Source organism: Rhea americana, unplaced genomic scaffold (genome assembly GCF_003343005.1).
Source record: "Rhea americana isolate MKP2758 unplaced genomic scaffold, rheAme1 scaffold_85, whole genome shotgun sequence".
NCBI lineage: Eukaryota > Metazoa > Chordata > Aves > Rheiformes > Rheidae > Rhea > Rhea americana.
This window is the reverse complement of record NW_028187034.1, coordinates 2,587,953-2,725,643: the sequence shown is the minus strand read 5'-3', so window position 1 is coordinate 2,725,643 and position 137,691 is coordinate 2,587,953. Positions and strand designations below refer to the sequence as shown.

The window sequence follows — 137,691 nt, the reverse complement described above, 5'->3', positions numbered from 1 at the left end:
TTTTTTTTACTGTGAGAGTGACTGAGCATTGGAACAGGTTGTTCAGAAAGGTTGTGGATTCTTCATCCTTGAAGATATTTGAAAGCCATCTGGACAGGGTCCTGGGCAAACTGCTCTAGATGACCATAATTGAGCAGAGGATTAAACTAGATGATCTCTAAAGCTACTTTCTAACCTCAAGTGTTCTATGATCCTGTGGTTCTGTGATACTGTCAGTACAGCAACAATTTTATAATAGACATTTATTTCATTCATACTAATAAGGTGATTATTTTAGCTGCAGGAGAATGTGAATGTGACTATATCCATCACCCAGGGCTGAGGCTCTCACATGATATGTGGGAAGACTCAGGTTTAATTTTACACCAGAGTGGAAGAGCACAACTGCAGAGATCTAGAGAGAACATCCAGTAGCTAGGATACTGATCTGGCACAGAAGAACAAGGCAAAGCGTTGTATCAAATCTTAGACACCCACGGCTTTGGTGAGCCCTCTAAATAATAAGCTATCCATTCTTCTGAGGAAGGAGTCTGTCTTTTTCTCCAAAAAGAAGGTCTTGGTTTTGTTCCAGCTCAGAATGAGAAAATACTTGCAGAATCAAAACATTTCTCAGAAGAYTAAGAATCATTCTGTCAGATTAGTATTATTCCTGGCTACAATCTGTAGTAGAGAGTACTAGAATTAAGCTGCATTCAGTCTGCTTTTTTTACTCTGGTTACAGGAAATCAGTTGCATAGATGTTTTGTCTGTGATGTCAATCTCTTCTTGGAAAGCCATGCCTCCATGAAAACAATGAGCAAGTATTTTGGGATTATGTCATATTATCCATCTCCTAGAGGGTATATCTGCAACCTATCTAGATTATCTTCCAAGAGATGTGAAGAGATTAGAATATAYATTTTATGAGTTTTCCTGTCAAACTATGGCATACATCCAATATAAATTATTATTTTAAAAGTGTACCTCCAGCATTTTTCTTTCATACCTATTAAAGAAGATTACCCACTTCTTGTGCCATGCACAATCTTTGTGCAGATCTCAGAAGAGCGCCTCTGAATTTACATGAGCTTGCATACATTGATCTTGTGATTAATAATTCTGCTGAAGGTAATCTGATCTCATTTCTTTCTGGATTTCAGGAGGAAGCAAGAGAATTGTAGTTACAAAACTCGATTATCGTTTCTCTCATTCAAAGGGAAAGAAAAAGACTAATGAGTTTGCCTTCAGGTTACGTGAAGACTGCACGTCCAGCAGGCCTAATAAAGAAAATAGACTATGCAGYGGAGCCTGATGGTCTGGAGAGATACTTAATCTAACATCACACCATCTTAACASTATTCTGCTAAGTCTGTGTGGGCAGCACTGGGTAGAAAATCACTCAGAAAACACAACACAGAATTTTGTAGTTTCTCCTGCAAAATACAGTATAACCCCCCTCAAATTCTATAATTGTGCCTTCCACTGACCACAGGAAAGAGCTGAGTGAAGAGTTTACTTCAGTAAAGTGCAGTTAAATGCAGTTTACTCTCCAATTTGATGGCTGCAGTTGTAAATAGGTTTCTATTCTGAAGAATGCCAGTTGCCTTTTGATCCATTCAAATGATAATATTTGTTTGACTGCAGAAGGATGAAAAGGACCCAAATATATGCTGAATGTGAAAATGGAAGACAATCAAAGACTAAAATGCGGAGCAAAGATACTGTACATGACAGATTTTTGCCTAAGGCAGGTAGAATATGCTGCAATCTAACCACAGGATTAGGAAACAACAGTTTCCTTGTCACGTTCTTCCTTTTATTTTCTTCTTCAAAGATTGTCAACTGATGTTACACAAATGCTATATCCCTACCTTTTGTGTATAAGTAGGGCAGTTAGCATTCTCCTTGGGTGAACCATTACCCTGTCTTTGTAGCTGATAAATATAGACTGTTTTGAGCATAAAAAGCTGAAAAGAGCTCTGCTCTTTCAGGGACTCATGTATTATTTGCATTCATCCATCATTCAGAGCTAATTTCCAACTTCATGTGCCTAATTCCTTGCTACCCATATATTTGATAAGGCTGAATTTCCTGACTGTCCCTCTTGCTCCCCACTTGAAAACTTATTCTTTAGCTCCATCTCCTGGCTCTTGATCCACAGAAGGGAGGATCCTTTAGGAGTCTAAAGAAGGGGTCAGAGGTAATATCCTGGTTTACAAAGATTTTTAACATAGTGATAGCAGTATATTTGGGATCATTACAGCAGGGTAGAACAGAATTTGTTGAGCCTGCTTCCACATAACTTCACATGGAAATCCATAAACTCTAGGGCTAGCTCTTTTTCCAGGTGATATGTTATAACTAAAACATAAGACAGGGTGTGGGAGGATAGGACTCATTTTTAATGTCTTAAATCTTCAGGACATTCAACTCTAGCCAGTTTTATGTGAGGCTTTTGCTGGGCCTGAATTTCTGCTGCCATGCATATGTTGCAGTCATGCATACCTGTGTGATGTGGATATATAACATTTTGATATGACAGTATTTCATACTTGCTTTTCACAGAGGAAGAGCTTTCTGTGAAGAAATGTACAATGGAATATATGTCTCACAGTTTCTGCTTTTCGTTAGGCTTTTGGTTTCTCGATTGGGCAGTTCCGATACATGACAGACATCACAAAACAGCCTTTCTTTATGACTGTTTTCTTTCTTTAGTACTTCCTCAGTCTGATGGGGGTGGGGAAGTACAGAAGAAACAGGATGACGCTGAAAGAGTGAGTTAGATTTCTGAGGCCTTGGAAGGGAGTCTTGATTCACACAGTGAGAAGGCTATAACCTGGCTCATCCCATTCCACTGCAAGCTGCCCAAGAAGTGAAGGGACAGCAGCCCAGTGTGCCTACTGGATTTAAGAATCTGAAGGCATGTCTCTTCCTCGACAACTGCGAGAAAAGAGGTAACGTGTCTGTCCTTCCTCAATCCTCCCCACAAGCGTCCATGTAACCATTACAATCTGTTGCCTTAATTTTGATGCAGGTTTTCTTGATATTCCTGAAAGACTTACAACTTCCAAATATTAGTTTTCCCAGTGTAGAGTAGATCATTTATTAAGTTGGAGTGAACTTTCTTTCTCCTTTCACAGGGAATAGTCACCATATAGGACACCAATGGGTCGTTGTCCTCTTTATAGCTGCAAAAAGAGTTCCCTGTCACTGGGGTTTGTGATATGAATGTTTGTGATATGACTAATTATATCTCCTGATCTCCAAAACCACATCCCTCTTCACAGTAAGTGGTGGTACTTATGGTACTGTGGGTGGTGCTGATTCATGTCATTCTGCTTGTACAACAAGCTATTGCAAGACATTGCATCATTGCTTCAGCCTTCCAGATGGACTCTCCATTGTGGAAGTGCTCTGCCTGGGATTTTCAGATAGCAGGATAAACTGAAACAACTGCTATATTTTTGTAGAATCAGAAAACGTAACATTACATCAGCTTGCCATTTCCTAGATGATCCTTTTTTACAGTTTCTCTTTCTCTTTTGGCTCATTATTAATCTTTTTACTTAAATGTTAATATAAATAGCATTCTAACAACATGACATAAGGTTGAGGCAAAGATGAATTTGTCTTCTGTTTGTCAAAGATATTGTGCCAAGGAGAAGACCCCAGAGGAAAAAGGATCTGCCAATCCATGTTCTATTGTTGTGTGGACAATATAGACAAATGATATGTGAATCTGATCATATGGCTGCTCTTTAGGCATTCCTTCAGGAATCCTCCCTTTTCTCTTGCTTCCGACACAATCTGTCCATTTTTTTTTTAGAGGATCTGCAAAGCTAATGCCAATCCTGCTCATTATCACTTCCTTCATACACTTTTGACATTTTTAGACAAGTATCTTTGTGCTTTCTTTAGATTATTTGTTCGTGGTGGGAAGTCTTTTTGTAAATATTTGCTAAGCTGCTCATTCATTTTCCAAAGTCTCTTTAAAATTCTACTTTGCTGAGATGCTTACAAAAAGAATTGACACCACTTTGACAGCTGGTGCAGAACCACTAGTTATGATGTAGTGCATTATTATATCGTTGTTTCTTTGCATTTTCCTATTTGCTTTTTTCCTTCTGTTGTTTCTTATCTGAGATGTATAATACACATTTTGTATCACGTGTAGTATAAAGCTTTTAAGAATCATCTTTGTGCTCTCATTTTCTATAGCACTTAGCACAACAAGCTCTTTCTCAGAACTGTTTCCTAGTCCCTACAGTAATGTAGTAATAACATAAACGATGGTGTGTAATGATCTCCTTAGAATAAGGTATACTGCTCCAAAGTTATTATTCTGAGTCTACTAGACACTGTAGGAAGAATTAAGAATGAATCCACAGTTGATCTCATTTTTCAGGAAAAGCTTACCAGCTCAAGCGTTTCCGTCTGTAGCTACTCTTACAAGGCCAGGAGCACTAGGACTGGCTTTCAGGCTTAATGAGTCCTCACAAACTACCACTGACTTCTGCTGAGGTTACAGAAACTTAACATCTCAAGATCAGACCTCCAGAAAAAGAGAATGCCACCAAGAGTTTCTAATTTATTGGGTTTGATACTTAACAACATGAAACTTGAGCATATGATATCTTTGTTATGTATGGCATAGAGACCTCCAAAGGCTAACACCAGTTTGAGTAACCTATATCTTTTGTTCTTACTTCATAGTGACTTTGACCAGCTTCCAGATGATGTACCTGTTTCAGCTAACATCGCAGACATTGAAGAGAAGAAAGGTTTTACTAATTATTTTGTAAGAAAGGAGATTAATCTTTTCTTTAAATGCCCTCAACTGTGACTGGTTTGATTGTGGGAAACAAGAGGCAGTTAACCTAGTGTAGTTGCTTTTTGGCATGAACGGTTCCATGCTGAGGGCTTCTTAGAGTTTCTTTCTGGAATGAAGGTCATTTTGTCACAAATCTAGCCTAAAAAATTTATTCTCTGGGTGAATCTGACAGAGATCTATCCTCTAATATTGCTTGTTTTCTAAATTCTTACCTACACCTATTTCTTTTCCATTAGAGAGCTGTGACCTTGGTGAGAAAAGTGGGAAAAAGAGAGAAAAAGGAGGGGGGGATTGGCTCCATTTTTCTATGGCACTGGCAAATTAGGACACTTCTATCTCCATAGAAGATATCGTATCTTTGATATCATATCTAGATCAGATAACGAATCATGAAAGAGCACAAAAGAAGAAAATAGTGGGGAAAAGCTTTAAGAGATTTTCTGAGAAAGAGTTTTGGATAAGACCAGCTCAGTGACTTCTGCAGAGTATGCTATTTCTGCTGGAGACATTGCTTATAAATTTTCCCACTGAAGCTGGCAGGTTTTACTTTTGAATACAGTGATGTTTAGTTGCTCTCTCTTTATATCCACTGAAAGATCTGGCTGCAATATGACCCAAAGGTCAGTGCATGGGAATCAAGAGTTCCCTCGCAGCAAAGCAGTTGTTGGGAGAGAAAAGAAATAATATAGTGATTGGAGAGGGCATTAGAAGTCAGGGAAGTTTTTGTTTTGGGCTTTGCCTTTGGTCAGATTACATAGACCAGAATTTCTAAAACTGTGTACTTCAAAGTCAGAGGAAATATGAATGCCCTCAGCTCTGAAAATCTTTTCATTTAGATGAAGATTTACCTGTAGATTTAGATGTCCTAGCGTCCTATCATAAAACACTATCTTTGATCCCTTGGTGTCTTCATTTTTCTATATTTACACTTACCTCCCTAATAATATTTTGTCAGTTCTGAGGGAAGGTATGTGAGAGTAAAGTAGCATGTAGTCCTTTCAGGTTTCCTTTTAAGATTACTTCTTCTCAGTGGTATCTACTGACAGGATGGGAGGCAATGGACACAAAATCAAACTCTGGAAATTCTGTCTGAACAAAAGAATACGCTTCTTCACTGTGAGGGTGTTTGAGCACTGGAACAGGTTGCCAAAAGAGGTTGTGGAATCTCCATCTTTGGAGATATTCCAAATTCACCTCGACACAGTCCTGGGCAACCTCCTCTAGCTGACCCTGCTTTGAACAGAGGTGTCAGATCAGATGATCTGCAAAGGTGCCTTCCAACCTCAGCTGTTCTGTGATTTTGTGTGATTTAGTGATTCTGTGATTATGTGATTGAAAGCAGCCACAGAGACATGATCCATAGGCAACTTGGATCCACACACATAACACACTGTCTGGTGCTAACTTCTTATTTTCTAGTACCTGAGTATCCAGATACTTAACTGAAGCCTTACTTTTCACACTGCCTCTAAGACAATATTCTCACCAGTGAGATGCTGATCTTATGTTCCTACTCTGTTCTTCACTTTCATTTTGTAAATCTTAATAAGTATGAACATTAGCCAGAATCCCTCTTCCCTATTTCAGATGTTTGTCATTGAAGTGAAGATTAAAGGCGGTGGCAGATACCTGATTTTCCGCCGCTACCGTCAGTTCTATGCCCTTCATGCCAAACTAGAAGAGAGATACGGGGCAGAGAGCAAAAATAGTCCTTTTACCTGCACACTCCCCATACTTCCAGGTAAGCTGTCGATTCAAAATCCCATACATGATTAGTAGCTTTCTCAGTCCTAGCCTGTCCTAAACAGGAATGCATTGGAAGAACACAAGACTGCTCAGGACTGCTAGCTGTGACAAGAAACTAGTTCTGGCCGTGAAAGACAGGAAGTAAAGTCAAGGCAGTTATTGGCAGTCCCTCCACAAGTGCTAAAGTTCTTTTAGGAACCTGAAATCTATTAGAAAATGACTATTTTCCTGGAGATCCAGGACTTTATACTTTCTCTGTATTGCTTCATTTCTCTGATAGCCTCTTCCCCACCCCCCGGCCTTCARTAACTGTCACTGTTTTTATGCTTTTCAGGAAAGGTTTATGTTGGGGCCAAAAAGGAGATTGCTGAGAACAGGATCCCTATCCTAAATGCCTACATGAAGGTAAAACTTCATTTTATCATAGAGATTGAGCTAAGCATTGGAGACAGTTATCCCATGAAATCAGCTCAGACAGATATTACCATTCTAGTCCTGGGTATCTGCTTCTCTCTATAGCATATCCCCCTCCGACAGAGTGTCCACACTGTGGGACACCCTGCAACCTTAATCTCCAAATTGTTTGACTGTAGGAATCTACTGGAGCACGCTTTTTACAAAGGCCTTTGTAAAAGGCCCTGCCTTCTTATCTAGACACCCTTACAAAAAAAATCCAAGATGTATGAGGAAATGGATATTCTTCATGTGTTGTGTGAATATGGAGTTGGGATGACACTTAAGAGGTAGGAAAGTGGTGTGGGGTTCTGGGTATACCTGCTCCACAGTGAAGACACAGCCAATAGTATCAGGGAGATAAATTATTTGTGTTTGGATTAACTGTAGTTCTGACTTTAAACCAGTAACAGTCTGAAGCTTTCTGCAACTTACTGGCCAAGTCTTTTGCTTAAGACTGCCTTCTCTTTTTACAGTTGTTCATATTCTAAAGGGAAACACAAAGAGCAGTTTATTTCTGCATTAAATCAGGGACACAAAGAGTGAAGTGATGCATTAGCCAGCTCCAGGAGTAAACAGGAGAAACTGTAACTATTCAACCTTGTCCTGCTGAGTGTGAAGGAGGGGGGGGAAATTTCTGGTAGTAATGGATATCCTTCATGATTCTGTAGTTCAGAGAGGCATATATATTACATATGTAAATATACAGAGAATTGGTCTCTCCCACTGTAATTACTCTGCTTCCTACTTGCTCTTGGCACAGAACCTACTCTGCCTACCCATTTGGGTGTTGATGGATGAAGAGGTGCGACTGTTTTTCTACCACTCAACCTTTGATAGTGAACAGGTGCCTCAGAGACTGAGACGGCTTCGCCCACGGACACGCCGAGTGTAAGTGATTGACATGTTTTTTCATCACTGTTTGGTGTAAGAGATACTGTCCGGTTTTGGGGAAAGGGAGCTGATAATCACCACTGTGTATCATAAATGAATCTGTGAAGTCCTAGAGGGTACCTTTTGGGTAAAGTGAAAACTGGGTATTTTTTTCCTTTCAGTAAAATATATTTAAAATGTTCATGGTATTTGCATTAAAGAGAAAWTTCAAAATGCAATTGTAGCTTCTTTTTCAAAGACTATTGCTCAGCTCTGCTGGTTGACAATTCTTTTACAGCAATATCTATCACAAGGAAATGTGCAGAATATACAGGCCAAACTTAAGAGCATGGGTTTGCACCACTGAAGTCAATGTGAGTTGTAGCACTGAATTTAATGAGATCTGGTTCAAGCACTAGATGAAACTGAGTACTTCACTTGTTCCTGTTCTTTGTCTAAGCAGTGGCCCATCCTACATAGCAGCATTGGAACCTCTTTGGAAAACTGCTAAGTAGATGTCATACTTCATTACCCTTCACACATTAATTCTCCTTTAAACATAGCAAAGATGGACTCCATTCCCTTTCATGTAGCTCAAACAGTGCAAAAACTGCATGTGTATAAAAATTCCTGAATGTATGTATGATGCAGATTTTGAACTGAATCATAGAATGCCATGAAAACTCAAAAAAGGAGGCCTAGAAGGCAGATTGGGGTGCTGAGCAGTGTTGTGGAAGGGAGGTCTAGGCTACTATGCTGAAAATTCCATCTGTTCTCAGCAGCAGATGTCATCATATTGCTGCCGCTCTGTACAGGAACTGAGAGAACTAGGGCAATGTTGTATCTGCGTTTATTTACCTCAATGCACAGATTCTCATGCATTTTTTCTTCAGTGATCTGTGGCTTGCCTGCCTCTTGTGATAATGAAGGTGCAGACAACGTACTGATCGTATTGTGTTTCTGATGAGTAGAAAGAGGCATTTACTTCCCTTTTGTCTCCTTTCTTTTCAGTAAAAGCGTTTCACCCCAATTGCCTAGTTTTGAYCGCACAGCAGCTCCACGGGCTGAGGTGAGAACTCTGTACAACGTCTACCACAGGGTTGGAGATTAAACTCCATTTTGCTCTATTTGTCTCTCTGGTTAAGATGCCTTTTCCAAATAGAGGTCAGCGAAAGAAGGGAAAGTGAAATCAGCAGAGGAAAGCCATTGCTTTTTAACGGTAGGGAATGAAGCAAAGCTAATTCCTCCTTWCTTAAGTAATAGGAAGGTTCACTGTGAATTCAGAATGACAGGACATTCAAAATTGAGAGGTAGGTAGAACTCACTGCCAAAAGGCCCACACTTGCATAGTGATACCTATAACTTAAAGTAAGCGCAAGCTTCAGTCTCATCAACTTCAGCAAATGTTTAAAAGCTTTACTGGTGAGGTATACTGTCTTGGTATCAAGCACATGAAACTGCCTTGAATGCAGCCCTTGTCTGAGGATGGACTTATTTTCTGGAACATGTGACTCTTTCATATCAGATTATCAGGTTATCAAAAACCATGGAACTGTTGAACTGTTTTTTGTTTGTTTGTTTGTTTGTTTTTTAAACACTGATGATGATGACCAGTCTTGGATCAGTTGTAATTCTTGGATTTTAGCTACCTTTTTATTAATATTTATTATATGTACAACAGCTTTTTAATAAATGGAAAAAGGCTTCTGAAAGGGCTAATATAAACATATCAACTTCTAGCAAGTCAGTTGTCATTGTCCATTTTTTATTAGGAGAGCCCTGAAGAAAGCTTTATAAGGCACTCAAATTTGGCATTTAATGAGACCAGAGGAACCATCTCACAGCAGAATAAGGGACATCTCTAATGTTTGCTCTTCTGAGAGTGTTTGAATGACTACTGTGTTCTCTAGGACAATGGGGAAGATGTATGTTTTTGATAACCGAGTCACTTGTTAAGCTTATTGATAGCTTTTAAACATGTGCTTACCCCTTTTATTTTCCTGAAGGGGGCATCTAAGTTCTACTTTARCTATATGTTAATTTCCTGGGCTTCCCCTTGTCTCTCAGTTCAGCATGTAGGCCTGAAAGCTAGGTGAAAACAGAACAGYTAGCTATCCTTAAATTAGGACACAACTTTCCTGTAACTTTTTAAGGCTCTTTGTGACATCTTGCAGCAAATCTGAAAGCKGTAGAACTGCAGCCAGAAATTATATGTATTTTTTGGATTTTCAGGGCTTCAAGTTGTCAAGTTTCAAGTTGACAGTTGTCTTTAGCKCTGTTGACTAACTTGCTTTTATATGCCTTCATCTTCTTTATATTTATTTAACTGGTAGTCAGTGTCCTGCCACTTTAAGAATCCAAGCATGTAGCCTTTTCAGAGCCATGTTTATCCTATTGTTTTCACTGCTTCTTCAAAGCCTTCTTGCCCCTCCTGAGTAGGAAAAGAAATTGTAAGGACTGTAGACTATAGTTCTGTATATGACCTTACCCCAGAAATAGATCTGTGATGACAGTGTGTTTACTATCCTGCTTGTTATGCTCTGTGTATRCAACTGAAGAACAGAACAGGCAAGGCAGATTCATTTTTTAATTCCATGAATTAATAATTTCAGAGTTATTACTTTCCTTAGGCACTGTTTGATTTTTCTGGAACCAATAAACTGGAACTTAGCTTTAAGAAGGGGGACTTGATCTATCTACTCAGCAGAATAAACAAAGACTGGTTGGAGGTAAGACTGCAACAGCAGTACTTAATTATTAGCATACTTTGGCATAGGTGACTAGAAAGAATTGTTTTAGTCCTTGATACCTGTGCTCTTCTTTCAAAGCAACTGTATCATAATCAGGTGTTACTGTGAGGGAAAGGTCACTGACTCCAAATTTAAGATTGTTTCCCTCTCTGATGGTTTTTAGATTACATATTTCCTGCCCTCTATTCTTTGGTTTGCATTTGCATTTGCTTCTGCCAGAACGTTCTTTAATTTCTCTGGAAGTGGTTAGAATGCAAAAAGGCCACAGAAAGGAGCTGGAAACTCTATTTCAGAGATTAGTAGGTTTCTTGCCTTAGGATAAGTTGCTCTGTATTTAATGCTTTTTATACCACAAAACACGTCAGTCTGGTTACAGAGAACTTGGGCAACAGAACACTGTTCTGAAAAACGATGAGGAGAACATACTGTGTGTTTGCTGATATGATATCTCTGCTTGCTCAAACACCACAGCCTTCCTTGGTAACCATTTGATTTTCATATACTGCACACTGTTTCACTTTTCCATCATGTGTTTGACTACCCAATCATATAATCTTGTTGTGTGGATGACATCAAGYGACTTCCATAGCTTTTTTGTTTCTTTTCCTTTTAAAGTAGAAAAATTCTGCTTGTTGTTCCCATGGAAATTAATTTAATTCCCAAACTTACAATATATAKCTAAAACAGCGTATTTTTTCTCATTCTAATGCTTCCTGTCATTCCAGGGAACAGCTCATAGTGCCACTGGGATTTTCCCTTGTGCTTTTGTGAAGATCATAAAAGATTTGCCACAGCAGGAAGACACAGTTAATAGAGTACGCTGCTATTACCATGAGGAGACAGTGAGCACTATCAGGTAATAAAAAAAGGTCTTCCAGGTTACTGCTGATGAGATGCTGATAATTCCCTTTTCATGATATGTAATGATAATGTTTGTTCTTGTTACAGGGATATCTTGGTGGAAGAGGATCTGAGCACCATTCCATTATTCAAAGATCTAATGGAATTAATAAGGTACAGAGCAAACAGATAGTTGTATATTTAATATTACTCAAAACTTGTGTCACATTCCTTCCAGTTCTAGATTTTCTACATTCTGTACATTCTACCTGGCCATCAYTATGTTTTTGGTGTGAAACACTTTTGAGGTGTCCTGAAGAGTTATTTGTACTTTGACTTGGCCTAGTGCCAGCTGTGCAGACAGTATTCTGCCTTTGGATTGTCAGCAAGTGCTGAATGCCACGTGCTTCCAGCTCAACTGGGAGGGGTAGAATTCAGTATCTTTTTCTTGCTCTAAGGCTAGAGCCCAACTACCAGGCAAGGGTCTTTTGTCTAATATACTACTTTGGCATGCAGGATACCACCATCTAATGCCTGTAAATCATTAAACTAGTGTTGAACACTAAAACATTAGAACATTAGATATTAATAACAGGATTTTTTTCAGCATTCTTCTATTACTTAACCTGCCCTCCCCTCACAAAAAGCAATCATAAATAGACAAAAGGAGGGAGTAACTACAGTTAGCTCTTGGTTATATATGGGCATATTATCAGACTTAATTAATTGTGGCATGCACGTGTAACTGCAAATGGACTGATATCTTGACAAATTTGTTAGCTTAGACACAACATAGTGTGAATGTGGCTATGTGATTTCTACCACTAGCTCTGCATCAAGAGACATCCAAGGCTTAGTGTGTCTCTGGCAGGATTAATTAGGTTTCCAAGATATCATTTGTAATGCAGTACCTTGCAGGTATTCTTTGGTTGCAAGGGATCAATCCCTTTCTTTTCTAACAGGCGGGAGTTTGACCAAGACGACATTATTTTGAATTACCGGGACCTTGATGGTGATCTGATCCGGCTTCTCTCTGATCAGGATGTTGAACTCATGGTGTCTCAGAGCAGAAGGAAGCCCACTGAGAAGCATATCTTCCCTTGGAAATTGCACATCACTCACAAGGATGACTTAAGTGTCTACAACACTAATCCAGGAATAGATGCTATTCAAACAGTAAGAGCAACACGACCACTATAGAGAGATGTTCCAGTAGGCATATATGTCATTCTTCTGTGATTTCCTCTCTGCATATAATTTCCTTTAACAAGTTTTTGAGGTGAGCATGAAAAAAAATAACATTTAATAATGTAGTACTTTTCAATGTAAAATCTATACCTAGTTAGCTTCTTCAGGTTTTCAGCACTCCTGTGTAATAGAGATATCTACATGAAGACCAGAGAAACTAAGGAACAGAAAAGTAAAATCACTGGCCATGTTCACAAAGACATGTTCACATGTCTGGAGATCCAAGACCTGCWTTAGTTTCCATCCTCTCTTCTAGAGCCACTTTATTTGCCCAAAATATCTTCATAAGCTTTTTTTCAAGTATTACCATAATTTTCCCCTCTTTTGCTGCAATGAATGTTTGATAGCTAATGCTTATGAATGCAGTAATTATTTCTGTCATCTAGGTGTCTGACTGGGCATTCAGAGTTTGTTATGGAAGCATCAAGAAAACTTTCTGTTATTTCAGTGAAGAAACCGCTTTGCTTTCGTCTTTCCATTAGGCAATATTTTAAATTTTGTACATTAAACCTAGTTTAAGTGCAGTGTTACTCATAAGCTTCTTGTAGTTGTACAGAGTATTTACTTCCACATTCATAAGAATAATTTGTGATGCCTGTCCAAAAAACGACTTCTTCTCTGTCTGTCTCATCTGCTTCCTGACGCCATATCACAAAGCAGAACTAACAAGAATTTACTGTATCAGTTTCTTCAACAAGTAAAGTCACATAAGCTTATTTTACTAGTTTCTATTCAAATTTTTATTTTGGTGGCAAAATAATTCTACTTTTTTAAATTAGGTAATTTTGAACAGTTTGAATGTTATCTTTTCAGCCTTCCTTAAACACAGAGTTGGTTATTAAAAAAAAGATCTTGGCAATTGTTTCTTTAATGTTCATGCAATCAAAAATATTTTCTTCCTGAGCAAATTAACTGCTACTTGTAAGTACTACTCATGTTATGTATGTGTTACATAAATTGTACCATACCTAAGATGCTACATTTTAAAAACACCATGCAGTCATGTAATTAAAAGGATACCATAATGTATAGATATAATCAGTAAAATTAAGAAATTAAAAGAGGTTTCAAATACCATGCTTCTGATTCAACTGTTAGTGTCTGTGATGCTAAAGTACATACTCACTTTTTAAGAAATATTTGTCCTTGGTCTGCTGCTAAAACTCACGAAGAAAAAGAGAAGATTGATAACCTTTCTGAAGGTACTAAAAGTCAGTTATCTAACCATTCACAAATAACCCACCCCTTCCAAAAACTGGCAAAATAATGTTTTCTTTTTTCTTTTTTTTTAGATGTTACCTATAATGCTATCAGGTAAAAGATTTTCAACAACAGCAACGAAGAGTTAAATATGACTAATCCTTTGAACTCTGGCTTTTTTTCTTGATGTGTGTACATACGTTTATACATAAATTTATGCATATAAACTTTAATAATCTATTATCTGAAGCCTTGCATTTATGAACACAACAATGTATTGGAAATAAAGGGGAGAGTTTATATTTAAAGATAAGCATATATTTTGCTAGATTGGAATCCATAGATCATTTATTGTATCATACTTTATTTATTAAGTGCATAGTTCTATCTGTATATTAATGCTGTACAAACTCATAGAAAATGCTCCTTTTCCAAAAAGTTGTAAGATGTGCTGCCGGTCACCTCTGTACTCCAGGTAGAATGTTCTGGCTGATTAAATCCACACATACTAAATTTCAGAACTAAATAGCATATGTTCAGAAGAGACACAGATTATGCTTTCCTTTTTCCAATGGTCAAAGTTCTTAATGGACGTTATTTTATTAAAATGTTATAAAATACAACTTATCACTTTAAAGGCATTGTACAAATGCAGTGGAGGAAGCAGAAGAAGCAATGTACAATGATAATGTTAATAATCTTACAGTGTATTCTCTCATGCTTCAAGAGATGTCAGTTAGCTGAAATCTACTTAGCATGCATGGCTTGTAAAGCAGCTGTTGCTCAAGATCGCCTGTTGCTGGAGTTCAACAGAGTGAAGAAATTCTGAAGATTTTTGCTGATTGCTAGATCCTGTGATGGAGCCAGTGATTCGGCAAGCTTGTTTGAAGATGGAGGGACTGTCTGAGTGAGGAAGGAGGAGGGAAAATGTCCGCTGAGAAACAAGATATATATTTTCTATAACCTGACCAGCCTCTGAAAATCAGAGTAGGATAATTCTTGAAAATTTTCTGCCTCTATACTGTAATGTAAATTCTGCTTGCCCAGCAAACTCACATATTTTCCTCCTTGTTTGGTGGTTCTTACATGCATGCCTCCTTATAGTCCCAATGATACACAACTTCCCTGAATGATCTCAGATCGTCCTCTTTGCTCCACACATGCTTCCTTTATTCTCAGTTTACTTTGATCCCCACAGTTGGTGTAGTTCTTTGTAAGCCTAATGTGCTAACTATGGTTTTGGTCACTGCCACATGGATTTAGAGAAAGCCTAGTAGCAGTGCAGGACAGATAGACTCAACAGTTACATTTTTTATCTGAGGACTCATTGTAGCCCCTCACGGTTTATGCCAGAAAGCTTAAAAATGAGCATCTYTCCTTCAGTCTAGCTCACTTTTTTATGGACCTTGCTGTTGAAGGCTACGGGGCTAAGCTTCAAAGTTGAATTTAAAGCAGTGTGACCGTCTTGGATGTAGGATAATTTCTGATCAACTCTTCTCTCTATTTTTTTTTCTTCTGAATACTCTAATAAATTTAATTTATTTTTTTTTCTTCTGAATACTCTAATAAATTTAATTTATTATTAATTCTTCTTGAGATCAGTAAAACAACAGGATTTTAAAGATAGCTCAAATGAATGGAATTGCAGGGATAATAAATAGGTCCTTAAGGGATAATAAATACACCCATAATAAATATGTCATTTATTCATATATATACATATGTTTATATAAAAATAAACATAATATATGAAAGTATAAATAAAGAAAGATCCATGCCTCAAAATTTATCTAGACTAGACTAAAGCAAGAGACAGTATGGGAATTAAAATCCAAAGAATTCTTTGCTATTCTTTCTTGCTTCTGCTGCAGTCATTCCTCCATTTTTCTCTCCCCCATTTTTCTTGAAAATACATTAGACCCACATGCTAGTTTGAAAATGCAGCTAGGCAGTGACATACTTCCTTCCCCTTCCTTTCCAGTTAAAACAGTTCATCGGAGTAAGCGCCTTGGCAGCTAAAATAGGAAGTACAGACTATACAATTATACAGGCATCTCTTTTCCTTGAAAAGGTGTGGTCTGTCTCTTTAAAAGAGGCATTTCAGGTGTRTAGAAAGTATAACAGTTATTTAAAGGCTAAGTTCACTATGAAATCCTGCCGTCAGTTTTATATCCCCCATCTCCAGTCTGGATAAGGGTGATGTTGCTGGTTTCTGCAACTATATAGAGGATTCTGATGGTGTGGARGAAGAGTGAAAAGGAAGAGTTACCCATCAAGTTGAATCACCTGCTGCATAGACAACTCTTATTCCAGGTAAGGGAACTGTTTCCTCTCTGGCAAAAGCAAAATGGCAAAAAGAGTCTGCTCTCAAACAATAGTTTGGGAACCATTTAGAGACCTGTTAGCTGTGATGGTTATTCAAGGGCTTAGCCAGTTGCTTCTGCTGTAAAGAAATGGTGTTCGGTAATCTGAAAATCAATAGGAGTTGAAAGGGTGTTTTTCCATGGTCTCCTAAAGTGGTAAAGAGCTACAGACYAGATATTCCTAGAGTACAGGAGTCTGAACTCTGTGACATACATGGACATGTGGGTCTATTTTACTTTTGAGTAAGCAATGAGAAATGACGAAAATCACCTGAGTTAYAGTTTTGGAGAATGTGGCCCGTAGTCTTTGAAACACTGACATCGACTCTAGATCTCCAGAATCACCAGAAAAAAAGAGCTATGACATTCCTTTGGAATCATTCCTATAATCTGCAATTTGTTTGTGGAGCAGCTGGAAAAGTAGCTTGCTGAAGAGAAACATGAAAGTGAATGAATATTGAAATTCAAGCRCTATTCCTCCTAGGAGATGTGTGGTTGAGGATCATGGTTTTTTAATAAAAGTAAGAAAACAAAGCAACRCTAAGGGTCATTGGGAGGGCTTTGAGCATGATAAGGAGAAGGATGAATGAATTTGGAGGCTGAACTCTCTTCACAGATTAGGGTTGTTTCTTTTTACTACTCTTAGTTGGATTCTTCTGCTCTACCTTCAAAATACACAGTTACTTCTTAATTGACTATTTTTCCAAGTTCTTAGAATAAGAAGATGGGGATTTTGTCCTAAAATAAATGCTCAGTAGAAGTTACTTCTAAATGTCACTCTAACAAAGCACGAGAAGATTTTCTGCCTGAAGAAGTTCCCTAATTCAGTTTTACTTCTCTTTCTGTGAAATGAAAACAAGAAACTTCAGAATAAGCAAAACCAAAGAGTAGCCAGTTCACAATGAAACCAATTATCTTCTTACTTAGGATCAAGCTTGTGTACAAAGGACAGTATAAGCATGAAAAACATTTGCAGCCTTTTGCTGAGTCTACACTTGGTCTTCAGTATCCAAGCCATTCGAGGTGAGTTTCAAATTTATTTTACCTTTTCTTCTTCTTTTTTTTTGTTTCTGTCTCCTTTTTTTTCCAGCCAAGACTCTTCCTCACTCTCTGCTTTTTTTCTACTTTCTTCTGCTACTACCTTATCCACTCTAGGAGAACAGAAATCTTGGTCATAGAYGGACAGGCAATGTGTTATAGATGGACGTACAGACAGATCAATTGTAGTATGGTTGAAGGACTGGACAGAAAAAATACTGGACAAATGGATGAGATGAACAAGTTGATTGGTTAATGAGTGAACAGAAAGGAGTACTAGCTCCTGACAGTAAGTTAAAACATAAGAAAATTACAGGGTACCTGGATCAGATGGCGGTGTGTTTGAACAGAGATGAGTGGACAGACACAAGAGATGTGTGGGTGTATGGACTATGGACAGCAACAKCCAAATGACCTGATCTTTTTTCCTGTAGAACAACTGAAAGATAAAGAGACCATCTGTTGGATCCATTGTCCTCTGTTTCTGAGTTTAACTTCTTTCTTCTTTTATGTACAATTAAAGCTACTTTTATTTCCTCTAATTTGATTTAGCGTAACTTGGAGTGGGAAGTATCCTTCTAAATTTCTTAATATCTCTTCAGATCACCCAGTATCTCTTGTCTGCATAAAGACTAAGCCTGTACCCACCCCTAAAGTGTTATCAGAAGGTGTGCCTCTTGGTATTTATCTTTTCCAAGACAGATGCCACATRCCTGATGCCCACAGTGGGGCAATTATGCTGCCTGGCCCAGTGTCAAAAGCGGGACATTTACCTTTGAGATCTCTGCAGGAATATGTATCACCGTGTAAGGCAGTCTGGTCTCTTAAATGGTGCATTCCAAGTTTCAGCCTTATGTTTAGATCACTTTCTTTGTAGGATACTCTATTTCCTGGACCAGCAAGGGATGTGCTAGAACTTGCTTTTGCACTGCTTTTCACTAGAAGATGAAAGTAAGGTCACTCTTAGGCCTGCTAGCTAAGACATCATCTTACTTTTTTTGATGTTTGTGGCCTGAAAAAAGTCCTTCAGTTAAGCTAAGAATAGTTTTTATCAAGAAAAATTATTTGCGAGCTCACRCTCATGTTTGCATGCTAACATCTCTGACACCTGGAGATCACATCCCAGTAGTGTAGCACAGATACTACCTTGCAGAGATTAAACAAGGACAGGAGATAGAAGCTTGCTTTGTAGTGCATGTACCAGTCATTCCTGTTTGCTCTTTCAGCAGTAAGAGGAGGCCTGTATTTTTCCGTTTCACAGTTGCCAGATTGAAAAATAAATGTTTTCCCTGACAAGTGRTCTGGACATTTCTGGGTCTTAAATCTGATTCCAGCAAACTAGTYTGGCCATTCTTCTGACCTCTAACAAGATGTTTTCCAGAGCATTACCTTTCTAGTGTCAAAACATTTACTGAGAGGTTAGTGGCAAAGAAGTCCCATTCAGTAATGCATGAAGWTGAAAAGATCACCACCTCTTCACTGACTGTTCTATCTATTAACCTTTGGAAATAATCTCTATTTGGAAAATGATACTTTGGCTAGAATGATAGGCCCTAAAGCATAAAGATCTCACTTTATTCTTGTTAATTTGACAAGTAGTTTGGTTTGGACACTTGTGTATTTTGGAGATGTGCAGAATGACCACAGTTCAGTGCATATTTTCATGGAGCATCATCTTCTGGTGTCATGAAGAGAGGGTTGTTATCTGTGCCTTCCCTATTTTACTGGCAGAACTTGCCTACCTCCTGCTATCTTTCACTATTTACATTTGTAACCACTGCATCTGTTTTGCCTGGATTCCTTTCTCAGAGAGTGTCCCAATGCAGAACTTGAGCTGCTACAATGACTACAACTCACAGCTGACCTGCACATGGATAGAGCATTCAGAAGCTCATGCCTTCCTTGGTATGACTCTTTACCGAAGGAATAATAATAAAATGTAAGTACTTGAACTGTGCTCTGCTGGATAAAAGTCCAAAGGGAACTTGACCACTGAACATAAAAATGAGGACTGGGGTCCAGACAAGGGATGGCAGTCAGATTTTCAGATCTCCTCTTTCTGTTGCTGAGTGCGAGTTTAAAGTTGGGCCCTCTTCTGAGGCCTCTTCTTGGGAGGGAGAAATGAATAGGGTGCAGTAGTGGATTTTTTTGTTAATTATTTTCCCSTAGTTTCATTGTGGGCTTACAGATATGAAATGTGATGGGGCATGTAGGTCACTATAGATGGAGTGGAGAAGATGGTGCCACAAGTGTGGACTTGAGTGTTGTTCATAAACCTAGAAAGGACAAGTTATTTCAGTTATTTTGCCCTTGCAGGAGCATCACTGAGAGCATAGTTTTGATCATTTCTACCAAACACAAATGAACCGTGTATTTGTGAAACTGATAAGTTCATTTATGTTATCAGGTTTCCTCCTAGAGATACTGGTCTGTTTATGTCACTATCTCCCTGTTACTTCTGTTTCCTTATAGAAATGGATCTGAACCACYAGACTGGATCATTTGTGACAATAAAAAAAGAACAGAGAGGGAGGAATAGTCAAAGGAGAGAGAAAGACGGAAATCTGAGAAGAAAATGAATTAGAGTCTGGGGATAAAGGAAGGAAAGAGAAAGAAGCCTTGTTTTTAGTTTGAGGAAGAGAGAATTGATAGACCTAAAAAAATCTGAAATCAGTGGGAGGTCTTTGTAATAGGCCCTAGAAACTTACACTTATGGGAAAAGATAACATAAAATTACTTGGACCTTTAGAATATGCTCTGGAACATTGTTACATGTTGGAGTGTTCTGTGTGGATCCTACCGTAAACACGAATGGATCTTACTAATCAAACAGGTATGAAGTATGGACAGTCAYACAGCTTACATCAAGACAGCCAGTGATTAAATAAGGTTAGCTCATACATGAAGAATAGCTGACTAAATTCAAACTACAGGTTGATACTAGTGCATAGATAGAAGCATCTTCTACGCTTCACATCTCTAAGGCTCTTTTGGTTTACGGCACACACCTATGTATGGTCAGTCCCATCTATACTTTAGGAATATCTCTGGTTTCTTTTCTAATACTCAAATTTTAAAAATAGCAATATTGCTGAACAATGCTTGCTGATGGTTGGCTAGAATACTCTATCATGTCCTGGAAGACAGGATTGGACCTCAGACATTTGTGACTATCTCTCATCTGAACTGGAACAGAATCATAGAATTGCAAAATCACAAAATACTTGACGCTGGAAGAGACCTCCGGAGATCATCTGATCCAAAGGCCCTGCTCAAGCAGGGTCAGTTAGGCAGGTTGCTCAGAACCACATCCAGTCAGTTTTTGAATGTCTCTAGGGCTGGAGACTACATATCCTGTCCAGGCAATCTGTTCCAGTGCTCAACTACCCTTACRGTGATTAAATGTTTCCTTATGTTCACATGGAATTTCCTGTGTTTCAGTATGTGTCCATTGCCTCTTGTCCTAYCACTGGACACYCTACTGGCTCCATTTTCTTTACACACTTACATTTGTAAACATTGATATTGATAACAGACTCCCTGAGCCTTCTATTCTCCAAGCTAAACAGACCAGCTCTCTCAGCATCTCCTTGTGTGTCAGATCCTCCAGTCCCTTAATCACCTTTGTGGCCATTTGCTAGACTCACTCTAGTAGATCCATGCCTCTCTTGTACTGGAGACAGAACTCGACCCAGTGGTCCAGATGCGGTCTCACCAGTGCTGAAGAGAACGGAAGGATCACCTCCCTTGACATGATGACAACTCTCTTCCTCATGCAGGCCAGGATACCATTGGCTTTCTTTGCCATGAGGGTGCATTGCCAGCTCATGTTCAGCTCGTCCATTAGGACTTCCAGGTCCTTCTTGCAGAGYTGCTTTCCAGGTGGTCGGCCCCTAGTGGGTACTGGTATATGAGGTTATTCCTYCCCAAGGGCAGGACTTTGCATTTCCCTTTGTTGAACTTCATGAGGTTCCTCTCTGCCCATTTCTCCAGTCARTCAAGGTCCCTCAGAATGGCAGCCCAACCATCTGATGTATCAGCCATTCCTCTCTGTTTCATATTGCCTGGAAACTTGCTGAGAGGGCATTCAGTCCCATCATCCAGGTCATTAATGAAAATGTTAAACAGTAYTGGACCCAGTATAGACACCTGCAGAATACCACTAGTGACTGGCCTCCTGCTGGATTTCATGTTACTAATCTCAACCCTCTCACCTTGGCAGTTCAGCTAGTTTTCAGTCCAYCTCACTGTCCACTTACCTAGCCTACACTTCATCAACTTGTCTATAAGGRTGAGGGTAGACACTGTCAAAAGCTTTGCTAAAGTGAAGGTAAACAACATCCATCACTCTTCTCATTTATCAAGCCAGCTATCTCATCACAGAAGGCTATCARGTGGGTTAAGCATGAGTTCCTCTTTGTAAATCCGTGCTGTCTACACCCAACCACCTTGTTGTCCTTCATGTGCCTGGAAATGGTTTCCAGCAYTAGTTGCTCCATTATCTTCCCAGGGATTGARGTGAGACTAAYGAARCTGTAGTTCTACAGATTCTGCTTTTTGCCCTTCTGAKCTTCACAACCTCAACCAGTCCTTCCTTGTTTGTAAGCATGAGGTCCAGCAGAGTGCCTGCCCTGGTCAGCTCCTTGATCACCTGTGTTAGGAAATTGTGCACTCCAGAATCTTTCTGGATTGTTTCTGCCCAGCTGAGCTGTCCCTCCAGCAGATACCAGGGTGGTTGAAGTCCCCCCCGAGGACCATGGCCTATAAAGGTGAGATTCTTCCAACTGTCTGAAAGATTTACCTAGTCTTCTTCCTGACCAGGCCGTCTATAGCAAACACCCACTACAATGTCACTCACATTAGTCTACCTGCTGATCCTGACCAAYGAGCTCTCATCTGGCCCCTCACTCATCCCAAGGCAGAACTCTATGCATTCCAACTGCTCTCCCACATAAAGGGCAACTCCTCTCTCCTTGCCTTCCCAGACTGTCCAAGAGCCTGGATCCATCCATTTTAGCATTTCAGTSATGTGAGCTCTCCCACCACAAGGAAATRGTTATATTTTAGACACCTACACCTGGTAGGTGTACACCTAATTTTGTTTTAAACAGCTACATTACAGATGGTCACTTTTGTTTTTCAATGTAATATAACTGAGAACAATGTAATATAACTGGGCATGAAGCCAAAAGCACAAGCAAAATTCCAGAGGGTACAAAAAGAAGCAACACATCCCTTTAGCAGCTAAGGTTACTGCAAGCACACAAAGCTTATGCTCTCCTGTCTAGTTTAAAATATTGTTTTTAATCTTCAAGATCCTCCTTGGCTTGGAGAAAGGCAATCTAAAAGGATGCTTAACACTCTCAGGTGAAAACTTCGATGAATACCTAAGGTCCCTTGACAGAACAGAGCTCTCACTACTAAGGATATAAAAGTGCCTTTTGTTTGGAGAAAAAAAAAATAAGTGTCTTTCTGTGCCTGCAAAATAAACTTATTTAAGGAGCTAAGGACCTACAGAAACCTTTACTGCCTTTCAGTCTGAGTGAAAGGTGCATTTCCATTATATTATTGATCATCATACCATTTCTCACATAAAAATACKGGAATCTGTACATTTAGAAAAAAATGACAAAAATAGAACAGTAGCAAAGCATAAAATTCTGCTGAACACTTTTGAAAAGGGAAGGCATTTGAGAAAATCCCCACGTTAAAAATGTTTGTTATGCATTAATGTAAAACAGGAATAATCAGTAAAGTGATGATGAGGATGTAGGAATCTAAGAAAATTATAAGAAAACAGAATGACATTGAATTAGTTTTAAGMATTTAATTTTGGATTAATTATATGTTTCCAAATCAGCTCTTTATAGATTACCTTTTTTATACACAGGAAGAATGAAGAGATGCATTGCAAGCCTCAGGGAGAAAATAAGTTCCACAAGGCTCCCTACATCCATTGGGTTTGTCACAGCACTGTAAACACTTTTGGAATGGGAGTAGATGATATTTACAGCTTCAAACCTAACAAGTTACTTCAAGCAGAATTGAATATTCATCTTTTCCAGACTGGTAAGGATTAAATACCGTGTTCACATTTTCCCATGAATATTAGATATCTTCGAGAAATGAAAGTTAATAATCCTTCCCTTACACTGCAGTCCATTTAGGAATTGAATTCAGCTTCTATTGTGAAATCTGTCAAATTTGTCGTTGAGAGGACAGGCAGGGGCAGGAAGGGAGGGGACTAGGTTCTGAGCACAGCTGGGACTGGAAGAGGTCGCTCATTCAAGAGCTTCTTACTGTGGTRGAGATGAAATACTGTAGAGATGGGGAACTTTAACTAGGTTCCTCCCCAATTTACACCCCTCACCTTACTATCCCATCTCACGTGTTGTACCTTCACCTTCCAGTTCAGCCCCTCCCACCTCAAAACCTTTCAGTCAGCTTGATGAGATCAGGAGACTTCTTGCTGACATGGAAAGTAGCTGATGCAAACCAAGGGCTGGGCAATGCGCTGGAGTATGAAGTGGCTTACAAGCAGGAGTGGGAGTCCTGGGAGGTAAGAATGGAGAGCTGAGCTGTYCTRGGGTGAGCTGTGCCCCGTAGAGTGGTCAWGATCTTGCRGTAAAAGCTGRACAAATTTCTGGCCTTTTGGTTCTCAGGCACTGACTATCAAGAGATGCAATAAGTGTTGTTTGTGGTCAGGCGGAAGGGGCTCTGTTCCTGTTTGCAAGTGGCTTGCACAGTGARATACTGCTTGTTTTGAACGAAGTGCAAAGACCTACTCTTTACACAAAGAAACACTGTACTTGGCTTTTGAGCTGGAATCTGTTTTACACCAAGTCCCTCTTGAATGAAATTAGAGCATGTTTCAAGATGAACCTGTGGGCTCATGTGGGAAGATGGCAAAAACAATTTAAGGCTATTTCCCTGCAAGAAAAATATAATTTTAAGAGCATATTTTCTTTGCTCTGTTGTTTCCCCAAATCCGCCTATGTTTCTACACCTGTCAGACTGATCTCGACTTTTTCATGAGAAGTATCTTGGCCAAATTCCCACACAGTTCTGCACTGGGCAGTGCTCTGAATCTGCACAGCTGAAGCTGAAGGCAATTGACCCTCTCCAAGCTGCAAGAGCCAGCCCTTCTGCAGGGGTAGATTTTACCTGGCAATGTCTGTACCTCATCCCTCCTGAGCTATGCAGGCAGCATGCACATCAAAGCCTCTCCAGGACAGTGTGCTACATGGCACCATGCATGTTGACAGTCGCACRTGTGGGAATGCTTGGAGATGCTATAGTGCCCTCGGAAAGATCTTGCTGGTCTCTTCTCTGATGGTCACTTTCTCTTGCTTTTTCCCTGTCTTCCCTTCTCCTCCGTTCCGATTGCCCTTTCCTCCCTCACTCCATCTCTGCTTCCCCCACTAACAGAAAGCTACCTTGCTCTCACTCTCCAACACCACACGCTGCCATCTCAGCCACGAGAGCCTTGTTCCAGGCAGCACCTACACTGCCCGTGTGCGAGCCAGACCAGGGCAGACCAGCGGCTTCTCTGGGCAGTACAGCGAGTGGAGCATGGAGGCATCCTGGGAGACACCAAAAGGTAGTGTGGGGCAGAACGGGGCTGTGGGGGGGGGGTGCAAGGGCTGGCTGAGAAGCCAGGGCCTGAGGGATGTGGGTCGTCACGCTGTGCTGACAGAGAATCAGGGCCTGGGCTGAGGACCAGCCCCTTTATAGCCACCGCTCTGTATTGTCAAACTTGCATGCYCTTTTGTTACTGGGATACTCCTAGCACAAAAGAAATGGCTGAATGTTGTGCCCCTCTGTGCAAGGTCTAGTAAACTCTGTGGGGACTAGCTGTACTTCGGGTTCTGGTTTGTGGAGAGGGTGTATCTAGACATGTGTTGTGGTRTGGGAACTGCATCCACTTGGATGAATGGGTATAACACTCCTGAGCTGCCTGGAGAATTTTGAGATGCAACTAATAGCTAGGTTCCATCTTCCCTCTTCTAKAATGCTTTCCATTTCCATCCCATTTTCCTGATCCTGCTCATGCAGACAGACCCAGACAACAGCTTTCTCACAGACCTCACCTGTTGCTTAGTTTGCTCTGATCTTCTCTGAAGGTGGCATTCAGCCCAGGAACCTTCACTGCCTCTTCAACGGTGTGGATCGTCTGACATGCAGCTGGGAAGTGAAGAAAGAGATCGTCACCTCTGTCCTCTTTGGCTTGTTCTTCAGGGCCACTTCAGCATCAGCGTACGTGACCTGCTCCTGTGCCTCTCCCTTTGAGGGTCTATCTGTCTCCTTCCCACTCACTTCAGCACAATCTCCATTTTCTCCCCTCAGAGAGGAGGAGTGCTCTCCTGTGCAYGAGAAGACTTTGCCCCATGCCCGCTATGTGGTCCAGAGCTGCGAGATCACTGTTAACAACAGCAGCAGTCAGAGCCAGTACCATGTAGCTGTTCGGACCAAAACGGAGGAGAAACTGATTGAAGCCTACAAGAACAGTAAGCCTCAGTGTTGTGCATTGTAATTCCTGGGACTTTCTTGGGGAGGTGCTGGGATTGTCAAGAGGGTGTGAGGACAGTGGTGGTGAGAAGTGGGTGGGAGGAGGTAGAGACCTAAACTGATGAAGAAAGGAACTGGATGCTGAGACAGGTCAGAGTTCTGGAAGAAGCAGCTCGTAGGCCTGGAGCTGCTCAGGGGCCCTAGTGATGCTGAGGGAACTGGCAGGAGTGTAAACTGTTGTGAAGAAATTCCAGGTCTGACCCCAAGCTCCTTGCTGACTTGTGATGGTCAGAATGTCATTGTCCTTTGTGGGGGTCCCAGGCAGCAGGAAGTGGTAGTGACAGACATTTGTGCTGCGTGTGCCTTTAAGAGATTTCCCAGGAACTTGGTGGAACTGTTGGGAATCCCTGCAGCAGCTCCTGGAGTGCTGATGAGGTAGGACTCCTCTGCTGAGTGAGGTGCATAATCTAGATCTTTGCCTGCATGTGTGCAGAGGTACCAGTGCTACTTTCCAGCAAGTAAAGCTGGGGAGGACTGCTATAGTGTTGACAACATAAGTTAGGAGCTCCCGGAGAGCTGAAAATCTTTGGAACTGTGGTGGACAAGAACAGAACTTTCAAATACTGTTCTACTGTTTATGTGCACGCAGGGAGTGCCATCATATTCATGAGTATGGATTTTCTTCTATTTATGGGGAGACTGTTTTGGGTTGGGGAAAGAAGATGTGAGGAATAAAGAGATGTTAAGTAACTGAGGTAGACTATGCTGTGTAATGCAATACTGTTTTTAGGCTTGGCCTCCATCCACTATGGTGAATGGTAGTGTCAGACCAGTATGCTGATACATATTCCAAGACATTTTGTATGCTCCAGTTAAGGTGCTGCCACCTGCAAATGTATCAGTAACCATGAGAGAGAACCAAGAGTATGAACTGAGGTGGATAAAACACACTTTGCAATATAGCTTCATAAAACAGAAATATGAAGTCCAATACTGGAAGCACAACCAATATGAAAAGGTAAGTCATAGAAAGCATGGGGAGACCTGGATTTCTATTTGTGGGGTGAATGGGAAGAATTATTCGCCTACCCTCTTCATGCGTGCTTCTTTCTTCCCTCTAGACTCTCCAGAAGATAGATATCAGCAACGACGAGCCTCCTTTCATCTTCACCCTACAGATGCTGGGATCTTCTACAAAATACAGGGGGAGAATGCGTGCAAGGGTGAATACTCCCGGGAATTACAAGGGTCCGTGGAGTGAATGGAGTGAGGAGTTCACCTGGGAAACTGAAAATGGTACTTCTTACCTGGGCTGCTTTCATAAATCATTGTGGAATGTTAATGGGGGAAGTGCTTCTATAGGGAAACACACTCTCYTGCGCTTGAAGTTAGATCTAGCCACAGCATAGTTGGGGTTGCTTAACAATGTAGCAACGTCCGACCAGCATCCTTGCAACACAAGGGCAATATGAAGGAGGAGAGCAGCAACAACCTTTTAAACACTGTTTCTTCTTTTTCCTCCTCAAGAACACTACTACCAACCGGAAAGGTTTCCACAGGGAGAATCAAGCAAACACTATGCCCACAAGGTCATTCCGTTTCCTAAATCTAACAGGCCATTCTGCTGTCAGGGACCAAAGAGGCTGAGACTGCACGGAGACAGAATAAATGTCATCAGCCTCTTCTATTTGCCGAGTGACTACAGGACGGTGTTAAGCACACCACAGAGTGCACTGGAGATACAAACCTTAATGTGGTTTTCACTGTTTCTGAACCTAGAAGTGGAATGTCTGTTACCAGTACGGCCTTGGGCCCAAGGGTATGTGATCTTACATGAGTTGTCCTGAGGAAGCTTGAGGTAATAAGAAGGCTTAGGGAAATTCTGCAGAGTGTACTCAGGGAGAAATTGTTATTGTCTTGATGACTCATCGTGGTCATTAGGAAAGGAAGCTCTTTCTCAGGAAATCTATGAGACTCCCCACCCCCCCTCACTCCCTTATCTTTTCAGGACTCTACAGAATAAGGCAGACCCTGGACTTCTCCTAAAAAGAAAGGATAGAGAAATGAAGGTTTATGCTCATTTTGGAGTCAGAGACAAACTAAGTCAGACCTAAGATGCTGGCAGACACACCCCGTGTTCATGGTGGGGCAATGGGCCTCCTCAGCTTTTTATGAGCATAAATTGATCACTCTGATGCCAATGGAAAAGCTGTTCAGGTCACATTTGGTCCCTCTCCCTTTGGAGGGTATCCCAACAGCTAGAAGGCCTCTTCATCCTGTCACGTGATGTGCCAGCTACATTTCCCTGACCTTGTTGCATGACGAGTGACCAGAATGAAAAACCTGTTATGGGAAGCAGCCACTTTGTGTGGGTAGCTCCCTATTTCTCTTTTCTCTGTTTCAGTTCTGTCACCAGTGGTTCTCCCAGCAATGCTCCCAGCCGTCATCATCACTTTGCTAATAATTGCTCATTGCAGCTATAAGTATTTCCTCAGGTAGGTTTGCCTTGTGCCTGGAAGATTTAGCAGCATGTTGGCTGTGCGAGTGGAATAAAGGGTGAAAAACTGAGGGCGAGGCACTGCTCATCCAGCATGAGAGAGTGCTCTATGCGCAGACGAGCCTTGGTATGCAATGGGGAGCCCTGTGCATGTTTGCGTGCAGGTGACAGCTGTGTTGTGGTGTTTTAGGGMCTTGGTGATGCCTTGCTTGGAGCAGTGCTCTGTGTGTGTGTGTGCAGTGTAGTCTTTTGCCTTTGCAGCCAAGGCAAGAAGCAAATCTTGTAAACTCTGTGTTGTTGTTGCAGAAAGAAGAAAAGCTGGGAGGAAAAGATTCCAAACCCCAGCAAGAGTCTCCTGATTCAGAGCTACTTAGGGGTGAGGATGGAATTGTGCCTTGCAGGGCTCATTATTTCTCTCTTTTTTTCGGAAGTTTATAATATTAAGAATCCTAACAGTAATAATAATAATAATTTTATAACTTTTCTATCTCCCATTCCACAATGAACACACACCTTCAGTACTCTATTTCTTATTTTTGGGAGAAACCTAGGTATCTTTGTATTAACTGTAACCTTACATTTGTACTAGCGATGACTTTGTATTGTGCTTGTCAGCATCATAATTTTCTAAAATTAAACTAGAAAGTTTTCTGTGATCTAAAATTTTAACTGATTGAAATAATCTAGTGTCTTCATGAAATTAATCAACTGGTGGTTTCTTCCACCTCCAAACCGCTCTCAACACCGATTCAAAGTTTTTTAGGATGGGCTTTTAGCTTCATTTAAGAAACTTTCTATATATATATATATATGTGTATATATATATATATATTTGTATTACAATTGATTTTATTCTAAGCTCACAGGGTGTGTGTTACCGTGTATTTAGATATGCAGTAATGCAATGGGTATGATTTACAACATGGCCTCTGTGTGAGGCAAAAGGACACTTAACTTACAGTATCTATGTTTATGTTTGAGTGATAGACTTAACAGTTGTTTGTTGAGCATCTAATATTTGTTATTTTGCTGTACAATGGACTTCCACTGTAATGACCAGTTTTACACATCATTTTCAAATAGACAGGAAAAACTAAGCATGGATGCTCCTGTGCCAGAAGACAGAATATTTACGATTATACTAACATCTCAAGTTAATTTATTTGGCTTGATCTCTACAGTAAAAATTAAAAACTTGTTCCCTCTCTAAGAAGTACCTCTGTAGCTTTTTTTCCTATCCCATATCTCATTCTTTCCTCACAAGTACTCACTGCTCCTAAGGTCACTATTTTGAAAGTTTCCCTCCTTCCAGCGAGTTACCTTATCTTAAACTTTGTAAATATCCTAGGAATTCTGTTTCTCTGGTCAGCTGTTACAGAAGGACAGTCATACACCTCCAAGTAAAATATTGCCTAGAGTGTCCTCATATGCTACTGGAGAAGAGTAGGCACTGCATAGTGCAGTAGCTTTATTATGTTTATTACAGTAGGACCTGCAGCATCCTTATGAGCTGTTTAGGAGAGCAGCTCCTGTCCTATATGCTATGTAAAGTCAGGTCAGGGATACAGTAAAAAGGATATGAAGGAATAGTCTTCTGGAGAACACAGGGAACCTTCTAGTCATATTAGTGAAGTTGTACCCAGATTGCTGGATGCTCTCATTTGTCCATGAGGCTCTTGATTCTACTACCAGTGAGAAACCTCTCTTTCCTCATCTCTACTTTCTCTTTTTCAGAAAGTACACCTAGGAAAYTGGCTGACAAACAGTCAGCTAGACTTCAACAAACAGAACATTTCTGAGAAGATGGAGCAGGCTAGTTTCCTTCAAGTTGTGGACAGGTTAGTGAACAGCACTTTATAGTGACACTGTTTGTGACACACTCAAGGAGGTCCCTAAGCCACGAGAGGATATAATTAAATGTTCTGTCACCAAAAAAGCCTTATGCCAGTTGCTTCTGAGGATGAAACAAATTTCTTTTGCTATCTGGGTTAACCTGCTCTCCCAAGAAAGATTGTTTTCTGATTTTCTGTGTAGCTATGTGTGTAACTAAGCTTCTGTTCATATGTAATGTTCATCACAAGAATATTTAGCTTTTAACTAAAAGCAGCTTTTAACTTTCCCACATTCAGGCAGACAATGACGTTGGCAGAGTTCCCCGAAAGGCAAGCTGAAAAGGCAGAGTTTTTCCTGGTTGCGCTGGATCCACAGAACCTATACCATGCTTTAGATGTGCCAGAGCGTGCACCAGTTGTCTGCCCAGCAAGTCAGATGGCTGATTCTTCCTTTCCTGTTTCAAAGGAGAACAGTGCTGATACAAGTACTGCTTCCCAGACTGCAATCCCTTGCTTTGATTTCAACGGTCCATACTTGTACAGCCCAATGATGTCCTCCCAGCCTGATATGCATCAGGCCCTTCAAGCAGTCCCAGCAGGAATCCATGGGAAATCAGTGTCCCTACAGTATGTGAGCCTTCCAAAGGAAGCCTGTCCTCAGGCTCCACAGAGGCAGGCACAGCCAGGAGCACTTCCTCTGCAGCCCTTCCTGCTCCCAGGCCAGAAGGAAATGATGCAGCACCTCAGCAAAGGGGAGGAAATTTCACCAGCCCAGGCAGACTGTGGGAAATGCATGAATGTGAGACCAGAAGGGCAGAACTCCCCAGTGGCTCTTAGCTGTACTGGCTCTCCCCAGCTGTGCTCCTTGGGCTACATCACCACAGATAGCCTCTTACTGCCATCAGCCAAAGACTCCAGCCATCTGGCGCTCGTCACTGATGGGGAATTAACTTCTGACTCGCAGGAGATCCAGCCCCCTGATGACTGCTCTTGCTATGAGTTTTCTCCTGGGAAATCTGGTGTCATGGTTGCAGTTTCAGAACAAAGACCAAACCCTCTTCCTGAAACATACCAGGATGCATTTGGGGACTATCTTACTGTCCCTCCAGGTCCCCATGGACTTTCAGAACCCCCAGATATTTCCTTACCTGTCTTACAGAAGGAAAATAATCTTCCTAAAGAGCAGCCTTTGTCAGAGGGTAATTTGGTAGTCTTAAACCCTGATAGCACTGAGCCAGTTTTCCTTTGTGAGGTTGGTGACTATTGCTTCCCCAGCCTAAAACCCAGTGAGAAGATACATACAAGCCAGGAAGATCCCCAAGTCAAGAAATCTTCTGAAGACAGAACCACATCTGGGAAACCTGTATCTGATGATGAATCCATCATCGGCAAAGAACAGAATGTATCAAAAACACAGGCTATTCATCTTTTCAAAAGCCTGAAATTGGATGATTACTTTTCCTGGCAGCAGTCTTCGAGAATCACAGAAATCTGTTAAAGTAGCAAATATTAATGAATGCCAAGACCACAGGTAACTGAAAGAGACTGCAAATATTTCATGAAAATGAACCTTACTGTTCCCTTCCATCCAGGAGAAAATGAACAGCAATTTCCTTTTCCAGCTTCCAGTTCACCATGGTGAGTGACTTCAGTCAATCACCTTCTCAATGGCCTTCACAGATCTGGCATGAAAGACAATCCAAATACCACCATTTTGAGAGAGATGGTGTTTTTCAAAAATTCTCACTCATCCACAGTGAGCATTTTGGCCTTTTCATGGTTCTGGTAAAAACGTGATAGATCACAGTCATCCTACCATAATACCAAACTGCCTACATCAAAATTCATGGCACGAAATGTTACCAGATTAAAACTGTCTTGGAAACTTTGGAAAGAGAACTTTTACTTTCTTAAGAACTTTTTTTTGTGTGTTTGTGTGTGTGAAATAGACCTAAGAATCATCAAGGACCTTTCCTTCTTCCTTTCCACTGTTGGGATGGAATAGATGTTGTCTAAAATGCAACAAATTAGACAGTAATGGAAGAGTGAAAGAAATAGGAGAAAAACCTGTTGAAGTCCAGAAAACCTGTCTTAATGCTAAGGTGCAATATATTGTAGAATATTCTGCAAAGAGAAGAAGGAGACACAACTAGGAAACATCAAGTAGGCTATAGGAAACCATGGGGAAGATACATTGTTGAAAGAAAACCTGAGAACTCATGAAGTGGAGTGAGAGGAAGGGATGGGACAGGTAACAGCGAATGCCAGGGGAGAAATGCTATGAAAGTACAAAAGCCTGGATCTCTCCTTCTAAGTGCTAAATTATTGTGTGAGCATCTTTTAAGTTCATTGGCTGTTTATGTATGATATAATATAGCTTAACTATGTAATTTATCCTTAGGGTTTGGGAGTTTGTTTGTTTGTTTGTTTGTTTGTTTTTAATAGTAAGCTGTGTTGAGAAAGAGGAACCAGTTAGCTAAGTAACTTCTACCAGTTCTGTAAAGAAAATGGTGCAAGGTAAGAGCACATTGATTCAGGGATGCCAGTCTGTGACCAATTAACATTTTTGGTTTCAGAGTTGAAGGTGGGCTTGCATTCCAAAGATATCTGTTTTTTTTTCAAATATATGAATGGAACTATTAAAAATATTCTTTCTTCCTACAGAGCTTTCCTTTCATATGTTTAGAGCATCATGTTTACAGTAACATTAGTATTACCTCATCTGATGAGGCCTTACAAAATTCTGTAGGTTCAAGTATGTCACTTTTGAGATTAGGATGTTTTCTCCTGTTTTTGGTATCTTATTTGGCAGAGCTAATGAGAGGGAGTTCAGTGTTTATGTCAGCTGATTCATCCTGCTATGTTAATTGGACACTGCCAGTTCAGAAATTGCAGTGAAATGCATTATTTTTTCATCATTTAAATATTGTAAAATATTGTAAATATTGTTAAATATTTAAATGTTTAAACTTATAAATATTATTTTAGATCTAAAAGATAGTAAAATTCAATCTGATGTCCTGGACAGCAAGAGGCAGGCAGTTGCAACCTCTGGCAGAGCAGAATTGTCAAGAACACCTTAAAAGATTTTCAGCGTGGATGAGACCCATTTGCACTGTGATCAGTACTCCGAAAACTATGCATTCCTCATGTACTGCTACACTTCATTGGGCATTTGCAGGGGCTACTGCTGGAGGCAGGATTTATAGGCAGATGAACATTTCATGTGACCCTCACAGATCAGCTATTATGATCATAAGATCACCTCAGGAGTTTGGAATGCTATGTTCCTTCCAGAGTAACACACCAGCACCAGGCTAGGGGAGCTGAACAGCATTTTTCTTTTGCAACTATAAAAATCATTTTGGGGCAGTATGTGTTCCCATTCTAGGGACTAGTTGTTGATTATCTGTCAAAGCCTATTAAATAAAAGATATAAACAACCTTGGAAGCAGGGATCAGAACCTGTGATTCTTTCATGCTAGAGAAGCCTACTTCTTACTGGGTTACAGAAACAAAGCTTTCATGAACTTAGTCTGTTGCTAATCCTATGAATCCTGCGTTCCTTTCTGCATGAGGTCCAGCTACAGTAGAAGTGGTAAAAATATTTGAAATCCTGTGGCCTAGTGATTCAAGAATGTAAGAACTGTTGAGAATCCTAGATCTTCAAATTCCTGAAAATTAGCTTGAGCACAAAGTCACTGTGCAGAAGGAGGCTGCTGCTGCCTTCCCCAGTGCTAGGTACCGATAGGTAAGAGAGGACGCAGCATTTTGGTGAGTCAGGACCCTATTATGACATGCTCCTTTGTGTAGAGTTTCCTACTGAATAGTTCCGGAGTGGCTCTTTGCCCTATGCATTCGACTGATGACTCACTCAGCTTTCCTGTATAGTCAATGAAGGCGAGGTAGGCACCTCAATTAGTGCTTTAAATCACTTTTCACAACTGTGTAACTATTTGCATTAAACATATAGTTGTGAAATCATTGCAACTCTTTCCTCACTGTATGTCCAAACATCAAAGATTCTGTTTGTGTTTTAACAGTAGGCAATTTTCTCTCAGTTGCTCTGAAGTAATCAGCTTACTATTCCCTTATCAGAATCCTTCTCAACTAGAAATATATTACCTGAGGTTCCATGAGACTGGATTAGTAAGTATGTTGTGGCCTCAATAGTTCTAATGAAGATCCGTGCTGAACTGTTTGCAATAGCCCAGAAGTTGTCTTTTATGTAAGGAAGGTGAATAGTTTGCTAGAAAAGGAAGCCTACAATGGAAAGCCCTCCAAGGGCTCAAAGAATAATACCTGGAGAATTTATGAGACCCCCTATAACTCTCTACAAGTTAATGGAAAACAAACTCAACACATCCTGCAAATCTCTGAGTAGCTTCTTGTTCATTCTCTGTCAGGTGCATCTGTACACATGATCTCATTTCCATACAGCTCCACTGAATGCTCTCCACTGCATCTCCTCGCTTTGTACATGTTCCCTCTGTTCTCACTATAGTAATGAAGAAACTGGGAAAGGAAACCCTGGCTGTCATGTTCCGTAATTCAGGAACAAATAACACAATGCCTTCATGCCCATTTTTGCCTTTTAGCTCCTTCCTAGTGGCCAGCAGACTTCATTATGTTCCAACCTTGATCCTGACTGCTTTTCATGTTACACCACAGGTATTTCACCAGGGTGTTAGGTGAAAAGATCCAGACTGCTCTGCAAACTTGTTCAGTATGAGCCAGCTTTAGGTCAAAAACTATGTTGCTTCATTGTGTCCTTGCCAGTATATTGGTAGGAGAGCCTATGTTCCTCCTTGTTTAAGATTAACTTGTCTATGTAGAAAGCTAGATGTAAAACCATCTAAAACTCCCCGCTGGCTTTTCATATGTTCATTTTAAAAAATGTTCCATCTCCACGTCCAGCATGCACACATACATTGCAAACTTCCAAGCTGACTACTGTTGCCTCTTCTATAGCCGTGGAGCACATTCCTAACCTGCTTGTCTTTCTGCCACGTTCACAGGTACATAGAATGTTACCATACAGTTTTTAGTTTCATTCATTCACTCTAGATTGATGATGGAGCGCTGCTTCAATATCTAAAGATATTTTCTTCCCATTCTACTTGGAGCAGCCACTATAGTGTAGTAACGTAAGAATAACTGCACTGCATCAGTCACTGCATCTTGCCCACTATTTTGACTCTGCCAATAGCTTATAGTGGATGCTTAAAGCCAGAGTATGATAAATGGGGAAAAATATAAAGTAAATCAGTAAATCCTTCACTGATATGTTTACTTGGCAGCTGGCCCAGAGCCTCTCAGATGTGGAGGTTGCATCCGGGCTGTTACAGGTAGTATTTACTTATGGTACCAGCTTGTAGAAATGTAGCTAATTCCTTGTTAAAACCACTTTATTTTTGGCTTCATATCATCTGACAGTATAGTATTCCTCAATTTGTTTGTGAATAAAAGATGTACAAACAAAAATAGATCCACAACTTCCTGTTTTCATTTTAGATCAATTGTACGATAAACTGCTCCCTCATTCTTATTCTATGAGATCTGGTGAATGATAGCTCTTACCATCTCAAATTCTGTTTGTGACGGTATAAACTTCTGTCATATCATTTCTGAACTGTTTCTTTTCCAGGCTGAAGAATTCTGGTCTAATTAGTTTTTCTTCTTATGGACTCCGTATTTCTGATAATACTAGTTGCCCTTCTGTACCTTTTAGGTTTCTACAATATTCTTTCAGAAATGAGATGACAAGAACTGAATATGGTATTCAAGAAACCTGTTAGTAACCTGGTCTACAATAATTGTACTCTCCCATTGCTGTTATCATTTATCTCCCTTCATAGGTTCTCTGAACTTATTGTACAGTTAAATTATTTTTCCATCACATGATTTACTGTAGATTTATTAACACTGAATTTCATACACTATTTATACCTAATAATTCACTGTTTTCTCTGCCTTCTTTAAATTTGAGTGATCTAAATGATTGGGTATCATACAAACTTTGTGACCTCTTGTCACCTTCTCTTCTAGCTCACTTATAATTATGTTGAAATTATAAATTCCTGGAAGACTTTATTGATAACAATCTTCCAATATGAAAACTAATAATTAACTTCTCTCATTTCTTTTCTTTTAATTGACCTTAATCTCCACAAGAACCTTCATTTTATCCCTTAGTTTCTAGAACGGCACTTTTTGAGGGATTTTATTATGCTTTTTAGAAATCCAGATATGATATATTAAACTATTAACTCTATGTCTATTTTCTCAGAACTCTACCAGTGGTTCTGCCACTAAAGGCATCTTTTAAACTTGAAATATTTGTACAGAGGTATTCACATACTCATCTTGATCTGGTTGCCTATTTTATACACCCTGATTACCTAGGATATTATTTGTTTTTCTTCAGTATTTCTTACCTTCTCTTCTATATGTTTTCCTAAGTCACAGGCTTTCTATGATTTCAGACCACACAGATACATTAGTCTGAAGAAGATACTTTCCACAGCTGGCATGTTTTTCTTGATTTTCATTTTAAAATTCCCTTGCAGAATTTTTAATCTTACATGTGTAGCAGCACTGATAACATCTCGATTAGGTGGACCCCATCTTACAGAAATTTAATCTATTTAAAAAATCTACAGATACTAATAAATATAACCTCCTCTTCCCTACACAGTTTAATGAACCATGGCTAAATGTCTTCTTTGCTGTTTGTCACAGTGTATGATATCAGGATCATTTCAAAAAATGCTACTATGTAGGACCTTACTTTTAACATCCTGGTGTACCTTTTGCTTTCATGACTTCTCACTTTTTGTACATATATGTACAAAATGTACATATAGGCCATAACCATTGGGGCCTTTCCCAGCACTTGTAAAGACAGTGTCTAAACTCCTCATGACACGTGCCATGTTTTCAACTGCATAGCCTTTTCTAGTAAAATGTCTGTTCACATTTTTATTTTGCTTGGTCATGCTCTTGTTTTATTTTATTAGAAGTAAAGGAGATATTTTCCCTTTTTTGCCCCATGAAGGGAGCCTATTGCACTTAGGACATCCATCATCCTTTACACAAGATGGTAACTGTTCAGTAGCTCATGGCACAGTGTTGGCTAGAGCACATTTCCAACAGGATCACTTTTTGAGAGTCACCTTTTGCTGCAGATTAAGACCAGATCTAGTAGATGAGGTCCAGTCTGGCCAACGAGGCATACTGAGCTACTGCTATGTCTTTGATATTACATACCAGACAGAACAGACCTTGAATGTGGGAGAGACTATGAACAGCCAGTGTTTGGGGAAGCATACTCCAAAGCAGTCAGCAAATTCCTCCAGCAGAGAAGCATACAGATACGACAAGACCCAGGCAGTGTCTGAACGATGATCCTGCTTCACCCTCATGCCCTCTCTTGGACCTGAAAAGGCTTGGCTTTTCCATCCATTCAGTCAAGGCATATCTCACTTTGGGCCACTAGATTTTAACTCACTAGCAAATGATCTTTTGGTGTCTTGTCCGTTCATGATCTTGGGTTTTCCTAAAGGATTAATTAAAGTCAGAGAATCATAGAATCAGTAAGGTTGGAAGGGACCTCTTGAGATCATCTAGTCCAACCTCCCTGCTCAAGCAGGGTCACCTAGAGCATGGTAGACAGGGTTGCATCCAGGCGGGCCTTGAAGATCTCCAGAGAAGGAGACTCCACCACCTCTCTGGGCAACCTGTTCCAGGGCTCTGTCACTCTCACAGGAAAGAAATTCCCCCTCACTTTCAGGTGGAACTTCCTGTGCTTCAATTTCTGCCCATTGCCTCTTGTCCTGTCACATGGGGCAACTGAAAAGAGTTTGTCCCTGTCCCCTTGACACCCTCCCTTCAGATACTTACACACGTTGATAAGATCCCCCCTCAGTCTTCTCTTCCCCAGGCTGAAGAGGCCCAGCTCTCGCAGCCGTTCCTCTTGGTGCTCAAAGATTCCATTCCCAATCAGATTTAAATTTGTACTAGTAGCCTTGACGAGATTACCACTGAGTTTATGGCGATCTACTCACTACTTTATATACTCATGAAGGTTGCTTTCAGTGTGGCTATTATCACAGCAAATAAAGCAGGGAAAATTCAGGGATTTAGATTCGTCTCTCCCATGTAGCTTTTTTACCAGAAGAGTTTCCCAGAGCATCTAACCTAAGTTTCTGCTAAAAGCTGTTGCTAACCTTCAATTTAGACACGGAATTAACATGCCAGCGTTTCTTTCTGAGGCCTCACAAGGCATCATTTCACAGCTTGATTGTCTAGAGGATATTGTCCTTCAACTTTCTCAAGTTTCTTTTGCAGAACTTTGTAACATATGTTTCTCAATGGGCAAAAGACCCAAATGGCACTGTGATTTCTTCCCAAACTAACAAGGTAAGAGATGGTGTCAGTCTCTGCTATCTGACTAGAAGCGTGAATTTGCTATCGGTGATCAGGACATACTACATGTTACCTCAAGTTACTGTAGCAACCTCACAGAAGAGGAACGCCTCGGATTCCCCCAAGGGAACCCAAATCTTACCTTCACTTAGCACTGTGCTATTGCAGAAGAACTCAATCTCATAGATAAACCTTCTCGTCTAGGGATGCCAAAACTAACTCCACGTAAATTAAGCGAGAGGAGTAACAGTATTGCTTGGATTCACACACACAGTGTATGTGCATGCAAAGAAGAGAAAAGCAATTACTTATGAATGGCTGGAGTTTCAAGAGACATAGTCCATGTGAGTATTCAYAACCAATCCTCATTTTTCTCCATTGAAGTCTCTGTAAACAAATAAGATTCTGTCTGTTAAGAAGAACCTGAAGGGATAAGGTTACACCTCATTCAATATATCTGTGAAAGGAGCATGAAGGGGCATGCATGTGTGCCCGTTGGGGACTGCAAAGGCAAAAAGTCTCCAATCTCAGCAGAGTTACAAAAAGTATTTAGGTAGGACCCCAAACTTTATGGACCATGTTCAAAGCCTTTAGTATTTACTTAAACTGAGTAGTCATGAAGTTTCAGACCTGAGTAGGCCTGACTGTTACCTGAATGAGCTGCGACTTTCACCTATTCCATTGTTAGGTATCATTTTGTTTTATGTAAGAAAGCTTTTTTTCCAACATGTCTTTGCTTCTTTTTCCCCCAGCAAAAGGTTTTCCTTTATTATGTCTATTGATTCCTCTTGTCTCTCTGCTATTGTCCTTTTCTCTTTGTTAAGGTGACAGCTGCTTTCTAAGGGATGGGGAGCCGATCGATCGTGATAATGCAACCAGCAGGGTAGCAGCCTTACCAGTAGGGCCCTGTTTCACACCACCGGCCTGAGACAAGCAGGGCAGAGCCAGGGATGGCACCAACAATCAGCTGAGAGGCCAGATCATGCCAAATCAGTCAAGTTCATGGTGACAGGGAAGGTCCGAGGTCAAGCCAGGAAGATGTGGTCTGTGACCAGACAGGGGCATGGCTGTAGCGGAGCTGGASACTAACATTGCTACAGCATCACTGAGGCAGGGACTGATGGCCCCAGGCTAAGCTGAAATGGGGTCTTGCACCTGGGCAGGGTTGGGGCTCAGGCCCCCAGAAGGCCCCAGAAGAGGCTGAGCAGGGCCAGTGAGGCTTGTAGTGTCCTCAGAAACCTGAAAGGAGCTAATAATCACAGGAGCTAGTAATCACAGTTTAAAGAGGAAGGCTTCAGAAACTGTTCATTTCTCTCAGCATTAGAGGCTCTCAAATTGTATTGAATAAAACGTATTGCAATAAAAGGTTTTGAAAAGTGTGCCTGTCGATCACCTATCTTTCCAGAGGTAGATGCACATCCCTGGTACTTGGAAGAGTTATACTCTTTTGCCTTATRCATGATGTACAGTACTGAAGGCTATGAACTCTCTAGTCTATCAAGCTATGCCCCTATGATAACTGAAACAATCTCCTCCTTGTGATGTATTTCACGTTTTGGATCTGAAAGTGGCTGTATTTCRGCACAGATGTTTTAGCTGCAGTAGGCCTGCTAAGAATGGCAAAATCATTCCTTACCATCTCTTGGCTGCTCTTTCTGAAAAATAGCTCTCTACCAGGCTGACCCCAGTTCAGTAGTTCCCRTCATAGCAGAGAGAACTCCATTGCCTATTCTTAGAGTTGGAATCATCAGGGAAGGGCACTTTCCTTTTCTCTGGTTAATGGTGACCTCACTTCAGCACAGCTCCTCTTTCCACAGAGCTTTCTCATGAAAGAAAAAGCAGATTCTGCAAATCCGTCYACTACATATACCTGTTTACTCAGARGGACACATATTTTTCAGTCACTAGATTTTTAAAATACATTTTCCTTATCAGTTCYGTAACTTAAATGTCATTGCAGCTAACCAGAGAAAATGTTCCTCTGAGCTGTTGTAAGAAGTCTCTCCCTTTGCATATGACTTCCTAGTGGCATGCTAACACAAGTGTACTTACTAGGTGRTCAGCGGAATGTATTCATTACCTTTACAACAACCCACAAAGACAAAGCTGAATGTCCTGCTTAATGAGGCATCTGGTTTCTGCCTGAAATGATAAAACATTCATTCATACCCCACACTTATTGCCTTTCTGTTGAGACATTTATTGATTGTTAGAAGAGCACTGAATTGGTAAGAGCTTTTGTTTGGCCTTCTTTATACACAATTATGTTCTTAGAAGTTATCCTTCTAAACATTTCCCGAGATTCTTCCTGGGCTTAAGGAAGGCACAAKGTACACAAGGCAACGTTATACTTTGGCTAAATCCTGTGAGCAGGAGATCTTACATTACTACATTACTGCTACTGCAGTCTCCAGTTTGGCTTTGACCTCTGGTTATTACAAAGCTATACAGAGATTTATCAAGGACTCAGAACAGAACCGAATTTAGGACAATGATGTTGAAGTGAGTACTCAGCTAAGTAAATCCCCATTCAGCATTGCTCAGTTGGTCTCGATACTCGATCTCTTCCTGCTGGAAATATCAAAGGGTCCTTCATGGGAGAAAAGAGGTTTCTTATTGAGGGGAGCTGTTCTTTGAAGTTTCCTGTTTTATACTTGCTTGCACAGCTTCTTCTCTGTGTTTGAGTTTCATGGAGCACCAGTCCTCTGCAACTCAGGAAAATGAACAGAACTATGATTTTGCATCTTAGATAATAGCTCACTGTAACAAAARGACTGTGTTTCCTGTCTTGGGGAGTTGCAAGCAGAAAAAGGAGGAAGTTTTTCAGGTATAAGCCAGTGTTATGAGGCCCTTTTGCTTGTAGTCATGAGGCCATGTGAGGCTTAGAAAACAAGCTTATGACTTTATATATCTTTTGAATTAGAGTATCTCTTGAAAATTAGCATTACCCTATTCCAAAACCATTTCAGCTTTTCTTCACAACTGGTAGGCCAGAATCTTATTTTTCTTGCATAACCATTGTGATTTACATATGAGCAGAGTCAAGAAGTTGAAGCTTTCTCAGTCCTAGGACTCATGATAAAATCTTGATAATTGGCAACAAAAAGACAGTCCAGCCAACTCTATGAGCAACAGCTGCTGTTGAAGAGTTCTTATTGCCAGGTTTTTCCATGAAGAGCCAAATTTTATCTGTGAAATCCATGCAGTGTGAGCTGAACAATACAGAGGATATTMCCAGCAGACTTCACTTCCCTGCTTCTCACTCTTCTCTCTCTGCCTTCTCCAGTACAGTAGCAGAGCTGATGCTGATTTTGCCATTTCTGTCTATCATCTCCTTTATGACCCATCTGTCTTCTGAATGCTTTCTCTTTTCAGAGAACATACCTATGTAAACCCTCCACTATTACAAAGACTATAAATCACTTACAACTTGCATGTGTGGAGTGCTCAGATGTTCATCAGTTCCTGAATATTACTCCGAACCGTGGAAAGTAAATACTTAGTTCTGTGAAGAGTCCARAGGAGCTTGGCTGCTAAAGCCAACCTAAGAGATGGAGCTGGGTGGAARGACAGCTGCCCAGGCTTTCAGACAGGATGGTATCCAGCATGCAGACACTAGTATTATGCCCAGGGTGGGTAGGAAGTTGGATCTGTGTAGGATAAAGAAGAAAAGAAAGCAGGATATGCTGGTAAGTTGTTTTCATTATCTTTTCAGTCACACTCTTTTGCTTTTGCTGTGAGGTCACAGGTATAAAATACAGTAAGGTAYGTTAATTACTGCAGCCAAGTGGAAAAAGATGTATTACATTAGATGCAATGGAGATGATAACTTATTAGCATGGTAAAGGAGGCTTCTTCTCCCTCTTTATGCCATTAAGAACACAGCTATGTAGCTGATTTCTGAAAAAAAATGCTATGAGAAAGAGAGAAGTACACAGTTGTCTGACTCACTGGGTTTCCTCCCAGAGATACTGGTCTGTGTTTGTCACTATCTCCTAGCTATTTCTGCTTCCTTTCAAAAAAAGAACTGAACTGTCAAACGGGAAGCTATGAGGGAGAGGAACTGACAGAAAAAGAAGAAGAGATAGGGGAAGGAGAAAAAAAATAGATATCAAAAGAAGGAGATGGAGGGCTAAACAGCAAAGATGTTGGAGAGTGCTCCACAGAGTACTGAACCACATTCAAAACTTCAGCAGTTTGTTTTGAAGTTTACAAACCACAGAAATGTTCTTGTGGCACAATGGACTTTACAGGCCTCAGGGGAAATAATTTTTTTGGAGGCAGACTGAAGTTCCATATTCCTCACAAGCCTTATGCTCTAGCTGCTGTCTGCAGTTCTCTGACCTACCTTTCCTAACTTTTCTAATGTAAGCATAGCAGAATATACATATTTACACACATAAACTRCCAACCCTACTGTTATGAAAGCAGCTCTGGCTGCTCTCTGAGGGAGGTGAGCAAGGAGTTAAGGGTAACAGACAGCAAAACAGGCAGAGGCAGTGACCTCACTGACAAGGGTACAGTCCTGCAGTAACAAGAAGAGCAAAGTAGCTGCAGCGACAGTGACCAGAATCAGCCATCAGTCTAGATCCTGAAGCAAGTCCATAGTCAGGAGGCAGGCTCAAAATCAAACTAGGAAGAGAATTCCGCACATCAGAATCAGCAAGGCACATCATCAGGCTGCATCATAGCTCAGGCAAGGTCCAAGGACTAGGTCCTGAGTTTAAAAGCAGCTGCTGAGTTAAAGTGGGGAGGTCCCCAATGAGGCTTCTCAAAGCTTTTCACACACAGCTCTTTCACAACCATCTGATCCCAGGTTACACAGCTGTGTGTGYGTGCACAGAGCTGGCCTTGTGCATAGGCAGCCAAACCCTTTGAAGGAGGAGAAGAGGTTGTACTCAGGTCCCTGACACCTACCAACTGAAGTCAATTACTGTATATGAGCCTTCTTTTGAGGAAAGGAAGCAGATGTGCCTGATACTAGAGAAGTTATTCATGACACTTTTACACACTACAGGAACATGCCAACACGACACAGTGATAAGCACAATACTAGAAACAGAATAAAAAAAGAATGGAGGGAAGGTTTCAGAAGCCAGTTTTGAATATCCGTCAGTTTCCTATTCAGCTACTCATACCTTTTTCAGTGTAACCACGACCAAAGAAATGACCTGTTGTTCCACAAAGGTGAAAGCCATGCTAAATGCTAAAACTTCAAAATGAATTGGGTTTGTCACAGGAATCTGAGAGCACATAATGAAAAGAAGTGTATCTTCAAATCAGATCTGATACTGTAGACAGAGCTAAATGTCTGCTTGTTTCAGAGTGGTAAGAATAAGCCAGTAGGTCTTGTTTCTATCTGTGAGTATTTAAGGGCTTTTCACATAAAGTTTTCCTTTTCTTTTTCATACCTAATCCTAAAAGATACTTAGATGAGCTCTTAAGTGGAAAACCAAGCAAGAGTTGAGTTTAATGTCCATTTTAAGGCCATTTTACCAGCTTGTGTTTACTGCACTCTAGATAGACTGAAATGTACCTTTCTTACTTGGCTACAACAGAAAAAATGGGAATACACATTCCATCTTAACAATGTCTTGCTTGAGACTGAGGGATGATATCAAAACTTCTATTTCARCACCATGCGTTATAAGGCATCCTCTTTTGGAAAGCAGCTAAAAAGCTGAACAAAAGCACTCCTCTCTCTAACCCCTTATTCTGTTCATAATTTTATTTCCACAGGTATTGCTCAAATTGCTCTTTGCATTATAAACCAACATCAGATTACATGGAGCATCCCTGAGGAATCGTTAAATGGCCAGATTCTTCCCTTTTTAGAATACAAAGTTTAGCCCCTCTCCTCACTATCATATCGCATATGTCGTACCTTCACCTTCCAGCTCAGCCCCTCCCACCTCAAAACCTTTTAGTTAGCTTGATGAGATCAGGAGACTTCTTGCTGACATGGAAAGTAGCTGATGCAAACCAAGGACTGGGTAATGCGCTGGAGTATGAAGTGGCTTACAAGCAGGAGTGGGAGTCCTGGGAGGTAAGAATGGAGAGCTGAGCTGTCCTGGGGTGAGCTGTGCCCTGCAGAGTRGTCAAGATTCTGCAGTAAAAGCTGGACAAATTTCTGGCCTTTTGGTTCTCAGTCACTGACTATCAAGAGATGCAGTAAGTGTTTGTGGTTAGATGCAACTAATAGCTAGGCTCCATCTTCCCTCTTCTAGAAGGTTTTCCATTTCCATCCCATTTTCCTGATCCTGCTCATGCAGACAGACCCAGACAACAGCTTTCTCACAGACCTCACCTGTTGCTTAGTTTGCTCTGATCTTCTCCGAAGGTGGCATTCAGCCCACCCTCTGTTTCAGTTCTGTCACCAGTGGTTCTCCCAGCAATGCTCCCAGCCGTCATCATCACTTTGCTAATAATTGCTCATTGCAGCTATAAGTATTTCCTCAGGTAGGTTTGCCTTGKGCCTGGGAGATTTAGCAGCATGTTGGCTGTGCGAGTGGAATAAAGGGTGAAAAACTGAGGGCGAGGCACTGCTCATCCAGCATGAGAGAGTGCTCTATGCGCAGACGAGCCTTGGTATGCAATGGGGAGCCCCATTACATAGAGTAAGGATGGAACTGTGCTTTGCTGGGTGCACTTGGAGAAGTATGACATGGAACTGTTCTAGTATGAAGAGAAAAGGCAAACTCAGGAAATGAGGGCTAGATGAGTGGACAGTGAGGTGATTGAGAACTGTCTGAAAGACAGAGCTCAGAGGGTTGTTATCTGAGGTGCAGAGTCTAGTTGGAGGTCTGTAGCTAGTGGTGTCACTCAGGAGTCAACACTGGGTCCAGTCTTGTTCAACTTATTCCTCAATGACCTGGATGAAATGACAGAGTGCACCCTCAACAAATTTGCTGCTGATACAAAACAGGGAGGAGCAGCTGATATACCACAGGCCTGTGCTGCTGCCATTCAGAGGGACCTCGACAGGCAGAAGAGATGGGAAGAAATTAACCTCATTAAATTCAACAAAGGCAAGTGCAGGTTCCTGCACCTAGGGAGGAACAACCCCATGAACTAGTACAGGCTGGAGGCTGACCCATTGGAAAGCAGCTCTGCAGAGAAGGATCTGGGAGTTTTGGTGGGTAAGTGGATCATGAGCCAGCAGTGTGCCCCTGTGGCCAAGAAGGCCAATTGTATCCTGGGGTGCATTAGGAAGAGTGTTGCCAGCAGATCGAGGGAGGTGATCCTGCCTCTCTACTCAGCCCTGGTGAGGCCACATCTGGAGTACTGTGTCCAGTTCTGGGCTTTCCAATATAAGAGAGATGGAGCTACTGGAGCGAGTCCAGTTAAGGGCTACTAAGATGATTAAGCGAGTGGAGCATCTCTCATATGAAGAATGGTTGAACAAGCTGGGACTGTTCAGCTTGGAGAAGATTTAGGAGGGATCTTATCAGTGTGTGCAAGTATCTTATGGGAGGTCATAAAGAAGATGGGGCCAGACTCTTTTCAGTGGTGCCCRGGAATAGGACGAGAGGCAACGGGCACAAACTGAAACATTGGCAGTTCTGTTTGAAAGTGAGGAAAAGGTTCTTACTAAGAGGGTGACTGACCACTGGAAGAAATTGCCCAGAGAGGTTGTGGAGTCTCCATCCTTGGAGATATTCAAAAGCAGTCTGGACATGATTGTGGGCAATGTGCTCTCAGTGACTGCTTGAGCAGAGGGGTTGGATTAGATGATCTCCAGAGGTCCCTTCCAACCTTGACCATTCTGTGATTCTGTGAAAAGAAAAGGAAAGAATGTGTTGGGATATCTTGTTAAGGGGGAAGCTACCATCTCAGGGTCTGCACTGTCACTGAACAGACTGCTGTGCTGTCCAGAAGGATTACAGAGACCGGCTGGGCCTGGTGAAACCCTCAGCTACAGCCTTTGGTCTTGTGCCTCTTTTCCTGCCTTGGTGGCCAGGACCTAAGAGCTGAAAAAAAAAGCCAACTCTCACCTCTGATGCATCTGATTGTTTGCCATCCCGTGACTCCAAAATAGCTTCTAGACTCCTCATACATAAAGTCTGCTGTTCCTAGGTGGACTTGACCTTTCTCTGTTGCTGGTCAGGATGTTGCCTGACTCTCTTCCATATTCACTKCATGATTATCTCCCCATATCTTCTCCTGCAGTTGCTGGAGGTTGACTCCACACCATGAGAGCTATATTTCCTCCCATAAGGTATTTTTTCCAGAATAGGTAAGAAAGAAGAGTGCAAAGAGAAGGAAGTGTGTATCTTGCACAGTGTCATCTTTGAAGGCATTTTTAGAAGTAAGCRACTTGCTTTTCCTCCCTCTCCTTCACTTATTTCCTGATTTCATACTTGGAGGCCATGCAAAGCTTGTAATCCAGAGAAATTATATCTCAGTATGTGGATATTGCCAAAAGAGGCACTGAATGGAGCATACTTGGAGTTTTGCAAAAATAGTGGCTAAGCTTCTTCCTTCCATGCTTCAGTTTCTAAATATCATAATTCCACAGCCTTATCTCTCTGTGAGTCTCCTCTGAAACCATTGTATTTGTATTTGATCTTACATCTGCAGTATCTCTATCTCCTTAAGGCAATGCTGCTAATCTTCATTTTACAGATAGAGAACTCAGGCTATTTTTGCCACTGTGTATTATCTTATCATTAAGCTAACTGACTTCCACTTCTTGTCTTGTTCCCTGCAATGTAAGTCAGAGATGCATGATTCCAGGGAATAGGTGATCTTTACAAAGATTAACTTCTCAGCTACCTCTCCTACTGCAATAATGTTAGTTTTCTACCTGTGTTTTCTGTATCAGCAATACTTCCTACATCCCACAGCACATCTTCACCTAAAGTGAAATGCCTGGTCTTAGTGCTGTTCTTGAGAATGCTGCACATGGTTGGCTGTCATGCACCTCAGCTAACTAGTCATTTGGCATCCAGTATTTCTCAGGCCCTTTTCAAATTAGCAGGTAATGCTTCCTAGGCATGTATGCAGTCAGCAATTGATACAGGGAAAGTGTGGTGCTAGATTGTATCAGATACTGCATGTCTGCATGTTTTTCAGGCCCTTATAAATCCTCCTTGTAGATTCATTCATTGTTCTAAAGTTCCTTCTGATTAATTTGACTGTTGACAGACTTCATTAAATGTTTTTTGGTCTGCGACACTAATAACCACTGGTCCAAGGTCCCCACTCTAAGAAGCAACTCAGTAGCTTTGTTTCCTAGCTCATATCTGGTTCTCCATCCACAAGCGTTCTCTATTCTTTGTCTCATGGTTTTGAAAGTTTCCATTCCTGAAGTGAGTTATCCTATATTAAGCTTTGTGAACATTCCAGTAATTCTGTTTCTCTGGTCAGCTGTTGCAGAAGGACTGTCTTTACATACCTACAGGTGAAATATTGCCTCAATGTCCTCATGAGGTGCTGGATCAGAGTCTGTATTGCACAGAGTAGTGTCTTTGATGTTTTCTGTGGAAGAAACCTGCAGTGACACCATCCCCTGACTCTTAGCTATGTAAAGATAGGTCAAGGATAGTCCACACGGAAGTGAAGGAACAGTCTTCTGGAAAACTGAACACATTCTGTTGCCAGAGCAGTGAAATTGCTTCCACATTATCATCCATTGTGACTTGAAGATAGAAGACAAACAGACCTCAACTTGTTCAAACTAGAGAATTAAGGTTGAAAGGTGAAGGTAATTTGCATACTAGAGCAAAGACAAAAGAGAGAAAAGCTGACATAAAATGTTAGCTGAAGTGAAAGAGGTGTGAAGGGRCTAAGAATACATTCAGACTGGCAGCCTCTTAAACCTGCGTCAATTGATCTATTAAAAGATTTCCTGCACCAGTATTACACTGTGGTTAAGCAGTGAAACGGCATGACCTTACGAATGAAAACAACACAGTTGTGGGGACAAAAGTTATTGAGAAAAGACTACTTTTAAAACAAGAGTAAAGCTAATTGCGTGGTGTGAATGCCTGGAAACTCCTCCTCATCCTAAATGTCTATCTGTGCTACTTGCATTCTTGTCCCCATGGTTCCTGGCTCTTCCTAGCCTTAAAAGGAATCTCTCTCCTTAAAACTGTCACACTCTTCATTTTCTCTTTTCAGAAAGACTGACTGGCCAGTGCCTACTCCCTTATGTTCTCTGCATTCACTCTGGAAATAGATTTGAATAAAAGATGTAGACTTGCTACGGTGGAAATCTTTTTGGTTGTCTTCCTCACAGCCTACTAGAACATAAAACACATCTTCCCTCTCATATAAATAGGCATATTCCCTCAACTCTTCATTCTCTAGAAATGATATACTTCCTGCTCCCTCAAGCAGAATGTGACTTTGAGAGTGACCAGAGAAGGACTTCATTGATCCCAGACTAGTGTGGACCTGATCAGAAAGAGACCCATGTTGTCCATACAGCCTCAAATTTGTGTCAGGTCTTCAAAGATAGGGAGGGATGATGACCATAGTGCTCTGCCCAGGAAACTATCCTAACCTGCAGAGGAATCAGGAATGGTTGCCACAAATTAAAATAACTCTTGGGTTTCATAATGATTATCTTCCTCTTAGGGGAGAGGATCAGCTGTTTTCAACAGCTACTTCTGTAAGACATGTGAACGAAAGATAGGTTATGTRTGTTATTTCACTGAAACCTCATGTTGTCTTCTCCCTTTGTCCACTCATATTCAAAGTTTATAAGACCCTTGAGACAGATGTTTTATTTTGAAGAAGTAGCTGCAAAATATCACTGAAAGCTCTAGAGCTGCATAAATGCTGATGCTGSCAATCACACTGCCTGAATCTGTACTTCTAAATAAGTCAGAGTCAAGATACAGATTCAAGCACTGTCTCATAACTGCTTTGTTGCCAGTACTCCCCTGCCATGGTTTGGCCTCTGCCAACTACTGTTCTACAAGGTAACATCCTGGTACAATTTGAAATATAGCTCAGGGTAGCAACCATTCCCAGTAGGCAACATAAAACACGAGTGTACCAGGTTTGGCTGTGTCCACTGTCCTTCAATAGTATTCTAGCAGACTTTGCACCCAGGCCATGCAACACAAAGTTCCACAGTTTCATACTATGAAAATAGCTGCAACGTAATTCTCACATTATTTTGTACACTTTGAACTGAAGAAACAAAAAGGACACAAAAACATAGCTGTGTTCTAGACTGCAAGGACACTGTGTTGAGACTCAGAAAACTAACAGGGTTATATAGTGTGGGCACAGACAGTCCATGCCGTTTAACCTGAGGATCAGAGGATAGTTCCCAGCACTCTTTTAATCAGAGTATAAACACAGTCTTTCTCAAAAGCCAATTTGTGCTTGCATATCCTAGCACTGAGAAAAGTCAGTGTTAACACTAGATAGTTATTGTCTTACTGTGGCATAGAGAAGGCTGCAGCTTGCATCTCCTGAGGAAGATACAAGAGATGCAGCTAAAGATTCCTTCTACCTTCCTGGAATACGGTGTGCTTCTGTAGATCAACTCCTGTTTGTGTACAATGATCACTTTACAGAGCTGTCAAATAGAGAGGTGTCATTAGTACATAAGTTCTGTGTTTCTCACCTGAACAGGATTATTAGKAGTAGTTCAGCAGAATTCCCTGGAGCTGAAGAAGAGAAAGTGAAGGTTTCCCATTCTGCACTGGAGCCATACAACCCCTATCAGATCTCTGAAGTGCTGAGTAGAACCTCATTTTCATCAGCTGCACTTGTATGTCTGTTAATTCATATGGATGGTCAGTCCTGCTTTGCCAGGCTTATATGCAAGAACAGTGCTGGTACAAGTACTGCTTCCCTTGTTTTGATTTCAACAGTCTGGTCCATACTTGTACAGCCCAATGATGTCCTCCCAGCCTGATATGCATCAGGCCCTTCAAGCAGTCCCAGCAGGAATCCATGGGAAATCAGTGTCCCTACAGTATGTGAGCCTCCCAAAGGAAGCCTGTCCTCAGGCTCCACAGAGSCAGGCACAGCCAGGAGCACTTCCTCTGCAGCCCTTCCTGCTCCCAGGCCAGAAGGAAATGATGCAGCACCTCAGCAAAGGGGAGGAAATTTCACCAGCCCAGGCAGACTGTGGGAAATGCATGAATGTGAGACCAGAAGGGCAGAACTCCCCAGTGGCTCTTAGCTGTACTGGCTCTCCCCAGCTGTGCTCCTTGGGCTACATCACCACAGATAGCCTCTTACTGCCATCAGCCAAAGACTCCAGCCATCTGGTGCTCGTCACTGATGGGGAATTAACTTCTGACTCGCAGGAGATCCAGCCCCCTGATGACTGCTCTTGCTATGAGWTTTCTCCTGGGAAATCTGGTGTCACGGTTGCAGTTTCAGAACAAAGACCAAACCCTCTTCCTGAAACATACCAGGATGCATTTGGGGACTATCTTACTGTCCCTCCAGGTCCCCATGGACCTTCAGAACCCCCAGATATTTCCTTACATGTTTCTTGAAAAGGAATCAGTTTTTCCGAAGAATCTATGTTGGAGAACAACAGAGTCTTGTTTAATCCTGACAGTATCGTGATTGTTTTCCTCCACTGTGGGCAACTACTACTCTATCTCCTGCCTAAATCCAGTGAGAAGACTCACATATGTAAGGAAGCTCCAGGAGTAAATAGGCTCTCCAAGCATATTAAAATTATCAGATAGCCTGCACACAATGGGAGATCCATCAGTGGCAAGCAAAAGAACACACAGAGTATTGAGGTCAGTCTCTTCAGAAATTTGAAGCCTCTATGGAAAGGAATGCAGCCAGCTGTAAGATTCAGAGAAGTTTGCTTGAATTGTGGCGATCTTTGATATCAAGATAAAATCTGAAGAATGCCACCATTACATTCTCATTCTCTTCCCACAAATGCTATTTCTCCTACCCAGTTTCCAGTCCAAGGTGGAGAAAGTTCTCAAGTAACCCTACCCCCTTTCCTAGTTATATTAATGCATCTGGTAATAGATACAGGATRTAATTCCCCCATACCTACCTTCAGATGGCCTTGCCACATAATCCCTTGCCAGGTTTGACTGTCAGAGGAAGAAGTCAGATTTATCTAGAGCTTCTTTCTAAAAATAGGTAATCAATTTCAGTTTAAATTCTCAGGYTATGGGAGAACAAATGATTCTGCTTGAGCACAAAACAAGGCTGGATAATCAAGTTTCTTACTCAAGAGCAATGAATCCAAGGGCTTAAAAGAAAAAGAACTTATTAAAAAGGATAAAATGGCAACTCAACATAAACACTAGAAAGACAGTTTACTGAATTCAATAACCTGAAAGCTTCTTGGTAATGTATTCYACTCCCATTCTTTGCCCAGAGCTGAGAGTATCCGTTGTTGGCCTATAAGGGAAAGGTTGCTCCTAAACCTCTCTTACCATTCCCAATTGCAGAGATCTAACCTCTGATACTAGGTAGCTGCTCTCAGCAGCTTTAGCCCAAGAAGCCTTCATTCTATTTGCAGTCCCCACACTGTCACCTCAACACTTCAGTTCCTCAGAGAGGAGTTGGTGGCATGCAAAAGCCCAAGAGACCCCTGGGGAAAATACCTCTTCTGTTTTCTTCACTTTCTTACTACATAGCTCCTTCGCGCTTCTACTACCAAGGGGACTAGCAAAAGTAATTCCTAATCCTCAGGCCATGTTCAAACACCATTCTCTCCTGATGGATAATAATGCTTTAAATACTTTCAAAATTAAGACAAAATTGCATTTCAACCCTAGTGTCCAAGACTGAAATCCACTGAAGTCAGTTCCCTTGCTCCCTCTTTGTTGTTATCTCTAGCTATTTCAAGCAGCTCAGGATTTCTCTTTATTCCAGTAAAGACAGGATCAGCAGTAAGTACTTYATTCTTTTAGGAATGAGGTATTGGGCTTACCGCAGGATAGAAGTGGCTCTGAATGTAAGTTTTAGTTCAGTGAAAGCTTTAYAGTGTATAGCCCTAGGCCTGAATTTAATAGCTGGCTGAAGACTCTGATAAGAGTTCTGCAGTATCTTCTGTTCTTACACTTAGTTTCTTTAGTGAGCCATTCAAAACCACTTGCAGTGGAGATAACAAAGACAGATTGGAATAATTCAGGATAGCCCATGATAGACAGAAGTCAGAGGGTTAACTGAAAAGGAAAAAGGCTAGATGGAGAACAGGAAACTTTTCTGAATTGTGATATCTTGCAGAATAAGCTATGTTTCAATTGCTGAGATGCCTAAACCTTGACYGGGAAATATCCATTATTGCTGGAAAAACTAGAAGGTAGGACAAGAGTGATGCAGATTCTTGGATTTAATTGGTCTCTTCTATTTCAAATTGCTATAATACTATATGATTATTTATATTTCAAGTGCATGTGCTGTTCATAGATGACTGAAACAGATCTTAATCAGCTATTCTGGTGAATGGTTTAGCTAAGCCAGAGAACAATTTTTTYCCCCCCTCCAACTCCAGCTTTTCAGGTAAAAACATTGGCTCAGAGCTGCCACCAAATGCTCAGACCTTGCAAAATCACTTAAATACAAGCTACCTAYATTGCAAAGTGCTGAGTTTAGTGCTACAATATAACAGAGGTCTAATGTCTCACTGCATATAAAAGGCAAAAAGTGAAAGCTCWTTTCCCTCTCCACGCCTGTTCCTCAACATCTGTATGCCCCATCATTATGGGCCTTGACTGTTACAAGATCCTTAGCTCAGAAAATTTRATTTGTTAACCTGTTAACTATACTTTCTTCTTCTGTATTGATTTCCTGATGGTTTCTCAAGTTGAAACAATTTGGAGYGTGGACTGGTAAGTATCAGCACCAGCACAAACAAGAAAACAGGAATGAACAGCTGAGAGCAGAGGGATGGATGGGAGATTTTCAGCAGCAATGAGCACTTAGTTCAGTTCAGCTCTTGTTTAACTGCATCTAACATGCTATTTGGAGATTCCCAAGCTGGCTTTAAATATGCTTGTTTGGGTATCCAAAGCACTCTGGGCACCATGGAACACTATACAGGGTAACACACCTCACCATGATTCTAGGTAAATCTAGGTTCAGCACTCTGTGACTTCAGGTATTGATTGCTTCCAGTAGTTTGAGCTGTCTCATTAAAAGCTATCTAAGTTATCCCTGCACTTTTCAATGTGTCAGCTATCAGAAAGTTTTTACCTCTGGCTGTGCTGTATCATTTGGCAAAGCAGAGAGGAAGATGAAAAAGGATTACCATGCGTATGTGTTCACTTGGCATCAATCAGATATCTTCTGTTTCGCTGCATTACATAATGCCAACTATTTTGCATTATTTAAGTGCTTATAAACATATTATTTTAATTTGTAAAAAGTGTATAAAGTGATTACTGTTCTTCACAGCAAGAGACAAACAACACAGTTTGTGGCACAGGATAGTGGCTCACAATTAAGATTTTTCTAGTCCTTTCCTGATCTTCCTTAGCATTTCATAGATAGCAAAGTGCATTTGTTCCAAGTTGTACCAGAATTTTGTAGTGTCTGCTCAGACATTAGAAAGAGACTTGTAAATTTGTGTGTTGATTTAGCCTTATATTAAGAACTTATACCTGTATTAGCTAACTGTGCCTGAGTTTCTGCTTTCCGTGTGCCAAACAACATCTGTMGGTTTCTTTTCAGGTCCATTGATTCTGGTTTAAGACTTGCTGCAGGATCAGACGACAGAGTTTATTATGTAGTTGGAGTCATGCCGGTAATCAGTGCTGTAYACAACATGCAGAACAGGGTGGTGGTACAGAGCCCTGCTGTTCAGCTGAAGCCAGAGTACTGAGTGCGAAGACAGGGACCTCTTGTACTGATGCACACGGAAACACACAGGGAGATTTCTACACATTGCCATTCGGGCAGTCTCCTCAGTTTGAAAGACTTGTGCATGTGCTTGGAAACATCTGAATCCCAAGTGGTTAATTATTGCTGTTGGAAAATGATTATCACATGATAATCACTAGTTATATTTTAACTTACTTCACTGCTTTTATGCAGTCAGCATATTCCCTGGTTATATAGCAGCATTCAAGCTCTTGGGTGATCTTGAGTTATTCTTTCGACACACTCTCTGGACTTCAGATTACATAGACTGTATGGTGGAGACGTGTTTCTAAGAGACATTTATCTTGGAGGTGGGGGAAGGGTTAGCAGAGGTGAGTATGGGTTATGAGAGGTTCAGTAATAGTCCAGTCACACGGCAGGGTGAGCGGCAGACTGGAGAAGTCCAGGGGCTTTTTGTAGCTTTCCCGTTTCCTTTAGGTGGAATGGCTYGGTTTGTATTTGCATTAGCATAGCCTGAAAATTTTGTGGGCCTTAGTGAATACCTTCTCTTCTCAGGTGAGTTTCTATTTGTTTTCCTAGCAATATTGCTGCTTCCTGCCTAGGCAAAAACTTTCCATGATACCTTCCAAGTGACAGACATAACAACAAAACCAGAACTGTGTGCAGAGAAACTTCCTTTCCTACTCCACATAGGCATCTGTTGCCAACCATTTGGATTTGCCCCTGAGTGACTGCATGGACACTGATGCCTAAGAAGCATAATTATGAGTCTGAATTCCCCTGGAAAGCATCAACAGGCATCTGGTTCTTTGCCTAGTGTGCCTTGTTGCTATACACCTCCAGCTCTGAAGCTGTGTGAGAGTTTTACAGCCATTAGGATTGAAAAGGTAGGCAGCACTTAGGCTCTTGGGTGACCCTGGTTTGTTCCCTGTGTATCCTCTGGGTATTTCCTTCTGTCTGGTTTGCTGGGACAGACAYTGAAGTATCATGAATCTTTTGACAAACTTTTATACACGCACATACACATAAACATCCACACCCATACCCATCTCCCTTCCTTGGCATTCTGTCTAGGTCCCACTTAATAACCCAGCACTACGACCAGGTCACGAGGAGGGTGTCATTTAAAAAACATGTTCATTCTCCTCTCATCCTCCATGCCACCCAGTGGGATTCCTGGTCCTGCCTCATACATCCTATTCCACCTTATGTGGTGAGCAAATGAATTTCTATTTGGTCTCCTCTCATCACTTCATCCCTCTACCCTCTGCAGGGTGTGTATCTCACATCCCATTGAGGCTCAACTTACCAGTGACCAACAAAGCAAATTTCTTTTCCATATACATATATTTTCTCTGGCATTCCACTTCCAGAAGACTCCCTAACTGGGAAGAGAAGAGAGCACGACCAACACACCTGCTGTTGACACCTAACAAGCAATTGGCAGAAGGCTTATATGGAGGTTTATTAGATGGTTGAAGAAGAAGATCCCTTGTTGAAAGCACTCCAATCCCTAACCTTATTCTTCTAAGGCTTGCCTTTGTTCTTCCCATATTTCTCTTCAAATGCTTTCTGCAGGTTAAGATTTAGGGCATTTTTCTGATGCCATCTCCCTGTAAAGAAGGCAAATCATAGTTCAGTTATAGTTCCTCTTCTAATAGTATTACTCCTCAGGGACCTTTCTAGCCGCAGAGCTCCTTTCTTGTGAAAATGCCAGTGTGCAGTCCCCCCATTTGCCCATACCCATTCTTTATCCTTGGCAGAAGTAACACCCATCTCAGAAGTTCAACAACATATTTTTCCCGACAGAAGGCATACCTAGCTCATCAGTCCTCCTTCCATGCCAATTCTTTGGATCTCTGATTGCTTTCTGAATTACGTCAGGGGTGTATGAATCTTTCATCAAGCTTCTGCTCTCCAGTGGGCCACCTGTAAGGAACAGCAAATGAGGAATAGTATGCAGAAATCACCCTACTGCAGGCCTGCAGGGGAGCCACATCAGCAATTTCAAAGGCACAGGAAAAGATGTGTATTGACTCCAGTATCTTTTATTAGATGTATGGCTAGGTGCTGAATAACAGCCTCACCATCACACAGGCAGGAGCTGTGTTTGCCAGTTTAACTGCTTTTCATTTTGAAATATGAGCTATAMATAGAGGGTACAGCATAGTACCATCTTTATTTGTATTCCAGTGCCCCTTCTTCACTCAAGTACCAACTTGATCTCCTTTTGAATCCCCTCATCCATGTGAATAACTTCCTACTCAATAGTACAGCTTCACAAAAAGCACTATCTTACCACTCAAGGCCTTCTTGAGCTCCTTTTCTGCCATAATTCTTACAGATAGCTCCCACTCACTAGACTCTGACTTTTCTGTTTACCTCAACTTTTAGCCATTTGGGGGGCTTTATTATCATCTCTCATCCCTTTTTAYCTCCTTTTTTATTGTACCCTCTCCTTGATGATAATGACTTTGAGTTCCCTGGAGCAAGATATCCTTCTCTCCTATGTGACTGCATAAAGCCGAGGACAGTGCGGTTTTCAATATTCAGCAAGTTTCCTAGGTATTGTCATGGAACATATTGCATAAGGACAGGAATCTGACTCATAGYGGTACATGATAAACTAGAAAAAGAGACATTTATTTCAGAGATTCTTGGATACAGTGGCAACAAGAATGTGATGAATGCTTTGTTCCTCGTATTTGCTTAAATGGAGAGATCGCTGGGGACTGTGGAAATATTTCAGACATTTCAGAAGACATGTGGAAATGGAAGACATTTCAGAACGCCATATTTCTAAAGGCTTTGATGAGAAAAAAAAGTCACTATTGGAATTGGAGGCAACAGGGGATTGGAACTAATAGGGGACTTTTAGTTGCAAATGCTGTCCATTGGGGAAGTCCAGGACATGGAGGATGGAGGCATGATAAAACTTCACTTTTCCTACCTTGACAAAAAAAAAGAGTGGAAGATGAGAAAAGAAAGGGATGGAATATGTAGAGAGAGAGGCTGTAACTTTTATTTCCTCAAGGGCTAAAGCCTGAAAGGAGTGCCATGGATGGAAAAAGCAAGAAGATGAGGGACACCTACAATCAGACCTCTACCCAAACCACTGCAGATGTCCAGGGCCCAGACCCAGCATAAATGGCCCAACTTTGAAGATCGAGCATAGGTATGTGCATCCCCTCACCTTGGAAGATATTTGACCTCAGATTAAAACCCAGCTGGTAGTAATCAGCAAAAGATGTAGAGGTCAGAGGGTTTTGCAGCATCTCAGTGCGGTCGCTGAGCCTTTTCTGCCCTATGATTAGTCCTGCTTTGCACAGAGCCTGCCGTTCCTGAAAATATGAACAACATGGAACCAGTTTCAGTTCATACTTCTTAAGTGCACCAAACTCCTTCTGGTATTTCCATCCTTGTATAAGTCTTTGAGCTATGACTAATATCCCTGATCCAAGTCTGTCCTTGAGTCAGTAGCCTCTATAGCCATTGTAACTGCACAGGCCAACTGACACTGGTGCAAATGGGTGCAAATTAGAAAGAGCTGACATTGTTTTGGCCGTGGACTGAGTCCTGGTACCACACTGCTTTGCCTTGTTGAGTTGGGACTCTGTTGCTGACTACAGAGACTACAGAAATGAAAGGGGAGGGGAAAATAAAATGAAAAAAAAGATGGGACAGGCTGTCTGTGGAATGTCCTACTACACCTCAGTGTGAATCCCAAATCTATTCCCCTAAATGTCATCTAGAAACAGCTTATATTCCACCCACTCAGCCCYCCTGCTACACCATAGAAACATTCCTCAACCTGCCTCAAAGGGCATACAAAACTGCTTCCTCCAGTACCTCTTCACTGCTGGTAAGTTCATCTGCACTGACAGACTTATATTTGCTGTTAGCATGCATTAAGGTGTTTTTCTTCTCCAGAAGAAGCTTCCCCTCTGCTTTCACATCTTGCCCTAATGATGCTAAGGACTCTTTGGCACTTAATCTGCAGCGGGTTTCCTTGGCCTCTTTGTAGTTGGCCTTTGTGGTCTTCTGGGGAGATCCAGGCACCCTAGACCCCAGTGTTCGGTGCTGGCCTGCTGGTGGTTCTTTGGCATTTGAGCTTGGTTTGTCTTCTGCCTCCTTCTGCCTGGACAGTGCAGAGAGGCGGAAACTGCTGTTCCTCCCTCTTAGTTCATGCCTCACTGCTGGGTCTTTCGTGGCAGAAGTATCTCCTCCTTCCTCTTCAAGTCTTCTTGAATGAAGATCTGTAATGGAGGAAGTTTTGGCCTGGAAACTCTGTTTGCTGTGGCTTTTATTCTGAACACACTTTGCAGAAGGAGATGCCTGATATTTGACAGATGTGGAGTTCTTTGTAACTCCCTGAGCTGATGGGCCTTTGGCGATCTTCCAAGAGGTTCTGCTGGAACTCTGTAGAGATGTTCTCCGGCTGCTGGGCCGTGAGCCTGCTGGAAGATGCTCCTTTCTCACTTCCCCAGGTTCCACTTAAAAGACAAAAGGAACAGTACAATGCATCTATTACTGTTTTGATGATAGGTAGTACCTTAAGYGAAGCTGGCAACAACCAAACATATCATGGTGTCATTGTCAGACAAAAAAAGAAGAATCAATGGTCTCAAAGAGCAAAGGAAAAGAAAAATACCTAGCAGCACTATATCAAACTTCCTGCTCCCACTGAACCAGATGAATCCAGTTCCTAAGGATTCTCATATATTCTTGATAAATGATCATACACAGAAATGTGCAGGTAAAAATCTTGTGGTGAATGTGCACAAAAAGCTTTATCCTTTCTTACATTTAGGTGGCCCCTCCAAACATACACAAATGTGCACTGACAGCTTCTGCTATGCATTGGTATCTGTTGAGGAGTTTACAGCACAGCATTGGCTTTTTGCACCTGTTCAGGGAAGTAGGAAGACAAGTCCACCTGTAGGGGACACATTCTCAGAGGGACTGTAACCCATCAGCCCACAGACACATGGGATCCCCTGTCTGTATAGTTTTCACCCACATAGTGTACATTCGAATTTAGAGACTATAAAGAGAGGCAATGATAATCTCCCTCCTAAGCTGTGTTGCAAAACAAGCTCTGAATAAGGGACAGTTTCTCTGCTACCTTGCTTACCTGATGAACTGCCATCCAGCACAGAGTCACTTTTTGCCAGGTCAGGTGTCGGGGAAGCTAAGGCATGTGGCACCTCCTTGCAAGAGAAATAAATTCTGTGTCAGGCTCAGAGAAGGGAATGAAGAAGACTGAAGTCTTGCCCATCTGGTCATCTTTCTGAGATGTAGAATATTCTCAAGCAAATGTGGAATTTACCTCTCTAGATCAAGATAGGACTGTCCACACCAGACTGTATGGTTGGTCCTACAACCCATGATCCTTTCAGATTAAAAAACTGTAGTTCTGCAGGATTTGACATTAACAGCCTGCCTAGGACATGGTCAAGCAGTGCCTCTGAGGAATACTGAGCTGCAAGAATTTTTATAAGCAGTAGTGAAGAAACAGGCCAAAACAGAAAAAGAAATCAGTGAAAACTTCATTATCTATTCTAAAGCACCTACAGGCGCTTCAGTCAAGACTTCYATTCCCAGGCTGCAATGTGCAATTTTAACAGTTCATTCCTTCCATGCTTTAAAGTAAAGCTAGACAAACATGGAGAGGAAGTAGCGAACATAAAATGGCTGCATATGCAGCCATTGCTGAATATGCAGAGGAAGTGAGGTTTCTTCCCTGATTCTGGCAGTAACTATTCCCTGTATTGCTTTGCTAGCTCTGCTGATGTGATTGATCCAACACCTAACCCTTGCAAAACCAGCTCTGAGGTTCTGCCTGTCTCCTGTACTTAAAGGAAGCTTATGCCCTTTCATGCAGAAGGAAARTCTGCATATCCTCAGTCCTATCCTGCTGCTGCTATTCTGTGYTCCTCATCCCAGCAGGACTCTGTAAGCTTAGCTCATGTGAAATCCATGATGGGTTACAACTAATGACATGGCCAATGATGGTGAATACAGTATTTGTGAACCTGCTGGCTCTGGCAGCAGTACAAATATGATTTTGATCAGGCAGGGATATATGTTTGCATTTGCTGAATTAGCTCATGATATGACATTTATGCTTACTTTCTGCTCTTAATGCTAGTTACTGGAAAAGAGACGGTCTCTTGGAGCAGGAATCCTACTGCTTTAAAGTTAACTCATAGGAATTCTCAGGACTGATTTGAACTGGCAGCTTGTGTTTTACACTGTACCAGCATTTTGCTATAGCATGTCTGATGCAATATTGGGATCCTGAAACTGGATTTACTCAATCAGTCTGGCTCCAAGACTCAGTGCTGCATGCTACACAAATGTAGTAAGAGAAAATGCCTCTTCCATAAAAAGACAAGGGCCACAAGAAATGTAGAGGGGAAGCCAGTGCATGGCTCATATGGTAGGATCAGCTTCTTTTCTGTATTGCTTTTAATCTCTTTTAAAGAGGAACCAAACATTTACATATGATTGCAGGAATCTGTTYCTAAATAAACTCCTGTTAATTCCCACCTCCTACATAGCACTGAAATACGGTCATTATTGTTATTATATCCAATGGAAAGAACTTTCTCTCCAGTCTGCTGTTGTAGAAATTCCTCTTCTCTCACTTCAATGCACCTCTTTTAATTCAGAATTTCTATATATAGAGGCAACATGCTAATATCTCAAATCCCTATCATTGATAACTTTCATTTCCCTAGTTCCTCCTAGACAAAACACCACTGAAGTTCTGCTGTAGTTCCTACCTTCTGGTTTGTAATTGGATTTGATGTTGTTATCACTGCTTATTGTTTATTTTACTTTTGAGCTGTCCAAAGTCAAGGTGCCACCCTGAGATTCTGGTATCTTCATGCCAGGAAGGACTCTTGGATCATTCTACCATAGAATCAGTAAGGTTGGAAAGGACCTCTGGAGATCATTTAGTCCAATCCCCAAATGAGTGGCCTGTACAGRGATCGAACCTGTGACCTTGGCATTATTAGCACCACGCTCTAACCGACTGAGCTAAACCTAACCCTAAACTGTGAGGCTGCCTGAATTTCTGCTGCTTTCACAGACAGAAGGGCAATCATATGCTTATAGTGCTAGAATCACAGAATCAGTAAGGTTGGAAGAGACCTCTGGAGATCACCTAGTCCAACCTCCCAAAGATCTCCTGGTGCTGGTTCCACTGGGGCTTGAACCCAGGATCTTCAGTGTGTAAAGCAGATGTGATAACCACTACACTATCCCTCTAACCACCCTCCTGGGTAACATTTAAACCAACTTTGCAAGTGACAATATGCAGACATACCAGAAAAGACATATCTTGGTCGAAGAGCTAAAAATAATAAAACTTATCCATTTTTTTCCTGAAAAAAAAGAATAAATGTTTAGCCTAGCCCCAAACCCTCACCCTCACTTTCCTGACTTCTAGCCATCCAGACTTCCTCAGACAGGTGTAGGAATTGCTATGACTTTCTTACCAGTCACTAGATGTGGTCAAGAATGGTCTAATATGTCTTCCAAATCTGGCTTGGCCTTCAAAATAGGAGATCGCAGCAACTTTCTAGGCCTGAGAAGCCCCATGAATGTCAAAGTAAAACTGGATCTTTTCAGCTTTTTTTCATACTGAAGAAAGAATCTAGGTTTTAGCAAGAGGCAAAGCATCTTCCATTATCACTTCTCTCACCTGATTCATGGTCTCTGATGAGATGCCAAAGTTATTCTTACAACCAGGCAGGTCCTGCTGAAGTCCAGGTATGGAGGTGGAATGAAGGGTAAACACCAGAGACAGTTGCTAGGGAACAACCCTCCCTCTATCTGTGAGCTGTAGTTACCATGGGAACCATAATAAACATGGCAGAGATCAAGGTCATCCTTATAGATTGAAAAAACAAGAAAGAGACTAAAAAACTCATGTCTCATAACGCACCTGTGCCCATAAGTTCTCATCATGTAAGCAGGATTTCTTGGAGGCTTTCATAACACAAACATGATAATCAACAATATTGTTATTTTAGCATAACTGGGCCTCTTAGCATCTCTAAACACTTCCCACAGGCTCAACAAGTCCCCTCAGAGAGGTAAGGGAAGGTGCACACAATTTCCACAGCAGAAAAGAAGAGATGGTTGGTTGGCTAAAGGTCTCACATTGAGTCAGTGACAGACAGAGCTCCTGTGTTCAGCATCCAGTGCTGTATTTTAGCTCCACACTCTTCCTCTGTTGTGTTACACCATGGATCTGAGCTCTCACCAGAACACAGGAATTTCTGAAAGCCTCAAGGGTACAAYTTTCCCTCATTTAAAAAAAGCTGCCTTTCACAGCCAGTACAAGGAGGTCACGGGCTACAGAGAACAATTAGAGATATTCACACTTGCATCATCTTAGTAGCAGATTTTATTCATTATGAGAAATTGAAAGATGGGATAAAAACTCTACTGATCATTCTTAGAAAAATTGTCCAAATATAAACCAGCATGTTTTTCCTGTATTTCCACCTCCTCTCTTTCCCTCTACTCTGAGCTGAAGACGGCTGCTAGATTCATTGCCCAAGGCAATAATTTTCCTTCTAGGCCTTGTTGCGCTTCAACTCAGAGACCTTGTACTGAGGTGGGGCACGATGGAACCACTCTGACCAGGAACCATCATAAACAGCTACATCAGGCTTGCCACACAGGTAGGCTGCCAAGGCAATGTGGCATGCTGTGACCCCTTTGCGGCATGTAGCAGTCAGTGGCTTTGAGAGATTGACTTTCTTCTCCTGGAACATTTGTTGGATCTCCTCAAGACTCTTCTCATGGCCAGCTTCTGTTAGGAATGAGTGGAATGGTATGTTCACAGAACCGGGAATATGACCAGATTCCAGCCCTGCAAGAGTAGAGAAGAAAAGGAAATGTTAGCAGGGAAGAGTTAATGTAGGTGATGAGAGACACCTACAAAAACGACATTAAAGAGAGACATCACTGCAGGTGCTCCTAGTCTCTCTCTTCAAGATACTCATTTGTTTCAAGTGATGATGAAGATGCAAAACAGTACAGTGCTAAGAAGAGGAAGATAAAGATTATTTGGCACTGCTAAAGTCAAATCTTCCAGGATATTTAGGGAACTATTACCCCACTGCAAGCAATGGGCAGTAGGAATTTAGAGGCTTTGGAAGACCTAAATGTGACAAGAATCAAAGAACCAACACAGGAAAGATCCTAACAAAGACATTAATGAAAATTGTGTAAAGAGAAATGTTGCGGGATATTTTCTGGCCTTTTCCAAGTATGTCTGCTGTCTACAGCAGTGTAACAGAACTCTCAGAAACAAAAAAAAGTGGCTCGTGTGAAATTTGTAAAAGTAGTTCCCTGTTCACAGTTTATTCTTTTGTCACCATAAGATCCTATTTCAGAACAGTAAAGCAACCTTAAAGCCAGACATATTACTGTTGAGAAAGCCATCTCAGGGCAACAGGGTCAGAGAAGTGTGAATTTAGATTCTGCATCGCTTTTTATCTACTCCTTGGATGAAATCAGCATGGGTTCTGTTTTTCTGCTGATATAACTGACCACTTTTGGCAAGCTGAAAGCTGGAKCTCAACAATAAAGTCTTTAGAGAGAAGCAGAAATAAAAATGTGATGGATAAGATTTTCATCATGCCCTTGAAATTCAAACTCTGTCGCTATAGGCATAATCAAAATCCATTACACTCAAAGGAATTTTTACCAATGATTTGACAGGCTTTGAATAAAGTCTCCATGGAGCAGGAAATACTAAATATTAGGTTTAAAACGCATTCCAGGGACTAGTCCTAGCTAGGTTTGAACCTCTAAGGAGAGAGCCCTGGGAAAGTTTCACAGAAACAGTAATCTCTGTTTCATTAAGAGCTTTCAATTTGCCCCAAACGTCTACAGGCTAACTGATTTCAGGAGAGGGAGGAGAGACTGGGGCAAAGAACCTTTGTCAAAGCCAAATGCTTAAAGTATATTTAGTCAGAGACTGGCTTTAGGTGTCATAATGACACTGCAGTTTCATCACTCCTGGAGACCACATCATAACAGGAAGACAGGGTTTCGGGGAATCATGAGTAGGTGATTTTTGCATAGCAGAGCAAAGACTGAGACCTGCCCTGAGTCAGTTTCACAAAAGCTCTCCCAGATGGACCCTGTTTGCCTCTTGATTCACCCACTCCCAGTGCCTTGGTAATCTGACACTTCTGTCCACTAGMCATCTCATGTGTCCCTCAGGAGCATTCAGCATTTCAGGGAAAAGTTAGGAGGATAACTGCTCTGACTTCTGGCTGTGTTTGGAGTTTATGTTAAAATATGCAGTGCTTTGGACTGGTAGTTTCATCACATGTTTTTTTTTTCCAGTTCCAGAAAACAACAGCTTATCAGTTCCTGTCTTTGAAGTACAGATAATTGCAAAACCCACTGTCATTAACACAGCCTCTGTGTGACAGAGGGAGAATTAAAAAAAAAGAAAATAGAAAAATAGGAAGAAAAGGAGAAGTGTAAGAAAACCTTTTTCACAGTTCTCAGAATGCAGATGATCTTACCGGGAAAACAATTACAGATCTGGGTTAAGCTATCATTTTTCCAGAGTCAATGGTCCTGATTCTCTGCTTTGCTGAGGGATTTCTGCTAGCCTCTGCTGCAGTACTAATAATCACACCAACACAGACGATTCCACAGAACAGTGGTCTTAAACTACCCCTCCATCCTAGAGCACAGGGGAAGCGTATTGAGACCAAGAAGGCTTGGAGCTGAACTAAGAAGCCTCAGCTCTTACCAGAAGAAGCTTGCTGGGCCACTGATTCTCTTCTTAGCTGTTCCAGGCCCAATGTTCACGAGAGCTTTTCTAGACTGTTCACACATCTTACAGTGGGGAGCAGAAGAGAACGAGTTATATCCCTCCCCTCTTACTGGAGACCACAAATTTTCAGTTACAAGCTGAGCAGATCTGAAAAGAGCAGTCTCATTTTAAAGCATTTTTGTCTCTGACCTATAGGGATATTTCTTTGCTCCAAATATTTGAAAGTCTGTTGGAGCCAGAAAGACCAGTGCTTGCGGTCTGTGAGTGAAAAATAGGAAATTCTGTGGAAACAGCATTTGTTCATGTATGTGGGTGTTCAGCTGAAAGAACTAGCTGACATTGCATAACTGCAATCACTTGGACTGCTTACGATCTAGTAATCTTGAGTGGTAGAGGAAATCTTATCAGCTCACTCCACGCTAGGACAAGAGCAAAAAAACACAAGACCAGAAGGCGAGACTGGACATAGCTGGGATCTGGAATGGGGAGAGGATACATCCACTCCTRCCTCACATAATACAGAGGATACTCCATGCCAGGTTCACTTAGTCACACTTAAAAACTCCAGGAAGGAATCCTAGAGTTACAGAGCCTTGCTCCCAGCTATTACAGTAACCAGGTTAAARGCTCCCTCTCATAAAGTATCCATCTCAGAAACAGTTAGAATCCTTGCCATAAGCCCTCCCAYGGAGACACCACCCTGCTCAAATAAGGAGGAACATTCATTTCCAAATTAAGTGTGTCGTGGTCAGTCCATATACCATTTATCCTTGAGCTAACATTGCCCTTTGTCTGAAACAACTTTTTTTCATTTCTGGTTTCACTTCAATATATTTATGGCAAGTACTCAGCACTTCCATCAGCCATCAGGCCCTTAGCCTAAACCCAATAAGGTTTGGTTAGATAYGCTCTTCACTGCCTCGGCCACCCTAGAATCAGTTCTAGGTGACCACCAGCCTTCTGAAGTGGTGCTTCCTGGCACCTTGACTGATAGATAGAAGGTTTATAATTGCTCTTTTCAAGGCCAAATCACATTTTGTTGCTCTTGCAATTAACTAATTCACCCATTTCCTACTCTCTTCTGTTGCTTCCAACTATRGGACCTCAGCTTGTAATAGAAACGCCTGCAGCAAAGTATTTAATGCAACTAGGTATTCAGCCTTGCTCTCTGTAGTACTATACCTACTACCATTTTTATCACTCCAGTTGGTTAGGTTATCCCATATTCTGCATATGATCATTTAAACCTCCCCAAGGCTATGCCAGCTGTGCATTTCAGTAGTGCTGCCCTATTTTCAGTGCCCTGATGATTCACAAGAATACGAAATAAAACACAGAAGCCCAATGACTGGACTCTGCTGATAACTCCTGCCAGCCTAATACATCTGCTTTCAGCATAAGCTGCTCTTATCTCCCTGCCTTTATCTCACCCCCCTTTCTGTCAGTTCCTTGTGCTATCTGCCCTCTTCTCACAATAATAAATGTCTATTTAATATTATGTACAAAGTACGCACGTCCAAATGGATCAAATCTACCCCACACAGCTCCTTCCAATGGCCAGAAGAAAGGATCAGACAGGCATGCATGTTCTCACYTCTCTTAACTGGCAAATCAATTTAATTATCAAAGAAACATAGCCTTTAGTTGCATTGTAAGTTTAACAAAGTATAGTATTCCACTTTGCCTCCAATTCAAATACTTTTTCTTTAAGTTTTTTGAAAAGTCTTCCAGTCTATCAGCATTATGCTAATAGATTAATAGCTGCCCGGATTGTACTGCACTTCACATCCAAAATATGAATACAAGCTTTTCTAGTGTTTTTGCCCTACAGAACCATACTCTAATGTGAGCTACTTAATAAAAGTCTTTCCTCATGGACTTGCAGTGTCACATGACCAATTTTCAAYATGTATTTGGAATGGAGATTGTCTGCCTGATGGATTTGAACACTGCGATACATTTTTATTGACTGTTTAAAAATGATCGTTTCCACTTCTTTCCCTTTCTTCTTACTATTCCTCTSCCAATTCTATAGACTTCTTCAGAAAAAAACAGTAGCAGAGTCTGGATAGATAAAAAAAATCTTTCATCTTCAAACCCTGCTAACTCCATAGCAACCCCATTTATTCTTTCTYCCCTTGTTTTCTTTTATTCATTTTGCTGCAACAGCTTTTGTTATTTGTTTTAATTCCCTTTGCCAAGTCTCACTCAGCTTGGCTTCTGGCAATTCTCCCTCACACTTCGTAACCTCTAATATCTGATCTTCTATGGTGTTTAATCCGCTTTTCCACATTTGTTAGGCTCTCTGTTTAAATATCACTGTCTTTTATTATTCACTATTTATCTAGCTAAGACTAGAGCTCTTTAWTCTCTAGAATTCTCTAGAATTTTCCTTTTGACTTTGATAAAAGCCCAAGCGGACTTTCTTAGTCAAAGAAGCTAAAGAGATCAAAATCAAGYAAAAAAATGAAAGATGTGTCTTGTCTATATTTAACTCCTTGAGGTTTTGGAGCCAGCTGACTATAAACAGTTGTTCCCCACCAATTACCCCTCCATTGTCTCCTTTTTTATCTTTCTCTTTCATTCAAATTATATGTCTTGGAATTGACCATTAATGATCTCATGGAACCGATCATAAACTCACTGGAAAGAACACTTTAAGCCCAGTCCTGGCCAGCTACCTGCAAGATCCTGGCAGTTAGATCCATATGCCTTTGCTACCAATGTTAAAATACTGTAGATTGTTAGGATAAGTCAATTCTTTATGAACTGGTATGGGCACAGTGCAGATCCTAGTGGCTGATGTTTGTCAAACTTGTCACAAAGATGAACATCTTTGGACTGCAGGCTTATATGAGATGAAACAGACTCTTACAAAGTCTCTCACTCTCCATGTCATGCATAGGGTATTCCTTCATGTAAACAGTGGAGCTAGTCAGTTCAGACTGTACATCCTGCTTACAGAAGAGAGGGAAGAAGTAGCAACATGTCATTCTCACTCTGCCATTGAATACTGAAGCAGAGCAAAAGCTGTATTTGTGGGGCAGGGTGCACATGAAAGCTGGAAAAACAAGAAAAGCCTGAAGAGTAGTATATGTGCAAGGAAGACAAGGATGGCTCAAGGGCTGAGGCCAGTGAAAAGGAAAAATAAAAATAGCTGGAAGCCCATTATGAAACTTAGGGTTTGTCTTCTTTTTTAGATGAAAGATTTCTTGTCTGTCTCCCTTTCCAGTTGTCTTTAAAGGAATTTGGAAATTGCCATTTATTCTGTATGCATTTGTTCAATCTGTAATTCTTGTTTCGTATTTTATATGCCAAATACTCAGAGGGAGTCAGCACTGCCACCCTCATAATTATTTTTTATAAACTGCCCCCATCAGTGGGGATTGCCTCAATTCAAGCTGGTTTCCTGGATCTGTACCCTACTGTGCCTGAGTGGACATGCCCTTGTAGACCCCAGTCTGGCCACTGCTGAATCACAGGCAGTGAGCAGAGCTGGGCCTGCGTTTGCTCTGTATTTGACAGTTCATCCAGTAACACGCCACTTAAACCACTCTGTACATAGCTCAGAGTTGCACATCTGAGGAGCTCATTCCAGCACACACAAACACCTAAGCTTCTTTTTCATCCAAAGCAATGCCTATATTTAAGAGCTATGAGACCTGACATAAAGATACATCCATCTTTCTCCATTCCCTGGCAACCTGTGCAAGCCTCCTTGAACATCTGAAAATTAACCACATAGTATGGCTTATCTTAAACACCACAACAGAGATCTGACCCTCCACAAGATAGCTGCTGCACAGAAATAAAACAGGGGCAGCTAATTCCTACCATAAGGAGTTTGAAAACCAAACAGAGTAAACTGAAATTAGTCTCTTCCAGAGATGAAGATCATGGAAGTGGAGAGATTAATTGACTTAATTAGAAAGTTAAGAGCAGAGGCAATAATTAAACTGAAATCACATGAGAACACAGCAAGTTCTTTAGCCTCAAGACCATTCTTCTTTTCTAAATTGCATACAGCATTTCTCCTCCCTGATTGGATGACCTCTGTAATTAATCAGCATTGATTTCAAATTGTTCTTTTAGGTATAAGCACTGCCTTTTACCCACTGATGGCTGTTGTGCAGCTATTGGCTAGCTTGGTTTAGCAAGCTGTCAAGCTATTGGGGAATGAGCATCTGCAGCCAGAATGCTTATCTTGCTGGATGTGCTCCAGGAAGCAAAGCCGGACCACCACAAATAAACTGTTCCACACTGACTCATTTCAAAGGAAAAATCTGTTTTCAAGACATTGTCGAAGCAACAGGATTTGTCATCTAGTAACAACTCCCACTTCGGGGCAGAGAACGTGAAAGCTGTCAACTCCCAGCAAAGAGCACTTTATTCACATCTTAAGGTTAAAATTCAAGGTTCACTTCGATGGGCTATAGTAGGTGAAGAAACAGAATGAGCAATAAGCCTAACTCCCCATCCTTCCCTGAGATGCAGGGTACCCTCCATCACTCCCACTAACTCTCCTGCCTTTTGCATTCTGTAGCACRGGTCAAGTGTGCTTGGGTGTTCACAGTGAAGTGTGAACAGTTTATGTGAACCATGTGTACAGACCCATTACAGCCAAGCAGTGCGGAGGTTTGTCCATAGGAATTTATTTCAAGATCAAAATCTCARAGCTTGTTATCTGTGGGACAAGACTTCCACACTTAATGGCTGTAGAGCAGTATATACACAATAAAACCCCCAGCTGTAAGGCCAAAGCACAGCATGGCCACAGAATCACAGAAGCCTGTTGTACATCCACTSCTATGGAAGGGAACTCTCTCAGATCAAGTAACTGTAGTCGGGCTTGGTTTTGTTTCTTATACTCTGTATTTTTAAACTGTGTCTGTGACTGTTTTGGAGGGGAGGTTATTCTGTAATATATCAACCCTTAAATTTCACAGTAACAGCCTCCTTTAACAATCAACTCAAATTTCATTTCAGGAGCGCTGCTTTATTAGCTGTCCCCACTGCGCWGCATTTCTCCCACCTCAAATGCCTCCACGTCCAGTATTCCATCAAGGTAACAAAATCCCGTGCTTCTGTCACCTTAGGCATCCAGAAGAAAGAAGGGGACAGCTCATATGTTTGTGAAAGGTTTGAGGCTTTACTTCCTTTTGCTAGTTAGATTTATAGCGAAGAGCCAAAGGACAAAGATCAAGTTAAGCAAATTTTCTACTAGCTAGGAATCAGAGAAAAGAGAAAAACATCCTTTGGGTTACAGTATTGCCTAAAACAGCCTGGGCTTTTGTTGGTTCATTATGTGAGGTGTCTGTATGAATACTGATAGTTTGTGTACATCTGTTAGTGTTAGATAGGGCCCTAAACAACCCTCTGGAAGCTCTTATGTCCCATGTTTGCATTGTCTGATTAACTTCTGCAGGGTGTGGGATGGAGGATCCTGGAGCCAACTAACTGCAGACTTCACAGTATTTCCTCTCCTCTATTAYTTCCTCCTGCAGCTTTACAACCAACTTCAAGAAAAAAAAATGCTGGGAGTGCATGGCAATCTGAATGCTCAACTGTAGATCCCTTAGCATGCAAATAAATCAAGGGGTTAGGCACTGGTGTGGCTGTACACTGGAAAAATATGTTTGATGGCTGACATGAGTTGTTAGCCTAGGCTGACATCAACAATCATTCTGCTCAGTGCAGAGGGCAGGTCCCGTTCCTATTTTCTTTTTACCTTGGTCTAGTTCGGTCCCTCGGAATCGGCCCTCTGGGCGGGAATCCACCACCTGGAACTGCCGGGAACTCAGGTTCTCCATCATCTCCTCAAAGGTCTTCAGCAGGGCTTTATTCAGCGTGGCCTTGAAGACTGCCGGTGCCGGCTGGCTGATCTCTGCCGTCACGGGGTGGCCCTCCTTCACCCAGTTCTTGAAGCCGCCGTTCAGCACGGAGACATCTTTATGCCCAAAGGCCCGGAACATCCACCAGGCACGGGGGGCGTAGAAGGTGCCCAGCTTGTCCCCATCGTACACCACCACGTGGGTGTCATTGCTGATCCCCAGGTGTCCCACGTAGTCGGCGAAGTGGGCCTCGCTGGGCAGCATGAAGTCGTACGGGGATGACTTGTCCCTGCACTCCTCGATGTCAAAAAACGATGCTCCAGGGATGTGGCTCTCCTTGAACTCCTGCCGGGCGTTTCGCTCCTGAGGCGGGTACCAGGAGGCGTCCAGCACCCGCAAGCTCGGCCCGACCCGCTGGGCCCGGATGGCCTCCGAGAGCCATTTTGCGGTGACCAGGGCCTTGGAGAGCACCTGCGACGCCATGTCGGGGGCCGGGGTTGTGCCGGGGCCGGCCAGGCCCCGCTCCCGGCCTCCTGGCACCCGGCCCTGGCCAATCAGTCGGCACGGGAGGGACGGGCTGGCGCCCTCTCCCTCCCGGGAAACATGCTCGTTTTCCTCTGCAGGGTCGCGATGGCTCCGTTTCCCCTAGCAGCGGCCGTGGGCCGAAGTGGCTGGGTGGAGTGAGGGGGCTCGGCGCCCCGCTGCTGTCCTTCCCTTGCCCCCCTCCCCCCATTTCTGCAAGGCGGGGAGGCGGCGCGGAGCGGGGGGGGGGGCGCGACACCGGCCTTCCCCGACCGAGCGGGCGGGCAGGCAGGGGACGAGGGCGAAGGAGCAGCCCGGGCCTGGGGGGCGCCTTGGGGGACACACAAAATGGCGGCKGCGGCGCGCTAGTCTCTGCGCCGCGGGCCGCGGCGGGGAGGGGAAGGGTGGCCCGGGACCAGCCCGAGGAGGCGGGCAGGGGCGGGCGGCGCGGCCCGGGACCGGCCCGCATGGGCGGGCTCTGGCTCCCGTCTCCCGGCGGCGGCCATGGCGGGCGGTAACTGAGTGAGGGCTGGTGCGGCTCGGCTGGGTCCCGGCGCGGAGGTATGGGGCGGCGCGGCCCGGGCGCCAGCTGGCCCCTCTCCTTCCCCGCGGAGAGGAGCCGCGGCGAGGGGGATGTCCCGAGGCAGCGGGAGGGCGGAGAGTCATCCGGYAGGCTGTGTCCCGTGAGGGCCCTCCGGGCCTGGCCTCGGCTTGAAATGGTCTCCCGAGGGGGGTGAGAGCGGTGGGGCACCGTAGGGCAGAGCYCCCCGCCTGAGGGGTCTGCCCTCACCCTGGGGGCGGCTCCATCCCCGCCTCCCGCTTGGAGGCTGTTCCTCAGGGACCTGGAGCAGGGGTTCGGGGGGACTTGGGGCTGCCCCGCTGCCCTCTCACTGCCCTTAGCATAGCTGAAGGTTTCTGGATAGGGGGGAGCAAGGGGCAGGACTCTGCCATGGCAGCTTCAGAGAGTGCAGGGTTTGGGCTGAGCTCTGTGAAACTCATTACTCTGGACTGGACTGGAGCACTTCACTCTCACTGTAGACATAGCCATGCTTAGTATGCTAAATATGGACACAGGCCGGAAAGTATTTGGCCTCAGAATACATCTTTGTCCTGTTACTTTCCATAAAGCTGATCTCTAATTTACAGCTTGCTTTCTTTTGCAATCAGGTGAGCTCAGACAAGCCCCAGAGATCACATAACCTTGGCCAGAAATCAGGAGCAATGTCGCAGCAACTCCTCTACCGTGCTCTGGTGTCTGCAAAATGGTTATCAGAAGCCATCAGGTCCCAGCAAGCTGGACTGGCCTTGAGAATTGTGGATGCATCTTGGTATTTGCCAAAGATGAACCGTGACCCAAAGCGGGAATTTGAGGAGCGCCATATTCCTGGTGCAGTTTTCTTTGACATTGACCAGTGCAGTGACCGTACTTCACCATATGATCATATGCTGCCCAAGGCCAATGACTTTGCTGAGTATGTGGGGAAGCTGGGTGTGGGGAATGACTCCCATGTTGTCGTGTATGATGGCAGTGACCAAGGTCTTTTCTCTGCACCCCGGGTGTGGTGGATGTTTCGGGCCTTTGGACACGAAGCAGTTTCCCTTCTAGATGGTGGCCTGAAGAACTGGCAGCAAGAGGGGAATCCACTGAGCTCTGGAAAGAGCCAGGTAGCTCCTTCTGAATTCCACGCCTCCTTGGACAAGTCCATGGTGAAAAGCTATGAGGACATCATAGATAACTTGGATTCCCACCGCTTCCAACTAGTGGACGCACGCTCTGCAGGACGGTTCCGGGGAATAGAGCCTGAGCCCCGAGATGGTAATATGCCTACTGAGACACTGGCATCCTAAGCAGTGGCTTAATTTAGGGTGCCCTCAGGCTTGACTTCTGTAGAGACAGTGAAGGGAAATACAGTTGTCCCTGTCTTTCTGGCTCTTTTACTAGCTRGTGCTGTTTTTAGTTGAAAACTGACTTAGAAGTGGGGAAAGCCGTGTGTCCTTTCTCACAAAGGATTGGGGTGGGGAAAGCAGCATTCATACACCTCAGAAATATTTATTAGTCTCTTAATGTACTGGTACTACTTTCCCCTCAGAACTTGGGAAGGTTCTTCAGTCAGTGACTGCAGAGGAGATTGCTCTGATGCAAGGGAGGAAGAGAACTTCATGACAGGTTTCTCTGACTAACTAGTAACCTGAAGGTTGGAGCCATCATTCCTGAGGGCTGTGCATCTAATCAATAATGGTTGTCAGTAAAGTAAACTTTAACAAAAAGAAAATTATTTATTTTAGCAAAATATATCAAAAAATAAATGTTTGTCCAGTGAAACAGAGAACAGGTTTTGCAAYGGACTCCTCCCAGGTGGCAGAGGTTAATTCCTGTCTGTATTGCTTTTCCTCCAGGAATTGAGCCTGGTCATATCCCTGGGTCCCTGAGCATCCCCTTCACCGATTTCCTCACAGAGTCTGGCTTAGAGAAGACCCCTGAGCAGATCCGCAGTCTGTTTCAGGCGAAGAAGGTGGACCTCTCAAAGCCATTAGTAGCTACGTGTGGCTCTGGGGTCACTGCCTGCCATGTTGCTCTGGGGGCATACCTCTGTGGCAAACCRGATGTCGCTGTGTACGATGGGGCCTGGGTGGAATGGTACATGCGAGCACAACCTGAAAATGTTATATCTGAGGGAAAGGGGAAGACATTGTAGTAAGTTGCTCTCTCCCAGATGTGCAGATAATTTGCCTTGAAACAGGATTTGGAATAAATGGATTTAGCATTCCTTATTGAGGTAAGTGTCATAAGGTGAAGGTGTTGGGTAACAAAGATGGGTACATGGTGTTACTGGCACCATGTGATGGAGCATAAAGATGACATCTCTTACAGTATCAGATGGAAGGGAGAGAGTGCTGGTAGCAGTGTGGGGAAGTAATTGAGTCAAGGCAGCCTCATGACTCAGGACATTCCACCATGTTTACGCACAGGATGGTCATACTTGTGTAACTGCGTCTCATGATCGTGCTCTTTTCCTGGCTGTGAGTATCTGGATGCCTGTGTCGTAGAATCCACCCATGTGGGTAATGTTTTTTTTGAGCACAAAGCCTAAGGAAAAGGCGTAGCCATTGTAGGAGCAACTATGGCTTCTAGTTTGGCACTYGATGAAGTTAGAGGTTGGTCAGGATTTCTTGTTGTGCGTGGAATCTTAACTGCAATGTATGCTTAGCTGATTTTGTACCCTGATGACTCCAAATCCTTTTTTAATAATAATAAAAAAATGAGATTAGAAAAGATTAAATAAATGTGTTTCAAGGCCTTTCTGCTGAATGGAGCATATGTGGGTGTTGCTTGGGTATTAGTCTTTCTCATAAAATCATTTTTTATGGGATCACCTTTTCTGATGATTCAAGTGAGATAGTTCCTTCTTCCTTGAGTAGAATGACTTTTTCTTTCCCTTGGCAAGCTCTGTGGCCCAAGAAAGGCGACAAGTAGCTCTGTCGGGACACTGCCACTTTATTCCTCCCAGTCTTTTGCCCATTTACTTTTTGGCATAAAATGGAGTTACAGCTCTATTCTTCAAAGACTGGATACCAGCTCACATGGTGAGAGTTGGGTTGCATTAGTGTTGCTATTCCTTCCATAAGACAAACCATACGTCTTTAAATAGCTTGGGGGATCTGGAACCTACAGAGCAATAACCCCAAATGGCAGGCATTTTTCCCCAGGATCATTGTCATGTATTTGAGAACCAAAATATCCCTAAGTATCCCTGCCAAGGTTGTTCAACAATTTCTTCTCTGTAGTATTGTCTCTTAAAAAAAAAAAAAAAAAAAGAAAAGAAAAGAAAAAAAAAGAAAGACTGTTCCAGCCCACTGGTAACTCACAAAGTTAATGAGCCAGGTTCTGCTCTTAGGCATGCACCAATATATGCCTATGGATATCTGGAGCTGATGGTGTCATCTTTTCTAGGGGATGTAATGGATGCTTACTGTTACAGCTTTACAGGGTCTTCTCCTTGCCAGTGAATACAAAGGCTAGATCCTAATCCACTGGAGAGCTTTATTCTTTATATTTCTTTAGGCCAAGGTTGCCTGGAGCCCTGGCTGCTTCCTGGGCCTGGCTTGCATGGACATGAGCTCTCTTTTTGCAAATTTCTTCTGGTTCCATTGTTCAGATGATTTCTTCCTCTGTCCTCTGCAGTGCTACATAATTCCTAATCCTTTTCCCCCCCATTTCCAATAACTGAAACATTCACTTCCCCTACATCAGTTCAGTCTAATAACCTTGTTCTTCAGGGACTTTCAGATGATGTTACAGCAAGCCCTAGGTATACTGAGCACACTGAGGGCTGAAATGAGTGACTCTGTAGGTGGCAGTGCAAGAAACTCACAAATCTGGCTAAAATTAATCTTTATTTTTGTTGGTTTACATTTGTCTCTTTGTACTTAGACTCGCCCAAAAGCACTTCTTCTGCAGGTCAAAAATGMCCTGCAAATTGTGAAGACTTCAGTTCTGGATCAGTTTGTGGTCCAATAGATGGTTTAGTTTTCTTCTTCCCGATAGAGAAAAGTTTTCTGTTCCCTTATTTTGTGAAGTTCCCTGCCCATGTAACGGTGTTTTTAAAGGCTGGTAGCAACACTTTGCTTTATTTCATGTTGGGTAATTTTCCAGCAACTGTTTCCTGGGAATGAAAGGGAGGAACTAGCTAACATGTCACATAAGGTATCTGACTGCAATCTTTAACCATGGGTACTTTAAAAAATAGCTGTTTAGGGGTGACCGGCTGGGAGTAAGCAAGCGGTTTTAAACACTCCGTGAAGGGGCTTCCCAGTCTGAGCAACGAGCACACTGCTTTTGAGTCAGCTTAAGTTTTAAGATGTCTGTATGGATAGCATTTTCTAGTAAGAGTTCCTGTAGCAGGGACTGGCTTGTGACATCTTTTTGATTCAAGATTTCTAGGTTCTCCCACTATCAGCCAAGCTAAGWGTCTTTCACTGATAGGTCGTTAGTGTTTAACAGCCTCTGTGTAGCTGGGAGATGAGGCAGGTTATGTCAATATGTGGTCAAACTCCTATACTCACGCAGACAATGATTCAAGAATGCTGCCACTCCTCTGTTTCTCCAGGAAGTTACTTACTAGGGAAAATTTATGATTTCTTTCAGACTTCATTCATCATTTCCAGTGGATGCATGTGGCTGGCTTCTGCTCTTGTGCCTCCAGAATGTCTGGCCCACTGCAATACAGCTCTAAGCACTGTGTTTCCTTTTGGGACACAGCAGTCCTTGGGGTCAATAGTAATCTCTCTGCTTCCTCTTGAGCCTGAGAGCCTTTTCTCTTTCACATGTGCTGGGGAGAGATGTCAGATATAGCCCAATGAGCCACATGGAGATTGCAAACTAAGTGAAAGTTTTTCCCCTCTCCCCTTGCTCTAGTGGATGAGTGACTCCATGACATCCAGCAGGAGCTTTCCCCCTCTCTGGCGTGTGTGCCAAGATTGGCAGCACTCAGTTGCCCTTCTCCCTGTGATTTTAAATCACAGAATCTTCTCAATAGTTGATTCATTTTCACAGGTTTCATCAAATCTTTAACCAGATACTTAGCTTTGCCTTAATTACCCTACTGCAGGGAAATAGAGAACTTCCTCCCCACCCCAAAATGTCTTTTGTCTGTGGGGTATGCCCTGTTATATCATACATCAAAAATCTGTCCCAAGACAATGTCTTCTGATATGCTCTCTCCCTTCTGTTGAGATCCATTCTCATGCTGCAGGCACAGCACTGGGAACATTGTGGGGCCTAAGACAATGTTTTCAAAGCCTGAAGACTGCAAAGCTTATTCTGAGTTGTAACAGATGCTACTGGACATATGGAACAGCTGAAGGGTCTTGTACCAGGACTATAAATGCTCTGCAGATCTTTATGTCCCTGACTCAGTGGGTGGGTTTCCTGTGGGAGCTGGAAACAGGGAAGAGAACAAGTAGATACGAATACAAATCAGTAATATTCCTGATGAGCCCATGGAAAAATTGTCACTGGGAAAGAGGAATAAACTATCCTGGATGGAACAAGGCTCATAGTAGTTGAGAAGTAGCCTAAAAAACAGCCCTAATGCGGCTAGAGGGCTGACCTATAGCTAATTTGAGATGGAGCTGTTACAGATCTCTATAAATCCCAGAACCCCAGGTCAGCATGTAAATTCTTTATTGGTTTATAGGTATATTTTGCTATCCATAATGCTTTTGTCCTGAAGCAGTGTTGGACTCTGTGAGAACAGCCTGGTCAATGGATGACTCTGGCTGCTTCAGAGCACAGCACAGCTTTGAGGGTCTGAGCAAAACTTGAGCCTGCAGGCATGAATGCTGGAAAATCTGCTCTGTGCCTTATGACAAAAGAGTGCATATACTATGCGAAGCAGCAGTAATTGAGAGGAAGGGAAAGGACTACAGCTGCCTGGTAAGTCCACTCCAGCAGCTGAACACCGTGGGAAAGAGAAATGAGCCAGATTGTTTCCCTGAGACCTGGGGACCTGAGTGAGCAGCCCTGAGAGAGCCCTGAAGGGTTTTAGTGTGGTTTTGGGCTTGGGATTGTGATGGTGTCTCATCTGGATTTGCTTATGATGCTGAGAACAAGAACCCCAGTGATGCCAAAGATCAGATAGTGCATCACCCTTCTCCCTTACATCTCCACATCACCTTGCAGCTTCTATTTTGACCACATGCCTGGCCACTGGAGACTCTCCAAGCCTGGAATGTAATGAGAGAGAAGAAAATGCTTCTCCTGTCAGAAGAGGTTGTGGGGAGGGAGAACAGCTGTCACGTTTTAACCATATAACATATTCCCCACTCCAGAGGAAGTGATGATTCAGACCAACCTGTTCCAGTTGCCACTGCTGCTGAGTCCTGCTCTCCAGGTTTGCTGTTGCAGGGTTTGTGGTATGGAGGGTAGAGGAGAGTGAGGGTTTTGGAGCTCTGCTGCAGCCCTCTCTCAATCCCTTTCCTCCAGCTCTGGTGCCAGGTACTCCCTCATATATGGAGGCTGTGCTCACCTTCCAGGGATGTAAACGTATTTTACACTACATACTCCTCATCCTTTCTACTGTGCATTTGCAATATAGCTCCACCTTTCATATTGTGTAAGCCTTCCTCTTCCTTCCCTACTGCTGCCCAGCAGATGGATTGCACTATTTCATGCCGTTCCCATAGTAAATCATTTGTTCCACTGCACATTTTCTGCACAGCCCAAAGCAAGCCTTTCTCTGCCAGTGCCACTGTTCCTTCTAGTAATGACTACTGCATGAGCTTATTACCTGCAGTTGGCTTTCTTTTTTTTCTCACATCTTTCTTGGGTCCAGCTCACAAACAAATGTGACGTGACAGTTTTCTCTCCCTCTCCCAGCACTCTTCCAGCAGAGATGGTAAGTGATGCACATATACATACAGGCTTTATACACTATTCTGAATGCAGGTGCTCTGCTCACAAGCCTCATAGGGCACAAACAGCCAGAGAGAGATTAGATCCCCAGCATGCCCGAGGACCTTTCTCTTCCTGCTCCAGTCTTCTTGCTCTGGTGGCAGTCAAGCTGGCCAATGTTGGCTACAAACAAACTGTCTTCATCTGACCCCTCTGTCCAGTGCAGGGAGTTTTCTTTGCCAAGTTCTCTGCAGAGTTAATGGCAAATTTCCGAGCTTTACTTGTCCTCCTCAGTCCAGTTTCTACAGAAGAGGAAAGAGTTTCTTCTCCAGTGCCTTGTCCCGAAGTGTATTCATTAACTAAATGATCATTTGGGTTTAATCTCAGATGCATGTTCCCAGCCTGCCAGAGTAGTGACAGTCTGTGCCAATGCACGGTGATTCTTGTTTCCACTGACACTCCACAACACAACAACTACCTAAGAGCAGCTCTGTAACATCAGCGATGCATCATACACAATGAACCCAGATGGATTCTCCAAGCTGTGATGCATGTACTGAATGTGGCAGTGTGTGGAGTTCTTTGCTGGTTTACACAATAAGCCTGATGGCTGCTGAACAAAAGTTCTCTCAGTTTAGAGTAACCTTCCTGGTTTTGCTCTGTCTCTGGCCAGCCTACTCCTGCCTACCCAGTGGCTGTTCAGCTTTTCCTCTCCGTAGTCTGCCTGTGCAGTTGTCCCAGTCCCTGTGATTAACTGTATACTCCTTAGTGCTGTATGGCATTATGTAATCACACTGCCCCACACAAGCTCTTCCTTGCTGCTGTCTCTTTCTGTGCATGTGTTTTATATATATTTATCATCAAAGCAGGAGGATCAGCCATTTGGTTATCTAAATTTATATCTCCTCTCTCTCTTCTATTTCTCCTTGATTTTCAATGGACCTTAACAAGGACATGCTAATTGCATCTCAGAAATATGTCTGGTAAAAGTGTTTAAATCAGGCCCATATTTAGCCAACAACACTGACTCATCACAGCATTTCAGTTAGTAACTCACTACAGGCTGATTTCCTCCCAAAGAGGGTTTTCACCTACTGGGGGGAATTCCTTGACTTTTGGAGTTTTGGTAAAGTTCATGCTGTATGTTGCATAAAAAAGGCTATAGGGATGAGAGGAGGGTACCTGTACCYTTCTCCCTACTCAAAATATACTTTTTGAGAATTATATACTAACCCTTTACCCAACGGCCCAAGAATGAGCAAGACTTGCCATGCTAGTCACAGATAGAGGCTAGTGCTGATGGTAGAAAGTATGCCCTGAATACAAACCATGCCTGAACCAAGAACAGCAGTGGTATGGAAGAGGTTGGGGAGGAGGGCAAGGAAAACAAATGAGATTGCACTAAAAAAGAGCAAGAGGCTGAAGGGTTGTGAGACAGGTCTGGAGGAGAGGGAGACAGGGTGAATGCTTGATAAAAGAAGAGAGAAGACAAAGGCAGGGCAGATTTGGATGGCAGATAAGGGACACAAGCTGCCACTCCCACCCACTGCATTCATATCAGGAAACCACATTACTCAGCCTCTGTCTCTGCTGGAGCTGAAGCCAGCCCAGACAAGGTCCTGCCTCCCTTGCAAACCAGAGTGAGTACAGGGCAGAGCTCTTAGACTTGTCAAGGTTTGACTCAGAGCCAGAAGTAGGAGTATTAGAGTCCCAGAGCCCAGAGCTGTCTTGTGCTCCATGATGCTTCAGGTCAGGTCAGTGTTAACCTGAGCACCTCTGCTCAGCAGAGACTGATACAAGGTTTAGGGACTAACTTGGTCCACAGCCTGCTCCATATAGGTAGGCAAAAATCACTTTTCATTCTCTCCCTATTATTGATTACCTTAGTGCCTGGCCAGCTCCTGATATAAATCAAAGGAGATCCAGAGCTGTTTGCACTGGCACCCTGCAGGAGCTAAATTGTTCCTATGCTGAAATTAGCTGGAGATCAACAATCTAAAGCACCCTTTCCATGTTAGTCCCTCTTTCCCCCTCTGTTTTGCATTCCTCCACAGGATGAGCAAAGTACATGGTTATACTGACTGTTTGTCAAGGAACTGCTTTATCCTGGGTGATTTAGGGGAAAGGTGATGCTGCCTTCACAGTCCGTTAAAAAAAAAAAAAAAAAAAAAAAAAAAAAAAAAAAAAAAAAAAAAAAAAAAAAAAAAAAAGGTAGTAATTTATAATGAAATTAAAAAAGAGAAGGAAAGAAGGAATAAAATGAAAAGAATGGGAAAACAGTCTTTCTCTTTTTCGACTCTGTTTCCCGAGTAAAACCTCTACTCAGGAGACACAAACATCTTGGCACAAGAATGATAAAGAATCTGCAAGGCAGTACCGTGTCTCCACATTGTCCTGGCAAAGAAGACCTAGAAGGTTGCTTGGGTGAAGGGGAGGCTTTGGTCCACATTCAGGTGGAGATAGGGAAAACATCAGCCTTTCCTTTCCCAATGCATTGAGCTTCTGGCAACCATGGTTGTGCTTAGACAGTAATGGAAAAGCAGAGCTCCTGGAGAGAGAATGTTTTCAGTTTGTGTCTGTGCCAAGGACCACATTTGAACCAATGCCCCAGAGGGCATAGGCTGTTGTTTTTCCAAACCAGCTCCAGGCTTTGCCTGGCAGCAGTGAGTGGCAGAGACATGGTCAGATTCAGTAAGGAGAGACTGGCCCAATCAGAGTGAGTGGGTGATGTGTGCCTGGAGGAAAGGTAAAACCCTACTTAGGGCTGATTTAAAATCTCTGCTTGCTATTGCCTAGGCAAAGTCAGAGATGGCAGGAGCATGGGGAAAGGAGACAGGTGGTCTCTGTCTGGCATGGCTTGTGCTGGTAGGACAGCAGTGGAGGAAAGTTTGCTGAGTCAGTGACTGTTTCAAGCACAAAGAAAAATGAATCCTGCCCTCTGCCAGCACTTCACAAATTCAGGATATAGTTCCCAGAAGTGCCTCTACATATGTTAGCAAGAAGGCAACTGTCCATGCATTTTGCAGCAAGAGCAGCATGGCAGCTGATACAGGAGCTGTGACCCTGGAAAAGCTGTGCCATATAGCACTGATGGGTTTACCCTGCTGAGTGCCAGAGAGCAGATTGTTTTTCCTGACTCCAGGCAAGCTCAAATACAAGTTCAGAACTGCAGACAGCCCCTGCAGGGCTGGGCTCATATATTAAACTTTGGTCCCCTTGATGACAGTAGCCCCTTTTGCAGGGATAGTGAACTGGGGAAAACTACAATTCCCAGTGCCCTTTTGTGCATGTCTGTGCAAACTACATTTCCCAGAATCATTTACTGAGCCAGAGTTGATGTTCATGGAAATAAATGCTGAGGATTTTTGCATAACACCCCGCACTGCTGAAGTGCTGGCCAGCCCTTAACTTGGCTAGTTAAAACYGGAACAGAGGAGAAGCCAGAGAGCATCTGCACTGCGGAGTTTCAGTTCTGCCATTCCTAATAGCAGCAGTGATATCCCACAGCCTACAGCATCCTTCCTCTCCCCCACTCCTGCCCCCCTTGGCGGACACAAGGACCCTAGCACCTCTGGGAAATACGGCTGCCACAGAAAGAGAGGCAGATGAACTACAGATCCCAGCATGCCCTGGCAGGCAGCACCTGCAGCAGTCCCTGCACACTGAGGGGATGAGGATGAGGATGGAGGGCGGGGAGGAGATGCAGGGCGCTGCAGGACTGCGCTGCACCTGGGACATCCCATCACCTGCCAGCACCCAAGCCAAGTGGGTGAAGCTCAATGTTGGGGGCACCATCTTCCTCACCACCAGGCAGACCCTGTGTCGGGAGCAGAAATCTTTCCTGTGTCGCTTGTGCCAGGGTGAGGAGCTGCAGTCAGATCAGGTAAGGCAGCCGGTTTGCCTCCTGTACCAYGCCTCGCTGAGCACAGGGAGGGCTGGAGGGCTGGAAGGATGCTGGGATGGAGTTAGACCCCAATAGCTGCAAGAGTAACTGAGTAAAAAAAAATAGCTTTTCTTCCTTCTCTCTCCTGGGAAGAACCTCCTCTTGCTTTCCTTGCCAGATGCTACCTTGCTATGTTACAGCCTTGCAGCTGTCTTTTCCATCTGGGGAAAAAGAGAGACCATCTCCCTTCCTTCCTGGCTGTCCTGTCTCACTATCTTGCAAGATCTCCTGGGTCTACATCCCAGCTATTGTCTCAACCTTGTTGCCTGTAAGGGGCATGTCTGCTGTCTCACACTAGCCCTGTACATAGAGTCAGAGAAGGAGTCAGAGGCCTTTTTTTTTTTTTGGGGGGGGGGGGGGGGGGAGGGCTTTCTTAGCTGAATTTGTCCATGCTGAGATGGGCATTCTGGGGATAATGAGCCAGGAGTTAAAATCCAAGAAAGGCTGATGTGGACTGGGGACTTCTATAGTCCATCTCAGTAAAGTAAACTGCAGAATCTGGTGCCACTTACTATAGGAATTAAACTTTCAGAAAGTCAAAGTTCTACCAAAACATCAAAAAAAGCCTGGATTTTTCCTCCAAAACTTTGGTTTGATGTGACGAGTGTTGCAAACTAGTTTACTCTTCCCTCTGTTGGTGCAGGCCAGGGACTCCCTCACTTAGGCTTTGGCCTTGCACACTGTCTGGCTGTTGTCTTGCATAACTGACTGTATATGCATCTATTTGGGATCCTTATGCTTTATTTCCTCATCATCCTTCAGATCATCTCATAAAGAAGAAGCAATGGCATGTTTTTCTTCCACTGGAGAGCTGCTATGTGTATGGTGTAGTGATGGTACTGTAGAGAAGAAACCATGGGCCTTGCTCTTGGTTTCTAAGGAACCTTAGAAATGGTGGACATTTTTGCTTGGATTAGCATTTTCCTCTAACCTGGAGCATTTGAGGGTTGGTGAAACTTTTCCCATGGGGTTTTTCTCCTCATGGTCTGTCTCTGTTGCTAGGATGAGACTGGTGCATACCTAATAGACCGAGACCCCACTTACTTTGGACCCATCCTGAATTTCCTCCGTCATGGGAAGCTGGTCCTGGATAAAGATATGGCTGAAGAGGGTGAGTTTTGGAGCTCAGAAACTTCCAGTTCAAGATTGCTGCTGGAATCAGAACACAGTAGGACTTGCTGTCCACCTTGTTGTGTCCCGTTCTTCTCCTGAAGTTTGTGTGGGGAGATCTGAGAGGGATGCCTCAGCAGCTCTTGGAAAGCATACCAATGCCTCCTTTACTTAGGGGCTTTGGCGTAGGTGGGGAAGGCATCCTATAGTTGTTGTGGCTTCTCAACTGTTACTTCAGCAGAGCTGTCATTGCAGTAGAAGTAGGCAAGGTCTCTCAGCTTTAATAAATCATTTTATTACCTGTTTCTGAACCACTTTTAATCAGGTTTTGTGACTGAGGTATCCGTTAATAATTCAAAGTTTCTACTAGAAATGAAAACTCAGAAGATCAAATTGACCAAAGTCATCTCTTCTGCTGATTGTAATAATGCCTGTAATAAAGATCATCATTAATCAGTGATATGCACTGATATGTTACTAGTGCCCTTATGAGTTGTAGGCTGCAGCAATTTCTGTGGAACAAGGCAGACAAATCAATCCCTCATTTGAGGTTGATAGAGTCCAAAAGGATAACTCACTAACATCATCTCAGGGTTATCAGCTAGCAATCTCCAATGCTTTGGGGTTTTTTGGACATCAGAGTATAACAAGTAGCCAGTTCTAAAGACAAGCTGTGCTGTTCAGCCTCTGYCAAGTACAGTTTCTGCAGGTTCATCAGTCTTCTTGTCTCTCTCTTAAGTATTTTTATCTAACAAAATGWTTTTTTTTCAGAGTTGTATTATGAGTTATGATCACAAAAAATGCATCCAAGCAATGGTATAGAACTATAACAAACATGATTCTGAGATGCTTTCTACTTGCTATGTCTTGTAATCCTTGCATCAGACAGAGTTCAGCCACAGGTTTTAACATAAAAGCTGAAGCGTAACAGGAGTCTGGTTCACAGCTTAACATCTCCTTTTGTTCCTACCACAGATACTCGGGCTGACATGAAATAAAACTCATCAGACGATTCAGGGTATAATGAAGGGCTCTGAGTGGGTTAGACAGAGCCAGCTCAATCCCTCCTGCCTGCTTGGTCTGTGTACTGCCTTGAGGACATGTGAATGTTGGTTGCTAGCCTCCTTCCCTTCCTGACCTACTGTGAACCCACCTTGCTTCCTCAAAGGCCTTTAATAAACAGGAGAGTCTCACGAGAGGTGATAGATGCAGATAGCATAGAAAAAACCCCCACACATCTCTATTTACTTGCTTTGAGGTATAAAACACAGATGAGAGATTGTCTGAAATGTGTGGGGATGCTGGGCAGGTACAACTCCAATTGGCCCAAGAGAACAGTGGGGGTTTTCTAGGGTCTCTCACTGATGAGGTCAGAATAAGTCATGGTTTTCTACCTTCCAAAGACTGCCAAAGCAATATGATAACTAATACGCCTTAGAGAGAGGCTGGAGCCTACATTTATTCATGTTGGCCAGTAATCTGGTAGTTGTTGTTATACTCTCAGAGAAAGCCTTTCCTTGCCTGGAAAGGTATGAGCAGGCCTTAGCTCAAACCTTCACTGGCAGTGCCTGTTTCTGAAGTAGTAGATTGCTTAAGAGGATTGGGGTGGGCAATCAGGAGTACAATGCAGAAAGACAGAGTCAATTTCCTGGAAGAGGTTCCAGCAACAGAAATGTGTTAGTGAGTGGCTGGAGTGTCGATTCTCCTTGTGGAAGGCACAGGACCATGGGAAGCTCAGAGATGATTTTTTGCAAGTCAAAAAACAAGAACTGTCTGTTAACTTTGWGTCTTTGTCATCTCTCTGTCTTTCTTTCTCAGGAGTCCTAGAAGAAGCTGAGTTCTATAACATCGGCCCTTTAATCCGAATAATCAAAGATAGACTGGAGGAGAAGGATTACACAGTAACTCAGGTATGGATGGAAATGGCCAGGAAAGATAAGAGTGGGAGAAGCAGAAAATGCTGAAAGGGAGAAGTGAGTCTACAGAGAGGGCAGATTTGGGAGAAGCAGCCAGGAAAGGAAATGTGTAACTAATTAGAGCTTATATGTTAATCTCTGCATAACAAAACCTTGCTGGAGACAGGCTACCACCATATTAGTTATGATAAAACAGCCTTGCTTTGCAGTCCCAGAGGTRTTGCTGGATGTAACACTTGAAACAAAATTGGCTCCAATAACTTCTCAAATAAGCCAGCTGATTACTGTGAGATATGTAAGGAGAGTGGAAATACAGAGAAAAAAGTGGAGGAAATGTGGGGAGAATGGCTTTGGAGTGGGGAGCCCCGGGAGAGTAATCACAACAAAGAATAGGGAGATGCCTGTGGAGGTACTTAAAGGGAAAAGAGGAAGGGATGTCTGTGGAAGAGTTAAATGCAGAAAATGAGGCACAAGGGATCGATCCTGTGGCAGAGTTGCACCTTCTGGCCAGTAACCTTTCTAAGCCTGTCTTCTGGGAATGTTTGGCTGACGTCTCACTTTTCATCATGTCTGCCTCAGGTTCTAAGCCTCCAGCAGCAGCTAGTCATTTTGTGCTTACAAAACCCTATCAGCCTTTGTGACATTTGTATAAATGACTTTGTAATGACAAATGCAAACTCTCCAYGGGAAAGAGCCCAGTATCTTCTGTGGACAATGTAGGAAGGTCTTAGCTCAGTCCTTTCCTTCCAGAATAGATACAATTGTTCTTGCCTCCCTGGACAGAACAGTAGAAAGCTAGATTGTAGTTTCATCTCTCCTTTACACTTAAAGAGGGGTACTACTGCATTCCCTTTTGCATGAGGGCAACAGCCTTTAGCATGGGACCTAGGCAACACGATTCTCTGCAATTTTGCTTACAGGTGCCTCCTAAACATGTCTACCGTGTGCTACAGTGCCAGGAAGAGGAGCTCACTCAGATGGTTTCCACTATGTCTGATGGATGGCGATTTGAGCAGGTTCGGGGAGAATAGAGGAGGGTGGGCAGGAGCTTTCTTTTGGGGAAAAGATCACGGATACTGGGCAGGGCCCAAGCATGGCAGCACACCTTCCTTCTCTGGGAATATTAGTTCAGTCACTGATGGTGCTATCATGTTGGCTTCTGCCTTGCCTCTTCCCTAGAAGCTTGGAGGATGCTGTGTGTGTTTGTGGAGTGAATGAGGTTAAGGTGTTTGAATCCTGGCCAGCAGTGCGGAGAACCCTCCTGCTATGTTGTACCACTTTCTCTGCTTTGTTATGAGGCCTTTCTGGTGGAGATAGGGATTAGACTCCATGATGCATGAGGAGCTTTTTCTCCTGCTCTCTGGGTGAAGTGGATGTCTGTAGTAACATGGGTACGTGATCCTTGCCCTCTTGTCCTCTCTAGCTTGTGAACATTGGCTCATCCTATAACTATGGGAATGAGGATCAGACAGAGTTCCTGTGTATGGTCTCCAAAGAGCTGTACAGCTCTCCCAATGGCCTGAGTTCTGAGCCCAGCCACAAAGCCAAGGTGAGACCAAGTTTGGTAAGGCTCTGCTCCTGTCACCTATGAGACCCTTCACATGGTTCACTACCTCTTTCTTTCTACCCTCCACTGTGACTGTGGGGCACCTCAGACTGAAATATGGGGCTTGCCCTGATGTTCAGCATCATGATATTATACCTGTTGCCCAAAAGGAGGAGTACATGTGTTGGAGGTGATGGTATCTAGCTGTGTATGGCAAATGGTTTTAACAAGTGACCTCAGCACTTCTCATGCTACTCTAACATCCTTCTTATCCTGCCTCAGGACCGTGTGTCACTCTGCCATTAGGGTGTGATTGCCACCAAGGCCTTACTGCATGCCCTTTCCTTGTTGAGCTAGGGGGCCAGGAGTTCACCTGGTTCCCTCTTAAGAGAAGGATAGAAACATATGCATGACATCTTGTAGGCAGCTTGGATATGGGAAGGAGTGTTAGCAAGTGATGACAGGGTTTGGGCAATAGGATCATAGCATTTGTAGATAGGTTAGATGCCTCTGACCTGATGACACAGAAGAAGACCAGTCTCTGCTTCCTGACCCAGAGCTGTCTTGGCCATAGGGAGAAATTCCTTTTTATGCCAGTATCGTGAACATTGCTTTATGCCCTTGTGTGTGAGCAAGAACCACCATGGCTCATCTTGCAAGTGTCTCCACTCTTTCTTCCCTTTGTCCTGCATGCTGGGCCGCAGAGCACAGAGGAGGACCTGAAGGAGGAAGAGCAGGAAGTGGAGGAGGAGGAGGCAGAAGCAGAAGCAGAGGAGAAAGGTGCAGCAAATCCATGAGGAAAATGATAAAAATAACCCCCCCAAGCATAGACCCGTCCACCTTTCTGGTGAGAGTTCACAGCTAGTGGCAGGGAAGCAGTAGGGCACGGCTGGGAGGAGATCACTCCAGGGAGCAGGAGTTGCTCTGGGAGTGAAGATCACACGTGGGAGAGCTGTTGCCTTGGTTGCTGCTTTGTACTTTTAACAGTTTGGTTTATTTATTGTTTTATTTTTGTTTGCAGACTCTCCATCTACTCAGGATTCCACTAAACTCTTTCTTCCTCTGGACCCTCCTTCCTGCTCCCCACCCTGTTCTCTACTTGTCATCAGGGTGTCTGTCTCCTTACAGTTACCTTCCTCCCACCCTATCCCACTTCCCTGCCTCCAGCATTTTTCTCTCTGCTCTCTTTGCCCCCTCACAGCCTCTCTTCAGCAGCCCATGTTCCTACCTCCCCTCCCAAGCCCAGGGCCCTGTGTGCTCCCTGCTCAGGGCCCTGTCTCTGCTCCTCACTTTTCCTCCTCTGCAGGTATGTTACCTGTCTTCTGCACTGTCAGATCCTACCAGTTTGAGYTCTGCATGAGTGACTCACTTCCTCCCGTCTTACAGATATGGGCCTGGTTTGTAGAGCTGGGGGGTGTGGAAAGGGAGGGGAGGCTGAGTCATTCTTAAGGCAGCTTTTCTGATTGTCTTCATATATGGGTCTTAGTTGCCAAGCAGGCCTTACAGTGCTGGACTAGAAGCTCTGGCAGCAGAAGGGCAATTGCAGCTGGGAGAAATGAAGAGGAGTGGAAATAAATGCAAAGCAGGCAGTGGTGGCACAGGAGGAAGTCTGCCACGTGTCTGCCTGACGTGCATGCCAGATYACTTCTCCAGACTGCTGTCCATAGCTTCTTTGGCAGCCAGAGAGCCATTTGCAGAAGCAGCTTGTGATTTTCCCCTCCCTCTTCTTACTTCCCTGGGCATTTCCCTCACTGCCTCTGCCAGGGTGAAAATGCAGAGGCAGCAGGTTCACAAAGACAGAGCAGAAGCTGCAGCTCCTTACTCCAGATGTTCTCACAGCTGTGTGTGAATGTGCCTCAGTGCTCTGTGTTGTGCTTAGGGAGGCTGCCTGGCCTGGGCTGTGTGAWGCTGGGGGTTGGGACATACAGAAAGCTTTAAAAGGAGGATGCCTCTCTCTTACTGGAAAGCTTTGGGACTCTTGTTAACCTGGAGATGCTGAGTACCACTTCCTGTCCTGATGGACAGCACTTGTTAGTTGTCTGGTATTTCTCTCACCCTCTGTTTAAGAGCCTCTTTGTCTGTGGCTGTGGGACTTAAGTATTATTCTCTTGAAAATCAATGTATGTTACTCACATAGATTTTTCCCTCCTTTTTCTTTTTCTCCTCACCTTTATRCCTCCTTTCATTTTTTTATCTCTATTTTCATTTCCTCTGTCATGTGCTCTTTCCCTCTTCTTGTTTCTCACTCTCTCCTCCATGCTCAATTATTCTTTTYCTGCCTTTGATTTTGTTTCTCTCTCATCCATTTGCTAGCTGTTACAAGCCAAAGACCTGAGGATGTGATCCTGATCCAGCCTTTTAAATTGTGGTTTATATCTTTATTTTTGTACTGTAGTGTATAGCAGCCCCTTGCGCCACAGCAATACTCCCCTGCTTCCCCTTCACTCTTCACATGCAGCCTTTGGTTCTTACAAAGTTGCCTTTATGACTYAGGCCTCTGGTGCATGGAGGAAAGAGGAAGGAGGACGGCACATGCTCCAAGGAGTCCCTGACCTGCTGTAGGATCAGGAGCCCACAAACACCTCCCGTGCCTACCAGATTGGCTTTCCTTAATCTCACAGAAGCCCCTGCTGGGGACATCAGTGCTCAGCCACTACAGCATTCGTTCCTTTCCCTTTCCCTACCCACAGGACTAGGGCACTGATGTGGTGGTATCTGCTGTAGGAATGATGGCCATAGTTGCATGGGGCAGTTAGGCTGGGCTTGTGTCCAGAGGGGCAAAAGTGGAGCYACTGCATTTTTCTGAGCCTGCATTGCTTGTGGGGTGTGCCTGTGCTTGGTAACATGTTTGTTGGTGCCTCCCTCCCTCCCTGTCCCCCAGAGGAGCCCTGTGTTGGAAGACAAAGATGAGATAGGAATGCTGCCTGGGTACCTGTGGAGAACATGCTAGTGGCTGACATAGAGTCTGTTAGCAGGAGGAGATCCTTGACTCTGGGAGTGGGAAGTTTCCCTCACCGCTGTGTCTAAGGACACCAGGTTTAACTCCTGAATAAATTTCACAGTCTGTTCCTCTGTGCTTTGTCTCTCCTTTCAAGTGGCAGAAATGTGGTGGTAGTGGAGGAGGGTGGGGACTGAAAAAGAGGAGTTGGATTCATCACCTGCAGCCACCAGAAGCTGTTTATGCTTTATCCTTTATGTTCTGGGGGTTGGCAGTACCTCCCACTGGATCTGTGTTGTGTCCCCACTGAATGCAGSTGGGCCAAGTGCAGATTTGGCTATTGGTGTTTGCACCCCTAACTCATAACAATGAGCAAGCACCACCCATCTAGCTGATAACTGACCCTGCTGTGCCCRGGACATAGCTACGGTGATGGTGGTATCTATTTTGCCAGTATCCAGTGCTATGCCAGGACTGGAGTTTGATCAAAAAAAGATCCAAACCCCCTCAGAGAAAGGCAAAACAGAGCAAAAAAAATATTAATTTTATTTCTAATTCCAGAGAGTGGCTCATTTTATATAGATATGTGTGTGTGTGTGTGTGTGTGTGTGTGTGTGTGTGTGTGTGTGTGTGTATCTTTAGTTAAAAAAAAACAACAACAAAAAAAAAACATAGCAGTCATTGTCTAAAGCACTGTGCCCTTAGCCTTCTCCCTCATCTCTTGGGTTAACTAAGCTCTGGAAGCAGATGAGATATTACTTCATGTTAAAGATATTTAGTAGGGCACAGGGAAGTAGATAGAAAGCTTCTCAAATATTTTTACTGAGGGRCTAGGGCTTCGCCTGAAGGAATCCATTGGCAGCAGTGGAGCCTGGATGTTATTTCAGCAGGCAAGCAGGGACACATGCTTGGGGGTATGATGCTGGACTAGTGCCTAGGAGTCAGTGAGATGTGAAGAAATTGTCTAGCTGAGCTGAATAGCACATGCTAGCTAAGAAAAGAAGCAATTAGGGAGATGGAAGAGGAGGAGTAATGGGAGGGGATGAGGGGAGAAGGATGAGTGGCAGGACGGAAGAGGGAGGCAGATAGATTTCACAGTTACTGGAATCGCTAACTACATCAGTCACATTTTCTTTCAGCAAATATGCCAGTATAAGATTGTGGCTGAATCACATGGTTTGTGGAAAGTTCATCTCCCCTTATTCCTCTACACAGAAACCATCAGCTTGGGACCTTTGCTGTTTCCCCCTCCCTCCAACTGTTTTGGATGGCTGGCCTAAAAACATCTTGGGATGTTCCCTAGGAAGCACTGAGGGGGAAGAGGGCCTGCCTGCTTCCCTCCATCATCTCTTCTGCAGGTTTTCTTCTACCCTGCTCACAAGAGCACCCCAAGTCTGACAATATCCCACACAGAACCTCTCTCTCTCTTTCTGGGAGAGAAGTGAGCAAGGTCAGGAACAAATGCCATGTGAGACTAGGTCTGGTGGGGGAAGGCAGAGGTGGAATTTCTCAGCTCATGGTTTGATTCATCCAGCCCAGCACTTGTGTGATCCTGGTGTATACTCCGTAGTAATTTGGACGTGCACATCCCATCCCCCAGCTCACCAAACCAGCCAGAAACCACTTGCCACTGGGCTCCTTGCAGGCTAGTGGACCTCCAGAATCACCCTAGAGAAAGGGAAAGAAAAATAGGGTTATGGTGATCTACCAGCTTCACCTGCTGGATCATTACACTGGCTTCGAGACCTTCTGTACTCAGATTCCTGCAACCCCTTTTCTCATGCTTGGGACATCTGCAACATCCCTGGGTACCTTAGGCAGACGTCAAAGTCTCCTAAGGAAAGATATGATCTGTTATATTAACGCATTTCTTGGCCATGCAAATTCCTCTCCTTTAGCCACATCCCCAGAAGTTATCAGCTCTATTGTTTCCTTCTATTCCATATGACATTTCCAGGCTGCCCAAGTATTTGGAGAGTAAGGAAAGTGATGGATTGTCAGGTGATCGCCTGAAACAATGTGAGTCAGAGGAATTACTTGGGGTTAATTGTAAAATACGCTGGTTCCTGTGTTTGACAGTTGCTGATGAGGATGAGAGGGGAAAGGATTGATATAGACATGCAGATGATTTGGGAGGGGGAAATAAAGAGATGARAATGGGTCAAAATAAGAAAAAGAGGAGTCTAAGTGTATTTGGACCCAGGCTAAGGCAAAGATACTGGGAAGAAGTGGCCTGCGAGCTGTTCCTCACTTAGAGGAATGGGGTGGGTGAGTCAGGCACCTTACGGTTTTCTATTGGAGTTCATTTGGGAGATTGGGGATACACCCCACTACCACTAGTCAACCCTCATCCCACAACTCCTCTGTCACCTGGCAGGCATCTTTCTTGCCCTTGTGGTACCCAGCACAGAGCATCCTGGGAGAAATCATGTAGTGATAGGCCTCACTGCAGATGTCCTGCTGGATGAGCTGCACATCTACCTTCTGCAGGATGTTGCTGATGCGGCCTGAGGGGGAGGAGGGTAGAACACCAAGAGCAGCACAGGTGAGTAATGGAGCTTCCCGCCACCTCCCATCAACACCCAGACCATGTCCATCTCCATCTTCATGCTGAAAGTTGTCTTACGAATTTCCATTCTGCTCTCCCCTGGCATGACAGTCTCTGTCTTCTAGCAGAATGCTTTGCCTACATGGAAAGGGTAACATTCGCTTGCAGTGCCTGTTCCCAGAGAGGTATGTTGTGGGCACTGCAGTTCTTGTGAAGAGGGGGATTCTAATTTGTGGCAACAACTAGGGTATCAACATTTGTGTTTACTTCTCATTGAAAGGAATGCTAAGCCCTCCCGGCTAGATAGGCAAACTCAGGCATGTCCAAATCTGAATAGAACCCCGAGTGCTTCTGGTTAGGAAGCAACTGGAGCAAGTGTGAGTGTGACTGAAGGCACTAAGAGGGACTGGGAGAGTACATCTATATTTCTGTGCCACGCAACACTAAGAGAAGAGCCTGGGTACATTTGCTGGCCCTATGGGCAAGGAAGAGGGAATAGTCATGTCCATACAGCTGAATGCTCTTCTCCCCACAAAGAAGAGTGACCTCATCCATACCACACCATGGGAACAGATATTGACCCATACTGTCCCTTAGTTGTATTTAGGCACTGCATGGCCAGAACTATGTCAATGAAGCATGCTAACAATTACACAACATGGTCCTCAGCAGAGAGTGCTCAGACCTTGCACTGCCCGCATTGAGTTTATTAGTACAGATGTTGCTGCAGAGACTCAGGTTCTAGGGTCTTTGATATGCATAAAAAATGCTGCAGGGGCCCCAGACAGCTGTTCCCAGGAGAACCAGGCTAATATGGTTTAATGAAGAGTAGTCTTTCATCTCAGCTCTATCCAGTCTGCTATTGGCCCTAGAGAACAACCTGACTGGAGCCCACATGTTGGTGCAGGCATGGGACTGGGCCTTGGGACTGGGGCTTTTCCATGACGCAGTCATGGCTGAACAGCCCTACAAGTCCTGCAGGGCTGTTGTAGTCTTTGGATGAGGGAACACATGCTGTTCTCAGGTACCTTCCCAGACTCTCATGCCTGCCTCTGAATGCTGTCTCTGGGCCCCAAACAGGCAGCTTTGGCCCAACCTGTGAACTGACATCAAAGATGGCAAAGGAGGCATGATGTTTCTGTGGTGAACAGAAATCTATTTTGCCTACCCCACATCTGAACTTACGTTTCCACCTTGACCCTATTACAGGAGGTCACCAGCAGAGACCCTACACCTACCGCCCTCCTTGATGGCTCCCCAGCCAGTGATCCAGCAATGAAGGCCAGGCTCAAAGAGGTGGGAGGGGGCAGGCAAGCAGATGGGCTGGATGAAGGATGAGCTGATCACAGGATGGTCCAACTGGAGCAGGGCCACATCATAATCATGGCTGTCCTCCTCGTAATAAGGGTGGAGGAATAGGCGGTTCACCTTGAAGGACACCTCTGTATGACTGGTGGCATTTTGGAAATACTTGCCCAAGTAAACAGTCCAGACGGAGGGGGAAGCCAATCTGTTAGATGCAGGAGAGAAAACAACTTATCACTTGAGCAGATCAGGATGGGCAGAGCCTAGTGGCTTCTGTCATGCTCCTTTGAAAATATCTAATATGTGTCCAATATCTGCTCTGAATGATCTGTTCCCTCAAAGGAAATTCTTTTTCATTTAGCCACTGGTTTCAAGAAACTTTTTGAGACATCTCTTTGATGCCTTGATRTGCCTGTCTAGTGGGACTGACTTTAGGCAAACACTCATATATACACATTTGGTTATTTTCTTTAACAAAGCAGGCTAAAAGGTGTATCTTGTTAGGCAAATGAGASAGGTTGGTCAAATACAAATGATTATGACAGGGCAGGGAACAAGGACTGAACAGGGGAAACAAAGCTGCAAGGACATAGAAGGGGACATGGGGAAGGGGAACAAGATTTGAGAAACTTCTAAGAGGCAGTGATATGAGAAAAGCAGCTCTGAGGTGAGGACATTAAAAGGCAAGACAGCCCCTTACAGAAGCAGGGGCTAAAGTTGGGGACAGTCCAACAGGAGGATACCTCTGAAAACAGAACACCTAAGAGTTTTGTTGTGGCACCTGAGGGAGACGGCTGTTTCTGGCAGGAGGGTGAGGAGCAGAGAGAAACTTGCCCTGGATCAGAGCAGCATGAAGCAGCAGAGGACTGATTCTGAACTCAGGGTCTGGTCCAACTTGTGTCTTACACATGCTGTGCTTTCTCCCACACTGCCCCTCTGAGTGAAAAAAACTTCCTGTTTCAGTATGACTATCTCCTGTTCTAGCTCCAAACTCCCCTTTGGGATTCACCTCCAGCCTGTTTCTTGCACAGCCTACTGCCCTTGGCTTGATCMTTCGCTGGCTTGAGCTATTCTTCTGCTTCACTTTCTTTCCCCTACTTCTGATCTCTCACTCCACCTAAATTCTGTCCCTGACACACACAAAACACATACACACATGTGCACTGCACTATCAAACAAGGCTGTGTTAGCTCCATCCATCCTACATCAAGACTCTGCAAGTGGCAGCCAGATGGTCAGAATCATCCTTCACAGACCACTCATACAGGCCTCCTCCAGTGCTGACGGGTTTTCTTGAAGGGCAAGGAAGCCCTGGGTGGTAGGATCATAGTAGGAGCATGGCAGAGGCAGAGTGAGGTGGGAAGTGGAGCTGTGAACTAGCCCCAGTTCTGCAGAGGTCTATTGTGCCATGCTGAGGACACTGGCAGCTCCCCTTGCCTGTGCTCACACAGCTTCAGGAGGGGAAGTCCATCCATGGCAGCTGGGAAGGGGAAGAGCAAATGGAAGCAGAAGATCCCTGCCAGCACACTTGCACAGGAAAAGGAAATTTTGGAGGAGGTGGAGGCTGGGCCAGAGGGAGCACACTCCTTCTCTCTCCCAGCCTGGTGACCCAGCATTGCTCTGAGCCCTCCTCCTCATTTMTTCCTGGTTTGAAAGAATGGGATGGGCCTCCTGATTTGTGTTTTACTGATGTTTTTGTAGTATGTGTGGACCATGAACATGCACTGGATGGAAGAAACTAGGAGAGAGTTAGAGCTTCTTCCTGAGAGGGCAAGCCTTCAGATGGGCATCATTGGACCTGAACAGCATCCTCAGCAGATAATGCTACCCCAACCTCATCCTCATACCCATGGATGTTTCACTGGTTATGACAACATGAGGATGAGCCAGAGGCACAGCAAAGGCAGAACTGTGAAATATCTTTTGCTACTGTTGCTCTCCCGAAACTGCTCTGTGAATCCCAGCATATTTTCCCTGTGAATATATATGAATATATATGAATCCCATCCCTTTTCCCTTCCTGCACACTCACATACTAATGCATGTATTCATACCTCTCTGGCCTTCATAGGCCAAATCCATTTTCTCTAGCTCCAAGCCACAGGTAAGCATGCCATGGGTACCAAATGAGAGGTGCAGCTGCTCCACAACATTCTCACAAGCACAATGAGGCTCTTGTCATGTGTAACATGGAAAGTAATGCAAATTCTTCTCCTGCCCAGTGCTCTCCATTTACCTGTCATCCTGAAAGCAGTGTGCAGCTGAGACTACCCAGCGGTCAGCAATGAGTGTTCCCCCGCAAATGTGGCGTCCCCGAACTTGCAGGCTGGCTTGCCATGGCCATTCCCCTTCTACAGAATCAGCACCACCCACAATCCTGCTGAGAGGGGCTTGTAGCCCACAGTCTGAGGAAGAGAAGATACAGCAGGTATTTAAGGGAATATGGTATCTTGTGCCTGCCCTTCGTTTGTTACTTAACTGACTGGAGAGTTTGAACTCCAGACCCTTGGGCCCTTGTCTCATCCAGCCAACAGTTGTTTTACATACTGTCCAGGAAAAACCCAGTGAACAATCCCTCCAAGTAAATGCCCCTGGCTGATGCTTGCACAACCTTCTCCTACATTATAGTGCCAGCAGCAATTTCAGTTTGCGGATGCTTTCATGGCCATACCTTGTGTATACTGATACTGCTCGGTCAGGGAAACCTCACAAASGTTCTCCTTCACTGCTCACAGAGACTTCAGAAATACCAAGCAGGGCAATGAAAACAAGCTCTTTCCCAGCCAGTACCACCAGTCATGGGTGATTTCCCTGGCTGGGGCCTTGTAGGATGRCATTACTTCACATAAGCCATCAGTGGTCCAACAAGCAGCCTATAGGCAGGACCTGGCCTGTGAGACACTTCTGTTTGGCCTGATGCCTCTGCCTGAAGGAGATGGGGAGYAGCTGATCAAAAAGAATAAAGTTCACCCTCACAGCTCAGCACAGAGAGCTGGCTTGTTGCTGCTGCTGCTGCCACCATGGTAGGATGGGGCAATAGGTACTGCAGTCACGGGACTGGGGAAGGGAGAAGAGGTTGGAACAAGGGAGGGTGGATGCTTATGCTGGTGTGGCAGAAGAAAAAGTGGCTTGTATGTATGTGGCACCCTGAATCTGCCTAGYTGATGTGTGACGGAACATTTCCTCACCGCAGTGCTTCTCATCGGACAGGTCCTTGCAGTCCACAGTGGCGTCACACAGAGGATTAGGTTTCTTCACACACGTTCCATCTTCACAGCGATAGGTGAAAGGCCCACAGGGAACTCCTGCGAAGGTGAAGGGGAGCCAAAGTTGAAGGAAGGTGGCAGGTTGTAGATGCAGCTGAAGGCTTTTGAGTGGYGGAAAAAAGGCAACACAAAGCTTGGGGAAACTCCATAAACCATTACAGGGAATTTTCTGAGGAAATCCCTGACAGCTACAAACAGGTTCAGAGTGAAYATTGTGAGCAGGTTGTGAGCCTTGTCAACATCAGAGGAAGGTATTCATCAGCCTGGCACTGTCCTTTCCCTACCTTCACTGCACTGCTCTTCATCACTCCCATTGACACAGTCCAGTTGCTGATTGCAGACCCTGCTGAACTCGATGCAAGTGCTGTCCTCCCGGCACTGGAACTTTGCGGAGCACACTGCATGGACGGAAACACCTCATAGTTAGACACACAAGCCAAGGCTAGATCTCCTTTCCTATAACTGGGTGCTACGTAATATTTGGCTAGTGCAGGGAAAGAGTTTCTAAACTCCTTGCTTTGCCAAAGCATTCCTGGCATCAGATGCAAAGAGCAGATGTCAATGAAACAGTAGGGGTAGATTCCCAGACTAGGCATTTCTTTGTGATGTCTGCACCGAAGTCCACCTCTTTCAAGTAACAACGTTTCAACCTTCAGCCTAGATTATAACTTTAGGATTCTTTCTGGCAGCTTAATATGCTGCTATGAGTTCTCTGGTCTGAGGAAATTGCCAAAGTGCAGACCCTTACTCTAAAAGAGCTGCAATGCTGCCCAGCTCATATCTCTACTGTGAACACAGCTAATTTCTTTTTTGTGCTTTCCTCAGGCTCACTCAGTTCAGAGTGCCATTCCCATCATCAGGCTTTATACAGGCTATGCTCAGCTCTATCAGCTCTATCAGATCTACACTGCCTTCCTGAGAGTCTATTTAAGCAGTGAAGTTTACAAAACACATGACAATGGCTAAGAAAGTCACTCTGCAAACTCTGGCCACAGTATGTGGAATTTATTTTACCAGCTTGAAGAACATGTTTACAATGTACAAGGCAGTTGCTGGTGGGAGACCTGCTAGGTCACACTGGAGGAATGTGGACTCTAGTACCAGATATACAGATACCAACTTTGGGTACCAGAAATTAYGTAGCTGCATTAGCTGAAGAAGCTCAACTGCTCTTAGTGTCAGGTAAGTGATGTCAGGGCCCTAAGTGCAACAGGCTCTGCAGACTCTTACTCCAGCTCATAAAGGCCAGCTCTGACAAGGTGTAGGTGTGTCATCTTGAAGCAGACCACCACGATAAGAGGGGTGAAGAGGAGGAGCCTGGTCCCTTTGCTCAAAATCTGCATTTAATCTCAGGCCTGTGCTGTTGGTCCTTCCCTGAGATATGTTGCAGGCATGCCTACACTCTGCCTTGTACCTTGGTGATCCTGACTTCACTTCTTTGTTTGACCTTTGATCTGCCTCATCACTATGGACTCACCTTATAGTAACTGGACTTTTGACTAACCTTGATTGCTATTACTGGACCTGCTCTGCTCGCCTTGCTCAGGTCCAGTGGGACTGCATCCTTGCTGGTGGGGTCATGGTCCCTCCTGCCTTGCTGTCACCCTCAGCTCCTGTACCACCTTCCCTTACAGAGCAGTTGCTCCTGTTGCTCTCTGACGGGTGAGTCCTAAACCCTGCTAGACTCCTTAGTGTCATTCCTTGGAGTTTTGGTACTTACTGAAGGAGGAGAGGAACATAGGGTGCCTGCCTGTCATACAGTTTGATTTCTGATTGTAATAATTTTTTTGTGTCATGAACTCTCTCCTTGCTTTGTGCTTGTGGGTATCTATGATGTGCAACACCAAACATAATGAGCCAGTACCTCCCTGGCCTCATCTTACTACAATGACTATTTCTTCAGTAATTAGTTTGAGGCTTCCAGATGTCTAAGGACATACAAAGGTCTGAGGCAATGTGAACCCTGATTTTAAAGACAGGAACTGTTCCATACAGACGTGAAATATATAAGCAGGGATGCAACAGTGGCGAGAATATAAGAATGGAAGCAAATCATGATGTGTCAASAGGGATCTTATCAGTATCTATAAATGTCTGATGGGAGAGAGTAAAGGTAACTGAGCTAGACTGTTCTCACCTGTATCAAGTGATAGGATGAAAAGCAATGGGCAAAGAAGTTGAAATATAGGAAATTCAATTTAAAGTAAGAAAAATCTTTTTTTCATGGTAAGGATTGTYAAACATTTGAACAGGTTGRCCAGAGAGGTTGTGGAGTCTCCATTATTTGAGATATTCATAACACAACTGGACATAGCCCTGAGCAATGTGCTCCAAGAGGAGCACCTGCTTTGAGCAGGAGAGTGGATGAGCCAACCCCCAGAGGTGCCCTCCAACCTGAGCGGTTTTGTGATTCTGCRAAATATCTCATACTTCAAGCATTGAATTAAAAGGGAAACTTGTTTTAGAAAGATTGCTCCTTCCTTTTATGTTAATCTTTTCTGTATCTTCCTCTAAATCTTTTGGAATTGGTCTCAGGTTCAGGGACCTTTCTGTCTGTGAACCAAACAGCTATAGGGGACAACTAATGAAAAATCAGTGGTGGCAGCAATGTGATGAGCACACAGGAGTGGGAGAGTGGCTGAAATGTGTGTCAAGTCTGAGCCTGAATAGCTGTTCCTGGGAGAATGGGTTTTTCTTGGAGTCCTCAGRCAAAAACGACAGTGTCTGTGTCAGCATTAACTGGTGCTGGTCTGAGGAACTGATGGTGGGTTGAGGACACAGACACTCTCAAACTGGGGGGCAATATATGGATCAGGGCCTGTACACTTCAAGTGTCTCACACACAACCTGGATGGGGTGGAGGGAGAGGGAAGAAGGGGGCTGAGAGCAGGACAGCAGATGGATTTGGTTGGTGGTAGGCAAGATGGGAGGGCTGGGGGTGACACCGTGGACTGTGACAGTAGGGGGGGCTGTAGGCCAGGGCTGAGCTTCAGTGTCAGGCCTAGGAAAGAAAAGCAGAACATGGAGGGGAGAACCTGGGCAGGGGGGTCATTCASTCTATATTGAGATTTTGGTGCATTGGGATCAGGGGTTTCTGCAGGGGAAGAATCCATTTTCAGGAGAAATTGGCACTTCTGCTCTGGCAGGAGCAGGCTGAAGCTGCCTGGCAGTGGGATGAGGCCTTTATGAGTACAGAGGTTTCTGCTCCCAGGGAGAGTACAGGCTGTGCCAGGCCACCTGAATCTTCTTCCCTCCCAACTTTTGAAGGGCAAGGTGTCCTGCTGGTGTCCTGCTGAGACCAGCAATTGGCAGAGAGGAGAAATCACTCACCACAGTTTCTTTCATCCAGCCCATTGGGGCAATCTTTGATCCCGTCACAGGCTGGGACACACAAGCCGTTCACAGAACACAGGAACTCCTCGGGACAGGCTGTAAAACCACAAGTGAATAATTAGTCCCCAGTGACTGGAAACCTCCTCATAGCAAGCACTGTGACTTGAAAGTAGAGCATGGCGCTACACACCTTCCTAACCACATGTGTGTCATAGCAGCATGCACATGGCACTCACTAAGCTCCCCAAATTCTGCCATCTTACCTGCCCTACACAAGGGCAAATGAAGCTGGGCTGTGCAACAGGACAAGGGCAGCTTCCCTGTTTCCCAGAATATCAATGGGCAAGAACAAAGACAGTCACCCACCTAGCATGGTATACCTCTGCTTTAGCCCTGATTGCAGTGGCAAAGCTGGAATAGATTCTTTGGGGCTGTTACTAAAACCCAGCTAGGGCCTTTAAGGGTTTGTCAGACACATGACACAGGTGCATGTGTTCAGGACTGTGTGAGGAAGACTGAGAAACCTTGGAAAGAAAGACTGCAARCGTGCCTTGGCATATGTGTGTATGTGTATTTGTGTGTGGTTTTATTTGTCTCTCACCGGCACAAATTCCAAGGTAAGCAGGAAACAGCTCTCTCTAAGGGCTTTTATAATCAAAACAAAAGCCACTTCAAGTCAGAGATACCTCACTGAATTCCCAAGGCCAGTAACGGATGCAGAGGTGAGCCTGTAAGAAGTTCTTTGATTCTGGCCTTGGAGCCTAGATGTTCTGAAAACACAAGGCAGGGCCGTGYGCAGATGCAGCTTCACATGTAAATCCCCTTTTCTGTGGCAAGTGGGAGATCAGTGGTGTGTGTTTCACTGTTCTTGTGAGCATGTGCACGAAGAGCAGTTGGCAGCTAGGACTCGCAGGATGTGTCGTGTGTTTCTCCTAACAAAAGCCAGGAGTGCAAGGGGTGGCTGATAATCAGCTGGAACCTCCCCATCACACTGAGGGGCAGAGAGGCAGCTTGGACTTACGGTCTGACTGGTTGTACAGGCTGTAGGCAGCCTGTACGCCAGGGCCGGTTAAGGATATCTGTGAGGTGAAGGTGATGGTGATGTCAGCAGAGGATGTGACAGGAATACGCTCAGCATAGGCTTGCAGGGTCCGCAGGCCACACAACCTGACAAGCAAACACAGGCATGATGTCCCAGGCAGCGAGGAAAAGGAGGGCTGCAAAGTGGAGCCAAGTGGCCTGGGAGGAGTTGTGACCGKATTGTGGGGAGGGGACCACACAGGTGGGGGGCAAGTAGGCAAGGCAGAATATCTTCAGTATGGCATGAGATTATGAAGGGGCAATGGGAAAAGGCTATGGCCTTTTAAGCCCTGCCAGCACGTGGAAGAGCTGACATTGAATGTTGCTCTKCCTGGCCGTATCTTAGTGATTGTGCAAAGCCAGCCTGAGAAGACAGTAATCCTGGTGAAACAAGGTGTCCTCTCTGGCTGCAAGGCAGAATAACTAAGCTAGCGACTGGCCTGAAATAACTGCTGAAGCTGTGTGAGGAAGCTCCAGGGACAGAAAGAAACAGGAATGAAAAAAAAAAAAGAAAAAGAAAAAGAAAAAGAAAATCCACCACACATGAATACTGTAATAGAATTGGTTACAGAGAACAAGACAAAAACAATCTGTACATACCATAACCCAACCCTACTGTCAGGCCATGTGTGAGGCAGAGTGACCCTTTGTCTTTGGGCATTTTCACCTTTCTGGGCAAGCACTGAGTTCAGGCCACACAAATCAATACATTTATTTTATATTTCCTTATCTTTCCTAAGTCATGGTCTAGAAACTGTGGTGTGACAGTTTAAGAGAAGGGCAGGGAGAGAAAATGTGAAAGCCTAAGCTTCCTAAGCCAGAAGAACAGTGTTCAGTAGCTTCTGGATCAGATCCATGAGGGGAAAAGCAGCTACTGCTACAGCAACAGTGGGGATAATGTTAATGAGATGAATTTTGCAGAGAAGGGGGCAATTTGGCATGGATCTATCCAGCTTGGAGCCTATTTYGAGGACATGGGAGTGCAGCAGCTGTCACTCCTTTGCAAATGGGCAGTGGTGTGCAACATCCCCAGCGAAGTGCAGGGACTGGAGTCAGGAATTTCTACAGGAGGAAGTAGCTCTTTTAAGAGCAGGAGGATATGGAGCTTGGTGGAAGATCTGTACAGAGGTGAATGTGAGGCAATGGCACATGCAGCTAATATTGAAGAGGTGGTGACAGGCAGATCTGCAAACACAGGAGATGTGGGAGGACATCAAGGTTACATACAAAGTAGAAAACTAAGAAGCCTGATGCAAACAGTAAGACTGAAAAGGCAGGCTAGTAGCTCAAAACAAATCTGTAAGAAATGTGTTCACTGGGAAGCCTGTGAACCAAGGAGGCTGAAAAACAAGTAGAAAAGCAAGAAGCACCAACACAAACAGTGGCCACTCAGTGGGTGATGGGATTTCCTTCTTTGGAGATGGTAACTGGCATGAGCAGAGGATCTGCAGAGATTTAATCCCAGCTCTGAGGGTGAGAAAAGAGAGACAGAAACCAGGGCCCCAGCACACACCTTCTGTTTTGAATTATCCACTGGCCTTGAGTACAGGGCAGGTCATACTTCTGTCTGCTGAGGGCATAGGCATCGAACCACAGGGTGACCCCATAGTCAAGAGATGGAACCTGCAAAACAGGGGATCCAGAACAGAAGGGAGTTGGCTCCTGTGAATGCTGCAGCCCAGCTGAGGCAGAAGAAGTGAGCAGAACATATGTGAAGGGGGAGCTGCCAATTCACACATTGCAGGCAAGAAGGAAGCACCATCAGAACTAGGGCAATGCAGTACCCCAGGGCAGCTCTATTGCTGCTCTCAAAGTGTGGTAATTTCTAGTAATCAGGTTCTATCCTGAGGAACTCCACCAGAGGAGAGATTTCAGATTCCTCCTCAGCTATAGTATCTCTGCTCTGGCATACATCTCCCTCCTCTTCAGCAATATTTACTGTGGGAAACATAGGCTGGTTGGGCTGGCTGTCACTCCCTACTTGCATTTCATGACCTTCTCATCAAGAGTGCTGGCTGAGTGCTGTTGCCCTTTTATGTGGGAAGTACCATATGGGTTTCAGGAAGGAATGGATGTTCCTGTGGGAGCTAGCTAGCTCTTACCGTCAAATGCCATGTGCAGTGCGTGTTGGGTGAGTAGTAACTTGGGTAGTGTGGCGTGCCGATCTTCCCCTGCAGTTCCAGGCCTTCTCGTAGGGTTATATTCACTTCGCAAGCTGTAAACACAGACATTCAAAGCCCCACTGCCTATCAGCTCAACCTCAGCCTAGGAATACCATGTCCTTGTCCCATTGTAAGAGGCAAGAAAAGGGCCTCTAAGACCTGATGTTAAAGGTCACTAGGATGTTCCACCATTCCCCTACGAAACACAATTTCTACCTGGCAAGTCTGTTGGCTTTCTCCTCCCGATCAGAGAAGAATGATGATAATGTACTTTGCTGCTTTAGGCTCTCCCACTGAACTCACATTTACCTGCTAGTGGAGCCAGATGTGTTGTCCAGGCCACACCTGGTCTGTCCATGCGCAAGAACTTGAGATTGTTCCTGAGATATTATGATCACTCATGCTCTGCTCACCAGGGCTTGGTCTATAAAGCCTGGCACTAGACACTAACGAGACACTAATGAGTCCAAGGTGAGGAGCAAGCTCTAACCTGCTTTTTACTAACCAGCTCTAACCTGCTTTTACTGACCACCTCTACTCTTGCAGTCTTGAGTGAATTCTGCCCCTAATAGAGATGGAGCATCTCTAGAAGCAGTGGTGTTATAGAAGATAACCTATCTCCTTCCTGTATCTATGGCCCTCTTCCTCCAGCCTTCATTACCTTTGAGGGGCACAGCCTGTGCTGAGAGGATGAAGGGGTCATAGTAGCTGTACATGGCTTTCTTCCACACAATGGACATCACAGAGCCTGATGAAAGGACTTCCACAATGGGCTCCTGCCGGCTGCAACCATAGATTCTGAGGGGAAAGAGAGAGCAAAGGAGTGAGAAAAGGGACGGGAGTGAGTAAAGATAGTAGCAAGTAAAAAGAGAGAGAAGCACAAGAGAGAGACAAAGGGAGGGCTATGTTGTTCAAAGAGCATGCCTGTTGTGAGACGCTAACTGAATCAAATCAAGGGTTAGCAGAGAGACAGCTTGTGCTGCTGTAATCTATCAAGCGGCAGGATTGACTCTGTGATATCCCACATCAGTGACTTCATCTCATCAGTACAGACTGTGTATCAAAGAGAATTTCCTCTGATGTATTTTAACACCTTCCCCTACTGTGGCATGTTGTGCCATCCTGCCTGGCTCCCCCGCTGTGCTCATTCTGCTCAGCAGCTACCTACGAGGTGATGAGGTGGTTCTCCAGAGGCCCTGCTGCATCGTACATAGCCAGGCGATCCCTGCACTCTGGCAGAGTCCACTCCAGGCGTAGCTTGATCATGTAGCCCTTGAGGACATGGAGATGCCAAAGACAACTGGAGGCCAAGTAGTCAGGGCCCTCCAACCTTAAGACGTCATCTTCCTGGAGATAGCTATATCTATAGCAACCTGAATCCAAGGGGAAAAAAAAACAAACAAATAGGACTTAAATCTCAGGGTGAAGTAAACTGAAAAGAGGGTAGTTTAGTGGTGGTGTTTAGGGAAATTAAGTTATGGGCTTGTCATTTAGACTATCAGCATGAACCCGATTTTAGGGTTAGGCTGAGTCATCCCAGTGAACTCAGGTTACTTTCACGTTTGTTCTTAGTGACCCCAGTCATCTCTTACTGGTGCCTCAGTTTTTCTCTGTGAAAACTGTCCCCTCTCCCTTGATTAAGCCCATACTCCTTCAGTCTTTTCATATTAACGTAACACAGTTGTCTTCYACTTGTTTCATTTTCCTTTTCCTTTTTCTCCTCTCACCCTCCATATTCTTTCCTGCTTTACATTCCCTTTATCTGTTTTCCAGGGCTCAGCAGACTTCCAGGCCCAGACTGTTGAGTAAAGGCCAATTTAAATGTGAGTTTCCAATAGTACATTTGATGCAAGCTGCCAGCCACAGCACTTAAAACACTGACTGAAACTATCTGAAGCACCATTGAACATCAAAAGACATAGATGCCTAAACAACTTACACAGCATCCAGGGCAGAGTCATGCAGGAAAACTTCCACCTAGCTCAATAGGTTTGCTTGGGACCTGGAATTAATATTGTTATATTTGACCAAGCTAATCAGGGCAGGCACAAGACCTTATTAAGGTGACTACAYAGCCCCTGGGAGCTGGTATCTCTTATAGTAGTGTGTTACAGAGTGCAAAGGTGTCAGACTGCAGCACTCTAGCATCTAGCTGTTTCATGTAGAGATGGGGCCATGAGTGTTTTGCCAGGATTCAGAACTGTTGCTTCCTTGCTACTGTTCTCATTCACCTTCCCAGGACTTATACTCCAGGAAGCCAACAAACTTTCTGGCCCCTGTAGAGCTCCCTCCCACAAAGTAACAAACTCAAAAAAAAAGGAAAAAAAAAAAAAAAAAAAAAGATAGCCTACCCAGAGTGGATTTCAGGACTATTATGTCTTTCACACTGGATTCTGTTAGAAAGGGAATATGTAAAGAAAGATAAACAAAAAGAGAAAACGTGACAGTATCTAAATGTTAGCATGGTAGATGATAACTCCCTTCCTAAATAATTGCCCCCTTATAACTTTGACATGGGGAGCTCTTCAAGAGCTTCTCTATCTGCTCTCAGGTCCTGTTTCAGTCATGTCTTCTCCATCCTACGTCACTGGGAAATCTTCCTGGCCTCTCTCCCAAATCTAACAGCTCTGATCCATCATTTCCAACTTGCCAGAGGCTTTTCTCCTTGTTTCCTTTCTCATTTCATGGTGCCTTTCCTGGTCCTCCTTCTCCAGTCCACAAGGGCTGGGCGATAGCTCACATAGTCGTATCCCTTTCCTATAAGCAACATCAAAGGGACACAACCTCACTTCCCARATAGATCACTGGCTGCCCTGAGAGGTCACTGCCCTAAGAGATCACTGCCCCTCTCCACTCTCCTCTTGCTGGAGATGGAGCACACATCCTTTCTGGTCAACAAGGAAGGGCTGAAATCTAAAGGGCTCTGCATCACAGTCTGTAAAAAGGTCTCCTGTGGGAAGACACTTCTGAAATGCAAGAGAAGCACAAGCTTAGGACAGCCTGTGAATTTGGCATAGCATGTGGGTATGAGTAGGTTAAATGCTAACTAAAGCCAGCAATGGCAAATAAAGAATGGGAATATACTCCTTGGATTCACATAATTCTCACTGAAAAGAAAAAAGAGGGAGGAATGCTGAAGGAGTGGAAGGAGGTCTCTTGTGATGATGACTGGTTGATAAAACACTGAATGGCCTTTTAGGTCCCACCTTTGGGGGAGAAAGATAAACAGAAAGCCTTCAGCCAGGACTGCAAACCTGTACAAAACAGAGTCTTTGGGTGGACAACCCTTTTAAAAGAGTTAGGTCTTGCTTCACCCTCCCAGCTGAACTGAAAGCAGCCAGACATCAGGTGCTAAGGGGAATTAATTGTCAACATAAAAGTCACCATGAGGTCAGCTGGATGTGAAAATTGCTGTTGGGGCCTTGCCTAGTTCAGGGGTTTGGTCTTTTGTAGCTCATAAACAGAGCTTGCAATTCTTTGGGGAGAGCTGAGCAATTTTGTCATGATAATAACAGATGTTGTGGAAAGGGTGAGCCTACAGGCATAATGCAGACTCCTAAGGAAACACTTGTGCTTTAAGGAAGGACRTGGGGGTGTACTGAGTTAGTGTTATAGTTGTATCTGAAGGTAATAAAACTGAGTCCTGGCAAGAAAGGAGAATGAAGTCCTGAAGTTCTTTGGGAGAAAGGGGAAGATAGTTTTCTGGTGTAAGCGTAGCCATTAATAAAATGAAAGCACTAGAGAGGTTAAAAAACATTCCTGTATCAGTCAGTGATGTTTGCAGCTCTGTATTTAGAGCTAAGCAGGTCAGCAAATGAGTCTGTTRGACAGTGAAGTGCCTTGCCATATTTTCAATCCTATTTCACACAGCAAATGAAGCCTGAGGTTAAGTCACTTGCTTGACATTATTATAGGCCAGCAGTGTAAGAATTTTTTTGGCTTCAGCCACAGATGCTAGACTGTGCTTCTGACTGGAGAGGGAAACAGAAAGGTCTACAGAAAGCAGAGGAGCTGAAGAAACTACAATGGATGTTAATTCTAAAATGGAAGAAGTTGTGGTCTGCTTATGTAAATCTGCCTGAAATGAATAAAACAGTGAAACAGATGTGAAGGGAATAAGATGGAACTGGGAACAGCTAGAAGAATGACACCATAACTCTGTTTTTTTCTGGATTAAATTCTGAACTGAGTAGATAAAGGGAAATGCAAGATGGGCTGACTTGGAAACATTTAGCATATTATCTTACAACATCTTTCTTAAGAAAGTTAATTTAAATTGGCTGAGCATAAGGTCTGTTGTGCTGGAAATAAATCACAAGTAGAAGAAAGTGACTAATGGTGATTGCAGGAGGAGAGGGCTTCATGGGAGGCTAATGAAGATCCAAAATAAGATTTAATGCAAGGATGTGGATGAAGGAAAAAAGAACATTTGAAGGAATTTTTTCAGGCACCAAATAATCAACCACCAAATCAGAACAATTGAGATGTAAAGGGAAAAGTTAAAGAAAATATGAGTGGGATATATTAAAATGAGATTCATCTTAGAAAAATGCAAGATAACATGTGTGGGGAAAGAAACTTGGAAATGAGAAGCCTAAAGGAAAAGAATAAGCAAGATATATTAATCCTGTGTGATTTGGGGCTCTGTACAGAGTTAAGTCTCATTGTAAAGACTAAATCCAAATTCCACTCAACTTTGATGCATTAAGTATAGACACATGTCTTAGTCCTTGATTTAACATCTATTTTAGGAAACTTCTGTAAGGGTGTCCTTTTAAACGGTCTGTGATCTTCACTTTGGGCAGCAATAAATAATCCTTAAGATAATATGTCAAGAGCTGAAGTGGCAACAATACTTTGTCTCACAGAATAAGACTAGTGGTGACTTAAGTATGTTGCCTTTGTTGTTATCGCAGTTAAGTGAACTTGAATAATCTCCCAAGRGAAAACAGGAATTGCTTACTGTTTTTGAACTGAGATGAGCAAAGTCATGACCAGGGTAAGAAGTGACTACACAGAAATCAAACTTGAAGAGGGAGAGAGAAAAGAAAACTATTACCTAGGTGGTCATGGATGGTGATGTCTCCAAGAATCTTTAATCTTTGAGACAAGGATGCTGCATGTCAAACTTCAGTGCTCCTCTATGAGGAAGAAATGTACAATTCTCTCTCTTGTTCCTCACATCTTCCCTATCCTCTTCAATATGCAGATTTTTCCTTCCCCTTCACAAATGACTTCTGGCTTCTTCTCATAGACCCACCTCAGCATTTTATAAGCCTCAGCCCATTTCTGACTACTCAGGCCACAGTTGAGCAGTGGGTACTTACCCAGCAGAACCAGGGAGTCAGGGTTGACCTTATACTCTGTCTGATAGGACAGGCTGCTTGAGCTTTTGAAACGAGTGGTGAGTTCTTGGTGGAGCGTTGCATTTACCCTCTCAGCAGTCATCTCCTTTTGCTGATTCTCAGGGATTTGGAGGGCAAACCAGAAGAAGAAGGTCAGAGCCCCCTCCCTAACAGAGAAATAGTGTGTTAAATATCCCCCGCCTTTTTTTTCACTGCAAGTGAATTTAATATCCCTAAGAATCACTGGAGTGACAAACCCCAGAGATAACCTCCCACTTTCTATTTATCCACAAATCAGACATAGCTGTGTGGACTTTTCCAGCACACACCAGCCCAGCAACTGTGACCCAGAGGAAACACTGTGAGTAGGGCAGAAGAGCTGTTGTATCCATAGTGCTAGTTAATKCTCAGACCTTCAGGGATGGGAGAAAGCCATTTTGTGCCATATGGCTTTCCTGATGACCGGAGGTGTTCAAATTTGTGTGATAATTAAGTCAGGATTGGTCTAATGAATATGCTTCAGGTAGAAAAGACCTGTGGTCAAGGGTTGAAATTAAATGCTCAAGACTTCATTGTCTCAGCTCCCAATGGAGACAAGTGGATGATTTACAGCTTAGTACCTTACCACAAGCCATTAAAGCTGGGCATGGTCAAGTTGCAGGAGACAGTGACTGTGAAAGCTCTGTTCAACCAGCTGGCAGGGAAAATTTGCTGAGGGAGGGGGAAGAGATGTTGAAGCAAATCTTTTTTTTTTTTTTTTTTCCAGTGAAATGCTAAAGAAAAATTTCAAGTGAAACTTTTCTTTCCCTAGTTGAAAATGGAATTAAATCAAAATTGGAATAGCCATTCCATAGCCGAAGGACAAATTTGGCATATAGTTTTCCATGGAAAGATCAGAACCAATTGGATAGGCCAGTTTGGAAGCTATTTGTGCTTTCCTGAACTACTGTGATGATCTGCAAAACTGAAGACCCATATCTGTCCCATTCCACTCTTTCCCTGTTTCCAGGTAGACCATGCTTCTTGGCTGGAACACCTTTCCCATAGTGCTTTCTTGCCTCTTTGTTCTGGTGCTTAGTATCAGCCATAAAAATGACTTTCTTGAATTAGAGAAATTAATTTCCAAGTACTTAGTTTCTATTGAGAATGCCAAGCCCAGATTTTCAGTTCTTCCCAGTCATTTTTTTCCCTCTCTTGAACCTTTGTCTCTGGGAAAAAAAAAATCTCAATTTTGGCTTTTCTTCTTGACCATGAATGAATATAAACACCAAAATATCCACAGGACGATTGTGTTGGAACCATTCTGGTTCTGGACTGTCCAGCCTGGCCTAGAGCTCATAGTGGGGACGGCAGCAGTTTTCTGTGGCTGGAACAACTAGCTGGAAGTTTTCACATGTGAACAACCAAAAATACTGTGGGTGCTACTCACCCAAATGCATAGACTGTGCTCGAGTTGTAATATCGCCCCAGCTCTGTGGCACGAATCAGTTCCTTCAGCTGTAACGAGAATGTAATCTAATAACTATTGAATGATGTTACAGTGAAAAAGGACCTATAGCCAACTCTGTGTTTCAGCCCTCTTGCTGTACAGACCCACCAAGTCTGTCACTTTGATGAGCATACTTGATCCCTTCCTCCTTCTACTCACTGAACTTTCTCAGGGCCAACTCTGGTCATAAAATTGCTCTCACCATCTTTTGAAGTTTAGCTGACTCTGTCCAGAAGGCTCTGGATTCTGACCGCCCRAGGTCTGCGGAGTACTGGCTATTGAGGACCTGGAGGCTGCCAGAGTAAACCTGCAGAATGGCTGGTTCTGGGTGCCGTGGTCTGTAGTCTGCCAACATAAGACACTGCTAGATTACCTTGCTAATATGAAAAAGAGAGGGGTTTACCTCAATATTTGTGTCTGTAAAGATCACTCAGAGTCACTAATGCTCTTTGGGGGATTGCTGGGCATTATCTTAATTAAATCCCATCCCTCCTGTGCAAGACAAAATACATTGAACTGTTACCTAGGAAATACCAGGTTGCTGTGGCAGTTCCAGCCAGCAATAGAAAGGCTATGCAGAGGGGCACGTAGCGGAGGCGGTCACATGAGTTAGTCTCAGACTCATCCTTTGAGAGGGAGTTGGCATCTTCTTCTTGTTCCTCAGTCTCCATCAGGGGCATCTAGTGACACAGCATACTAGATCAGGCTGGGTTTTCTGCATCCCCTTACATCCCTCACTGGAAGTGCTCTGCCTCATCTGTACTCCTCTCCCATGACCTACAGCCTCATGTTGTCTGTGTGCTAGACACCAAAGATTTTCCTCAGTGCCACTGTGAGTAAAACTCTAATCCAGTGGGAAACAGGCTTGTAAGATACTGTCCTTTCTGTCTGTTCCTCCTTGGCAATACTTAAACTTCCAAAGACATCTCCTAGGTTTCCATTTACTGTCCCCAAATTCAAATGAGTACAGTAACGAATTTCTCTAGAGACGAGAGTGATGTCCTCCCAGGCTGAAAATGGTTTTAAAAGTGATATTTTATTGACCTAGAGGTAAACACGAAAGAAAATCCTTGACCTCACATACACATACAAGTTGCGCACAACAGCCCCAGCCTGGGAGCCTGCAGTTGCACTCTGCCTTCTGTGCCCTTTTGCGCTCCATCCTTAAAAGTAAACAAACCCTGCCATTCCCACCAGACCAGGTGTCCTACAGTTAAGCCCACTCTGGCACAGACTCACTAGGTCTGCTAGTGAGTGAAGAGCACCTAAACAAGGTTGGGCCCTCCACCCCCCTCTTTTGGTGCCACGGAACACCTTCTGGCTTCCTTTTCCCTTCTTCCCCAGACTTCTTGTTTTGTTTCCTCCTGGATGCTCCCACCCTGTCAGGCCCAGGGTCTGAAGGTAAGAAATGCCATTTCCTAAGAAAGTCATAGTCATCTCAGTTACCTTACCCAGCTACTTTCCCTCTCTCTTCATCTGTGATCATCTAATGCCTTTCTAATTTCTCAGCCACCACCAGTGGCTTTATGTGTGGTTCCGTGGTTCCCTGGTTGGAGAGGAAGGGATGTAAATACATCTGTGTGGGAGGACACAGTGGTCTTGGGGAATGTCTCTGCACTGTGTGTGTATGTGCATGCCAGGTGGTGTGTGCAAGTATGCTGATACGAATGCACAAGAGGGGCTTGCTGCAGATGTGGGAAGATATACRAAAGAGTCCCATTTTAGCCTGCCTGAGTACCTTAGAGTGTTCACCAGACAGGCTAACAGGCTTCTCAGTCTCCTCACTTTTCCCAAGTTACTGAGTATGGCCCTCAAATCCTCCAGGTTGCCTTGCAACACAGAAACATGCTCACAGAATGTCTTATATCACATTGCATTACACCAAGCAAATCCAGAAAATAATCACAAAAAAAGCTTAGCTAACATTAGTATCAAGACAAATGGTGGCACATTTGCTTGCACTAATGTATACTTCCAGAGAGATACATGGTACAAACAGGCCTAGCATGGTCTGCTCCCACTTTCTCTTCATGGGTGATCTTCCTATGAGCCCCCTTCAGGGGTCTTCTTCCCACTGGACCAGGCAGAGCAGTCTAGCAAAGCCAGGGTCCTTCTCCTCTATCATATCCCTTCAGAAACAAAAGGCATAAGCAAAGAACCACAAACCAAGGGGTGAGGGCAGGAGGGCAGTAAACAACAACAATAGAAGAACCTTTCTTTGTTAGAAGATTTAATGTAGGCTCTGGGGTTTCCCACAGAGCTGCAGACCTACCTCTGAAATCTGCTGCTGCCTGTGAGGCCAGGCCCACACCCCCTACGCAAGCTGGCTCACACACAAATGGGGAAAGAGAGGGAGGATAGTTTTTACCTAAGCTGAAGGTCTCCTCAGAGATCAATAATCTGATGCCATGTCCCTTCAGCTCGACCTTTGTCCTGCACCGTCCTGCACAAAAGGTCAGCACACCCCGTACAACTGTGTTTCTTTCCAATGGAGRCTTCAGAGGCTTGCAGGCGTAAAGATCTGCAGGTTCTACACGGAGGATCCTGGAAAAAGTCAGATTAAGAGCATCTCCAGCTGCGCAGAGAAGGCTAATCCAGGAGGCTGGTACAGATAGGTTAGATCGTCCTCCTCAGGGAACAGTGAGTTGCTGAGCAACTGTTGTATTTCTTAGTTACCCTCCTTAGTCCCACTGGAGGGAGAGGCACAACGTAGGGTGTAGGCAGGCGGAGTCCCCAGCATGGGGATGGAGCAAACTCCAGCTGACAAGTGGATTACTTGAAGAAGGAAAGGTGGCTGTGGTCAGTGAGTCTAGTTACTGCAGCTGTAGCATGGCTGAAGACAAAGTGTGGCGTCTCTCAGTGCTGACCTTAGGATTCCCTTTGTTCTTGTGCTCCTTGCCACCCAGTCTCCTGACTCACTCCAAGCTCCCCGTACTTGCTCTCACTGCCCCTCGCTCCTCCCTCCAACATTTGATTTTTTCTAGCTCTGGGTTCTCCCCACATACTTTGCCTGCACCACCTTCTGCTTACAGCCCCACAGCTCTGTACACGCCTGTTGTATTTCCACAAAAAGCAACCCCTTTCCATCTAGAGCAAATAAAGTTATTCTGTCAATAAGTATGGGGGAGGAGGGAAGGTTTGTCCCTTTAGCCAATGGGAATGACCTGGGGCTGAGCTCATTTGGACCAGGGCTCATTTGAGCTCATTTTATCAGCTGGGCAAGGATAGCCATTTTCAGCTCTATCACTGCTCAGATTTCATCTGGGACTGTGTGAAGACCAAAAGTCATTTCTGTCATGGCCTTGTATTGGATTCTAGTAGGTAAACATTAAATTTGATTTAAAGCTTGTGTTGTTTGACTGGGCATGCCAGTGTGGCATGCCAACTAACCTGTTGTTCTATATATGAGAAATTGAGACATGTGGTGACAATAATAAATGTTTTCAGAACTGTTCAAGACATTTAAGAGACTAAATTTCATTTTTAAAAGTGACTTCAAGCTAGAATTTCCCCAGATAAATGAGGACCAATTGCATCTTTAGTTACATATGTATATGTGCATGGCTTTACCAACAGTATACTGTGAGGTCTTGCTGCAGTTACCAGTTGAGGGTAATTCCTGATGCCAGAGACCTTTCTTGTTATCCATCTTTCCTGGAAAGAAGCATCCTCTTTCACTGGTGTTTCAGCAGAATGAAAAATACAGAATCTCAATCTGATCTTTCTAAGCAAGCATACCACATCTATCACCACAATCTTTTGAATCAGATAAGGATCCAGAATCTTGATCAGATCTGACTTCAGAGGAATTTCTTTACTGCAAGTGCCCCTTACTTTCCGCTTCTCCACAGTAAAGAAGGGAAAGGATGTGGAAGAAGATTGAGAGTGATATTGGCTTTCTATAAATGAGATCTCTTGGAAAGATGGAGACGAGAGATGGGACAGATATCTTTGCYGTACCCAAGCTTAAGAGAAAAAGATTCATATGTCCGTGGCTGTTAGCCAAATATGTTCCACGTAGCACTTGAGTTCAGCTTTGTTATGACTCTGGTACTGGTGAGCACTATCATAACATCTCTCTGCAGTTTTGCTAGCATTGTGTGTTGCATCAACTTGGAAGAGGAACACAGAATCATAGAATAGGATCATAGAATCAGTAAGGTTGGAGAGGACTTCTGGAGATCATCTAGTCCAACCTCCCTGCTCAAGCAGGGTCACCTAGAGCATGGTAGACAGGGTTGCATCCAGGCGGGCCTTGAATATCTCCAAAGAAGGAGACTCCACCACCTCTCTGGGCAACCTGTTCCAGGGCTCTGTCACTCTCACAGGGAAGAAATTCCCCCTCACCTTCAGGCGGAACTTCCTGTGCTTCAATTTCTGCCCATTGCCTCTTGTCCTGTCACATGGGAAAACTGAAAAGAGTTTGGCCCTGTCCCCTTGACACCCTCCCTTCAGGTACTTACAGACATTGAGAAGATCCCCCCTCAGTCTTCTCTTCCCCAGGCTGAAGAGGCCCAGCTCTCGCAGCCGTTCTTCACAGGGCAGGTGCTCCAGCCCTCTGATCATCCTCGTAGCCCTACGCTGGACTCTCTGCAGTAGCTCCATGTCTCTCTTGTACTGGAGAGCCCAGAACTGGACGCAGTACTCGAGATGAGGCCTCCCTAGGGCTGAGTAGAGGGTGCAGGATCACCTCCCTCCACCTGCTGGCAGCACTCTTCCTAATGCACCTCAGGATACCATTGGCYTTCTTGGCCACAAGGGCACATTGCTGGCCCATGGGCAGTCTGTCATCCACCAGCACTCCCAGGTCTTTCTCTGCAGAGCTGCTTTCCAGGAGGTCAGCCCCCAGCTTGTACTGGTGCCTAGGGTTATTTCTCCCTAAGTGCAGGACCCTGCACTTGCCCTTGTTGAACCTCATGAGATTCCTCTCCGCCCAACTCTCCAGCCTGTCCAGGTCTCTCTGAATGGCAGCACAGCGCTCTGGTGTGTCAGCCACTCCTCCCAGCTTGGTATCATCAGCAAACTTGCTGAGGAGGCACTCTGTCCCTTCGTCCATGTCATTGATGAATAAGTTGAACAGGATGGGACCCAGTACTGAGCCCTGGGGAACTCCAGTAGCCATGGGCCTCCAACTTGACTCCACACCACTGATGAMGACCCTCTGTGCTCTGCCTTTCAGCCAGTTCTCAATCCACCTCACTGTCCACTCGTCTAACCCACACTTCCTGAGCTTCTCTACGAGGATGTTATGGGAGACAGTGTCAAAAGCCTTGCTGAAGTCAAGGTACACAACGTCCACTGCTCTCCCCTCATCTCCCCAGCCGGTCACTCCATCATAGAAGGCTATCAGATTGGTTAAGCAGGATTTCCCCTTGGTGAATCCATGCTGGCTACTCCTGATCACCTTCTTTTCCTCCATATGCCTGGAGATGACATCCAGAATGAGCTGTTCCATCACCTTTCCAGGCATGGAGGTGAGGCTGACTGGTCTATAGTTGCCTGGGTCCTCCTCCTTGCACTACTTGAACACTGGAGTGACACTGGCTTTCTTACAGTCCTCAGGCACCTCTCCAGTTCTCCATGACTTTTCAAAGATGATGGAGAACAGCTTGGCAATAATATCTGCCAGCTCCCTCAGTACCCATGGGTGCATCCCATCCAGGCCCATGGATCTGTGGATGTCTAGCCTGCCCAGAAGGTCTCTAATCCTATCCTTCTCAACCAAAGGAAAGTCTTCCCTTCTCTGGACTTTCTCCCTCACGTCCAGRCGGCAGGATTCATGAGGGCTGCCCTTAGCAGTGAAGAGTGAAGCAAAGAAGGCATTCAGTAATTCTGCCTTCTCTGTAWCCCTTGTCACCAGGGCCCCTGCCCCATTCAGTAGCGGGCCCGCCTTTTCCCTAGTCCTCCTCTTGCTGCTGATGTATTTGAAGAAGCCCTTCCTGTYGTCCTTAACATCCCTTGCCAGACTCAATTCCAACTGGGCCTTAGCCTTCCTCGCTGCATCTCTACAYACTCTGACTGCATTCCTATAATTCTCCCAAGTAGCCTGTCCCCTCTTCCACAGTCTSTGTGTTTTCTTCTTCTGTCTGAATTTGGCCAAGAGCTCCTTGCTCACCCACGCAGGTCTCCTGCCCCCTTTGCTGGACTTCTTACTCATAGGGATGCACCGCTCTTGAGCTTAGAGGAAGTGATGCTTGAATACTAGCCAGCTCTGCTGGACCCCCCTTCCCTCTAGGGCCTCAACCCATGAGACTCCACCAATTAGGTCTCTGAAGAGCCCAAAGCCCGCTCTCCTGAAGTCCAGGATTGCAATCCTGCTTGTTGCCCTAGTTCTTTCCTGCAGGATCCCGAACTCCACCATCTCATGATCGCTGCAGCCAAGGCTGCCCCCAACCTTCACATCTCAACGAACTTCACAACCAGTTCATCTCTGTTGGTAAGGACAAGGTCCAGCAGGACACCCTTCCTCGTAGGCTTCTCCATCATTTGTGACAAGAAGTTATCATCAATGCATTGCAGGAGCCTCCTGGACTGTTTGTGCCTTGCTGTGTAGTCCTTCCAGCAGATGTCAGGGTGGTAGAAGTCCCCCACAAGAACCAGGGCCTGTGATAGTGAGGCTACTTCCAGCTGTCTATAGGAGGCCTTATCAACTTCCTCTTCCTGGTCAGGTGGCCTGTAGTAGACACCCACAACAGTGTCCCCCATGCTAGCGTGGCCTTTGATCTTTACCCATAAGCTCTCAATTGCCTCCTCCTCTACCCCTAGGCAGAGCTCGATGCATTCAGGTTGCTCTCACATAAAGAGCAACTCCACCACCTCACCTTCCTGGCCTGTCTTTCCTAAAAARCACATAGCCATCCATGACATTGTTTCAGTCATGTGAGCTATCCCACCATGTCTCTGTCATTGCAATAAGATCATGGCCCTGCAACCGCACACAGATCTCTAGTTCTTTCCGTTTGTTCCCCRTGCTGCGTGCGTTCCACCACGTGGTATTTCAAAATTGCTTTTGGGGACCAGCAGAGAAAGGGCCCCAAAGAACGGAATGTCATGCCTCTGGTATTCACAACCTGGGTTACTCACATATGAGACTACATGACTTTGTTTTCCTGGAAGAAAGGTCCAGTTATCACTAGATCTTATGTTGAGCACTTCCTGCAGCAGTGTGTCACACATTCACACCCAGTGTGGCTGCTAAGGCAGTGCTAACAGTTAGCCAGCTCAGAAAGCTGTCAGCACTTTCACAAGGGTGAAGAATACTGAAACAGCTGGATGATTTTCAGGTACTTGCAGCAGCCTCACTTCCAGCTCTGCTTTCTGGGAATCAGGCAAAGGGAATGTGGCAAAGAAATTTCTGAAGCACATTTACCAATATCCTCCTTTTTTTATGGTGATATCTGAGGGATTCACCCCTCTGAAACATGTTCTCTTCCCAGCCCCAAACCTTCTGCCCACGTAGCTATCTTCCTTCCTTCCTTCTCACAGGATACAGTGATACAAGTGCCAAATCGTCTATGGAGTGTTGTATCTTCCCTGAAAATGCAGTCTGAACCTAGGCTTCTGTCTGAGATTTAGGCCTGACTCAAAGCCTACTAAAGTCAGTCAGGGATTTTTTATTCACTATGAAGAGCTTTGTAGGGGCTACCACAACTGACGTCTTTGGCCAAATGGCCCTTTCTACAAATACCTCCTTTCTACACCTTGCCCTCAACATCCATCTGCCCGCACACCTCTCTGACTGACTTTGAATGGGAATTATGCCCTCTTTTAGGATGTTGAGTCTCTTGGGAAAGGAAGGAGGAGGAAGGCTAAAGGTCCATTGGTGCCAGCAAAGCTTTGCCTAGTCCCTATCTAGAAAAGGGCTGTTATTCCTACTCCCCCAGCCACCCCATAATATGAAAGACAACAAAATATTCTTGCTCCATTGACATTTATTTTATTAACAGAGGCAAAGTGGGGTTTGTTYTTTTTTTTGTTTTTTGKTTTTTTTTCCTCTTTTTTTTCATCTTAGCAGCAAGGATAATTGAGAAGCTTATGAAGATGTACATAGGAACAGGAGAACCCCAGTGTAGCAAGGATCATCAGCCCATGTAAGATAGCATTTTTTCACATAATTTTCCCATTAGAGGTGAGGGATTCAGTGTCTCTTTATGAGGTACATCTGGGAAGCTTTACAAGGCACAGCAAATAGCTTGGCAAGCCTTGCCCTTGCTTATCTGGGAAACTGAGAGCTCTACTTTACCTGCTGTCTCCTGGAGATGATAGAGAAGTTCACATCTTGAGGTAGGCACAAGAGCTGGTGAGAAAAGGGATATAGCTTCCCTAGCCCTCTCAGCTACATTCAGGCCTAGCTTCTTTGAATAGTTTCTTCTGAGGTGAAATTCAAGCTAGTGGGTGGCCACCATTATCTGGGATTCATAATGACAATTAGGCTGCATTAATGCAAGATCATGTAACAATGTGGGACTAGGATAAAGGGAAACTTAACACTTGTATAGACAGAGGTCAGGAAGAATTATTTCTGGGTGAAACTCAGAGGGATGACAGAAATACCAACAAGTTTGATACCTTTGAACTTTTTTGATCTAAAAACTCTAAGAACAAAGATCTTTAGTGCAAGATTGGTATTTTCCRCACTTCTGATTGGTCAAGAAATATGACAAGGAAATAGACAGACAGTAAAGGTGATGAATGTAAGGATGAATGGAACAAGAACAATGTCATCCTTCACCTCACCACCTTTATTCTGTGGTATTTTGCTATTTCTAACAACAGATCAGCAAATGTAGAGGAAAAAGTAAAAAAAAGAGTAGTCATTGCTATCTCCAGTTTTTGTGAGTAGATTGAGGTTTTCTTTTCAGCAAGGGTGCTGATTTGTGAGTTACTTTTCTGGGCTCATTCACGTAGTCTTTGTTGCTAATTAGGCAATGGTTTCCTTTAAGCAATGGAAGGAATAGGCAGCACCACTGTAATGTTTTCCACTAATACAGGATGTGGGATGGGCTATTCTGCAATCAGCTTATCRTAGTCAAATAACTGTATTTTGCCTGAAGGGCAAAGAGGCTTTCAATTTCATGAAAAATATTGCAGCAAGAGTGGGAAATTGTGTGTATTCTTTCTACTGCCATCATTAGACTTGGGAGGGGCAGGGGATTTCCCCAGTATTTTTAACCCGATAATGGGAATTTATTTCAACATTGTACTGCTTAAACAGCTGGCACATTTTTGGCTCTAAGCTGACCTTAAAGATCTGACTCTAAAGCTGGACCAAGGGACTGAGTATGTAATCCCTAGTAGCCTGAAGTGGAGGGACCACAGAGAAAAACAACACCCTTGATCAGTCAGGAGGAAATATCCTTATCCAATTTTTCATCAGCCCCAGCACTCATTGACAGTGCCACCATCCCTTGTACAAAATCTCACATCTACCTCCTTAGGCATTTCTCCTCCTCAGTAGAGGTTTGTGTACCCTATAGGCTGGGACAAGGGAAATGGAACATGTGGCTGCTAAACCTGAAAGCTGGGTGCTATTTTCACACCAAAATGCAGAGCATGGAAGTGCTGGCACAGCATCCCATTGGGAGCTGACAGGAAAAAAAACAATCTGCTGAGTTTTAGGATGGCACTTGAGCAGTGTGGGAAGTTATTTCTATGCCAGTGGTTCCAGTAATAGCAGAGGAACAGGCTTGGTCACAGAAGTGAGTCCTTGCTGTCTTATATTCCTAGGAATACAGTTTCTTTGTCTCCATTAGCTGTGTAGCCACTGAACAATTTTAATGCCTCTTCATAATTTTCTGTGTGTAGTTTTATCTTTATTTTAGCTAAGTTCTCCATGCAAAAGGTCCTCTCATTTCCTGTGGTCTGCTTTACCCTGGAGACAAGTGCTACTCATATATCCATCCATGAATTTACATCTCTTCTAGCTTATTCCTTTTCTGGGTTTGCACCATTCTAGAATAACCCTGTCCTCCATTCCCATTAAAGGCCACAATCATGCTTTAAATAGACAAGTTGTCCATCTGGCCCTCCCTCCAGGAAAGGCCTTTCCCACCTGTGGGTTTCTCCAGGCAGATCCTAGACAGAGCAATGGCTGTATTGACTTTGGAGGTCCCTCAGAGAAAGGTAGGCACCAGTGTTTGGGACCTGGCTGAAGAAGGCTGTTCTGCAGGGATCCTCAGCTTGGGTTTGCCTCAGAGGTGTAGACTGACAAAAAGAAGAGCTAGTATATGCTGCTGGAGTGTCAGAATCAATTGGAGGACTTGCATTCCCATGCCTCTCTGTGGCCTTACTAGTATTGCTATCATGAAGGTCTGGTGGGTCAGGAAAGACTGCGTCTAGCTGGCACAGGGTCTCAGAGGGCTGTAAAGCTGTTTTGTCTGTAACCTCCTCATCCTGCTTCAAAGCTGGTGTTGGCGAGGTGCTTTCCATTGATGAGAGAGCCCGAGAAATAGCCATGGCCTGCTGGACTTCACCCTCTGTCTCTTCTACAAAGGAACCATTTTGGAAGCCCTGGATCCCCTTGGTGCAATGGAGGAAGCTGTGGGACAACACAGGCACATCCTCTGCTAGTGTGCAGAGGTTGGGGGAAGGCAGAGTRTGGTAAGACTTGCTGTCCTCACTGCCACTGTTCTCCTGGGAGAAAGGCTCGTAGGTGAAGTAAACCTGGCAGGGCTCAATCTCAAAGGAGTTGGGAAGGTGAAAGAAGAAGTAGCCTTGGTTGGTGAAGCAGCTGGACACAGAGTGCCCACTGGTTTCTAAGGGAGGATCGGAGGACAGCATGTCTTTGGAAAGGAAAAACTGAGATTCCTGATCTTTCTTCGGCATCACCTCAAGCATGGAGATCTCTGGGGTTGTGCTGCTCACGCAGTAGGAAGATGTGGAGAATGGGGAGGAAAGCCATTTCTGATGGGGAAAAAACATAGGAGAGAGACTGTTACACTCAGAATATAACACTTAGTAAGGAACTAAAGATCTCTCCTTCTGTGTGCCCAAAGCAAATAAGTGGTCTTTTCCCTGACCAAGCAAGAGCTGAGGGGAGGGGGGATTTCACATTCATCGCATCTCATTTGCAGTATTTTCAGAGGGAGTCCATCTTTCTGTCACTTTAAAGCAAGAGCAGAGCAGATCCTGCAAGCCTACATTTTGAGATTTATATGGGGAAAAGGGGGGAGGATTAAAGTGAAAGGAAGAAAAAAGATGAAAGGAAAAAATATGGAATAATAGATAAAAAGACAAGATTGTAAAGAGGACTGATAGTGGAAATATGAAAAACAGTACCGGAATGGATCTCGTATAATACATTTCCATGTGCAGAGTCAAGTTCTAATATACCTACACAGCCCCATGCAGATTTCTTGTCTAAACTGCTCTTTCAAGCCTCTTGTGTGCATTGCCGCACTCATCCAAAGTGGCATCTTGCAGTACTTCACTATCCTTAAAAATAGATTGATTTTGGTAATATCCAACTTCATCATCTTTATGTCTAGCAAAGCCAATTTTTCCAGTTCCTTCTGCACTGGGAAATTGACTATGAACTTTGATCACYCTCTACCCAGAGTAGGTCAAGTTTTCTAATACATTTGCATTTAGGCTTTTTCAAAGCTTTGCAGTCCTCTGGACCCTCTGCAGTTTGTCTCCACCTCCCACATATTGCATCAGACACTCCCTTTAATACAGAACAAAACTGTAATTGTCTTTTTGCAGCTGCCTGTGCTGAATGAGAAATCAGAAGGGAGAAAGGAAGGCAAAAAGAAGGATTAGAGAGAGGAAGTACATGGAAAATGGCTAAGTTCTTGATCCAGGCAGAGTGATGGCAATTAACGGTAAGAGCATCGAGCTCTGCCTAGGCGGGGAGGAGGAGGAGGCAATTCAGATCTTATGGGTAAAGATCAAAGGCCACGCTAGCATGGGGGACACTGTTGTGGGTATCTACTACAGGCCACCTGACCAGGAAGAGGAAGTTGATAAGGCCTCCTATAGACAGCTGGAAGTAGCCTCACTATCACAGGCCCTGGTTCTTGTGGGGGACTTCTACCACCCTGACATCTGCTGGAAGGACTACACAGCAAGGCACAAACAGTCCAGGAGGCTCCTGCAATGCATTGATGATAACTTCTTGTCACAAATGATGGAGAAGCCTACGAGGAAGGGTGTCCTGCTGGACCTTGTCCTTACCAACAGAGATGAACTGGTTGTGAAGTTCGTTGAGATGTGAAGGTTGGGGGCAGCCTTGGCTGCAGCGATCATGAGATGGTGGAGTTCGGGATCCTGCAGGAAAGAACTAGGGCAACAAGCAGGATTGCAATCCTGGACTTCAGGAGAGCGGGCTTTGGGCTCTTCAGAGACCTAATTGGTGGAGTCTCATGGGTTGAGGCCCTAGAGGGAAGGGGGGTCCAGCAGAGCTGGCTAGTATTCAAGCATCACTTCCTCTAAGCTCAAGAGCGGTGCATCCCTATGAGTAAGAAGTCCAGCAAAGGGGGCAGGAGACCTGCGTGGGTGAGCAAGGAGCTCTTGGCCAAATTCAGACAGAAGAAGAAAACACASAGACTGTGGAAGAGGGGACAGGCTACTTGGGAGAATTATAGGAATGCAGTCAGAGTRTGTAGAGATGCAGCGAGGAAGGCTAAGGCCCAGTTGGAATTGAGTCTGGCAAGGGATGTTAAGGACRACAGGAAGGGCTTCTTCAAATACATCAGCAGCAAGAGGAGGACTAGGGAAAAGGCGGGCCCGCTACTGAATGGGGCAGGGGCCCTGGTGACAAGGGATACAGAGAAGGCAGAATTACTGAATGCCTTCTTTGCTTCACTCTTCACTGCTAAGGGCAGCCCTCATGAATCCTGCCGYCTGGACGTGAGGGAGAAAGTCCAGAGAAGGGAAGACTTTCCTTTGGTTGAGAAGGATAGGATTAGAGACCTTCTGGGCAGGCTAGACATCCACAGATCCATGGGCCTGGATGGGATGCACCCATGGGTACTGAGGGAGCTGGCAGATATTATTGCCAAGCTGTTCTCCATCATCTTTGAAAAGTCATGGAGAACTGGAGAGGTGCCTGAGGACTGTAAGAAAGCCAGTGTCACTCCAGTGTTCAAGTAGTGCAAGGAGGAGGACCCAGGCAACTATAGACCAGTCAGCCTCACCTCCATGCCTGGAAAGGTGATGGAACAGCTCATTCTGGATGTCATCTCCAGGCATATGGAGGAAAAGAAGGTGATCAGRAGTAGCCAGCATGGATTCACCAAGGGGAAATCCTGCTTAACCAATCTGATAGCCTTCTATGATGGAGTGACCGGCTGGGGAGATGAGGGGAGAGCAGTGGACGTTGTGTACCTTGACTTCAGCAAGGCTTTTGACACTGTCTCCCATAACATCCTCGTAGAGAAGCTCAGGAAGTGTGGGTTAGACGAGTGGACAGTGAGGTGGATTGAGAACTGGCTGAAAGGCAGAGCACAGAGGGTCKTCATCAGTGGTGTGGAGTCAAGTTGGAGGCCCATGGCTACTGGAGTTCCCCAGGGCTCAGTACTGGGTCCCATCCTGTTCAACTTATTCATCAATGACATGGACGAAGGGACAGAGTGCCTCCTCAGCAAGTTTGCTGATGATACCAAGCTGGGAGGAGTGGCTGACACACCAGAGCGCTGTGCTGCCATTCAGAGAGACCTGGACAGGCTGGAGAGTTGGGCGGAGAGGAATCTCATGAGGTTCAACAAGGGCAAGTGCAGGGTCCTGCACTTAGGGAGAAATAACCCTAGGCACCAGTACAAGCTGGGGGCTGACCTCCTGGAAAGCAGCTCTGCAGAGAAAGACCTGGGAGTGCTGGTGGATGACAGACTGCCCATGGGCCARCAATGTGCCCTTGTGGCCAAGAAAGCCAATGGTATCCTGAGGTGCATTAGGAAGAGTGCTGCCAGCAGGTGGAGGGAGGTGATCCTGCACCCTCTACTCAGCCCTAGGGAGGCCTCATCTCGAGTACTGTGTCCAGTTCTGGGCTCTCCAGTACAAGAGAGACATGGAGCTACTGCAGAGAGTCCAGCTACGAGGATGATCAGAGGGCTGGAGCACCTGCCCTGTGAAGAACGGCTGCGAGAGCTGGGCCTCTTCAGCCTGGGGAAGAGAAGACTGAGGGGGGATCTTCTCAATGTCTGTAAGTACCTGAAGGGAGGGTRTCAAGGGGACAGGGCCAAACTCTTTTCAGTTTTCCCATGTGACAGGACAAGAGGCAATGGGCAGAAATTGAAGCACAGGAAGTTCCGCCTGAAGGTGAGGGGGAATTTCTTCCCTGTGAGAGTGACAGAGCCCTGGAACAGGTTGCCCAGAGAGGTGGTGGAGTCTCCTTCTTTGGAGATATTCAAGGCCCGCCTGGATGCAACCCTGTCTACCATGCTCTAGGTGACCCTGCTTGAGCAGGGAGGTTGGACTAGATGATCTCAAGAGGTCCCTTCCAACCTTACTTATTCTGTGATTCTATGAAGAGCCGAAGAGGGCTGACTGTGCTAGAGATAAAGCTCATAACCAAAAGAAGCGTATCAGAGCAGGAAATCTGGGGAACAGTTAGGTAGTCTAGGGTAGACAAGCAGGACAGAAGCTAGGTGGGAGGGGATCTGAGAGACCAGGCTCCTCTCGCAGTTCCTTGTATTCTCTCAGGCTTTCCTGTCAGTAGAGAAGGGTGCTGAGGTTTGCATGATTTGCCATTTCTCATTAATTAATGGAATTAGAGATGCATCAGCTGAGTTGCAAGTTTTAGAAGTCAAAAAAATAAAACCTGAGCAGAGAACTTAACAACTGGTGCTGCAGGAAAACGAACTGTGTGTGGACATGTACGTCCAAGGACCTGGTATCTGCACCAGGCATGTACAGCTGGACTATTACTTCCTTCCTTTCTCCTTTTGTAACCACTTGCCTCCATCCCTGTCACTGTACCTGAACATCTCCTCCATGAACTGTGATGAGTGGGGGAAAGAACTTTTCAGGGTCTGGGATGTGAATCTTCAGCATCTTCTTAAACCTTGAGAGGAGAGAAAGAGAAGGAGAAATGAAGTAGGACCTGATCCTGACTTCTTTGGCACTGTTGTAGGGGTTGGAGCGAGCGTTGCAGCTGTTGGGCACTATCATGGCATATGACTGAGGTAAAAGAACAAGCCTGAGGGATGATATCTTTGCTCTTCAGTGGCCTGAAATACAATAGCTGTTGGGTAAGGCTTCCAAAGAAGAGGCAGGTGAAACTGGCATTCGAAAATAATCTCCCCTCATTATTTTCTCTGGGGACGGACAGCCGACAGTTTACAGCCTTCCCCACCTTCTCTGGTCACCTTGGGCAACCCACCTGGCCCTCCCACTCTGCCAAGCTGGGCAGGTCTCCCTTGTTCCAAAGGTCCAGATGCTGTGAGCCACCCCGCTTTGCTTTGCTGCCCCACAATAACTCAGAAGACCATGGGGCTTGAGTGGCACCTGTCAATGCCTGCCCTGTTAGCTAGGTCGCACTGGAACTACAAGATCATTTAAGCATGTTTTGCACCAGTCTAGCTGCTCCTGGTTTACTGGAGCCAGTGTTTTGTCACAGTGGGGCAGCATAAAGCGATTTAATCCTTCTCCCTGTTACTTAGAGAGGTTAGCAGATCCTGTCAGCTGTTTCTTGAAGCTTTGCAGTGGGATGCTCTGAGAAAAGACCCTCCTGACCTCTGGAGGCAATCAGTGTACTCTCTGGAACATAAAGGTTCTTGCATATGAACTACCTTACATCAGTGCAAATGCTATTTTTATTCATGCATATCTCATCCTTCCTTGGATCTTTCCTCGGCATTATCCTCCATCCAATCCCATGGGTTAGCTATACTCTGTGGAGAAAGGAGTCCTTTTATCTAAGCCATACAACTAGCACTTCCTCATCTTTGTGTTATGACTTAAGGTAAATCATAGTGACCAATGACTTTCTCAGTACTCATCTTTAATGCACTCCTCCTCCTTTCCTTACAGAGCAGCCATCACAGACTCTGCTCCCTCCTTCTCTGAAAGCATTTCTTCCTGCTCCCTGCCACTGACATGAGCACCTTGYTTTTCTGTCCTTGTACTGAGATGAGGAAAGTACAATCTGAAGCCATTTTAAACCCTGGTTTGCCCAGAGGTCACCCTCTGTGTGTAGAGGTCRCAGTCCTGTGGCTGTTACATCGGGTAACCTTGTGAAACACATTCAGTTCTGACTAAGAGAGCATCTGGGTAGAAATTCAGGCAGAAGGAGGAGGTCTTTATAATATCATATAGATGTTTATCAGCATGTGGTGAGGGAATTTAGGACTGCACAGGCCACATAAAGGAAAAAAATGTACTCCTCAATCAGGAGTCCTGTCTACAGACCAAATATCACTATATTCTGCCTGAGCTCTGGCTAGAGAGTTTAAGAAGTGAGAAGGCAGTAGAACCTATGCTTGCTTGTTCCTCTCTCTGAGAAGAGTGCTCAGCTCAGTGGCCTATTTTTTAAGAAGCAATTTTGGTGCATCTTTCTGAAGCATCCCTCCAAAGGAACATCACTCTAACCCAAGGGCAATTGAAAGGCCAAGGCAGCTATTTCAAACTCAACAAGGCATGGCTCCACACCACATGAGAGTGGCACAATATGACAATGTTACCAGCACCACATAATGTTGGGTTGTGATGTAGCTCCTCAGATTAATATTAACCTCAAAAGGCTGAGCTATGAACCATATGCGAGAGTCTCTTTTTATCCTAGGTAATGCTAAGTAAAAATTAAATTGAGTTTTGAGGAGACACACAGGAAACAGGACAGAACAGAGAGAAACAATCGACTCCCATTTACCATTTCAGGGTCTTCAAGTTAAGAAGGAAGGCAGTCCCGATGATCACAAAGATGCAAGTACTCACAATAAGAGCTGGTAGGACTGGGAGGGATGTTTCTGCAAGATGAGAGAGAAAGAAGGAGCTACTGTGAAAATCTAGCCAGGATTCTGGAGCTGCAGTCCTGTGGCTGTTCAAGCTCTGTTCAAGCTGTGCCTCTCAGTATTATAATATTTCCCTGCAAAAAAATCACCTGAGACACCAGTCAGATAAACAGGTTCTGCTCTGTTGTCTAGGATGCCTTAGAGCTGAGATGGGTTTCAGAGTCCATTTGGCATGGTTTAATAGATAGTTTCTTGCTCAACAGCTTGAACTCCTTGTTCATAATAGCACCTCAGCTGGGGATTACTGCAGATGAGGTGCCACCATGTACTAGTAAATCAACTTCAGTGGAGCTGGGGATATGGAAGGTGACTATAGGTTGATGGGGTAGACAGAGACAWGAGATTCATGGATGTTGTTGTGGTTAGTAAGGCCAAGGATGGAGAAGCTTAGGGGTCATGGGCTTGGCTTTGGAGAGATATGGGAGAGTTTAGGGAGCCTAGGTAGGATACAGCCCTGCATCACATAACCATTTAGGTGCTTGGACTGTAGAGTTAGGAGAAGGAGACTGAGTTTCCACATACTCAGCTTTACCAGCATTTTTTCTGGGGGGGGGGCTTGCATCATCTCAAACTTTTCTTAATCTGTTTCTTTTACACACATCTCCCCCAAGCACCTTTGCTTGATTTTGTTGTTCTGCTGCCAGTCTCCTTGGCCTGCCACCTCATCTTCCTCCATCCCTAGTGCCCCTAGGTCTGGACTTTTAGAGCTCCTCTGGAGTAGTTGTGAGGGAGCAGTGAAAAATAGAAGGAGGRGACATTTTTAGGAAGTTCTTTCTTTGCATGTCCTTGAGATGTTTCTAAGATCACTTTGCCTCCTCTGCCTCTGGTACCCTGGTTATCTTTGGGTCTTGGTTGCTATGGCAACTGGTTGCGGCTGTATCCTATTCATTGACATCACACACTGTCAAAATCTGATCGCCACAGCAACACAGTGCCCTTTCTAAACATAGCTCCTCTGTTTATACCAGTACCAAGCACAACAGGGAGAGGCTGGGCAGAGGCAGAGTGGGGTCAATGTGAGGAGGAATAACCTCTAGCTACCTATTTCCCAAAGAAGAAATGTCAGAAACCAGAGTCAATGACTAACCGCAGAAACTTGCTCAAGGCACTGTATTTCAAGGTTTCAGGAGGTGTCTTCCATGCTAGGTTCATGGTAATGACTGATACACATCTTCAYGGGAAGCTTTTGGAAGAGGTGCATGCATGTAAGTCCCATTCACTCTCCCCGAGACTTTGATTCTTAGGCTCAGGTCTCCTGTCCAGCTGTACATCACACTGATCAATGGCTCCACTAAACTGGGCCATTCTAGCAAGTTGGACTTCTGTTCACAGGTCACATGGCCACTTAGGGAAATGACAGTCCCACCCACTGCTTCTGCAGGTCACACATTTAGTCTTGTGCTCTGGGGATGAAGGCACTGATCTACATCTTGTGGATCTTGTCTGGTCTTCCTTAAGCCCTATTAAGTCAGCCTAATTGTAATGAGGAGAAAAAGATCGTTTCCAATCTATGTATTACTCTTCAGTTAATGCAATCCTCCCTTCCCATCTTCCTCCTTCTTCCTAGCCTACTTTGGCCCTTTTCCTCTGTTTTCCTTCTGTGAGTCCCCCTTCCCCTCCAAGTCAGATTGCCTGATTCTGATCCTTACGGTCAGCATGTGTCCTCCACAATATTGTCTCACTCCAGTCACTCCACACGCCTTTGTAGGGACTTGAGGTGCCTGGCTTTGCACGGACAGCTGCCTCATATTTCAGGTTGGAGGAGAGGCTCTCGAACACTACCCACATCTGGTCCTGTAAAATGGTGAACAGCCTGGCCTCCTAGGAGAGGGGAAATATTTGAGCATCATTACCACAATGCTGTGGCTCACAACCTGAAACATCCATCCCCATCAGGCCCTTAGAAAGAACCCTCCCCCCTTGAGCTTTGCTTGCTCATGCCGGAGAACAAGTCTTCTTTGCTCTTTTCATCCCTTCTCAGGTTTGTCCTGGAGCTGTCTGGATTCCTCTTGTCACAGAACCAGGTAAAATAGGATTCCCATCTGCCTCCATGTCACCACTAAATACTGGCAGCAGGTGACACATCTAAAAGTGGGGGGTAATCCCCTCTCCAGCTTCACTAAAACTGTTTTTCTCCTGAGGAGAGGGTTGTTTTGCCCAGCAGACAGTCTTGGATAGCCTAAAGAAGGCCAGGAGTCATATGCTGGCAGGTTCCAGTCTCCTGCTCTGTACTTACCTCCCACGGCTGACTCGTGGTTCGGTACCGTACTTGATATTCCCGTGCACCATCTAAGTAGTGAGAGGAAATATTCAAGGTCCATGTTAGATTGTAGGTGTTTTCAGTGTTCCTAACGAGTTGAAGATTTCCTGGAGGCCTCAGCTTGACTGTAAAGAGAGAGAAAGAGAGAGAGAACATCTGTGCTGTCTGTCCATAAGAAGGCTCTGCTGGAAAACCTCATGCAGCAGGATTAGTGTCTTGCCTGCATTCACAGATTCCAGCCTAACACTGCTGAGTGAAATGGTTAATGAGTTCCTCCTCTCTGTTCCTCCTTCTTCCCCATTGACGCTGATGGCAAAAGGCCTGTTTTCTCTGGACTGCATTAAGGACAGCTCCTCTTGTGAACCTGAGAGTGTGGTCCCTGAAGACATTGCAATTCTACATGGCCAAGCATCCCATCTTATAGGGGTGATCCATGAGGCAATTGTATGGACAGGAATGGAGCACTGCTGGAGTGACAGCTGCTTCCCAGCTGCTCTTTCAGAGAGATACAGCCACAGCCACAGGGGATGGAGTTACACAGACTGGCTGGGCTGATCCTCCCAAACACCTGACCCCAGCCATGCCTTCCCATGCATCAACTTGCAGCAGCTCTGCTGGACCTCTTCTTGAGCCAGTTAAACTCACACATCTGGCAAAAAAAAGACCCAAGGGGATGTTTTTCTTCTGGATTAAAGAGTTGAATRATTTCAGCAAAGGCTATGACACAAGCCAAAGCTGGCTCAAAGGAAGGTGAAAACATATGTCTGGGAGGAGGGGCATGAGAAGAGCAGCAATACTTTCTCTCCTTTTTGCAGCATATATATTTCAGAGTGTCAGCTGAGCTGTCATGGCCTATTGAAGCCAGAAATCCTACAGCAAATGACAGCTACTGAAAGCACTAGTTCAGAGATCAAGCAGAGCCTGGCCCTCTCCAGTAAAACACTCTTACTGAACACTGTTCCGTTTATAGGAGTGTCCCATTTGAACAGAGTCCCATTTATAGTGGCTGGCATGACACTGCAGGTCAGAGGTGCGAGTGATGGGATACAGTGTCATCTATCTCTGCTAGCTGTGTCAGGGAGCAAGGAAAAGAGGTAAGTCTAAAATCAGTTATGGGTGTTGCACAGGGGTGGCTGGGGAAGAGAAATTAGGTATCACTTCATGGGGAAGCTCCAGAGACTGCAAGACAGATGAGCACTTACTATTTTCAAGTGGTCTGAAATTCTCCTTTTGCACAAGTATAGTTCTCTTTTCTCCAATTTGGCAGTGTACAGCTATGGTTAGAGAGTCTGCAGTGGTGAAACATTGAGTCTACAAGGGAAAATTACCATTAGTAACACCCAAGCCTCATTAATAAACACTCATATTTCTATGCATTGCCTGCATATAAGAGGTTTAGGAATACCTGACAGTGAATAAAGATGAAATTTTTGTCTGAAAGGCCTAAGCCTCCGAGGTGAATAGAGAAACCAAAGATTTATAATTGATGTAGTTGGGTTTTTTTTGCTCTTTGGTGAGCAGGACACTAAATGCTGTGATGTGTCAATTTCCTAGGATTATTACATCCTGACTAGGCAGGAAGGAAAGCTATTTTAGAAAAACAGGTGACATGTTTTGTGAGGCAAAGTATTTTGGCAAAAATATTTTACATTCATCAGTAAGATTAAGATAGTATTAGGATTAAATTTTACTCCTGAAGCACAATGAAGTTACGATAAACAGATAGAATATGGTTCCACAGCAATACACATAGCTGTATGATACACAGTTACGTGTATCACACAGTAGTAAATATGCAATATATAAATTAGCTTGACTGGAAAGAAAAGAGTTTGAAAGAGCTTTTTTTGGACTTGTTTACCAAGCTCCACATTCATCTTTGTACATGAGGTGCAAATAGGAGAAAGCTTGTCTAGTGTTAGAACTGGTTGTGACCATAGCAATAAGGAGAATTAGCTCATATTGGTTTGTTTTTTCTTTCCTGAAAATGCAAAAACTACAGCAGTTTCTGGGTATGACGAGGGAAGTACCTAAAGAGCCTAACAAACTACCAATTTAAATAAATAATAATAATTAGAAGACGTGTCTCACCATTGGCTCCATCAATGTGCTGCCATTGCAGCTAGCATCTGACACATTGAGCCAGAGACTTCACAGTACTTAATGACTTGGAAAATGGTGTTGTCCTCTTCAAGGAAAATGAGGTCTGGAGGTGACCTCAGATCCAGTGCTGATATCCATTCCTCTTCAGAGGAAGGGAATAAGGCCAAGCCCAGGTAATTATGATGCATGTGATCTGTCTGTTCTGCACTTCTTCTACATGCATCATGACAGCATGGCCTAGCTCACAATGCATCCAGCCCCACCACCAGGGGAACCCGTAAAGTTGGTGGAGAATATCAACAACACACTGGACTGTGTGTTGACATATTCACGAGACTGGTGCCAGGGAACCTGTTTGGGCTCTTTACAGTGCTTCTGGATGTCACACTGTATATACATCCAAAATCACATACAGATCCCATCCAYGTTGTCATTAGCTAGGACATCCCAGATGAATTACTTACATTACTGTTTTTGCTGAAGGTCTTGATGCATCTCCTAAGCCCTGTTATGTGTTCTGCCTTGGATAATTCACAGTGCTCCTTGAATTTTTCAGGTAAAGAATATGGCCTAGGTTTTAAGCAGGAGAAATCCAATGAGCTAGGGAGGTCTTTCAAATTGTTTTGCATCCTACCAAACTAGCTGAAAACATTACACTACAAAATCCTGCAATGGGAAACTTTTTCCCTCCTCACCACATCATTCAGCCATATCTTATGGATTGGAACATGGAAAGTCATTGCATCCCAGCTATTTCAAGTCAAAAATGGCAAGAGGTTTCCAGTCTCCGAGGCTTCACAGAAACCTCTGGCTACCTCCTCTGATTCCTGTTGATAACAAAGGGCATGCAGAGCTCAAACACTCCTGCTCCCCACAGCTGTGTCAATGTGGCCYTGGGAGACAGGGGCCTGTCTGTTTTATTCCTTCTATGCTTTACAGGTCTCCTTCAAGCTACTGACTGTCATGTAGTGTCTCAAATACTGAGACGTATCCTCTGAACCAGGTCCCATCTTGTACTCAGCCAAGGTTGTGCCTCATGCTTGGCAGTGCTATGCCACAGCCCGTCTTCTGCTCTGCGTCCCCTGACAAGTGTAGCTGGACTATATAAGGTGAGATATAGCACAGRGGGCAATATAGTGGGAGAGCAGTGGAGGGGTTGCAGATGAAGGAGTATCATGCTGAGCTGGCTGCTGCAGCTGTTAGGTCAGACCAGGCCTGGGATTTGTCAATGGTGTGAAGAGGAGAGCTTTGTCTATAATTTTCCTTGAAGAGACAGCTGTAACCTAACCTCTTAGGGCTGCAGGCCAAAGAGCTTTGAAGGGTGAAAGGCCAGTTGGTCCTCTTAGCAAGTGGTTTGCTGCAGAGGAAGCAAAATAGACTGCACACACCCCTGAGGTGTCTTAGAACCCTGGTCAGCTTGGCACAATTCCTAGTTTAGTCCCAGTTCCAGATCCAGCTCTTTTGATTCAGTCCCCTGGAGCAACAGAAATGTTTTGGGCTTTTTAGTTCCATGCACCAGCCCTAGAGTGTATCCAGCAAACCCAGCCCCATTATGAGATATCGCTACYGGAAGTCAGGAGAGACCTATTCACTACTAGAACCACACTGGGCCTCTTCTTGTTATGGGCACCCAAGGAAGYCCTAGAGCAGACTGGCTCCTCTCTTGACTGAAGATGTCAGAGTTGGAGACCACAGAGACCCAGGCAACCCCTACTGCTGTGCCAGCTACATGTCTATCCCTGTGATGGGCAACATATGGCAGAGGAAAACATCATGAATTGGGAGAGGTGAAAGGGCCAGGGGAGACTCTAAGGGGAAGAACATTTTCCTCTTTCATTGTCACTGAAAGTATGGCATTCCTGTTTTGTCCATCGTAAGGACAGTGGGCAAATGGCTCCTGTATAACTTTACACACACATACACACACGTGCGCATACACACACACACAGACCAATCATATACTTTTCTCTGTATATCCTTCTTTTCAATGACAAATGCCCTTCAGTCCAGGGAATAGAGCTCTTTGGAAAATGAAGCATGGCAGAGCAATGGAGGTGGAATATGGGATGTACTGGTCATTTGAGTACCATCAGAAGGTGATCACTGAGCACAGGCTGGCATCTTAACCAGCATAGGGTTAGAGAGAATGAGAGTGCAAAGGCAAAGCCCCTTGTCTCTGTGTATTCACAGCACCTGGCCTGGAGAGGAGTAGCCTAGATTTACATTAAGAAGCAGACTTTGCAGGACATTTTTCATTCAAAGTATTGGCTTTCCTCAGCCTTTCCAATCACTCACCTGTCGCAGAAAGCAAACTTCGATAAAATTTCCAGGTGGCATGGTGCTTCAGCAAGGTCCCTGCCTGAGTTCCAGGCGCAAAACAGAGCCGCCCGTGAGTCATACCAACAAGTTAGATTGGAGGTGCCTGCCAGTGGACAACAACAATGATGAATTAGTAATACCTTTTGGCATTAACTGCGTTCATAGACAATTCTAYCCCCTCCCAAACTAAAGACTGATTCCTCTACTGGATAACTGCCTTCAAGTAAGAAAGAAGAGTCACTCACATCTCTAGCTGCTCTGTGTCCTTGGAGCATGACATACTTGCAGAGACTTTTATTGCAATCTCCTCTGGTCGTATGTTACAATGCAAGCATTTTTTAGTGACATACCATTCCACACACTCTTCCCTGACTGACATCCTTCCCTATTAGTCCTACTGCCACAGGTGAAGAGAATCACTTCTTACCTTGTGTAGAGTCTGATGCCAGCAAGAGAGGCACGAGGCTGAACAGCCAGAGGTAGCACAGAAGCAGTAAAGAGGGCTTCATCTGTACTGGTGACACACTGGAAGACAGAAGACCACCCCCCGCCCCAACATGGCTTAGCAATGCACATTAGGAAGGTCTCATCTCAAACGATGACTCCTCAGTCCTGGGGCAAGGCTTGAAGCCAGTGTCACTCTTCCAGGCTCAGAAATTCATATTTCTCCCATCCAGAGGCTACATTTTTTTTCTCAGCATCTCATAGTTTTCCTGCCTTGGGTGCTTTGCTCAGCACTGAAACCATTCACAGTGCAAGGTGCGCAGGCTGTTTGCAGATGTAATGCCTTCTGGAAATGCATGTGAGTGCACATCACTCCGCATGTATTATTTCAGACTGCTTGCTGACTCAGGCAGAGAGTGGTTGAGCACTGCTTGCATTTTGAAGATTTTCTTTTTTGTAAGCCCTATAGCTGAGATAGCAAGGTGTTGGCTGAGTAAGAGAGCCCTCCAGCTGCCAGCAAGAGTTAGTAACAAAGCACATAGCTTAGGAGATAGATTTTTGAATGGCTTTATGGGACAGGAATAAAGATCAAGGAGAAAGAGAAGTTTATCAGGTTCTGGAAAGTTGAGGCTTTGCTATACCAGAAAATCAGACACACTCGTGCACAAATCATGCATCATTCTTTCCTARTAGACCCTACACTGCATCAAACTGAGCCTTGCTTTAAGTGTAGCAGAAAATTCAGGCTTTGTAATTATGTAACCCTGTAGAACTCCTCATCTGCCCCTGGCAAAGGAACTCCTTGTCCTGCCAAACCTGTACAGCTCTGGCCCATGTAGGATGGATTCAGTTTTCAGGTTTCTCATCCATAAAATTCCAAGCCTCCTCCTCCCCCCATCCCTCTGGACATCCATACTTTTCTCCCCTACCCAGAGAAGAAARGATCATCCTCACCTCTCAGCAAGTCTGGAGCACCGGCAGGGCTGAGCAAAGCAAACCAGAGTGCTGCTGAACCCTCCTGGGACTGCCAAGGGAGCAGGAATAGAGGGTTTTTAATGGTCTGGCATGAAGCATAATATAGATTCCATTTATGATAAAAGATTGGGTTCAGAAGAAAAACAGGATGACAACACATTCACAGACAAAGAAGAGAGAGAAAGAAAGCAGCTGGGGTGGTTGTGAGATGTGGCGTATGATTTGAGAGGACTGTGGAAAGACAGAAAGATAAATATATGCTCAGCCCTCCCCAACAGCATGGATCAGTTTGTCAGACTGAAACTCCTTCCAACACACTGTTCAGAGCCACCCCTGTGTGGGAGACAGCTGGTATCACCCCTTTTACCTTCCAGCTCCAGGCACCGGCTGCCAGGCGGTCCAGATGAAGAGAGCCTCTGGGTACTGTGTCACTGGGTTTGATGAAAGCAGGCGCTGGCTGTCAAACTGTGAGGGGAACTTGGGGAAGGGTGAGGGATAGCGGGGAGGATCCTCGCTCAGTGCATGTCCACCTGTCTGCCACTGCTGCTGGCATAAGACGAAAGGGGCCTCCAGCCAAACAGTTCTGCAAGAGCAAAAGGTTGTGGAGCAGTTTCTCTTGTACGTGCTCGATCTCTCTGTCTTCTCCCTCTCACCTTTACACAGGAAGCTGCTGCTTGCTTGCCTTGTCAGACTGAGACGAGGCCCCGAAGTATCGAAAAGGCTACCAAGGCCGAAAATAAAAAGCCCCAAACCACGTCCTACTTCCTGCTGGTAGAGCAATAGGTGCAGAAACAAGGGTGGAGGGATCAGGTGTTAGTTTGTAGTGCTCAGTTATACTGGGGACCAATATGTAACTGTTGCTGGGGAACAAAAGAGAAAGGAAAGGGCCTGTCTTCCCAGGACTCTGACAAGAGACCCAAATACACAGACAGACCACTCATATCACTCTCAAGGTCTGCACGTGTGCACAGATCAATTTGAAACTGGATAGGAGTCAATCCCCAGTAGAAACATGTGGGCCAGTTTGTGAAAAATTAGTCATTGACCTAAGCAAAACCAGAATGAAACCAGCCTCCCATCCATCGTCCCAGTTTCACAGGACCCATCCCAGGTCAGATTTAGAGTGGAACACAGATAGTACAGTGTGTAAGCATGCTTGAGGCACAACCCTCATGCTTGTGGATAACATGACACCACAGCAATCACTGTTTTGCAGCCAAACAGGCCTTCACTCCGCAGGAGGTGAAGGAATCATCCTCTCTGACCTGAGCCTCTTATTTAGTTCAGCCAGGCAAGACTGCTCTGTAGTAGCTGCTGTGCTTGTTTTACATGGCTTGTCCAAGAGGCCACAAGGTATGGAAAAGATATAGTCACCTTCTTCTGAAACTTCATGTTCCCTCTCTGCCACAGATAGATAATCCCTCACAGGCCCTGTGGGGAATGTTTAACTATAGATCTTTTCACCATAGGAGACATTTCCCCAAATACACATTGTTCTCACCTTCCAACTCAAGATATACACACAAACATAAATCCATAGCCCAATAGTAGCCCAGTTCACAAATAGGCATGCACAGACTCACATTTCCCCACACACCTCTCATTTCYGCATATAAATCAAATTCTCTGAAGTGCAGCATATCACATTTCCCGTCCAGTTTGGGCTATGTGACGATGGCCTCTGGTGTGAGGCAGGAAGATGAGAATATCCTTTTATACACACAGTGGTC

At 44.1% G+C, this 137,691-nt stretch overlaps 9 protein-coding genes across 14 annotated transcripts in view; 5 read left to right on the top strand and 4 right to left on the bottom strand.

Moving 5' to 3' along the window:
• Positions 1-13,490, top strand: part of NCF4 (neutrophil cytosolic factor 4) — a 58,026-nt gene extending 44,536 nt beyond the window's left edge. Inside the window, exons 3-12 of the mRNA XM_085323633.1 lie at positions 2,695-2,933; positions 4,693-4,777; positions 6,398-6,551; positions 6,891-6,961; positions 7,773-7,900; positions 8,894-8,951; positions 10,513-10,611; positions 11,358-11,488; positions 11,581-11,646; positions 12,435-13,490. Coding sequence (XP_085179759.1) covers positions 2,902-2,933; positions 4,693-4,777; positions 6,398-6,551; positions 6,891-6,961; positions 7,773-7,900; positions 8,894-8,951; positions 10,513-10,611; positions 11,358-11,488; positions 11,581-11,646; positions 12,435-12,672 — 1,062 coding nt within the window. The 5' untranslated portion in view covers positions 2,695-2,901 and the 3' untranslated portion in view covers positions 12,673-13,490. The remainder of the gene's footprint in view (positions 1-2,694; positions 2,934-4,692; positions 4,778-6,397; positions 6,552-6,890; positions 6,962-7,772; positions 7,901-8,893; positions 8,952-10,512; positions 10,612-11,357; positions 11,489-11,580; positions 11,647-12,434) is intronic.
• Positions 13,491-16,037: 2,547 nt separating this feature from the next.
• On the top strand, positions 16,038-32,819 carry CSF2RB (colony stimulating factor 2 receptor subunit beta). 2 transcript variants are annotated; one of them, XM_085323488.1, is made up of 14 exons: positions 16,038-16,233; positions 17,211-17,306; positions 19,131-19,260; positions 23,212-23,390; positions 23,732-23,880; positions 24,750-24,921; positions 25,445-25,577; positions 25,668-25,828; positions 26,702-26,847; positions 26,951-27,125; positions 28,234-28,324; positions 28,633-28,702; positions 30,061-30,164; positions 30,456-32,819. In XM_085323488.1, the coding sequence occupies exons 2-14, from the start codon at positions 17,243-17,245 to the stop codon at positions 31,654-31,656; spliced, it is 2,775 nt and encodes a 924-aa protein (XP_085179614.1). In that variant the 5' UTR covers positions 16,038-16,233; positions 17,211-17,242; the 3' UTR covers positions 31,657-32,819. The 2 variants fall into 2 exon arrangements, with proteins under 2 accessions (XP_085179614.1, XP_085179613.1); XM_085323487.1 differs by having other exon boundaries at positions 25,445-25,828.
• An 11,641-nt stretch (positions 32,820-44,460) lies between these two features.
• On the top strand, positions 44,461-51,055 carry LOC146585161 (uncharacterized). Its single transcript, XM_085323441.1, is given in 3 exon segments — positions 44,461-44,631; positions 49,993-50,409; positions 50,411-51,055. Coding segments are annotated over 3 exon segments (1,233 nt in total).
• Positions 51,056-55,608: 4,553 nt separating this feature from the next.
• Positions 55,609-62,341, bottom strand: CIMIP4 (ciliary microtubule inner protein 4). The gene is made up of 6 exons (XM_085323452.1): positions 62,077-62,341; positions 59,497-59,572; positions 58,212-58,855; positions 57,556-57,703; positions 56,181-56,291; positions 55,609-55,975 (listed from the first exon to the last, which is right to left on the bottom strand). Exons 1-6 carry the CDS (start codon positions 62,083-62,085, stop codon positions 55,890-55,892), a joined length of 1,074 nt encoding a protein of 357 aa, XP_085179578.1. The 5' UTR covers positions 62,086-62,341; the 3' UTR covers positions 55,609-55,889.
• Positions 62,342-62,766: 425 nt separating this feature from the next.
• Positions 62,767-71,771, bottom strand: LOC146585159 (thiosulfate sulfurtransferase). The gene is made up of 2 exons (XM_085323454.1): positions 70,913-71,771; positions 62,767-63,255 (listed from the first exon to the last, which is right to left on the bottom strand). Exons 1-2 carry the CDS (start codon positions 71,496-71,498, stop codon positions 62,957-62,959), a joined length of 885 nt encoding a protein of 294 aa, XP_085179580.1. The 5' UTR covers positions 71,499-71,771; the 3' UTR covers positions 62,767-62,956.
• Positions 71,772-71,994: 223 nt separating this feature from the next.
• MPST (mercaptopyruvate sulfurtransferase) lies at positions 71,995-74,835 on the top strand. The gene is made up of 3 exons (XM_085323453.1): positions 71,995-72,098; positions 72,705-73,353; positions 73,935-74,835. The coding sequence occupies exons 2-3, from the start codon at positions 72,759-72,761 to the stop codon at positions 74,231-74,233; spliced, it is 894 nt and encodes a 297-aa protein (XP_085179579.1). The 5' UTR covers positions 71,995-72,098; positions 72,705-72,758; the 3' UTR covers positions 74,234-74,835.
• A 7,765-nt stretch (positions 74,836-82,600) lies between these two features.
• Positions 82,601-90,510, top strand: KCTD17 (potassium channel tetramerization domain containing 17). 3 transcript variants are annotated; one of them, XM_085323479.1, is made up of 6 exons: positions 82,601-82,813; positions 83,876-83,984; positions 85,802-85,893; positions 86,820-86,915; positions 87,323-87,448; positions 90,327-90,510. In XM_085323479.1, the coding sequence occupies exons 1-6, from the start codon at positions 82,601-82,603 to the stop codon at positions 90,393-90,395; spliced, it is 705 nt and encodes a 234-aa protein (XP_085179605.1). In that variant the 3' UTR covers positions 90,396-90,510. The 3 variants fall into 3 exon arrangements, with proteins under 3 accessions (XP_085179605.1, XP_085179604.1, XP_085179606.1); XM_085323478.1 differs by lacking the exon at positions 90,327-90,510 and adding an exon at positions 88,150-88,389; XM_085323480.1 differs by lacking the exon at positions 90,327-90,510 and adding an exon at positions 88,078-88,389.
• A 689-nt stretch (positions 90,511-91,199) lies between these two features.
• TMPRSS6 (transmembrane serine protease 6) lies at positions 91,200-113,964 on the bottom strand. 3 transcript variants are annotated; one of them, XM_085323476.1, is made up of 18 exons: positions 113,280-113,964; positions 111,435-111,591; positions 111,114-111,256; positions 110,852-110,919; positions 109,405-109,589; positions 106,429-106,470; positions 105,246-105,450; positions 104,739-104,875; positions 104,018-104,130; positions 103,429-103,538; positions 101,857-102,002; positions 100,833-100,931; positions 97,787-97,900; positions 97,425-97,541; positions 96,473-96,641; positions 94,170-94,441; positions 92,754-92,890; positions 91,200-92,051 (listed from the first exon to the last, which is right to left on the bottom strand). In XM_085323476.1, the coding sequence occupies exons 2-18, from the start codon at positions 111,589-111,591 to the stop codon at positions 91,893-91,895; spliced, it is 2,373 nt and encodes a 790-aa protein (XP_085179602.1). In that variant the 5' UTR covers positions 113,280-113,964; the 3' UTR covers positions 91,200-91,892. The 3 variants fall into 3 exon arrangements, with proteins under 3 accessions (XP_085179602.1, XP_085179603.1, XP_085179601.1); XM_085323477.1 differs by lacking the exon at positions 106,429-106,470; XM_085323475.1 differs by lacking the exon at positions 113,280-113,964 and having other exon boundaries at positions 111,435-111,606.
• A 4,896-nt stretch (positions 113,965-118,860) lies between these two features.
• IL2RB (interleukin 2 receptor subunit beta) lies at positions 118,861-135,182 on the bottom strand. Its single transcript, XM_085323412.1, has 9 exons — positions 134,970-135,182; positions 134,519-134,645; positions 132,688-132,793; positions 131,323-131,431; positions 130,097-130,245; positions 129,510-129,681; positions 127,719-127,815; positions 125,828-125,912; positions 118,861-121,813 (listed from the first exon to the last, which is right to left on the bottom strand). The coding sequence occupies exons 1-9, from the start codon at positions 135,049-135,051 to the stop codon at positions 120,986-120,988; spliced, it is 1,755 nt and encodes a 584-aa protein (XP_085179538.1). The 5' UTR covers positions 135,052-135,182; the 3' UTR covers positions 118,861-120,985.
• Between the last annotated feature and the right edge of the window lie 2,509 nt (positions 135,183-137,691).

Excerpts from the sequence above, each read along its gene's own strand:
- KCTD17 (XM_085323480.1), top strand. The coding sequence starts at position 82,601 with ATGAGGATGAGGATGGAGGGCGGGGAGGAGATGCAGGGCGCTGCAGGA. Across the intron at positions 82,814-83,875 it reads AGGAGCTGCAGTCAGATCAG|GATGAGACTGGTGCATACCT; the intron begins GTAAGGCAGCCG and ends CTCTGTTGCTAG. Across the intron at positions 86,916-87,322 it reads ATGGATGGCGATTTGAGCAG|CTTGTGAACATTGGCTCATC; the intron begins GTTCGGGGAGAA and ends TGTCCTCTCTAG.
- LOC146585159 (XM_085323454.1), bottom strand. The coding sequence starts at position 71,498 with ATGGCGTCGCAGGTGCTCTCCAAGGCCCTGGTCACCGCAAAATGGCTC. Across the intron at positions 63,256-70,912 it reads AGGGACCGAACTAGACCAAG|GGCTGGAATCTGGTCATATT; the intron begins GTAAAAAGAAAA and ends CTACTCTTGCAG.
- CIMIP4 (XM_085323452.1), bottom strand. Across the intron at positions 57,704-58,211 it reads AACTTACCAGCAGTGAAGAG|GAACGGCAGGCTCTGTGCAA; the intron begins GTACTGGAGGAA and ends TCATATTTTCAG. Across the intron at positions 56,292-57,555 it reads GAGGTCAAATATCTTCCAAG|GTGGCCCACTGGAGAGCAGA; the intron begins GTGAGGGGATGC and ends TGTTCCTTACAG.